Consider the following 143,207-nt stretch of genomic DNA (forward strand, 5'->3'; position numbering starts at 1 on the left):
CACTGCCTGCTATACAATGTCATGAACCTCTGTCCACAGTTCTTCAGGCACTCTATCAGATCTAATCCCTTGAATCTATTTGTCACTTCCACTGTATAATAGTAATGGATTTGACTTAGGTCATACCTGAATGGTCTAATGGTTTTCCCTACTTTCTTCAATTTAAATCTGAATTTTGCAATAAGGAGTTCATAATCTGAGCCACAATCAGATCCCTGTCTTGTTTTTGCTGACTGTATAGAGCTTCTCCATCTTTGGCTGCAAAGAATGTAATCAATCTGATCACAGTATTGACCATCTGATGAAGTCCATGTGGAGAGTCGTCTCTTGTGTTGTTGAAGAGTGTGTTTGCTATGACTCTTGCAAAACTCTGTTAGCCTTTGCCCTGCTTCATTTTGTACTCCAAGGCCAAATTAGCCTGTTACTCCAGCTATCTCGACTTCCTACTTTTGCATTCCAGTCCCCTATAATGAACATCTTTTTTTTTGGTGTTAGTTCTAGAAGGTCTTGTAGGTTATCACAGAACAATTCAACTTCAGCTTCATAGGCATTAGTGGTTGGGGCAGACTTGGATTACTGTGATATTGAATGGTTTGCCTTGGAAATGAACAGTTTTTGAGATTGCCCCCAACTACTGCATTTCAGACTCTTTTGTTGACTAGGAGGGCTACTCCATTTCTTCAAAGGGATTCTCGCCCACAGTAATAGATATAATGGTCATCTGAATTAAATTCACCCATTCCAGTCCATTTTAATTTGCTGATTCCTAAAATGCCCACGTTTACTCTTGCCATCTCCTGTTTGATCACTTCCAATTTGCTTTGATTCATGGACCTAACATTCCACAAAATTCCTCCATAGAAATATTCCTATGCACTATTTCTCTTTAAAGCATCGGAGTTTACTTCCATCACGTCACATCCAAAACCAGGTGGTGTTTTCACTTCGGCTCCGTCCCTTCACTTTCTGGAGTTATTCCTCCACTGATCTCCAGTAACATATTGGGTACCTACAGAGCTGGGGAGTTCATCTTTTAGTGTCATTATCTTTTTGCCTTTTCATACTGTTCCTACGTTATCTCATGGAAAGCAGTGTGGTATAGGTATATTTTGCCCCTCAACATGTAGGCACATGGAAGTTTGTTAAAAATGTGGAAAAACTTAACAAAGTCCATTTCAGACCTACATCTGCACTTGAGCTGCACATTTAGGTGCAAGAACTCAGGTGTGCAACATTCAGAATGAGAGGCAGTGCCAACACATCAGAACCTCCCAAAAAATTATCTCATATTTTTTGAGTTGTTATTAAGTGCTTGTTTAAGATTATGTCTCTTGGTAAATTTACTTTTATAATTATAAAAACAGCCCTCTTGTGCCTGGTAACATTCCTCATTATGATGGTTACTTTGTCTGATACTATGTCAGTTTCTCATGCTTAGCGTTTGCATGGATTATCTTTTCCCATCTTTTTAACTTATTTGTGTTTATACACACACACACATATAATATTTGTTTGTTTTGGCTATACTATATGGCTTGCAGGGTCTTAGCTTCCCGATCGGGGTTGAACTGGGCCTCCAGCAGTGGTAGTACAGAGTCCTAACCATTGGACCACCAGGGAATTCCCTATTTTTTTATTTAAACTGGGTTGAACATGTAGTTTTGTCTTGCTTTACTGATCCAGTCTAACTGAAGCATTAAGACTATTTACATTTAATGTAATTAACAGTAGGATGGGGGTCTAAATCTACCATTTTGCTATTTGTTATGTTTGACCACCTGTTCTTTGTTCTGGAGGTCCTGGAACAGACTAGATATTCTATAACAAATGCCTGTGGGTGAGGGAATTACTGTGGGGGAAAAAAAGCCCTCAATATCTCTCTCCTTTTTCTCATTGGTTGAATGCTTCTGGTGAAAGTCACAAAATGTGCTGATTCGTTCTACTAAAAATACGTTAACCTCCCCACACCTCCCATAGCTGTTACAAACATTTTCCTGCCATCTTCAGTGCCCTTGTATCTACTCTTCCCTTTCTCCAAGATGGTAACCAATTTTACCTATTTAATGGATTGAGATCATCTAACACAAACTCTTTGCATCTTCTTTTTCTTCTGAGTTTAACCATTCTACCAGCTCACCTAAACATATATTTCAACTGGCACTGAATCTTTCATCAATTATATAATTACTATATATATATATATATATATATATATTTAATCTTAGACTTTTCCTTATCTACAGTAACAAATTGCCTTTTAAAGTGTCCTTCCAACAGATCATTGTACATTGCCACCTTTTTCTTTCAAGTTTCCAATGAACCTTGCCTTCTCTGCTTATATTTCACTATTTCCCTTACTCTTTACCTGCAAATTTGGCTTTTGTCTTCATATTAAACCAGTGAAAAAGACTTTCTAAACTCCAAATCCTAAGACTTCTTACTAATATAATTCCTCACTTTACCTGTTTACTGAAAAAGTCTCTTGACTGGGCTTCTGAGACATTATATTCTCTGGTTTTCTAATCTGGCCTACACAGAAGAGTGAATTTAATTCTCATGATGCAAAGATTTGACAGGTTATGCTTTAAAAACCTTTAGACTATGCATAGCCTTTGAAATAAACCCTGTAGCTTCAAGTTCAAGGAACTCCAATACCAACCTTCCTGGCCTTTATGCCATATATACCATCTCTGCAAAACTTACTGTACTCCAGCCACATGGCTCACTTGTTTTCCTCAAATAGCCCCAGTGCTTTACTACCTCATTACTCCTATCTTCCTGTTGTCAAAATTTAGCCATTCTTCAAAGTCCAGCTCAAATGTTACCTCCTTCATTTCACACTTTTTAAATATTTGTGGATAAAGGATTAACAAAACTTTCTGCCATATACACAAATTTACCTTGGGTTAACTTTCTAGCAGGCTTTATTTTCTTGGGCTCCAAAATCACTGCAGACAGTGACTGCAGCCATGAAATTAAGACACTTGCTCCTTGGAAGAAAAGCTATGACAAACCTAGATAGCATATTAAAAAGCAGAGACATCACTTTGTCACAAAGGTCTAGTCAAAGCTATGGTGTTTCCAGTAGTCATGTATGGATGTGAGAATTGGACCATTAAGAAGGCTGAGCACAGAACCACGGATGCTTTCAAACTGTGGTGTTGAAGACTCCTGAGAATCCCTTGGAGTGCAAGGAGATCAACCCTGAATATTCACTGGAAGGACTGATGCTAAAGCTCCAATACTTTGGCCACCTGATGTGAAGTGCTGACTCAGTGGAAAAGACCCTGAAGCTGGGAAAGATTGAGGGCGGGAGGAGAAGGGGACGACAGAGGATGAGATGGTTGGACAGCATCACCGACTGGATGGATAAGAGTTTGAACAAGCTCCAGGAGTTGGTGATGGACAGGGAAGCCTGACATGCTGCAGTCTGTGGGGTTGCAAAGAACAGACACGACTTAGCGACTTTCTAGCTCTGTTTCTAAGGAAAAATAATGGTGGAATGTATTATTAGGCAAAACTACTTGGGGTGAAAATGACCTCTAATTGGTAATTTATGCCTACACTGGTGGTAAGAGACAGGTTTGTTTTTCTAAATGCGGTGACTCTTGTAACAGAGGCACGTCTCTTGCAGTGACCTACAAGCATTGTCTATGGACAGTGGCTCCTGCTGTACACAAGGCTTCTAAGCCAAGGTAGTCCTTGCACTTACCTGTCTTGTCTCTTGCACCTGACTTACCACTTGTCTGTATGTGCAGAGGATAATGCTTAGATGGCTGTTTGAACTGCCATGAGGGCTACTCACTCCCGTGGAAGAGGAACACTTGATGATGCTGGGTTAGCAGGCTGTTTTCTGTCCTGTATGTTTTCAAGTAAACTGGTGACAAATGTGACCTACTCAGGTCTTGTGAATCCAAATATTTCTATATTTAAAGTTCCTTTGATAGTCACCAGAGATTCGTTATCTAGTTATTTATTTTGGAAGGGCCTCATATTCCCTTCAAGTTCTTTGAGGTTAAGACCATGTCTTTTTCTTCTCAATTAATTAACGTAGGTTGTGCTGTGCAGCATGTGGGATGGTTCCAGGACCAGGGATCCAACCTGGGCCTCCACAGCAAAAACATCGAATCCTAACTACTCGGGTCACCAGGGAACTCCTAAGACCATGTCTTTTTCACCTAGCAAAGTGATCTGAATCAATGTGAACCTATTTTTTTCCACCACTAATAAAGGAATAATTATTTCCTATCTCAAAGGGTTGCTATGATGATTAAATTAGATACATATAAAAATGTTTCCCAAGCAGTAAATGCTATGCCTAAGTGGTGATCATACTAACACATAAATATATAGTCCCTATTCTAAAAGTATCCCTATTAATGTAGCAATGTTTATTAAACACTTCATATATTAACTCTGATTTTCATTCCAATCTTAAAAATTAATAAAAACAATTTGATAAAGAAGTGGTTGTAATGATATGAAACTGATTTCACACTAAGAAATGCCCTGCCCTCTTTCCTCCAACCCAAAGACTCTGGTCTACTTTTAGGACAGAAAGAATCTGTCTGCTCACCCTTGTTGAAAGTAAACAGTTTCCCATCATTTTCACCCAAACAATGGGAGTAAGATATACAACCTATCCCAACATGCCATATACATACACATAAATGCCAAAAATACCCAAGGCATTTTAGTGAGTTGCTGGAAATATTTTAAGCCAGAGAAATACAAGTTGAGTGAGACTGTTAAAATATCCCCTTTCTAATCCTGGGACGTGTTAGATCAAACATTAAAAAAATAGAAGCAAGCAGCCCTGTCAAGAACTATTTTAGAAATTTCCAGGTATATAAAATAAGGTGGATTACAGAATATCAAGATCTTTGTTAATTTTTCTGGTATGTTTTACCTTTGTTGCTACTGCTAAGTCGCTTCAGTTGTGTCCGACTCTGTGCGACCCCATAGACGGCAGCCCACCAGGCTCTGCTGTCCCTGGGATTCTCCAGGCAAGAACATTGGAGTGGGTTGCCATTTCCTTCTCCAATGCATGAAAGTGAAAACGTCAAAGTGAAGTCGCTCAGTCGGGTCTGACTCGTAGCGGCCCAATGGACTGCAGCCTACCAGGGTCCTCCATCCATGGGATTTTCTAGGCAAGAGTCCTGGAGTGGGGTGCCATTGCATTCTCCATGTTTCACCTTTAGGCAATATAAAACATCACTCTATAAGCAGAAATCAAACCTGTTCGACTTGTAGTTAGAGAAAGGCCACACAGTCAGTACTCTAACTCTGTAAGAGCATGGAACAGTGGCTGTAGCTCGACCAAACCACTGAGAAGTTTCATCACAGATTCCACCTTAACAACGCAAAAAGCCTACTTCTGTTCCTCTTCTGTGTAATAATGGAAATGGTTAAATGTATATTCCCCCGTGTTTATTCCAGTCCTATTCTTCCTTAAGCTTTACAAAGCATGATTCAAAATACTGTTCACCTCTTTTCCTCTTGTCGCCCAACATCTAGGACCTAGATGTTTTCTTTCACATTCCTCAGAAAATCTTATTTCCTCTGTAAGTCCAACACTAAGATACATATTTTATCAGAGACTCAAGGGATCCCATTCCCTCCAGATGTGTTCTATTTTTCAAAAAAAAAAAAAGAAGCCAAGATCGTATCTGTTAGAGAAATAAAACTATACTAGACAGGCCAACTGAAAAGTAGGACAATCTGACTGACTTTTGGATCTATTTCTTTTTCTGTGAGAACATTTTTTAATATCGGCTGATTCACAGTGAAATATTAACTACAGCTACATATATAATTTCATTCTGCATAAAACAAGCATATAAGGCCAGTCATGAAGCCTCCAAAAAAACTGCCCATCTTACAGTGTGTGGAGTTATTGTTAGCCATTGGTGAAGTGTGATACCAGCAGAATCAGGGAATGTCCACATACTTCACCAAGGCTAAGGAATTAACCTGGTTGCTGCTGTAGATAAACTATGTCACCAGAAAGTGTTTCATCATGTTTGCATCAAGAATAGGTGTAAACCTTGGAGATACAACTGAGATTCACTTACAAGAGGGAAAAACTATGAAAAATAAGGTAAAAACTCTTTAGCTTCATATAGCCACAGGAAAACATATTCAGCACATATCTGTGCTTTCTTCAACTTCATCATGTAGCAGGCTATTGGTTTAGAAACTGATAATGCCTTACAAGAATACCCAATTCAGATCAGAGACACAAAAAAAAGGGGGGAAAAAATCACTCAGGGGAAAAAATATAACTAAAGAACATTTATTTGTTTTTCACCAAGACTTTATCTTGAGGACGTAACGAAACTGCGCCTCCACTCCCCACTCCAACTTGAAGGAGGATTAGTACAGTGGATGTTATAAAGCAGGTATGAACAGTTTGAGGGACTGGAACCAACGTTAACTGACAAAAACCAACTTCCATCTAAATCATCATAAAAATGTTTAAGTAAAAAAAAAGGGGGGTGGGGGCAAAGGGGTTTTCAGATTGAACAAGAGCATCACATTTTATCTAATACATTCAATTCTGGCTAGGGTATACCAAAATGGAAACAGGATAACTATAATACAAAACTTCCACTACAGCACACTGCACACACCTGTGTTCCAAGCCCACCCCCGTCCCCCTAATGCTTGCAAACTCAACTATTTCCCAGCCTGTTGGGCCTGTCGACGAAGGAGCACGTAGATCTTCTCTTTAATCCAATCTTTGTTATAAGGCTGGTATGTCTGGGTATCAGCTCGGTAACTGAGGAACAGAAGGATAATAAGCAAAGTTACAATGGTCAAATACCGTCATGTTTTAAAAACTGGAAATTGTTAACTGTTGTAGAATGGCACAGATGTGCACATGTTCATACATGAACATAATGAAAACGTAAAACAGATGATTACATAACTGTTGAATTTTATGCAATATGAAGTTTAGATCATCTAGTACAATCTCACAGCAGAAAAAGAAACTGAGGTCTAGAGATCTTAAGTTAAATGCTCAGTGTGTTACACATCTGCTTCTTGACAAAGTGTGCCCAGAAACCATGTATTCTTTCTCCTTCATAGTTAACTATTCTTATGGTTCCTTCAGTGATTAAAAAACTAACAAAAACTTTAGATTTACTATATTTACTTTGAATCAACTGTAAAAAAAAGGACCTTTAAAAATATGTTGCTACCACAAAGATTTCTTCCCTGGAAAGCATTAACATAAGGAAAATTTTATATACATCCAGTATTTCAGGATTTGCTTATTAACGAACAATGCTAGAGGCTGAGAAGAGTCTGGAGTACAAAGAGTAACATCAGCAATGAAACTCAACAGGATTCCAGGGTTTTTGGAGTACAATGCATCACTTAATAGACAACTCACTCAAGGTATGTTTAGAGGACAAAAAATAGAAATATTCCACTGACCTACAACTGAACAACTACAACCAGCTAAATTGCTGGTTAAGCAATAAATTCATTTTTTAGAGTAAAAGAACTAAAGCTATAGTATAAAAAAAAGAAGATAATAAGCAAGCAGAGATCGCCGAAACATCACAGTGTTTCAAGGCCATGAGCACTATCATTTTTTAGGTTCTCAGCAAAAAAAATTATAAACATGTAACTACAAATGACAGTAAATACCTCTAAGTGTTAGAAGAGAAGTGTTAATCACTCAGTCGTGTCTGACTCTTTGCGACCCCATGGACTGTAGCCCACCAAGCTCCTCTGTCCATGGGATTCTCCAGGCAAGAATACTAGAGTGGGTAGCCATTTCCTTCTTTAGGGGATCAAACCTGAATCTCCAGCACTGCAGGCAGATTCTTTACCATCTGAACCAACAGAGAAGCCTACAAAGAAGTTGCCAACTCCTAGGTATTGCTTTGGGCACTCATCTGAATAAACTCAATCCTATTTACAACTCTGTGAGTAGATACAATTCTTATCCCTTTTTAATAAAGGAGGAAACCAAAGCTCAAAACAGCAACTTATTTATTAGCTAAGTGACTTCAGGCAAGGAGTAAAAGCTTAAACACTCCTGACCAGAGTTCTTATTATCTGTGAACAACTGAGCTAGAAACCTATGATCCATTTTTTTTTTGGGGGGGGTGGGGGGGTGGGTGGGTGGAGTTTAACTGCTTTACAACATTGTTAGTTTCTGCTGCACAACAAAGTGAGTCCACGGTGTGTATACACATATCCCCTCCTCTCACCCACTCCTCCTGTCATCCCTGAGCTACAATCCAATCTTTGAAGAGAAACAAACTCCAAAGCAGGAATGCTTTACACCATTATCAAAGTCTTCCCCTGAATGGTAAGGTCAGAATGGGGTTCAGTAAAATGCACAAGCTCTCTACTTTTACAGAACATTTTGGCTTTTTATTAACGTCCTTTTGTTACAGTGAGAAATAATCTATAAACTCACTGTAACTCTTCAGATTAAGAGTGCAGGAAAATAAAATTTCTACATGACTATTTTAATTTTATATTCACTATCAAGTACCTCTTAAATCACATTCCCTAATCCCTTCACCCTCCTAGATTCCTCCCCTCTTTTCACAACCTCCGACACTTCCTCCCTCACCCTGAATTCCAAATGGCATCCTCCTTTCTATTTTCCTGAAGTAACTAAAGCCATTAGAAAACCTCCCCAAGCTTCTACCACACCGCCTGCCTTTCCTACTTTACTATTAATGGTTGTCTAAGATCCTATCTAAAGCCATCAATTTTTCCCTCTACTACATCATATTAGCCTGCCAACATACCATTATTTTTCTCACCTTAAAAACAAAATTAAAGGGGGAAAAAAAGTATTTTTTTCTCTAGCTATAACCCCATTTCCCTCCTCTCCTTTTGAGCCAAATTCTACAAAAAAGTTGTCTGTGTTGGCATCCTACAATTCCTCTCTTCTTACTAACTCACTGGAATATATAAAGATTTTACTGCTGTCACTCTAGGGCTTCCTAGGTGGCTCAGACAGTAAAGAATCTGCCTGTAATGAGAGAGACCTGGGTTCAATCCCTGGGTCACAAAGATCCTCCGGAGAAGGGAATGGCAACCCACTCCAGTACTCTTGCCTGGAGAATTCTATGTAGCCTGATGGGCTACAGCTAGCTCATGGGGTTGCAAAGAGTTGGACACTACTGAACGACTAATACTTTCACACACTTCACTCTACTAAAACTGCTCTGGAAATCATCAAAGACTTCCACAGGGCTATACCAAATTTCAATTCTCAGTCCTCATTCATTTGATCTACCAAAAATAAGAAGTATCAATACTTTTGAATGGGTTGGTCCACCAAATTCAACTACCTCTACTCTCCTCCTCACCCTCCATTTATTCTTCTGCAGCTTCACAGGCTTCATTTTAGACTGATTTATTCACTGTGCAATCCTCAGTGCCTTGGAACACATATGGTACATAACTGGCACTCAATAAATGTTATATGAACATGTATGTGTCTCTTTCTGTGTGTCAGGCAATAAACAGATCAACTATAAACATTACAAACCAACACAGCATGACATATATACAGCTCTATTGGCCTCAAAATTTTTTGAGTTTTCATATCAAAATAATAATAAAATTATCACGTTATAAACACATTTCATTAAAGACCAGAACTGGATCACTTAAATACTCTGAGTGAGCAAAGTCAAATGACTGTAACTGAAACACAATGAAGAGGTGAAGAAAACTGAACTCAAAACTTCCAAGGAAATGCTTATTTTCATCTGGATCTTTTGTGAGACAGCAAGCCCAAGCTTGGTCCCAGTGCTGAAACCCCAAGTGCCTCAGAGTAGGGCCTACATGATTTTCACCCCTGAAAAATGTTTTTTTCTTGTAGCGTAGTATCTGACACATAATGAATATGCCTGGTGACTGAAGCTCTCATTATAAGGTACTTTTCCTCTGTAAAACCTGCTGTACTTAACACTCGGTCTCTCCAACAATGCTGAGAAGATGAAGTATTATAGACTCACATGCTCCTTGTTAACAGTGGTGATAAGTAATTACTATAGAAATTATAATAAGCATAATGTTAGGGGAAAAAAATTTAATTTGACAAAACTCGGAGAATAGAAAAGTTAAGTGTCAAACATACAAACAAACTCATTCTAACATACCAAAATATACATGATCAACATTAGGTGAAATTTAAATTCTATTTCAGTCCTACGTATATTTAAAAAAATCTTGAAAACAGAATAATCTTAGTTTTAATTTAAAGCTAATTGCTTTAGGATAAAGACTATAATTGGGGAAAAAATAAGTAAAAGATTATTTAGTTTAAGGAACAAAGTTCTTGGTTCAAGGCGGATGCACGCCAACTGCATCAATTAGCAAATTCATAAGATTTTCTTGTGCCTTCAGCTTTATGTTGACAATGTATGAGCCACGTGTGGCAGAAATATTAATTACTACATCACAGGTAAAACACAAAGATCTATGTCATGCAGAGTGAGCTCCTAATAGCATAAATCACCTCAAACAAACAAACAAGGTAAAAACACAATTTAAGAGATATGGTGGCTAATACTTACACAAGGCAGCTGAGGTCTGCCAGGTCATCAATAAAATCAAACAACTGACTGATATCATATGTGATAGAGGGGCTGTTGGGATTCATTCTCTTCAGATGTTCTTCATACATTTTACAAACACCTAAGAGAGGGGAAAACCAAGATCTTACAATTGTATGCACTTTACATGTGAGTAGTGTTACGTGCTTATATCACAATACTTTGTCCCACCCTGTTCATATAGGTCTTTGTGTACCTCCAAATTGATTTCATAAATTTCCTAATAAAAAGTAATAGTCAACCACAGAGTTATCAAAAGCTATCTTAATAAAGCTTGGTTCACTACACTGTGATCAGAAATATCACTTATGAGTTCCTGAATAGAAAGGGTGAATGGAAAGGAAATAAAAACCAGGAAAATTAATTCATTGTGGCCCTAACCCACAGCTACCATCATACTTAATGGCAAAAGACAATGCTTTCCCAGTCAGCCTAGAATACCGGCTCCTGTCACTTGTGTCATGCCCAACATTGCACTGGAGGCTCTAGTAAGCATGATTTGGCGAGGAAAAGAAATAATTGGCATTCACACTGGAATGGAAGAAGTGTACCTATCTCTATAAATGTATACAGAATACCTTAAGGAAACTGCAAAACACAAACTATTAGAACTAATAAATGAGGGTGGTAAGACTGCATGATGTAAAATCAATATACAAAAGTCAATTGTATTTCTATACCCCAACAATAAAAACACTGAAAATGAAATGAACATCAAGAAAGAATAGAATTCTTACAAATAAATTCAATAAAAGAGACATAAGACACACTGAAAACTGTAAAATGTCACTGACAGTAAAGATTTAACTAAACAGAATGCTATCTCAAGTTCATGGACTGGGTGACTTAATATTAAATACTCCCCCAAATGATCTAGATTCAACAATCCATGACAAAACCTGAGGTACTTCTGTAGAAACTGACAAGATGATCCTAAACTTGACACAGAAATACAGGGGTCCAGGACAGCCACAACAATCTTGAAAAAGAACAAAGTTGGAAGAAAGACTCACATTTCCTCATTCCAGAACTCATCACAAAACTACAAAACTGTAATCAAGGCAGTGTGGTACTGCTTATTCATGAAGACAGGCATACAGATTAATGGAATAGAAACAGGAGTCCACAAATAAACCCTCACATTTATGGTCAACTGTTTTCCCAAAAGGATACCAAGTCAATCAATAGCGAAAGAGTATCTTATCAACAAAGGGTGCTAGGACAACCGTGCGTTCATATGCAAAAGGCGAAACTCGACCCCTCACACCATGCATAAGTCACTCACAATGGCCCAGGAACTGAAATCTAGGTCAAAATTATAAAACTCTTGCAAGAAAATGCAGGCACAAATCTCTGTGACTTTGGATAAGCTTCTTAGATAGGCTGGACTTCATCAAAATTTAGGCCTTTTGTACTTCAGAGGACACTGTCAAAGAAAGTGAAAACACAAGCCACAGACTAGAAGAAAATCTTTGCAAAACATAGATCTGATGAAACAGGGGCCCCAGCCTCTGGGATAGAATGCCTGATGATTTGAGATGGAGCTGATATAACAAAAATAGAAATAAAGTGCACAATAAATGCAATGCCCTCAAATCATCCCCAAACCACACACAGACACCCCTGCCCCCCAATCCCCCACGGTCCATGGAAAAACTGTCTTCCATGAAACTGGTTCCTGATACCAAAATGGTTGGGGACCACTGAGATAAAACTATTATCAAAAATATACAAACAATTCCTAAAACTCAACAATGGGAAAACAAAAAACTCAATTAAAAAACAGGCAAAAGATATGAACAGACACCTCAACAGAGAAGACATACAGGAGGAAAATACGCATTATGAAAAGATGCTCAACATCATGACGTGAGGAAATTGCAAACTGAAATGAGGCATCATTATACATCTATTAGGATGGCAAAAAATCCAAAACACTGACAACACCCAATGCTGCCTCAGGAACTCTCATTCATCACTGCAGGGAATGCCAAATGATACAGCCATGTGAAGACAGCTTGTCTGCTTCTTACAAAGCTAAATACAGTCTTACCGTATGATCCGACAATCACACTCCTCAGTACTTACCGAAAGGAGCCGAAAGCTTAGGTCCACACAAAAACCTACGCAAGAATGTGCATAGCAGCTTACTCACTGACAAAACCCGTAAGCAACCAAGATATCCTTCAACAGGTGATGGATAAACAAACTGTGTTATACCCATACAATGGAGTATTATTCAACAACAAAATGAAATGAGCTACCAGGCCATGAAAGACATGGCGACATCTTAAAAGCATACAACAGAGAATTGAGATGGTTGGATGGCATCACCAGTGCAACAGACATGAGTTTGAGTAGGCTCTGGGAGTTGGTGATGGACAGGGAGGCCTGGTATGCTGCAGTCCATGGGGTCACAGAGAGTCAAACACGACTGAGCAACTGAACTGAAGTGAAAGAGCTGATCTGAAAAGGCTACATACTATAATTTCTACCATACAATATTCTGGAAAAGATGAAACTATAAAGACATTAAAAAGATCAGTGGTTGCTGATTAGGGGAGAGATGGGTGAGCAGGTGGAGCACAGGGTATTTTCAGGGTACTAAATATTAGACATGTCGTTGCCCATGTCAAAATCCATACAATGCTCAAAGCAAAGAGTGAACATTAATGCAAACTAGACTTTAGTTAATAATGTATCAGTACTGATTCTACAATTCTAACAAATGTACCACACTAACACAGGATGTAAATAATTGGGAAAACTGGAGGAGTGAAGCAGGGGTTATGACAGAACTGTACTTTCTAATCGATTTTCCTGTAAACCCAAAACTACTCTAAAAAACTAAATCTATTAATTTTAAAAAAGGGATGAGGGGAGGGAAAGCTCTGTATTCCAGACAAATATTAACTACTATAAAAAAGAAAAATAAGAAAGAAAACTACAATTTGGCAACCACTGTGTGAGAACTGCTTCCAGTACTTCCATTCTAACTTTTAAAATGGAAAATAAACCATCATTTCTAATTTAAAAAGAAAAAAAGAGCTAAAAAGCCACAAAAAGGTATGGAAGAAACTTAAACACATTGCTAAGTGAAAGAAGCTGGTCTGAAAAGAGCTACATGTCAATGATTCTAATCTATGACATTCTGGAAAAAGCAAAACAATGGAGGTAGCAGGGAGTGAGGTGAAGAGGGAGGACTAGGGGAACACGGGATTTTTAGGGCAGTGAGAATATCCTGAACATTACAGTAAGATACTGTAATGGTGAATACATGACATTACACATTTGGCAACACCCACAGCACTGCACAACACAAAAAATGAATCCTCAAATGAATCCCAAAACGAACTATGGACTGTATTCTGCTTCATCAACTGTAACAAATGTACCATACCTCATATTTTGGGGGGGGGGGGGGGGTGGGGCGCAGGGAGGGGTGTGTGTGGCATACAGGACCTTAGTTCCCTGACCAGGGGAACCTGAGCCCTCTGCATTGGAAGCAGTCTTAATCACTGGACTACCAGGGAAGGTGTCATTAATAGAGGAAACTGGGGATAGGGAGAAGTACATGTGAACCCTCTGTACTTTCTGTTCAATTTTTCTTTAAACCTACAACTGCTCTAGAAATTAAGTGTATTAATTTTTAAGTTAGGTTTCCCTAAAATCAGCAAAGGTTAGTAAAGAGTATTGCAGAATCAAAGGCCAAACATAATAAATATAGATAAAGCAAAAATCTAGAGTGTGTGCACGAAGTCTACCTTAATGGCAAGTAAGGCTATCAGGAGAGGAAGGGACTTGAGAAAAGGAAAGAACAAAAGCTTTGCTCGTCTTTAAAGATTAGAATAGAATCTGAGGAGCCATCTCTGATTATGAGTAGCTTTTTGTCCCATGGAGGTCTACCCACCATTGGTTTTGAGATTTTTTTTTTAAGAAGAGATTTTTAAGCCTAATCCAATTAGCTTCAGATAATCAACAATTCCAGGGACATGCCAGCACCAAATTTTATATTTCTATAAAATCTTTGCAGGAAGAGGTGAAGCATGTGCAATTTGCTAGAAAGGGTGCAGGGTGTACACAAATGGTTTACTGGATGTAATGAAAGGACATGGGATGAATCCAGTTTGTGATGATCCAATCTATGTGCTCTCATCTAATGGTTTATTGAGGGTTAATACCTCCCTTCAGGGTGGTGCCAGCTTATCAAATGTACAATAAATTATACTGATTTGGTTCCATTTACCTTTATTCACTGAGCTAAGTTTTTATTTCTTAACATTCTGATGGACTGTAACCTTAGCTTTTCATGTTTGTTTAGTAACTAGACTATTAGGTTGTGTAGGCACTATTAGGTTTCTCAAGCCTGTTTTAATAACTCTATTGAGTTTAACTAGACTATATAAGGGATACCTGTAAAATATTTACACAGCACAGTAACAAAATAATACATAACAAACAAAGAATATTTACAAAACAAGCAGAGGCCTGGGAAACTCACTATATATATGAGCTTGATTCTAAAAAGTAAACATAATAGTGAATGTCAGGTAAACAAACTCAAGACACCTGAGAGTCTCAGCACTTACCACTCTCACCCTGGGAGCAAGCATGGACCAGCTGGTGTGGATGCCAGCTAGCGTGGGGGCCAGAGCCTCTATAGCCCATCCCACCTCCAGCCCCCATCCCCTCACCACCCCCAAAAACAAAGTCAATGACTTCTACCCTTTGATTAGTGTTTAAACTCACCTTCCATACACTCATTCACAGATTCATAGTCAGCGTAAGTTCTGCCTTCTGGCCTCTTGGTAGGCTGTACCAGCAAGATGGTGTGAGACTGCAGAGGGAAAAATGATATCAATGTAAGTTTCTAACTCAGTATTTGAGAAATTCATAGTATGGGATAAAATCCCCATTACCATACAATTTTCGTTGGTTATTAAAACACTATTAATCAGAGTGCTCCTTCTGCAATATTGATGCCTCTGCCCAAGTGCAGAGCCAGAAACTGGATTCACAACTTTTCTCTAAGGTCTCTTCGTCTCCCAGTCCTTAACAACTGCTGTCTCAAACTCTTATTGCACTTACTGCCTGTTAAATTCTTAGCATAAACTACCTTGTACTGTTTTTTTCTCTTTTGCACCTTTCTTCCCAGCCAGATTATAAACCTGCTTGAGTGTTCTATCTCCACTGGTCACTCTAATCCCATTAGGTTCCTAATGAAAACAGATATGGGTTGATGAAAGGAGAAAAAAAGGAAAACACTATAATGATTACAAGCACTTTATCAATCTATGTTTTTTCTAACTTTAGCACTACAGTGAAATCACATCTTATCCAGAGATTAGACTCAAATATTAAAGGTGTAAGATAAACTGGCAATGTAAAATTTGTATATACAGTTAACGTTACCCTAGAAAATCCATTAAATTATTCACCCAGTAGGTGACTCACTATAAGGGGTTGTGTTATACTAAAATATTGTATTTTTAAGCACTAGAATCACAAAATAGCTAGAGGATGATGACACAGGAAATGTGAATATGCCTAAAGAACAGCAGATCCTTTCATCTTCCATCTCACCCTCAATGGGGAGCAGGCTTTTGTTCGTGGGTCTATTTCAGGTTTTCTCAACTCTGGCACTATTGCATCAGGGGCTGGAAGATTCCTTGTTGCAGAGGCTGTCCCGTGCATTGAAGGATGACAGTATTCCTAGCCTATTCCCAGTAAATACTGCACTCCCACGCCCTCCTCCCAATGTGTGACAACTAAAAATATCTTCAGAACATTGGTCTGTTGAAAGTATAACCCCTTCTGGTTTTTTTTTTGCCAAGTGTGTAAGGTTCACTAAATTCAAATATGATGTAACCTCACTATAAACCCAATGCTAAATCAAACTATTTATAATCTTCGGGATATGGTGAAGGATAGGGAAGCCTGGTATCCCAAAGAGTTGGACACGACTGAGCGACTGAACAACATATTCTTCTCTTCTGCTGTACTAGTTTTTAATAAAAAACAAACAAACCTCTTAAGGACAGGAACCAAACGTTCTGAAATGATCAGACTTTTTAATGACCAACAAACTGCAGCTGAAATAGCTGATATGTAGAGCTTCAGAATAAGCACTGCCCCCGCCCAAACAGAACACTGAACACAAAAAAAGGAATTTCTCATACTCCTCCCTCTCCATCAAGAAGTGAGTCATTCTGATTAAAAGTTTGAGAGGATCTGAGATAGAACTCGATGACAAGAGATGAAAAGTAATTCTCACCTATAAAGACCTGAACACAGTCAAGGCCTTTCTTAAATAGTGATCAAAAGTCAGGGAAAACAGAATGTTAGATTACTGGTTATTTAAAAACCATCAATAGTTTCAATGGCTCATATATTGAGAAGAAAGTAATTTTATAGAAACTATACTAACATTCCTGTAAAAGGACCTGTCCCACATGCTAGGCAGACCAGTTGCTACTACATTAATTTTCTTATTTTAATGAGAAATAAAGGACCAATTCACTTAAGAGTAAAGATATGAAAATGGCTATACAATGGCTGCTTTTTATATTTACCCTTAAAGTGAACCTGAACTAAGTTTACTATTCTTAATACTTACTGCCCAAAGCAAAGCTTAAAAATTAGGAACAAGGAATAACTAAATTTACAAAACTGTAAACAAAATTATCAGATTTTTCCTTCTTCTGAACAGATTTGGTCCGGCATTCCTTAGGTTACTCTTTCTTAGGGGAATGACCAGTAATAAATAAATAAGCAATAAAAATATAAGTACATACAGGAATATACATATATATATCTGCCACAATAGAAAGATAACATTGTGAAACCTAAATCACAAAAAAAAGTTATGCAGAATTACCTTAATAATGTCCTATTCTGTTTACCAAGCGGTTATGATTCACTCTAATGAAGAGTTAATCTGTTTTTAAAGTCTCACAAACATGAACCCTAAGAATAGTCATTCTACTGTTACAGAAATACTACAATACATACAATTGCTTCTTGAGTTTTAAATGCATCTCTCAAACTACCAAAAAAGAAAGGAAGAATAAAAGAAAAGAAATTGAACCAATATTTAAGACTTTTGAACCAGTATTCACTTTAAATACAAATTTCAATTTTCAATTCTACATGAAATGATAAAGAATTATAACTGATAACTGCTCAATGATAATGGGGTGTTCATATTAACTGCTGTCATATCCCCAGATTTTAATCTAAGCATTTAAAAATAATACCAAATAAAGGCAGAGAAAGAAGGAAACTCCGAAGTGAAATGACTTGCTCAAGGTCACACTGCTAGTTAAGACAGGAACTGGAAATCCAATCTCCTAATTCCCAGTCTTCCTTGGGAGACTATGTTGGGTCAAACACTAACCTATCTCAATCCAGAAAACTACGACCTGAAAAAGTTCCTTGTTAATAACAGCTGCATGATTTGTTAATCTGCAGCAACCAGAAAACGAAAATTGAAGTGTGGAAGTAACCACGATTCCTTGGAATCCTCGTGAGCATCTCCTTTTTGCAGATTACAAAATCCACACACAAGCCAAAAAAACAACCCTTCCCACCCATTCCACTCAGATTCTAAGCAAAGTGGACCCTGAGCTGAATCTATCTTTTCAGCTTCCAGACCCAAAAGACTATAAAGATAAGCACAGGATGGATGGCTGGGGGGTGGGGGGACACCAAATCGGCCTCTAAAGGTCTTAGAAAAGAGGGAAAATGTATTTTTTCCAAAAAAGGCAGAGCCCAGAAAAACAAAAGGGTATATGGTCGGAAAAGCACGCTACAAAGCAAAGATGTTCCCTCCCGGTCCACACGGGGGATGCAGTAGATTCAGTCTGTCAGCTTCGGGACGGAATTGTCAAACATCCCTCGGCCATTGTTCCTATAGTAGGCTGAGGCGTTTGGAGGAAAAGGGAAGCACCCCCATGCCTGCCTCTACCAAGCAGCAGTCGGAAGAAAGAGCAACCTCCGCAACGCACGCCTCGCCCGAGCCAGCAGGCCGGCGCGCAACCGCGGGGCGGACCCGGGACCCGGGGCCTAGCGCCAGGCCCAGTGTCTCCGCGGCGGGAAGGAGAAGGGGAGCCCCACACACAAGCTGAAGGGCCGAGCAGCAGCAAGCTCGCGCTGGATGGGGTGGGGAGATGTATGGGCGGGGGTCGCCCCGCGGGGGCTGGGGGTTCGGGGAGCCGGTTAGGCCTTTCTCACCATCGCGCCAAAGTCTCCCGCTGCAGCCGATGCCGACTCCGCCGCCGCACACGAGCTTACCCGCAACGCCGCCAACAGCCAATCCCCGCGAGAGGAGCCGCCGGAAGTCGTCAGAGGCGCACCGCGAAAGAACCTTTCGGACCATAGAGGCTCACAGATTTCCGGCAGCTAGAGCAGAGAGTGACTCTGTTTCAGCCATCTTGGTTAAGGGAAAGGAAGCACACAGGAAACGTATCGGAACTTGAAAAATAAGCACTTTTTTCTAGAAACGATCTTCGGTATTCGCGTTATTAGATGCGCGGCTAAAGTGATCACCGGTATAGACAGTGACACAAGCCATCTTTCAGTGGCCCCACTCAAAAATGGCGGCTGTATAAGAACCCTGGGGCATAGGTCGGTTGTAACCCCGGAAGTACCCTTCTAAAGGAGGGGGCTGTAAGGCAATCCGGAAGTGGATGTAATGAAGAGGTGCCACTTGGCGGCCATGGCAGCTGTAGTATCGGTGGCTCCGGGTCAAGGCCCCTCGGAGTGGAGTAACATGGGCAGCACTGGGTATAGGGTAGAGACAGCTTTGTATCAGCTTCACTGCTGAACTCCACTACCCGCCATTACCGGCCTGCAGGACTCCTTTCCCCACTCTAGACTTGGAGGAGAGTTTGCCGTGATTGGTGGGCTGGTCCCGGAGCTGGGGGGGGGTGGGCGATCACCTGCGGGGGTGCCCCAGGGAGATAGGGGAGCAGGGAGAACGAACTAGTTCACTTGGGTTTTCGTCCTTTTCTTGCTGCCATCGGGAACATTGCTTGTGGAGGAAGTAGGCCCATTGTGCTGCCCGTATTCCGACGATTGAACCAATAGCTCCTTCGTATAGTTTCCCATTGACTTCTCATCTCTGTTAACCCATGGGAATCCAGTGACTGGTATATGAAAACTTACGGGCTGGGACCTAAGATTGCTGAAAGTTGACTCTAGTATCAGCAAAAGGCGGGCTCTTTACAGGTACGTTCAAGAGAGAAGTGCCTCGTGAACGCATCTGCCGGTGGGGAGGACGAGAACTGGAAAGTCCACCTGTTCTCTTGGAACAATCACACGTGTTTAAGGACCCGAGCTCCCGAAAAATTATAGACTAGTGGTATTGGATGAATAAAGGAAGCAGAATGGATGATTTCATCTCCATTAGCCTGCTGTCTCTGGCTATGCTGGTGGGATGTTACGTGGCTGGAATCATTCCTTTGGCTGTTAATTTCTCGGAGGTAAGCGCACAGTTTTCTATTTTCTATCAGCTGTCAGGATGGCAGCTAGGAAGTAGTGACAGTTGAAAGGGAAGCTGCTTCCCCATTTAATAGCAGAGCTAAAGGTCTTCTTAAGGATGACTTTTTTCAGAAGAGGCAAAACATTTAATAATAGAAACAAACCTCTTATTTAGCACGAGTTCTTAACGGAGAGGGGTAGGGGCGGGAAGTGGTGGATCCACTGAAGATCCTTGGGTACTCTGAACTTCCTGAAATTGAATACCAAAATTTGGGACTCTGTACATTTTCCGGGAAAGACACCATAATGTTATTTTGATACCCAGAAGTTTCAAAGAATCAAGGTTCTGGATTGCTGTCAAAATATACATGAAGAATATTGTTTGTTCATATGAGTTGAAATCAATATAATTTCTTTTTGAGAAAATCAGGCATAGCTTTTTGGGAAAAGGTTTTTTTTTTTTTGGATACTTGTAATTAGAATGAAGTAAGGAAAAAAACTAGATTGTTCTTAACTCAAACTTCCTTTTAAAGGAGAACATTGGCTAGGTTTTTGAAATTGTTTTCAAATCTGTTTTCTTAGAAATGAATTTTTTTGTTAGTATGGTTTGACATTTTGTTTTAATTTCTTTGGTTGTTTATTATCACTTGAAGGAACATTAACAGGGAAGAAAGATAGATAAACGTATTGTTCAATGGAAGTGCAGATGGATTCTTTGGGCTGTTGTAAGGAGTTCACAGCTTGCACAGTGCTCAAAGATTAGGGGAGAAAAACTACTGCATTCAGGATTTCTTAAGTATACCTTGATGTTCAACAGTAAGATAGTTTCACTGTCAGTCCTGAAAGTGCTTTCAAAGAAAAGGGAAGTGGAGAATGGTCTGAAGTAAAGGAAAGGTATAGATGAGCTGTGAGGTAGACCTTGAGTTAACCTGAGGGAAGAGAAGGCATTGGTGGTAAAGAAAATAGCCTGTGGGTGAGAAAAAAGTTGGGACTAGGTGTTATGAGTTTAAGAAATAAACCCCGTAGTCAGATAGAAGGGGGACTTGAATTGCTGCTGCTCCTTATCTGTTTCCTTTTTGTTTTTGGTTTCTTTTAGCATCTAATGACAGAGAAGGCAATGGCATCCCACTCCAGTACTCTTGCCTGGAAAATCCCATGGACGGAGGAGCCTGGTGGGCTGCAGTCCATGGGGTCGCTAAGAGTCGGACATGACTGAGCGACTTCATTTTCACTTTTCACTTTCATGCATTGGAGAAGGAAATGGCAACCCACTCCAGTGTTCTTGCGTGGAGAATCCCAGGGACGGGGGAGCCTGGTGGGCTGCTGTCTCTGGGGTCACAGAGTCGGACACTACTGAATCGACTTAGCAGCAGGAGCAGCAGCAGCATCTAATAATAACATTGAACTACAATTTTTTGAGCATATACATTACCTAATTTCATTAAAAAAAAACAACAACAGTGAGGTACAGATGAGGAGACTGAGACTTAAATTATGTAACTTGGACAAGTTTATGAAATGTGTTAGAATCAGAGCTGATCTGGATTTTTCTGGCTCAGAACAGTTCTTAGCCACTCTGTCCCTTGAGGCGTAGTAGTCCATATCGCGAATCTAGCCTACAGATGTATTTATTTATTTGGCTGCACCAGGTCTTAGTTGTGGCCTGCAGGATCTTTAGCTATAGCATGTGGGATTTTTTTTTTTTCTTCAGTTGTGTCACGTGGGATCTATTTCCCTGACCAGGGATGGAACCCAGGCCCCTGCATTGCAAGCACGAAGCTTCAACCGCAGGGCCACCAGGAAAGTCCCTGGATTTACTTCTTTAGATTAGCAGAGTATTGATTTTATTGTTACTGTTTTTTTGTCTTTATTCCTCAAAGTAACAGTTGGCTAGAGCTGAGTAGTGGTAGATTGTCATGGTCCTTCTTGGCTGTGAAGCCTGCTTCACTCATTTGAGCTACCTGCCTGCCCAGTACTTTGTGAGTGTGCTGTATCTCCTCTGACTAAATCATGAAAAAGAGTAAGAGTGTCAATTGCTCAGTCGTGTCTGGCTCTTGACAGACCCATGGACTGTAGCCTGCCAGGCTCCCCTGTCCATGGAATTCTCCAGGCAAGAATACTGGAGTGGGTTGCCATTTCCTTCTCCAGGGGGTCTTCCTGACCTAGGGATTGAACCTGGGTTTCCAGTACTGCAGGAGGATTCTTTAACACTGGGCCACCAGGGACTGAGTCTTCTAATTACATTAGAATTGAATTGACATTATTAGGGTTGACATTTGTGAAGTTTAAATTGGTTTGTATATTTAAAGCCTCAGTAGAGATAACATTTATGAAGAATTATAATTAATTCAAATAAAAGACTGATAAAACTTTTTATTTCTATAAAATTCCTAGACTTTTCCAGTTTCAGTATTTTCTCAAACTGTTTTCAGTGATTTTTGCAATATGCAGGTATATGCTATCCTCTTTTCTCACTTAAGGAAATGTGTCCATGAGTGGTGTAATTAACTAGGCCACTAATAAAGATAATTAGTATGGTATGTCATTTATGGCTTTCTAAATTGATGGTCAGATGGTCTTTTTCCAGCTGTAGTTCTTTTTTTTTTTTTTTTTAATATTTTATTTGTTTATTTTATTTGTTTTTATTTCTTTCTTTGACCGTGTTAGGTCTTAGTTGCAGCATGTGGGATCTACTTCTCTGACCAGGGATGGAACCCCTGGCCCTGCTTTGGGAGCATGGAGCCTTAGCCATGGACCACCAGGGAAATCCCCCCAGCTGTAGTTCTTGAAATGCTATAACTCACCATTCATATCTATTCATTATTACAGCAGGACCACTGCATTTTGAGCTGTTAGGATAAAAAAATTAAAGTTATATATAACTTAGTCAAAGACATTTTAGAATTCAGCTGGTGATTTTTGTCTCCTAGGAATTAGCATTTTTTTCCAGACAGATTATACTATTATTATAAATCAACATATTGTGAAACTGCTGCCGCTGCTGCTGCTGCTGCTAAGTCGCTTCAGTCGTGTCCGACTCTGTGCGACCCCATAGACGGCAGCCCACCAGGCTCCCTGTCCCTGGGATTCTCCAGGCAAGAGCACTGGAATGGGCTGCCATTTCCTTCTCCAATGCATGAAAGTGAAAAGTGAAAGGGAAGTTGCTCAGTTGTGCCCGACTCTTAACGACCCCATGGACTGCAGCCCACCAGGCTCCTCCGTCCATGGGATTTCCCAGGCAAGAGTACTGGAGTGGGGTGCCATTGCCTTCTCCGATTGTGAAACTAGTAGATAATAAATCTGTAAAAAATGAACTTCATTCATGAAGACCAAGAAACAGAGTTTCTATCCTTAGAGAATAGCTCCCCAAATTCCTACATTGACTAAACAATTTTTCTTTTTAAGGACGTGTAGCTTTTCTTTGGGACTGGAGTTATTTATAAATAAAAGGACCAATAAATCTAATTTATCTTGTAGTTAACTTTCATTTATATGAGAAGATGTTTTTATTCATGTTCTTAATCTAACTACTACTTTGTCTTTCAGCACTTTTTTCTTCAGAATTTCTCAGAGCAGGAACAAAAGATCAATAAAGCCATTAATGATGGCAGGATTAGTATTTAGAAATGAGATAAAGTCAAGTAGTCTGAAATTACTGTGGCAGTGGTATCTGTCTGCCATGTCTGACCATCATGAGGTATGTGTGTCATTGATTTCTTAGTCACCTTCTCCAACATGCCTTGTCCCCAAACCAACTTTCTCGATTGATGGTTTTGTAACTTCCTTATGCCTAAATGGGGGTTCACAGATGGCGCTAATGGTAAAGAACCCACCTGCCACTGCAGGAGACACAAGAGACTCAGGTTTGGTCCCTGGGTTGGGAAGATCCCCTGGAGGAGGGCATGGCAACCCACTCCTGTAATCTTGCCTGGAGAATCTCACAGACAGAGGAGCCTGGCAGGCCACAGTCAGTAGGGTTGCAAAGAGTTGGATACGACTGAAGTGTCTCAGCATACATGCATGCCTAACTGATTTCTAGAATAAAGGAACAAAATCTCTGATTCTCAAATGCATTTATAAGTGACTGATAATCGAGGTATTTTCTTCTTCAGCATATGAGCAGGAGAAAAATTAAACTTGTAAAAGCAGCTGAAACATGCTTTATACAAATAAGGTTTTGTTGGATAAAGGAATTGGACACACTAGCAACTACATTGTGTTTTTAAGATTCAGCTGTTGAGCAGTTTTCTTTGGCTCTACGTGAAAATGCTATATAAGTAGGTTGAGAACCTGTGGCTTAACATTTTGTTGTTGTTCTTTAGTCTCTAAGTCGTTTCTGACTCTTTTTGTGACCCCCATGGACTGTAGTCTGCCAGGCTCCTCTGTCCATGGGATTTCCCAGTCAAGAATACAGGAGTGGGTTACCTTCTCCAGGGGATCTTCCTGACCCAGGGATCAAACCTGCACCCCCTGCATTGTAGGCAGATTATTTATTGCTGAGCCACCTGTGAAACATTACCTAGGATAAACAGCTCATCAGGTGCTCTGATGAGTGAAGTTCAGATGGCTAGAGTGAGATTTTAGATCAGTGATCGGAGGATTATCATTTACCTGAGCATGTCTCCGCTTTGTAACAGAGCTGGTAACAGAAAGCAAAGCATTTGCCCAGAGCTCTAGGGCAGCACTCCTCAAACTCTGGTGCTTGACCAGTTTTATCTTTAACTTCATTCCTTTGCAGAGCAGTATACTTGTGAAAATAAAATGGGAAAAAAGGCATGCAGAATACAAGCCCAGGTGTAGTATCGTGAGATTTAACAGACATATAACTACTCCTATAGTTGTAAAGATCATATTGCTATAACATTTTTCAAAGACTTCCTCTCATGTTGTACTCGGTGGTGGTGGTTTTAGTCGCTTAGCCATGTCTGACTCTTTGTGACCCCATGGACTGTAGCCCCCCAGGCTTCTCTGCCTGTGGGATATCCCAGGCAAGAATACTGAAGTGGCTGCCATTTCCTTCCTCAGAGGATCTTTCTGACCCAAGCCTCGAACCCGCAGGTCCTGCATTTCAGGCTTCCTCCTGCATTGGCAGGCGTATTCTTTACTACAGCCCATACTTGTTGCAGACAATTTTGGATTATAATGCCACATTTTTTCATGTGTTAAAACAGTATAGATCCATAGATACCCAGATATCCAGATGAAAGTAGTGTTACTCCTATCTCAATAAAGTTTTTAAGGTAATTAGTAAGCACTCATTTCAAAAGGAACTGTCTGAGACAGTGTAGTTCAAAATCAGTGTTGCACAAACTGTTTTAACATCCAACTCTCTTCTGTTAAATGGCCTTGTAGGATTGTTGTGAGAATGTAAGGAAATAACATAAGCACAGGGCTTAACAATGGATCTAGAACATAAGAATTTTAGAAAACATTGAGGATTATTCTCAGTACTGATTGTGAAAACTTTCTAAAGATTTTCATTTTTATAACTTTGTTCTAAATTATTCTCGACCCAGGGATTGAACCCAGGTCTCTCGCATTGTAGGCAGATTCTTTACTGTCTGAGCCACCAGGGAAGTCCTCTAAATTATAATTTTAAAACCTTTTCTTTTGGAATAGACTTCTAATAATGGGTAAACTCCTCCCTTCCCTACCCCAAATCATGAAACTTCTCTGTAAAGAGAAGGTCTTGCTTCGGGGTTGGCTTTCAAGGTCACTGTGAATGTTTTTTTTGGAGAGGCCAGGTCTTTTCCACTGGTCTCCCTCTTGGAAGACCAGTATAGTATTTTTCTCAGTATTTAACTTTTTCTTCTTCTTTTTGTTAAACTTTTCTGGTTCAGATTACTTTATGGTTTTCATTTCTTAATTGAGCCCTGACTCATACAGCCCAGGTAATGGGTCATAAAGGCTTCCCAGGTGACTCAGTGGTAGAGAATCCCCCTGCCTGTGCCGGAGACAGAGGTTTGATGGATGGGTCAGGAAGATCCCCTGGGGGAGGACATGACAACCCACTCCAGTATTCTTGCCTAGGAAGTGCCATGGACAGAGGAGCCTGGTGGGCCACAGTCCATAGTGTTGCAGACACAACTCAGTTGTGGACACAATTGAGCACGCACACACAATGGGTCATAAAATCATGTAACTACTGAGACTGAACAGTAAATCAGCCCTGGAGTGAGGTAAAATGGTCCACGTGTCATGATATGTGGCAGCTGACCTCCAGGGTCAGTGCCTAGGGGTCTCAGGGAGTCATGAGAACTGTGGTCAGCCGTGGCACAGAAGAGCAGGTGTCATTTAATGACACCAGCCCTGGCATTGCCAAATCTTCCTGCTTTTCAGAAGTTGAAAATATTGAATCTTCTAAATTTTATACTTTGGTTGCTAATTCAAGTATTATTACATTGCTGTGTGGGTCAAAAAACCTATGTTTATGAGCTGCCAGTCTCAAACTTCTGGGCTGGACTGCTGATTCCTAAGCTCGCTGTGAAGTAAAGAGCAAACTAGCAATAGAAGGGGAGGGACAGCAAGTAGAGGAAACAAGTCACAGCATGCTGACAAATGGGGGGACTGAAAAAATTTCAAATTGCTACAAAACCTCAAAGCACAGTTGTTTAGAACCACTTTGAAAAGGGGAAACGTCTCTATCTGCATATTAAGGGCACTGTGCTCTCTAATCCCACAGTATAATAACAATAGCTACAGTATCAACTTATGTGTTAAGTTCTGCTATGATTAACAGTGACCTTGAAAGGGAAGAGCCTCAAGCTTTAAGTTCAAAGCCACTATTTACATACCCTCTAAATAAAAAATTTTTAAGCCTAGCTGTATAATTGAGGCTCTTTGTGGAAAATTTGTAAAACATGATAAAGTGTGAAAGGAAAATATTATCCCAGTGGAGAATCACTAGTAACATTGATTAGGAACTAGTTAGTAACTAGTAACATTGTTTCTTTGCGTTCATTTTTTTTGCATGTTTGTTTGCATTTTTAATATGGTTGATCAGTGTGTGTGTGTCTGTGTGTGTATACATATATATATATATATATATATATATATATTTGCATTCCCCCTTCTTTTACCTGGTATTCTTTTCATTAAAAACATGCTCTAGGCACTTTTGGCCTCATTTGGCCACACCTTGTGGCTTGTGAAAACCAGGGTTTGAACCGGAGCCCCTGGGCAGTTAAAGAATGGAATCCTCACCACTACACAGCCAGGGAGTTCCCTCTAGGCACTTTTTCTTGTCTTCAGTACATTCAGTTATTTTATGTACAGAAATTCTTATTATGCATTTGTTTTCAAGTTTTTGCCATGGTGCTGTTGGGTTTTTTAAATGATAATAGTGTTGAATGGATATTTTTGTGTGTAATGCTATGACCACATTTCAGATTCTTTCCTCAGGAGTAGAATGACAGGATTAAGGAGCATAAATATCCTCAAGAAGAGTCTCAGTCTATATTACCAGGTTTTCTTAATGTATTTTGTCCAACAAATGCAAATGACACTGTATTCTCACAAACACTGAGTACCATCATTTTTAATTTTTAAAACTTGGCTAATTTGATCCAAAATCACTGCAGATGGTGACTGCAGCCATGAAATTAAAAGATGCTTACTCCTTGGAAGGAAAGTTATGACCAACCTAGATAGATTATTAAAAAGCAGAGACATTACTTTGCCGTCAAAGGTCCGTCTAGTCAAGGCTATGGTTTTTCCAGTAGTCATGTATGGATGTGAGAGTTGGGCTGTGAAGAAAGCTGAGCGCCGAAGAATTGATGCTTTTGAACTGTGGTGTTGGAGAAGACTCTTGAGAGTCCCTTGGACTGCAAGGAGATCCAACCAGTCCATCCTAAAGGAGATCGGTCCTGGGTGTTCTTTGGAAGGAATGATGCTAAAGCTGAAACTCCAGTACTTTAGCCACCTCATGCGAAGAGTTGACTCATTGTAAAAGACTCTGATGCTGGGAGGGATTGGGGGCAGGAGGAGAAGGGGACGACAGAGGATGAGATGGCTGGATGGCATCACCAACTCGATGGACATGAGTCTGAGTGAACTCCAGGAGATGGTGATGGACAGGGAGGCCTGGCATGCTGCAATTCATGGGGTCACAAAGAGTTGGACACGACTGAGCAACTGAACTGAATTTGATAGAGAAAAATTATTTTTTTCTCAGTTCAATCAAACTTCTTGTGTATTAATAATATTCGTTGTCAGTGTTTTCCCAGGTCTTTCCCATGCATCAGTGTGTTTTTGTTTTTGTAGTCACGTTGAGCAGTCTTACGAGATATGGTTTTATTTTTAGAAAGGACTCACAAAAAGAAAAGCAAGTTGGTCTTGTTTTCTGAGATTGAAAGAAGTAGCATCAATCGAGTATTGCTTGTTATTACCTCTATGCAAATGAATTTAGGAAAGGGAAACCTGTATGCCACTGGCATAATGGTAACGATGCAGCATTGTTCACTCGAACTTTCATCCAAGTATCTGGGTTTTGCACTGTGATTCTTGTGGAGGAGCGGCTTAGAAGCATTTACGGCACGCTCCCAATGAGGTTGGAGATAAGTGCTAGTGACAACTACTCTGTATTAAGTGTGCTCACATCATATGCCTACATGATAGTACTAGTAGTGGCAATCCTGTCTTCCAGAAAAGGATATTGAACTTGCTTAGTGTCGCAGCCACGGCTTAGAGGCAGGATGCTTTTAGACATCTTGTCTCAGTTGTCAGGACTTGAAGAATCAAGTTCACATTTGAGTTTTCTTGATTACTGTTACTGTTACTGTAACTTAGCAGTAGATCATGTAGTAGGTAAAGGAAGTGTCTCCTTGAAGCAGGTTTATTTGTAAGAATATGGAGAAAGCCTTTATTGCTTCAACAAGAGTTACTTTGTGCCCTGTGATATTTCATCCCTTCAGTGCTTCCAGCTTTGAAGGGGTCAGTCTTATAACAAGAGACGCATCTTTCATTTTTTAGGAAACTGCAGTTGAGGCTTTTCAGTACAACATGAGCATGGTATAAGGGAGATTGAAATAAACAGTCTTCAGTATTAAAAGCTTTTAAAATTATTGGCATGTCTTTAATTGAACCAAACAATTTATTGACTGTTTCTGTGAGCAAGGAAAGAAAAACCATTTAACTACCTTGGTATCTGCCAAGAAAACTAAACTGACTTCAAAGCTTGCACTACACTGATAGCTTAATGGCACTGAGTACAAACTGCTGCTTTAATTAATAGTTCTGGTCAGTCCTTTGGCTTAGTCAGCTACAGACATGAAATTGTAAAATGAGATAACATCAGACAAACGGCATTGCACAGTTCATGCCTCTCTTGAGCAAATATTTCACTTGTTCAACAGATACTATTGCTTTGGGAACTCTTTTCATCTTGATGCTAATGCTATGCTAAGTCACTTCAGTCGTGTCTGACTCTGTGCAACCCCAGAGACGGCAACCCACCAGGCTCCCCCCTCCCTGGGATTCTCCAGGCAAGAACACTGGAGTGGGTTGCCATTTCCTTCTCCAATGCAGGAAAGTGAAAGTGAAGTCGCTCAGTCGGGTCTGACCCTCAGCGACCCCATGGACTGCAGCCCTCCAGGCTCCTCCATCCATGGGATTTTCCAGGCAAGGGTACTGGACTGGGGTGCCACTGCCTTCTCCGTTTCATCTTGAACCACACGTGAAATTTGTACTTCTTCATTTAAATATAGCTTTTCAGTGATTTACCGTAAGCAAAGGAGAGAACTTGTCAGCGTTTTGATTTTGACATGTACTCTGTTCTGAGATTAAATAACAAATTGTGAAGTTGTGTGAAAGAATACAGCTGTACAAATAACATGGAGCCACATCTCAAGTGCTTGAAATAAATTGAGTCTAAAATGATTCAGGTAATTTAAAAAAATTTTTTAAGAAAAATTGAAACTGTAACCCACGGCTGCTGCTGCTAAGTCGCTTCAGTCATGTCCGACTCTGTGCGACCCCATAGACGGCAGCCCACAAGGCTCCCCCGTCCCAGGGATTCTCCAGGCAAGAACACTGGAGTGCGTTGCCATTTCCTTCTCCAGTGCATGAAAGTGAAAGTAAAGTCACTGAGTCTTACCCGACTCTTAGCGACCCCATGGACTGAGGCCCACCAGGCTCCTCCGTCCATGGGATTTTCCAGGCAAGAGTGCTGGAGTGAGGTGCCATTTATGCTTATTTTTTTGACTATTTGATTTTTTGTTTCTGTCAGAAGTGTTCCCTCTGTAATTAGGTGACCATGAGAAAGTTACTACACGTTTATCAACCTGATCAAAGTTATGTACAATAAATAATCTTCGTATCAGTTTGCTGGAGATTGAAGCAGTGACTAAATAGTGATTGAAACAGTGCTAAAGATTGAAACAGGTTTTGAACTTCTTGGGAAAAAAAGATGTCATTTAAGGTATTTGCATTAATGAGACAAATGACTGCGTTGCCTCACATTTACTGTGGTGGAATCCTATTATGGTTCCTTATTTTATGTACTTTAATACCCCTTGAGCCAAAGGATAAATTCTGAATCAAATAACCACGGAAAATTCTAGATATGGTTACACTTTGAAGGGACATGTTAGGCCTGTTAACCAGCACAAGTGTTCTAAAGAGGTTCCAGAGCATTTATATATTTGTTGATATTAAGGGCCAGTTGAATGGCAGGTACCAAGTCCCCAGTGCCTTGTATGAATCTGGGTATTTAATTCATTCTCTTTGTATATGTTTAGGGAAGAATCTGTTATGTGTCAAGATCCTACTCTATAAGTATTCAGCAGTAAATTAAAAGTTTCTGCCTTCACAGAACTTAAAATTTTGGTGTAAGGAGTTCCAAGAACAAACATAGATTTGTCTGACTTGGTTAAATAACTTAGTTAAGTGTAGGAGGTTTAACTTCATTTGGTAAAAAAATGTATGTACTCTAATTTCAAAGTAGACTGAAAACATCAGATCAGATCAGATCAGTTGCTCAGTCGTGTCCGACTCTTTGCGACGCCATGAATCGCAGCACACCAGGCCTCCCTGTCCATCACCACCTCCCGGAGTTCACTCAGACTCACCTCCATCGAGTCAGTGATGCCATCCAGCCATCTCATCCTCTGTCGTCCCCTTCTCCTCCTACCCCCAATCCCTCCCAGCATCAGAGTCTTTTCCAATGAGTCAACTCTTCGCATGAGGTGGCCAAAGTACTGGAGTTTCAGCTTTAGCATCATTCCTTCCAAAGAAATCCCAGGGCTGATCTCCTTCAGAATGGACTGGTTGGAATCCTTGCAGTCCAAGGGACTCTCAAAAGTCTTCTCCAACACCACAGTTCAAAAGCATCAATTCTTCGGCACTCAGCCTTCTTCAACAGTCCCAACTCTCACATCCATACATGACCACAGGAAAAACCATAGCCTTGACTAGACGAACCTTTGTTGGCAAAGTAATGTCTCTGCTTTTGAATATGCTATCTAGGTTGGTCATAACTTTCCTTTCAAGGAGTAAGCGTTTTTTAATTTCATGGCTGCAGTCACCATCTGCAGTGATTTTGGAGCCCAGAAAAATAAAGTCTAACACTGTTTCCCCATCTATTTCCCATGAAATGATGGGACCGGATGCCATGATCTTCGTTTTCTGAATGTTGAGCTTTAAGCCAACTTTTTCACTCTCCACTTTCACTTTCATCAAGAGGCTTTTTAGTTCCTCTTCACTTTCTGCCATAAGGGTGGTGTCATCTGCATATCTGAGGTTATTGATATTTCTCCCGGCAATCTTGATTCCAGCTTGTGTTTCTTCCAGTCCAGTATTTCTCATGATGTACTCTGCATATAAGTTAAATAAACAAGGTGACAATATACAGCCTTGACGTACTCCTTTTCCTATTTGGAACCAGTCTGTTGTTCCATGTCCAGTTTTAACTGTTGCTTCCTGACCTGCATACAGATTTCTCAAGAGGCAGATCAGGTGGTCTGGTATTCCCATCTCTTTCAGAATTTTCCACAGTTTATTGTGATCCACACAGTCAAAGGCTTTGGCACAGTCAATAAGGCAGAAATCGATGTTTTTTCTGGAACTCTCTTGCTTTTTCCATGATCCAGCGGATGTTGGCAATTTGATCTCTGGTTCCTCTGCCTTTTCTAAAACCGGCTTGAACATCAGGAAGTTCATGGTTCACATATTGCTGAAGCCTGGCTTGGAGAATTTTGAGCATTACTTTACTAGCCTGTGAGACGAGTGCAATTGTGTGGTAGTTTGAGTATTCTTTGGCATTGCCTTTCTTTGGGATTGGAATGAAAACGGACCTTTTCCAGTCCTGTGGCCACTGCTGAGTTTTCCAAATTTGCTGGCAGCACTTTTTGAGTGCAGCACTTTCACAGCATCATCTTTCAGGATTTGAAATAGCTCAACTGGAATTCCATCACCTCCACTAGCTTTGTTCGTAGTGATGCTTTCCAAGGCCCACTTGACTTCACATTCCAGGATGTCTTGCTCTAGGTCAGTGATCACACCATCGTGATTATCTGGGTCGTGAAGATCTTTTTTGTACAGTTCTTCTGTGTATTCTTGCCATCTCTTCTTAATATCTTCTGCTTCTGTTAGGTCCATACCATTTCTGTCCTTTATAGAGCCCATCTTTGCATGAAATCTTCCTTTGGTATCTCTGATTTTCTTGAAGAGATCCCTAGTCTTTCCCATTCTGTTGTTTTCCTCTATTTCTTTGCATTGATCGCTGAAGAAGGCTTTCTTATCTCTTGCTATTCTTTGGAACTCTGCATTCAGATGTTTATATCTTTCCTTTTCTCCTTTGCTTTTCACTTCTCTTCTTTTCACAGCTATTTGTAAGGCCTCCCCAGACAGCCATTTTGCTTTTTTTGCATTTCTTTTCCATGGGGATGGTTTTAATCCCTGTCTCCTGTACAGTGTCATGAACCTCATTCCGTAGTTCATCAGGCACTCTATCAGATCTAGGCCCTTAAATCTATTTCTCACTTCCACTGTACAATCATAAGGGATATGATTTAGGTAATACCTGAATGGTCTAGTGGTTTTCCCTACTTTCTTCAATTTAAGTCTGAATTTGGCAATAAGGAGTTCATGAAAACATAATACAGTAATTTTAGCTCACACTGCCTTTCCTTTGAGGAAATATTACAAAGTGAGATGATTTACTCAAGTTTACCTCAGAGATCTCTTTTTTCCAAATTCTCAAATTCTTTTTTTTCTGACTCTTTAAAATGATATTGTAATACAGATCTTGGGCTTCCCTGATGGCTCAGTGGTAAAGAATGTACATGCATTGGCTGACTTGAGTTTGGTCCCCAAGTCAGCGAGATTCCATAGAGAAGGAAATGGCAACCCACTCCAGTATTCTTGGTTGGGAAATCCCATGGACAGAGAAGCCTGGTGGGCTACAATCCATGGGGTCACGAAAGAGTCAGACACGACTTTGTGAAATCTAAACAACAACAAATACAGATCTCATTAGCCATAATCTGAATCAGATGTCCAGCAATAGCAGAATGGTAAACTGGTATTCTTAGGGCTATTATCGATAAGCGTCTGTGAGTGTTTTTATGCAAGTTTTGGGGGGACACATATGCTTTCATTTCTCTTGGTAAATACCCAAAAGTGGAATGACTGTTTAACTTTATAAGAGACTACCAGTTTTCTGAAGTGATTGGACCATTTTATGCTCTGCCCAACAACATATGGGAGTTCCAGTTGGTCTGTATCCTTGCCATCATTTAGTGGTGTTGGTCTCTTTAATATTAGCCATTCTAGTGGGTGTGAAGAAGTATCTCATTATAGTATAAGTTTGCATTTTGATGATTAAATAATGTTGAACATCTTTTCATGGGCTTACTGGCCATTCATGTATCTTTTGTGAAGTATCTGTTCAGTGTTTTACCTATTTTTAACTTTAATTTTGTCTCTTACTGAGTTGTAATCATTCTTTGTATTTCAAATGCAAGTGCTTCGTCAGTGGCTTAGGTTGTGTTCCCTAGAATACAGACCCTGAGAAGATTTGCAGAAAGATTTACAGGAAGTTTATTGGGTGGTGTTCTTGGGAATAACCAAGTGTTGCTCAGTCGTATCCGATTCTTTGTACCTCCATGGACTGTAGCCCATCAGACTCCTCTGTTCATGGAATTCTCCAGGCAAGAATACTGGAGTGGGTAGTCATTCCCTTCTCCAGAGGATCTTCCTGACCCAGGGATCAAACCTGGGTCTCCTGCATTACAGGCCACCACATGAGCCACCAGGGAATAACACCTATGAAAGAATGAGCAGGATTAAGCAGATGAAGAAGTTGAGCTGTAATTTGGTTGCAGTGGAGGCCTCAGATCACTCCACAGAAGGCACTGAAGCTTTATGGCCCTTCTGAGATATTCTGACTTGAGGCTTTGTACCTCCATCTGCATAGCAGCAAGTTGGGCTAGTCACTGGATATGGACTTCTCGAGGGGAGGGAATATAACTTTTAGGTTATTGGCCTAAGGGCAGTGTCTCAGAGGGACTTAGCTGAAAGCCATCAGTAGGCAACATTGCCAGCACTTGGGGGAACAGGTATCTCCAACCTGAAGGGGCCTGAGTGTATATTGTTACCATACACCCACCACAAATATATGTATTTCCAGTACAGGTATATGTACTTTCTTCCAGTATGTAGCTTGCCTATTCATTTCTTAATGGATCAGCAAACATTTAAAATTCTGATGTTGAATTTTTTTCTCTTAAAATAGTTTGTGTTTTTTGTGTCCTTGTTGAGAAATCTTTGCCAACTCCAAGATTGCCAAGATTTTCTATATTTTTTTCTAACAGCCGTTGAGTTTTAGGTTTTATATTTAGGTGTATAATCCATCAGGAATTAATTTTCATTTATATGATGTGAGGTACCACCCAAGTAATTCTTGAAGGCAATTAGCTCTTTCCGTTTTAGGTACATCCCTTTCCTCTCATCTTCCCTTAATTTGCAAAGCTGAGGCATCTTTCATTTCCATTTCCCAGAGTAGAGCATAGTCAAAACGCTGACAGGACAGGCTGCTTTCCCAGTGATTTATTCATTAGTTTGAATTGTGGAGTTCTGAAACGAAGGCCCTCAGATGAAGTGATAGTCTGGGGCAGTTTTACCCTTGGTTTTGTCCTTTCTTTGCAGTAAAACTTGACATTCGTGATTGTTTTAAGCAAAGGTGACTTTTATGAATTGTTTAGAGAGAATGATGAAAAGACTAATTACTTGCCATGTCAGAGCTGTTTTTCCATCTTGTGTTCTCCATACTCTAACAGTTGGTCTCAAATGAATGCTGTGATTAGCAGTGCTTTGGTGAGTTTAGTAACTTGGAAAAGACAAAGACTCTTAGAATAGCTCAATATTGAACATTAAAATAGGAACACCAGCTGTTTGATGTCCTTTTCCCAAAATACTTCAACCACGTTCTCTTGTTGCCTCCTATATCTTCATAGGATGTGTAGAAATATTATTTTAAAGAAGAGTTGAGGTGCTGACTTGTTAACTAATTTGAACATGGAGTTAGTTCTGCCTCCCAAGCCACTGCCCCAACCATTGGAGGGTTTTTATACAAGCTGTATAGTTGTATACCATTAGAATGCAATCACTGAATGTGTTCAGAACTCTCTCAGTTTGTAAGTCATTAATAGCCACCCAGAATGTGTGAAGGGCTGACCTGGCCTAGATGCTAAGGGGATTCCCCTCATGCTATAGGGCAAGTATTAGCTGGTGCTGACATTGCAGCTATAGTCCCCCCATTTTCAATAGAGACACAATAGACATGGGTCCCTTCTTTCTTCCCAAACAAGGAGTGGGTAATATTTCTACTAACTTTTCAGCTAAGAACCTCCCTTAGAGGCAGTACTTGTATGTGTATATTCCCACAGCTTCACAGTTGCAGCTTCAGTAGTATTTCAGAACTAATACAACCATTGTTATTTTTGATAACCTCATAAAAGAAACTAAAACAGAAAAGGCGAGTATGTGATATACTGTGAAAATTATTAAAAGTTTTTCATAAGCAACATTAATGCCCTCTTGTAGTTTTAAAGATTATTTTTCATACTCCCAAGACTCTAAGAAGGGTACATCGCTGCTTCAGGAAATTTTGAAACATAATCCTTTATATCCTTTATGTCAGGTTACAGTCTGCTAAGGAAATCTGAATAAAAAGAAAAAACTGGTATTAGTGGATTAAAGCCATAGATCATTTATGGCATTGATTCTAATGATGGTTTCATAGATGTGTACTTCCAAATACATAAAGTGGTATACATTAAATATCTACAGCTCTAGTATGTCAATCTCAATCCAGCATTTTTTTTTAAACTAGAGGACATTTTAGTATTAAACTATGTTTTTTCATTGTATGAGTATGTTTCATTGTATGTTCATTGCAGATAAAAAAATTTTTATAAATTATATATCACATTTATAAACTATAAAGAAAAAATTGTGTTTATAATAGCCAGGACATGGAAGCAACCTAGATGTCCATCAGCAGATGAATGGATAAGAAAGCTGTGGTACATATACACAATGGACTCAGCCATTAAAAAGAATACATTTGAATCAGTTCTAATGAGGTGGATGAAACTGGAGCCTATTATACAGAGTGAAGTAAGCCAGAAGGAAAAACACCAATACAGTATACTAACGCATATACATGGAATTTAGAAAGATGGTAACGATAACCCTGTATACGAGACAGCAAAAGAGACACTGATGTATAGAACAGGCTTATGGACTCTGTGGGAGAGGGAGAGGGTGGGAAGATTTGGGAGAATGGCATTGAAACATATGAAAAGTCATGTATGAAACGAGATGCCAGTCCAGGTTCAATGCACGATGCTGGATGCTTGGGGCTGGTGCACTGGGACGACCCAGAGGGATGGTATGGGGAGGGAGGAGGGAGAAGGGTTCAGGATGGGGAACACATGTATACCTGTGGTGGATTCATTTTGATATTTGGCAAAACTAATACAATTATGTAAGGTTTAAAAATAAAATTAATTAAAAAAAATAAAATTATATTAGAAAAAAAGAATGTAAAAAACCATACAAAAAAAAGAAAAAATTGTTAATGTTTTACACTTGTTCTGTCTATGGGTATACTTTTTCAAAAGAACTATGAGATTATCCATATGTATTGTTTGCTCGCAGCTTTTCCTCGTAGCAATATATCATGCCTTTTTTAAAAATTAATTAACATTTGTTTTTGGTTGTGCTGGGTCTTCGTTGCTGCGCGGGCTTTCTCTTGTAGTGAGCGGGGGCTGCTGTTTGCTGTGGTACACGGCCTTCTCATTGCGTTGGCCACTCTTGTTGTGGGGCATAGGCTGTAAGAGTGCAGGTTGCAATAGTTGCAGCTCGCAGGCTGTAGAGTGTGGGCTCTGTAGTTGTGGCACACGGGCTAAGTTGCCCCATGGCATATGGGATCTTACCGGATCAGTGATGAAACCCATGTCCCCTGCATTGGCGGGTGGATTCTTAGCCACTGGACCACCAGGGAAATCGTGTCATTACCTTCTGTATCCATGAGTAGACCCCTGTCATAATTTGTAATTGCTGAGCTACTAACATTTTCACTTTTCACTTGGTGCTCTGGTGAAGTATTTTAAGTTTATTAGCTAATCTCCTTTCTTGGACATTTGTATTCTTAATATGTACAGTGGCCACCTTTTCATAGTTCTTTCTTAGGAAAATTTCTAGAGGTGAAATTGCTGGATCAAAGAATTCACATTTTTGAGGCTTTAAATCTAAATTACCAAATTGGGGTCCATATAGGTTGTAGCAGCTCCCATTTCCTCCAGTTTAAGATGAGTATGCTAACTTCTCCCTATTGTAGGTAGTAGACAAGTTTTCCCACATCACTGCCAATCTGGTAAGCTTAAAAATGGTATCTCCTTGTTCTAATTGGCATTATTATTCATGAAACTTGGGCTTCCCCGATGGCTCAGCAGGTAAAGAATCCACCTGCAACACAGCCGAAGCAGGAGACAAGGGTTTGATCCCTGGGTCAGAAGATCCCCTGGAGGAGGGCATGGCAACCCACTCCAGTATTCTTGCCTGGAGAATCCCAGGGACAGGGGCGTCTGGTGGGCTACGGTCCATGGGGGCGCAAAGAATCAGACACGACTGAAGGGACTGAGCACACTTTGATGAAGCTGACCCTTTTTCATGTTCACTGGCCATTGTAGATTTTGGCCTCACAAATAAGCAGCTCACTGCAGATACTTCGGGAACTTTTCCCCTGTTTAGTCATCAATCTTCAACAGCTTATGTTTTCTTTCCAGGAGCGACTAAAGCTGGTGACTGTTTTGGGTGCCGGCCTCCTCTGTGGAACTGCACTGGCGGTCATCGTACCTGAAGGGGTGCACGCACTTTATGAAGATATTCTTGAGGGTGAGAGAGAGATGGGCCTTCTTTGAGCTATGTTATTGATGTGGAGGGCTCAAAAGAGAAGCTTGGTGATATTTTTTTCTGAAAACAGTTCACACGTTTGCCATAGAAATATGCCAAAGCATATCTTTTGATGTTTTTGACAATAAACACGTCAGTAGCAGTTAGTGAATTGAATGCCTCTGTCCACGAATACCACTTAAGATTTATTTGCAATAACACATGAATTGTGGGCTTTCTAAGAATGACAATCATTCTTTTTAATGCCTATGCAAAACTTCCAAATTCCTACATGACAATGATTGTGTTTTTAGTGTTCTTTAATTAAAAAAAAATATATATATATATAGATAGGTAGATAGATAAACACATTTGGATTCAAAGACTCCTTTAAAAATTTTTTTAAACCATTTTGTTTCTAAATTTTATGCATTTATTTATGGCTGTGCTGGGTCTTCATTGCTGTATTGACTTTTTCTACTTGCTGTGCACAGGGTTCTTATTGCGGGGGCTTCGTTGCAGAGCATGGAGTCTAGGGCATGCAGGCTTCAGTAGCTACAGCACATGGGCTTGGTAGCTGCAGCTCCCAGGCTCTGGAGCACAGACTCAATAGTTGTGATACACAGGCTTAGTTGCTCCAAGGCATGTGGGATCTTCCTGGATCAGGGAGGGAACCCATGTTTCTTGCACTGGTAGTCGGATTTGTTACCACTGAGCCACCAGGGAAGCCCCTCAAGGACTCTTTATAATGAACCTTCTAGATAATGAGGACTTCTGTAGTAAAGGATAACTAAGGAATTAAAAAGACGTCTCCTGACCCTAATAACAAGCAGAGAACAGTACAGCTATAGAAGATTAAATGCTGGGCGGTCAGCTTGGTTCATTCATCTGCTGAATGATTTGGTCCTTTATATCAGCTGGGAGGCATACTTGATTCAGATTTGTGATTCAGCAAAATCAGATTCCCACCTGTCATTAAATGTCCCACTTGACTAAAACCACAAATGTTATATTGGTGAGCTGATTTCAGATGCCAAGAGTCTGCTAGACTTTAAGAATAGAATAAAGAGGTCAACACCTTCCAGATTTCTTACTGCTGCTGCTGCTGCTAAGTCACTTCAGTCATGTCTGACTCTGTGCGACCCCTTAGACGGCAGCCCACCAGGCTCCCCCGTCCCTGGGATTCTCCACGCAAGAACACTGGAGTGGGTTGCCATTTCCTTCTCCAATGCATGAAAGTGAAAAGTGAAAGTGAAGTCTCGCAGTCGTGTCCGACTCTTTGCAACCTCATGGACTGCAGCCCACCAGGCTCCTCTGTCCATGGGATTTTCCAGGCAAGAGTACTGGAGTGGGGTGCCATTGCCTTCTCCGAAATTTCTTACTAGTCACAGCATAATAAATAGTTTTTCACATGTTAGTAGAGGAAAAAAACTGTCCTATATTCAGAGGGATGATGCTCATATGCCTGGGGTATGAATATGGTCATAGTGGTAAAGAATGGGGATCATGGGGGTTAGTGCAAAGTAGGACAGAGGCTAAGGATTGGTCAGCCTTAGGAGGAAAAAATAACAAATTAGGATCCTTAGAGCAGTGGTTTCCACTCTTTTTTGATCATATATTCTATTGAGAAAAAAAGATAATACATGTGCTATTGCATTGATACACTCTACCTTATAATACACTCCTTAAATAGAAAATTTTGGAAAATGAGATTTAAAGTAACAGTATATAGATCAGTATTTCCTTTCATGTTCCAGTGGATCATCTTGAGTTTTCCTGCATGTACTCATTCCACTGTGGAAATTACTCTGCTGGTGTGCTAGAAAACATTCAGACTATGATTAAAAGACACTTAAAATTTGTTTTGCTTGGCTTTGTGCTAAGAATTATGGGTGGTAGTTGTTTGCTAAACTTGTCTGATAATAAAAGTTTCTTGAGGAAGGGGTGCATTTTAAAAGTACAGTTTTCTGACCCCCAACCTAGATTATTTAATCAAAATCTCCAGGGAAGGTATTTGGGTATATCTAATTTTAACACGTTGTCAAATGATTCTTATTAGACAAGTTTAGGAAACACTAGAGTAGGGGAAAAAAGTGCTTCAGCTTTAGTTTTTTTTTTTGTTGATAGTTTTATGAGATGATAATGTATATACCATATTTCAGGTATACTTTTAAAGTTAAATGTAGCTACTATGTGTTGGGTTGCTTTCCTTTATTTTCAGTTTTCCTTGTTTTGGCCCAAAATAATTTTGTGGATTCGTTTGAAGATAGATACATGTACTTTATAAACCTATTTTTTGAAAAATAAGCATTCTAATTTCTTTAACCTTTTCATCACAGATTATTTTCCTGCCCCAAGCCAATCATTAAAAAATCTTTTAAGGGACTTCCCTAGTGGTCCAGAGATTAAGACTCTGTGCTTTTACTGCAGAAGTTGTAGGTTTGATCCCTGGTCAGGGAACGAAGATCCCACATGCTGGTTGGCCTTCATTAAAAAAAAAAGAAAAGAAATATTTTACAACTATTTTCACTTACATATTTTATATTCACAAGGCAAAAAGATATGACAGTGAAAGATGAAGCCCTCAGGTTAGTAGGTGCCCAATATGCTACAGGAGATGAGTGGAGAAATAGCTCCAGAAGGAATAAAGAGGCTGAGCCAAAGCAGAAGTGATGCCCAGTTGTGAATGTGGCTGGTGGTGAAAGTCAAGTCCAATGCTGTAAAGAACAATACTGCATAAGAACCTGAAATATTAGGTCCATGAAACAAGGTAAATTGGAAGTGATTAAACCGAAGGTGGCAAGAGTGAACATCAACATTTTACTAATCAGTGAACTAAAATGGACAGGAATGGGCAAATTTAATTCAGATGACCATTATATCTACTACAAGAAGCCCTTAGAAGAAATGGAATAGCCCTCATAGTCAACAGAAGGAGTCCAAAATGCTGTTCAGTTCAGTTCAGTTGCTCAGTTGTGTCCAATTCTTTGCGACCCAATGAATCGCAGCACACCAGTCCTCCCTGTCCATCACCAACTCCCAGAGTTCACCCAAACTCATGTCCATCGAGTCGATGATGCCATCCAGCCATCTCATCCTCTGTCGTCCCCTTCTCCTCCTGCCCCAATCCCTCCCAGCATCAGGGTCTTCTCCAATGAGTCAACTCTTCACATGAGGTGGCCAAAGTATTGGAGTTTCAGCCTCAGCATCAGTCCTTCCAATGAACACCCAGGACTGGTCTCCTTTAGGATGGACTGGTTGGATCTCCTTGCAGCCCAAGCGACTCACAAGAACCTTCTCCAACACCACATTTCAAAAGCATCAATTCTTCGGCACTCAGCTTTCTTCACAGTCCAACTCTCACATCCATACATGACCACTGGAAAAACCATAGCCTTGACTAAACGGACCTTTGTTGGCAAAGTAATGTCTCTGGTTTTGAATATGCTATCTAGGTTGGTCATAACTTTCCTTCCAAGGAGTAAGTGTCTTTTAATTTCATGGCTGCAGTCACCATCTGCAGTGATTTTGGAGCCCCCAAAAATAAAGTCTGTTTCTACTGTTTCCCCATCTGTTTCCCATGAAGTGATGGGACCCGATGCCATGACCTTAGTTTTCTGAATGTTGAGCTTTAAGCCAACTTTTTCATTCTCCTTTTTCACTTTCATCAAGAGGCTTTTGAGTTCCTCTTCACTTTCTGCCATAAGGGTGGTGTCATCTGCATATCTGAAGTTATTGATGTTTCTCCCAGCAATCTTGATTGCAGCTTGTGCTTCTTCCAGCCCAGCGTTTCTCATGATGTACTCTGCAAAGAAGTTAAATAAACAGGGTGACAATATACAGCTTTGACGTACTCCTTTTCCTATTTGGAACCAGTCTGTTGTTCCATGTCCAATTCTAACTGTTGCTTCCTGACTTGCATATAGGTTTCTCAAGAGGCAGGTCAGGTGGTCTGGTATTCCCATCTCTGTAGGAATTTTCCACAGTTTGTTGTGATCCACACAGTCAAAGGCTTTGGCATAGTCAATAAAGCAGAAATAGATGTTTTTCTGGAACTGTCTTGCTTTTTCGATGATCCCATGGATATTGGCAATTTGAATCAGTACTTGAGTGCAATCTCAAAAATGATAGAATGATCTCAGTTTGTTTCTAAGGCAAACCATTCAGTATCACAGTAATCCAAATCTATGCCCTAACCACTAATGATGAAGAAGCTGAAGCTGACCAGTTCTATGAAGACCTACAAAACTTTCTAGAACTAACACTAAAAAGATGTCCTTTTCATCATAGGGGACTGGAATACAAAAGTAGGAAGTCAAGAGATACCTGGAGTAACAGACAAGTTTGGCCTTGGAGTACAAAATGAAGCAGGGCAAAGGCTAACAGAGTTTTGCCAAGAGAATGCACTGGTCATAGCTAAACACCCTCTTCCAACAACACAGGAGACAACTCTACACATGGACATTACCAGATGGTCAAAATTGAAATCAGATTGATTATATTCTTTGCAGCCAAAGATGGAGAAACTCTATATGGTCAGCAAAAACAAGATCTGGAGCTGACTATGGCTCAGATCATTAGCTTCTTACTGCAAAATTCAGACTTAAATTGAAGAATATAGGGAAAACCACTAGGCCATTCAGGTATGACCTAAATAAAATCCCTTACAATTATACAATGGAAATGACAAATAGATTCAAGGGATTAGATCTGATAGAGTGCCTGAAGAACTATGGACAGAGGTTCAGGACATTGTACAGGAGGCTGTGATCAAAACCATCCTCAAGAAAAAGGAAGGCAAAATGGTTATCTGAGGAGGCTTTACAAATAGCTGAGAAAAGAAGAGAAGCAAAAGGCAAAGGAGAAAAGGAAAGATAAACCCATCTGAATGCAGAATTCCAAAGAACAGCATGGAAAGATAAGAAAGCCTTCATAAGTGAACAATGTAAAGACATAGAAGAAAACAATATAATGGAAAAGACTAGACATCTATTCAAGAAAATTAGAGATACCAAGGAAACATTTCAGGCAAAGATGGGCACAATAAAGGACAGAAACAGTACGGACCTAACAGAAGCAGAAGATATTAAGAAGAAATGTCAAGAACACACAGAAGAACTTTACAAAAAAGGTCTTAATAATCTAGATAACCACGATGGTGTGATCACTCAACTAGAGCCAGACATCCTGGAGTGTGAAGTCAAGTGGGCCTCAGGAAGCATTACTACAAACAAAGCTAGTGGAGGTGATGGAATTCCAGCTGACCTATTTCAAGTCCTAAAAGATGATGCTGTTAAAGTGCAGCACTCAATACGCCAGCAAATTTGGAAAACTCAGCAGTGGCCACAGGACTGGAAAAGGTCAGTTTTTATTCCAATCCCAAAGAAAAGCAATGCCAAAGAATGTTCAAACTACATCAAAATTGTGTTCATTTCACACGCTCGAGCGCAAGGTTATGCTCAAAATCCTTCAAGCTAGGCTTCAGAAGTACTTGAACTGAGAACTTCCAGATGTACAAGTTAGATTTATAAAAGGCAGAGGAACCAAAGATCAAATTGCCAACATCTGTTGGACCATAGAAAAAGCAAGGGAATTCCAGAAAAACATCTACTTCTGCTTCATTGACTACACTAAAGCCTTTGACTGTGTGGATCATAACAAACTGTGGAGAATTCTTAAAGAGATAGGAATACCAGACCACCTTACCTGCCTCCTGAGAAGTCTGTATGCAGGTCAAGAAGTAACAGTTAGAACCAGACATGGAACAACAGACTGGTTCCAAATTGGGAAAGGAGTACGTCAAAACTGTATATTGTCACCCTGCTTATTTAACTTTTATGCAGAGTACATCATGAGAAACGCTGGGCTGGAAGGAACAAGCTGGAAGAAGCACAGGCTGGAATCCCGGGAGAAATATCAATAACCTCAGACATGCAGATGACACCATCCTAATGGCAGAAATCATAGAGGAACCAAAGAGCCTCTTGATGCAGGTGAAAGAGGAGAGTGAAAAAACTGGCTTAAAACTCAACATTCAAAAAATGAAGATTATGGCATTTGATCCCATCACTTCGTGGCAAATAGGGAAAAACTGGAAACAGTGACAGACTTTATCTTCTTGGGCTCCAAAATCACTGCAGATGGTGACTGCAGCCATGAAATTAGAAGACGCTTCTTGGGAGGAAAGCTATGACAAACCTAGACAGCATATAAAAAAGGAGAGACATCACTTAACGGACAAATGTCCATATAGTCAAAGTTATGGTTTTTCCAGTAGTCATCTATGGTTGTGAGAGTTGGACCATAACGAAAGCTGAGTGCCAAAAAATTGATGCTTTCAAACTGTGGTGCTGGAAAAGACTCCTGAGAGTCCCTTGGACAGCAAGGAGATCAAACCAGTCAATAAAGGAAATCAACCCTGAATATTTCATTGGAAGGACTGATGCTGAAGCTGAAGCTCCAGTATTTTGGCCACCTGATGTGAAGAGCTGACCCACTGGAAAAGACCCTGATGCTGGGAAAGATTGAAGGCAGGAGGAGAAGGTGGCAACAGAGGATACAATAGTTAGATGGCATCACCGACTCGATGGACATGAGTTTGAGCAAACTCCGAGAAGTAGTAAAGGACAGGGAAGCCTGGTGTGCTGCAGTCTGTGGGGCTGCAAACAGCTGGACACGACTGAGCAACTGAACAACAACAGCATTCAGTCTTTTTGGCATGAATGACTACGTTTTGTCAAATCCATAAAGTCAAAATACAGAACAGTTCCATCACCCTCATCTCCTTTTGTAATCAGACTTTTCCTCCACTTCCAATCTTGAGCAACCTCTGATCTCCTCTGTGTCTATAGTTTTGTCTTTTCTCAATGTCATATATATGCAGCCTTGTAGTCTTTGGGTCTGACTTCTTTTAGTTAGCTTAATGCAGTTGAGAAGTCATCCTGTTGTTTGGTGCATCAGTGGTTTATACCTGCTCCAATATTCTTGCCTGGAGAAGTCCATGGACAAAGGAGCCTGGTGGGCTACAGTCCATGGGGTCACAAAGAGTCGGACACGACTGAGTGACTAATACCCACATCCCGTAATATGAGAGTTCCAGTTGACTCCCTTCCAAACATTTCGTTGTCTCTTTTGTTTTAGTTTTTTATTTTAATCACCCAAATAGACGGGTAGTGGTGTCTCTGTGTGTATCTCTGTGTGTTTTGATTGATTTGACTGTGTTGAGTCTTAGTTGTAGCGTGAGGGATCTTCCATCTTTGTTGCAGTGTGTGGGATCTTGTTCCATCAAACCTGGGCCCCCTGCATTGGGAGCGTAGAGTCTTAGCCACTGGACCACCAGGGAAGTCCTTTCCGCTCTTGCGTTATTGTTGTTCAAGCCAACTTTTCTCCAAACTTTGAGAAAGGAATTTGTGTACCTGTAACTGCAGCCTATGGTTTAGTTCTTCTGTGGACCTTATAATTATGATAATAAGCAGGTATTTTTTCAGAGCTCGGTATACCATGTTAGCTAAGTACTCTGACACTTTAATAAGCAGTATTAAATACAAATTAATGTGAAAAGGAACTTCGCACATACTCTTCTACAATTATAGCTCTAAAATCACTGGACTTAGATGAATATCTGTGTTCATGTGAGGAAACAGTCTTCCTGTAGAAACAGAAGTTTTGAGAACATAGTTTATTGAGTACTGCAGTACTTGTTTACTGTGGATGGAGCTAATGTTTGAAACCACAAAAATTGTTTTAAAGTAGAGGGTTAAATCTGCTATTACATTAACATTTATCCTATCCTCCATTAATAAAAATGGAGCTCTTTAAGGCTCTTATACTTTACTTTCAGGATTCTGAAATTGTTTGATTGTTCAGTACTGTATCTGACCAGATATTCACTCCAGATGTTTCACATGTTCATGTAAATCTCCTGAATTAATTCCGTTTAATATACAACTATGTTCCTGAACATTTAGTGAGCACTTAACCACAATACCAGGTATTGTGTGAATATATTGCCTAATCATTCACAACAACCCTCTAAGGTGGATACTGCTTTATAAATGAGACTTTTGAACCCCTGAGAGGTTAAATAATTTGCCCAAGGAACTCAGCCAGTAAGTGTCAGGACCAGGATTTGAACACAGGCCGCCTTACTCCGTCTGAAGTCTACACTTTTAATGACACTCTGCTATGTGGTGAACATTGTAAGGAATTTCATATCACCAAAACACTGTATATCTGCTAAAGAAATGTAAGTTTCCTACCTTATAATGAGATTTTTTTTTCTTTCAGAAATAGTGGTATTTTGATTAAAAAAAAAAAGATTCATTAACATCCCTTTAAAACATTAGTTTTATTCATTTGACTATAGTCAGTTTTCTCTTTTACATGATAAACAGATAGTAAGTAAGAGCTACTCTACCCTGTTGGGCTTCCCTGGTGGCTCAGACCATAAAGAATCTGCTTGCAGTGCGGGAGACCCAGATTCAGTCCCTGGGTCGGAAGAGCCCCTGGAGAAGGAAATGGCTACCCTCTCCAGTATTCTTGCCTGAAGAATTCCATGGATAGAAGAGCCTGGCAGGCTACAGTCTATGGGGTCACAAAGAGGCAGATGCCACTGAGCGACTAACACTTTGACTGTTACTGAAAACACATCAAGTGTAAAGAACTGTCTGTCTTTGCCCAGAAAAAAAAAAAGTATATAATAAAAATCTGTAAAGGTTATAAGATATAAGTAGAAGGTAAGAAATTTAAAATAATCAGTACAGGCCGAAAATACAAACATCAAAGCGGGGTGTCACCCTTCCCCACAAAGAAACAGATTACCTGAAGGTTTGATTCTTAGAATGTTTTGTCCTTTGTAAATGTTAATCTGAAGGAGTTCTAGTGAATGTCTTCAAAGGGCAAATTGATTCTATTACATTTATCAAAAATTTAACATATGTGTCTGTAACATCAGTTCAGTTCAGTTCAGTCGCTCAGTTGTGTCCCGACTCTTTGCAACCCCATGAATTGCAGCATGCCAGGCCTCCCTGTCCATCACCAACTCCCAGAGTTCACCCAAACTCACGTCCATTGAGTCGGTGATGCCATCCAGCTGTCTCATCCTTTGTCGTCCCCTTCTCCTCCTGTCCCCAATCCCTCCCAGCATCAGAGTCTTTTCCAGTGAGTCAACTCTTGGCATGAGGTGGCCAAAGTACTGGAGTTTCAGCTTTAGCATCATTCCTTCCAGAGAACACTGTAACATAGGAAGGCTATATACCATACTGGTGGAGCTTATTGGAAGGATCCCTGTATGAATATCTATGGAGAGAATTAAGCCCATGATGATTTGCTGAACACTCTGTTAGTGGCATGAGAAATATATGTCTGATGAGCAATATCCAGTGATAATACTGAGTGTATATACTTTGCAGTGGGGAATGTGACATGGACCATGCCTCAGTTATTCATTACCAGCCAGTGCCCTGTGTGAAACAGACACAACAGTAACAACCTGAAAGTTCTTTCAAGAATGAGTACCATATGTACACGAATTTTAGTTAAATAGCTGGGTGTTAAAATTTTTTATTTTAGTATAGTTGATTTACAATGGGGTATTCATTTCTACTGTATAGCAAAGTGACTCAGTTGTACATATGTATATTATTTTTCATGTTCTTTTCCATTATGGTTTATCACAGGATATCGACTGTATAGTGCCCTGTGCTGTGTGGTAGGCCCTCATTTCTCCATTCTATCATAGTTTGCATCTAATAATCCCAAACCCCCAACGCGTCCCTCCCCAGCCCCTCTGCCCCTGGCAGTGAGAGGCCTTCTCTACGAGTGAGTCTGTTTCTGTTTCGTAGGTAGGTTCATTTGTGTCGTATTTTAGATTCCACACGGAAGTGATGTCACATGGCACTTGTCTTCTCTTTCTGATTCGCTTCACTTAGTATAGTCTCTAGGTCCATCCATCTTGCTGCAAATGGCATTATTTCACTCTTTTGTATGGCTGAGTAGTGTTCCATTGTATATATGCACCACATCTTGTTTATCCGTTCATCTGTCAGTGGCCATTTATGTTGTTTCCATATCTTGGCTATTGTAAATAGTAAATAGCTGGTTTTTGAGATCTCAGGTTTTGCTGGGTTGAGTTTCACATCCTCCAGTAGAAAGGGTGGATGTGTTAATACTGAATATCCAGATCCCATTACTAAAGTGTTACTGTACTAACAAGTCGTGGGATTATCACTCACTTTAAAAAGCATTTTTGTTTTGTTTTGGCTAATGCTTGCAAATAAAACCAATAATGCCTACCATTCATTGTATATAATCCAGTAAATATTTTATGTTTTTATATATAAAATTAAATTCCACTTAATTATAAGTATTCAGATCTTGTATGGAAAGCTTCAATCAACAGCACACTTATTTCAAGTTATATATATATGTGTGTGTGTATATATATTATATATAAATAATAATGTTCCCCACATTTATTTGCCACAGTTTTATTTATACATAAAATTAAGTGTTAACTCTTTCAAAGTCGTAACAACAGGAAATTATATACTTATATCAGTGAATGCTCAAAAAATGTTAGAACTCTTTCTTTAGTTTACTTCCAGAGTATGAGATGAAAATCATCAGTGGCAGCAGAGTTTTCCTTGAAAGCAGTTTAGGTTTGGAGAAATACAGTTTATTCAACGCCAATCTGTTTAATAACATAGCTGACCCATTTATTCAGTATTATTTTAGATCAGAAGCTGGTATATTAGAAAGTAGGAGTTTTATTGTGGCTCATAAACTTGACTCCGAAGGCTATGCCAAGAGTTCCAAAATGATTTAGATAAAGAAAGCGTTGTTAGGATAAGATATAGAAGGTTCTTATACTCATCTAAATTGAAAAATTCTGATATAGGTGTACCTTATTATTAAGGGATGTGAAAGTTGGACCATAAAAAAGGCTGAGTGCCAAAGAATTGATGCTTTTGAATTGTGGTGCTGGAGAAGACTCTTGAGAGTCCCTTGGACTGCAGGGAGATCAAACCAGTCAGGCCTAAAGGAAATCAACCCTGAATATTCATTGGAAAGACTGATAACTAAAGTTGAAGCTCCAGTACTTTGGCCACCTGATGCGAAGAACCGACTTATTGGAAAAGACCCTGATGATGGGAAAGACTGAAGGCAAAAGGAGAAGAGGGCGGCGGAAGATGAGGTGGTTAGATGGCATCACTGACTCAATGCACATGAACTTTAACAAACTCCAGGAGATAGTGAGGACAGGAAAGCCTGGCATGTTGCAGTCCAAGGGTTGCAAAGAGTCAGACACAACTTAGCGCCTAAACAACAGTGAAGGGAAATAATGTTGATCATCCTTTGAAAGTTGTAATTGGCTTGACATTTAGTTTCAGAGCTATGGATACCCCAAAAGTAATTGCCTTTAAAAATTATTATACAACTGTTCACAAATAATAGTATGACTAACACCCTTTAATGAGGTGTTAACCCACCTTTGTACCTCAGCTCACTTTAGCATAACCTTTCACCTACTTTAGCACATACATCTGTTACCTATTAAGTCTGGATTTATAAAGAAGCATGTGCACAATTATCTTGAAAGTGAAAGTTTCTCAATCACGTCCGATTCTTTGCGACCCCATGGACTGTATGTCGCCCACCAGGCTTCTCTGTCCATGGAATTTTCCAGGCAAGAATACTGGAGTGGGTAGCCATTTCTTTCTTCAAGGGCAACCCAGGGTTCAAACCTGTACCTCCTGCATTGCAGGCAGATTTTTTACCATCTGAGCCACCAGGGAAGCCATTCTAAAGTATAAGACTAAAAGATTGTATTTTATTTCCATTTAAAAAAGTCTTTTTGCATTGGAAGGAATTAATTGCCTAACTTTCGAAATGAAATGTCACATTAAAAAATTACAGAAGTGTGAAGGCCTTTTTTTTTTTTGCCTTCAAAATCTATTTGTTGAGTATATACTCAATTTATGGCCTTATATTGATTGTTAGAGTTCATAGATCTACAGTATAGCTTCTGCCTTCAAGAATTCACAGCCGATGGAAAATGAATAAATTAACAGTCCGTGACAGCAGGGGTTGGCAAACTTTTTCTAAAAGGGCCAAATAGTAAATATTTTAGGCTTTGTGGGCCATATGGTTTCTGTTGCAGTTACTCAGCTCTGCTGTCATAGCATGAGAGCAGCTATAGACAATCTGTGAACAAATGAGCATGGCTGCATTCCAGCGCAAATTTTATTTACAAAACTAGACATGAACCCTTGTCCTGTAGTTTGCTGCTGTCTGAATTGTAGTATAGTGATATAAAACTTATGGTTGACACACACCAGTCTGCTGGATATGCGTGAGCAGAAGAGGACACAGAAAATGTCAAGGAGGAAGGAACTTACAGGCTGAGTCTTGAAAGACAGGCTGTTATCCAGGAGAAGCAGCATGGAAGGCCCATGGATTCATGAACTGCAGAGACTAAACAAAGGCAGAGATGAGAGCTCATTTTGTTAAATATTTAGTGGGGACCTTTTAAAAAGGTAATCATTCAACCCTTTCCAATAGCATCTTTCTAAGTAGTATTGAAAATTGTAGGTACCAAAATTCTATGACTTACTTCACATGTGTAGTTTCTTTACATTTATACATATGAAGAATTGGTTTTGTATATTAAAATGGAAGCATACCAAAAATTGCCTTGTCTTTAGAGAAAGTCAAGTGTGTTACTTTATTTATTTTTCTTTCTCAAGGCCATGCTAATTATTTGGCAGTGTATAATAGTTCGTTGATTTTTCACAAACCAAACACCCTTGTGTTACCATGAGGCCACAGTTTAATTGTCCAACACTACCAATCAAAATTCTTAGACTGCTTCTCTCATAAACTTAATTATTTTTCATCTCTGAGCTTTCAGTCAGTTCTCTGGCTTAAAATCCTTATTGCTAACAATAATTTTGCTTGTGTGAAGAACAGCGTGGGCATACTCTGTCTGCCCACCTTTTCCTCCTAGACCTGTCTAGAGTTCGATTCTCTTTAATTGATCACTGCAGTGTAGGCTTCTAATTTCCAGGAAATGCCTCTTATTCCAAAATCATCTATTTCTTCATCTGAAAGCCTCTCTCTACCTCCAGCAGTGCTTCCAAACTGAATGTGGCAACTCACTGGATCTTGGGATAAATTTAGTAAGTTGGGCTTGTGACTGGCATTTAAGAGGAGCACAAGGGAGGGACAAAGAGAAGGAAATTTTTTGTGTTGTAACCACTGTAAAGTCGCAAAGAGTCATACAGCAACATCAGATAAAAACAAAACAAGGCTGTCTCCTCTCCACCACTTGTACTTAACATTGTACTTGGAGTCCTAGCCAGATGCTAGTTTGCAGTAAGGCCAGAAACAGAAAGATAAGGCACAAAGATTGGCAAGAAGTAAAACTATCTATTTGCAGATGACATGATCACCTATGTAAAAATGGTTAAAAATTTAAAACCTCATAGTATCAAATGTTGACAGTGGTATGGAGCAACTAGTACTTTCAGACATTGCTATTGGATATGTAAACTGGTACAACCACTTTGGAAAACAATTTGAGAGTTTTATCTTATGTTGTTATGTTTAGTCACTTCAGTCGTGTCTGACTCTGTGACCCTATGGACTGTAGCCTGCCAGGCTCCTCTGTCCGTGGAATTTTCCAGGAAAGAATACTGGAATGGGCTGCCATTTCCTCCTCCAGGGGATCTTCCCGAACCAGGGATCAAACCCATGTCTCTTATGTCTCCTGCATTGGCAGGTGGGCTCTTTACCACTAGCACCACCTGGGAAGCCCATTTTCTTTTATAAACATACATATACCCAAAAGTTCTGATCCTAGGTATTTACCCAAGGGAAGAGAAAATTTGCATCCACAGAAAGATTTCTATCTGGACTTCTCTGGTGGTCCATTGGTTAAGCATCCACCTGCCAATGCAAGGGACATGGGTTTGATCCCTGGTCTGGGAAGATGCCACATGCTGCAGGGCAGCTAAGGCCGTATGCCATAGCTACTGAGCCCACGCTCTAGAGCCCGTGCACCATAACTACTGAAGCCCGGGTACCTTGATCCACAACAAGAGAAGCCCCTGCACCACAGCTAGAGAGTGACCCCTGCTTGCTGCTACTAGAGAAGGCCCACTTGCAGCAGTGAAGACCCAGCGCAGCCTAAAAATAATACAAATACATTTCTTAAAAAAGAGAAAGACTTGTACCTGAATGCTCGTAGCGACTTTATAATGGACCAGTGTTGGAAATTACCTAAATGTCCATCAGTAGCTGAATGGGTAAATAAGTTGTGCTGTGTCTGTACAGTGGGGCATTATTCGGCAAAAAGGAGGACTAAACTACAGATACATGCAGAGCTCAGATAAATCCCAAATATTCTGCTGATCAAAAGAATCCTTATGCAAAAGAATACATATTGCAGGACTCCATTTATATGAAATCCTAGAACAGGGAAAACTCAGGGGACAAAAAGCACATTCAGCACTTGCTTGGGACCAGGACTGACATATTGACTCCAGGGAAGCACAGGAGAACTGTTCTGGTATTTTTGAGTACTGTTCCAAAACTTGAACTTGGTGGTAGTTTAACTAGAGTTTTTACATTTGTGAATTAAATAAATTCACACACCTCAATAAAGTGTGCTTTAAAAAAAGATTGAGACATTTAAAAGCAAATTAAAAAAAAAAGCAAACAATGAAATCACTATTCAGAAAAAAATCTTAAGGCTAAAAAATTACTTTGGGAAGATGAAAAAGTTCTGGAGATGGATAATGGTTGTAGAACAATGTGTCTACTTAAAGCCACAGAATCATATGATTAAAAATGGTTAAAATGATAAGTAAATTTTATGTAATGTATATTTTACATTTTTTAAAAAGGTTAAAAGAAAAAGCTATGTAAACAAAAAATCTTTAAAGAATTAGAAAAATGTATTTTTGTTATCTTAAGATGGTTTGTGCTTCTCAGTAATGACTTTTAAAGAATTAGCTAAGCTAAGTCAAGTCACTTCAGTCGTGTCCGACTCTGTGCGACCCCATAGACGGGCAGCCAACCAGTCTCCCCCGTCCCTGGGATTCTCCAGGCAAGAACACTGGAGTGGCTTGCCATTTCCTTCTCCAATGCATGAAAGTGAAAGTGAAGTTGCTCAGTCGTGTCTGACTCTTCAGGACCCCATGGACTGCAGCCCACCAGGCTCCTCTGTCCAAGGGATTTTCCAGGCAAGAGTACTGGAATGGGGTGCCATTGCCTTCTCCTTTAAAGAATTAAGGCAGGGTCTAAAAACTACAGCAGGCTTCTGTGATTTCTTTAGTCAAAGGTTAAATGCTTAATCTAATTATAAGTGATAAATATGTTTAGTATTTTGGCCTGTATTTATAAAACCAACAAAGATAAGAATTCTTGAAGTGTTCATGCTTTGAGTGTCAGATATTTGAGTATAAACTAGTAGTATTAATATTGCCTAGCCAGGTGTCATTTCCTGTAATTCAGAGTATCCCAACAATTGTGTTTTTAGAACTGAATTTATACTGAAGGAAATGTCTCGTTTAAACTGCTCTGCCCTTTGGTTTCTAACTGGTGATTGTCCCCTGATATTTTTTAAAGCTAAAGCGTTTTATACTCAGTTTGCTCTTTATTTGCAATTTTTGTATCAACCTAAGAGTGGACTCATTGGAAAAGACTCTGATGCTGGGAGGGATTGGGGGCAGGAGGAGAAGGGGATGATAGAGGATGAGATGGCTGGATGGCATCACTGACTCGATGGACGTGAGTTTGGGTGAACTCCGGGAGTTGGTGATGGACAGGGAGGCCTAGCGTGCTGCGATTCACGGGGTCGCAGAGTCGGACATGACTGGGCAACTGAACTGAACTGAAGTATAAAAATAGATGAATTGTTTTCATTGTTATTGTTGGTCTTCATTTGCCTGTTTTCATCAGAATAAATCTTTCCGTGGTTTCTGGTGAGACGGGTGTGAATCTCTATAGACAGAAGGGGGGATTGGAAGATGATATCCCTTGGGAAAATGACTGCTTTCTTGCATGGTGATTTGCTTCCAGTTCCTAGGTTTTGAGAATAATAGGCAGTTTAAAACTCTGCCTGCCAAAAGCAGAAGAGCTTTGGGAATTTTTTCATCATGAACTTTAAGGGAGTTTATGACTTGCTAGATTACAATATAGGAAGTGAATGTCTTTGCAGGAAAATCTGTAGAGCTCAAAGTACAAAAGAACAGAAGCCTCTACATAAGATGCTTTAAGGGAATAAACATGTTATCTCTTTATGGTTCATTCTGCTCTAGGGAAGCACCACCAAGCGAGTCAAACACAGAACGTGATTGCATCAGACAAAGCAGCGGTAATACCGGTTGCCCATGAACATGAGCACAGCCATGACCACACACAGCTGCATGCCTACATCGGCGTTTCCCTCGTACTGGGCTTTGTTTTCATGTTGTTGGTGGACCAGATTGGCAGCTCCCATGTGCATTCTACTGACGGTAAGTGGCCCCAAGGTTTTCTGGGAAGTCCAAAAAGTTTGCATTTTAGGTGATCATAAATGATTGAATGATTCAGTATGTATCAATGGCCATATTTAGTACTAAAACTCTTGTCTTAGGTTCTGGTGAACATGTTGTTCATTTGAGGAAGCTAGTGGGTTGTGACATGTGGCACAAGAGAGTGTTTATTGGGTTACTACCAATTATCTTAAAGCTGTTTCATTTGATGGAGGTCTAGGGCAGAAGTTCTTAACCCTTTTTCTGCCATGGAGCCTTTAAGCAGTCTAAAGCCTGTGGACCTTTCATTGGGATAAATAATGTTTTTAAATGCATAAAACATAGTTCATAGGACTACAGAGAAAATCAATTTTATTGAAATATAGTTACTAAAACATTAAAAACAAGTTTGTGATAAAGGATGTCTTCTCTATCAATGTATTAAATAATGATATAATATATTTAAATTATAAGCAAGTTAGAGTTAAATTTAATTGTTTAGGACATTAGTATAATAGCTATTGTTGAATAGCTTGACTAAGAACATTAAATTCTGAGATGGGCTTTAACAGGCAACAGATTGTCAAGTTGAACATCCAGTTGATTTGGGTTTTTGTTTTGATGGTTATTACATGGACAGAGGAGCCTGGTGGGCTGCAGTCCATGGGGTCGCGAAGAGTCAGACACGACTGAGCGACTTCCCTTTCCCTTTTCACTTTCATGCATTGGAGAAGGAAATGGCAACCCACTCCAGTATTCTTGCCTGGAGAATCCCAGGGACAGAGGAGCCTAGTGGGCTGCCGTCTATGGGGTCGCACAGAGTCGGACACGACTGAAGCGACTTAGCAGCAGCAGCAGCAAATAGATAGTTACAGCTGAGTATAACATGCAGTCTTAGACTGGATTCTTCTTGGGAAAGGAAGAATGTTCTGAAAGTCATTCTTGGGCAATTGACATAAGTGAAATATGCAAGCAAGTAGAAAAAAATCTCTGGTATTTACTGAATTTGATAACTTTACGGTGATTATGTAAGAAAATATCCTTTCCCATTAGAAATACACACTGAAGGATCTAAGGATAAAGAGTTAACGAGTAGTATAAAGTGCAGTATACTCTTAAATGGTTCCAGGAAAGGAAATGTCTGTGTGTGGTGTGGAGAGAGAACAAGAGAGCCTAAGTACAGATGATAAGGCAAATATGGCAAAACGTTGGACAGGGTGTTAAGAAATTGGTTTAACTGGACTGGACAGTGAGAAATACAATGTATCAGTTGATGTAGAGCTCAAGAACCTACTTAATAGAGCAGTTTGGATTGAATTTGAAAAGTAGCAGATTCTTAATGTGTTAACTGACCCCTCAAAAGAGTGGTGAGTTAGGAAGATGATTCTGACAAGGATGTGTCAGATGAATTTGGTTAGGGAGAGATGAGAGTAAGAGGAGACATCCAGATCTACTGCTAGTTTAGGGGTTGGAGAAGGGGTTGTTTGGGTTGATGAAAATTTAGGTTAGGATGGTGGCAGTAAAATGGAGAAAGGCAAATGTAACAGACGTTTTGATGTTGGAATAAAGATAAAGTTGCAGGAGGCTGAGGAAGGGGCAGGGGGAGGCAATGACAATGAGACTGGTCTAGAGAGAAGTGGCCAGAGGCCGCAGAGCAGGCTCCTTGGAGAGCTGGAGTGGCAAGGGGTGTGAGGCAGCTAGGGTGACCTCTTGCCCGTTCAGGGAAGGCTGGGTCAAATGAAGAGTTCCCATCTGCCCGTCTCTTCAGGACAGGAGAAATTTCTAAGTGTTTGAAGCAAAAGGAAAAAGACAATAGTAAGGAAGATAATAATAGTCTACTTAAAACAGCTTTCAAAGAATTCTTCCACCTCCAGGTGAATGTCCTACTAGCTTCTGTTTCCTGTTGCTTCACGGCTGACTTGCCTATTTTTTACTTCAGATCCAGAAACAGCAAGGCCCAGCAATTCCAAAATCACCACCACGCTGGGTCTGGTCGTCCATGCTGCAGGTGGGTTCAGATTGCAGGGGAACCCCTTTTTCTGTCACACAGGTACCATCCACAGGAAATACTCTTGGGCTGACCTTTTGGAGAAGGGGTTGTTTAATGAAGTCCTCCAACAGAAGTATGAACCCCAGTGTACGCAGTGTCAGGGGATTGTAAGCTAAGGATGGTTTTTATATTTCTTATCAGATGAAAAAGAATAATTCATGGCACATGAAAATTACATGAAATTCAAATCTCCGTGTCCATAAGTGAATACAGCCATGGCCACTTGTTTACGTATAATCTGTGGCTACTTTCACACAACAATGGTAGAGTTGAGTAGTTGCAAGAGACCAAATGGCTCACAAAGGCTAAAATATTTCCTATCTGGCCCTTTAAGAGAGGTTTGCTGACCTTTTCCCTAGGACCTCATCTCGCACACTTCTGTACTGAATAGCCCTGTGCCTGTTATCTACCCAGAATGCCAGTTGAGGCAGGGGTGGGCTGTAGGGCGTCAGAAGTCTCAGCCGTGCTGACTGGGAGCACCTTTGAACCATAACCACAGCCACTCCCAGCTGTAGGGGTCTGTAAGTGACAGAAGCACATGCAAGGTGACCTGTTACCTGGGCTTCATGGTGATGCGCTTTTCTAACAGAAGATTCACCCATTCAGCCAGTGCTTACTCATTACATACAAATCATCTATGCCGAGTCGTGGTGTCTTTGTTTTTTCACCTGCAAGATGCAGAGATGCCTCCTTTGAAATTTCTTGCTTTTTCTATTATTGCAGTTTAACTGATTAGTCAGTAGATTTTTGAATGTCATACTTTTTCAACAATAGCAACAATAACTGGCATATTAAATATCAAATAGCACCTGTGCTAAGCTCCTCACATGTTACCTCATGAAAACCTTGAGAATATGTACTTTATTGAACCCATTTTAGAAATGAGAAGGCTAAGGTTCAGAAAGCTTAAGTAACCTTCTCAGAGCCTCGTCCAGCTCTATCTAACTCTGAAGCCCACACACGCACCCACCACACTATTATAGTTGTTATTTATAGTGTTTTATGTTTCATTTTTTCCAAATTCAGCTGACGGTGTTGCTTTGGGAGCAGCAGCTTCTACTTCACAAACTAGTGTCCAGTTAATTGTGTTTGTGGCAATAATGCTACATAAGGTAAGCAAAATTTTGGTGTAAGATTTGTTATGGACTGCACCTGTAATTAAAATTTTCTCTTTGGTCTTTGTGTTTTTCTGGAATGCAAATGTTTTTGTGGTTATTTTCTTAACTGCTGTTCACCTTAGAGAATTTAATAAATCTGTTTAAAACTGGGTCTTTTGCTACCATTTTCTTAAACTTGTAAGTTGAAGAGATTTTATTTTTTTATGGCATATACACAAACTGTTAAGTCCTCTACAGATTTCTGTATTTCATGGTAATTTTTGTTCATAAATATTTTTCCTTTCTTATACTTGACTATTTCACATAGACTCACACACACACAAATGGGACATTTTCTAGCTTAGAACATTAATTCTTAAAAGGCAGAGCCCAGACTTAGTGTTGGTTATACTTGGTTTTCTTGTATGATAAGAATTTAGTCAGATGACATGTACTTCATCATGTAGAAGCAATCCAGATTTCTAGACTAATAAGGGATGGTTTTTCTTTTCCAGGCACCAGCTGCTTTTGGGTTAGTTTCCTTCTTAATGCACGCGGGCCTCGAGCGGAATCGCATCAGAAAGCACTTACTCGTCTTCGCACTGGCAGCACCAGTCATGTCCATGGTGACTTACTTAGGACTAAGTAAGGTGAGTCTGACTCAAGGTTACCCGGACAAGTGTCGAACTCCCTGTGATTACCAAAACTTATGGTCTCTTATGTTGAGTTTTCAATTAAATTACTGCCTCAAGCTAAAAAGAAAATTCAGCTTAGAAGCCTGTACTGTACAAAGTGTACATCTTAATTCTAAGTCAATCCTCTGCATAAATTTAGAACATTTTCTTATTCATTTAATTAAAAAACTTCTTTCCCATCAGTTCCAAAAATATTTGCACAAATACGTGATCTTTAAAATAATCCAATTTAAAGCTCATCAGACATGCTGGTTATATTTAACTGGTACGTAATAAGTCACAACAGTATGGATGTAATGTTTCAGTGAGCACAGGAAGTGTGAGTAACAAGCTTGCCGCAGCTTTAAGAGCAGTAGCGGATGAGCAGAGATCTCTGTATTCAGCTCAGACTCGGATTCTTCTGCTCCCGGCTCTCATAGCAAGTCCCCAGGTCTTCGTTGTTACACTGATCGTACCTCCAGTCCTGAAGTGGCGTGTGTCGTTTGTCACATCAGACCCCAGGCATTCTACTCTGTTGCTCCAGTTAGACCTTCCCGTGCCTTATTATTCTGTCCACTAGGGCTGCAGTTCTTACCAACAACCCTTCCCGTTTTACTTAAATATCAATTGGCAGGCGACAGAGGAAAATCTTAGAACCAAAGCAACTTAGGGCTTTCCCCCACCCTCTCTGAAGATCACTGATTCTTTTGAGTGTTATTCAGTTCGTATTTGATATAGAAAAGCTTGCATTGAAAGGAACATGAGAAATGAAATGGTTAAAGAATGGTTAAGTTCCTGTCAGTCAAGGCTTAGCTGATCTGGATTGCTAACACCTCATTGTTCACCTGAAGAGCTCTATCTTCTTTTAGTCAATGAGTAATAATACATAGTTCCCTTTTAAATATTATCCTGTTTATCACTTCACTGATCAATGTACGTTTCTAGAACTTTTGGCAAAAAGATATGATAATTTTGGAGGCACAGAGTTACAGGTTACGTTTATGGCATGTTCTTAAATTTTCAGTTACTTGTCTTAGTCTCTAGGGCCACATTTTTAATTTTAAAAAAAGATGGAAATTAATTGTGTAAAGATTAGCTTTTGAGATATTTCTAGGCTCTGTGAGGGCAGGTACTACATTTCAGTTATCACTGTATCTCAGGCCCTGGCCCAGAGCCTGGTGCATATGGGAGGTTTGTTAATATTGGTAGAACAAATGAATGTATGAAATTTGATATCTGCATTAATGCTGTTGATTCCATCTTAATAATCTTGAAGTTTGTTTGTAAAAGTAATCCCAAGTGGCTCAGTGGGTAAAGAATCCACCTGCAATTCAGGAGATGCAGGTTCGGTCCTTGGGTTGGGAAGATTCCTCTGGAGGAGGGCATGGCAATCCATTCCAGTATTCTTTTCTGAAGAAACCCATGGACAGAGGAACCTGGCAGGCTACAGTCCATAGCATCACAAAGAGTCGGACGTGACTAAAGCGACTGAGCACGCATGCACACATGGCCGGTAGTCTTAAACCCTTATTTGGAAGCTTCCCATAAATAACAAAATTGTTCTGATCTCAAGGTGTCCCCACTTCCCAAATCACACCAGTTATGAATATTGGGTGCTTTTTTTATTATTATTCTTTCTGACTCTGCATGTTACTTGACTTAATTTTCTTCTCTCTCTCTCTCTCTTCACAGAGCAGTAAAGAAGCCCTTTCAGAGGTCAATGCCACTGGAGTGGCCATGCTTTTCTCTGCCGGGACCTTTCTTTATGTGGCCACAGTTCATGTCCTCCCTGAGGTGGGCGGAGTGGGGCACAGCCACAAACCCGACCCCGCTGGAGGGAGAGGCCTCAGCCGCCTGGAGGTGGCAGCCCTGGTTCTGGGTTGCCTCATCCCCCTCGTTCTGTCAATAGGACATCAGCATTAACTGGTGAGGGTCCAGCCTCGGTCCACGGCCGTTCGCCATTCAGTGAGAACAGCCGGCACGACAGACACTCACTTCCTCAGCCTCTCGTCTCGCCTTGCCCATCTCCACCTGTATTCCTAAAGAGTCCAGAGGGAGGTGAGAAGAAAACCTGGAGTAATGGAAAGCTTTCAAGTAGAAACAGCACACTGCGAAGGATACAGACATTCCGTTGTGTTGTCTTTTCAAGGGCCCTTGGCATTCTGAGTTTTGGTGTTTCCCTTAACCCTATTCTCAGGGAAGATGGAATTTAGTTTTAAGGAAAAGTGGAGAACTTCCTACTCATAATGAAATAATTATGAAAGTACAGTATTCTGTAATTAAGCTAAATCTCTTAGTTTAGAGGCTCTGCCACTGTATCCATTGATTTTTTAACATGGTTCTCACCGTGTACGACTGGTGCTTTAGCATCTATGCCACTTGCCTTGAATGAAGGTCATGATGCCCATTGTGTTAGATGCTAAAGATAAGTAGTTCATCTGGGGCTAGAGTCGAGAAAATGATGGCAAGACACATTGAAAACTGACTTTACACTTGAGAGATCCGGTGAAGTGGGGACATCTGGGGGACTGAAACACCCCCTTGAGCACGCGCCTCTTGACAGAGAGCCTGCCTTCCATCAGGTGGGGCAGCAGAGGTGGACTAGCTTTAAAGAGGTGACGCGTTTTATAAAACATTTCTTTTCAAGTCCTCGTTTGTATAGAGGAGCCAAGTTCTAGTAGGTTCAGACCAACCTAGGCTTCCCTTCTGTGTTCTAAGAACAGTCAGATCCCAAAGTATCTTTGGAAATTAAGGGGTGTTAAATTTTAAGTGAATTTGAACAGTTACTGACATCTTTGTAGTAACCTTTTTAGAAGAAAGATCTCCCAAACCTACTTGTCCTTTTTTTGTCTCTTAAGTATTTATCTTGGTAGACCAGCAGTCCCTCTGGCAAAATACTCAGTGCCCCTTCGGGACTGCCAGGTCAGCATCACGCAAGCACCTGTAGCAGGGAAGAAAGTCAAGATATATCACAAATGGGAGGTGTTTGCCTGTTGATTTAAAGCTTATTAAAATCATGTCTTTTGTCTCTTCATCTTTTCTGTATTTTATTCCTAACTTTTCCCTCTAGCCCTTCCTCCCTACAATTTGCTGCTTACTGCTGGTGGTGATGCTAATATTTGTGTGAGTTAAGTTCTCATCAGGACAGCCTCTTCTTGGAACTGTGATGATACAGATAATATTGTTTCTGTCCTCTGTTCCTTTCAATGAAGTTACCTTTGTGTCAATTGCAGCTTTGTTAAGCCCTTAAAATGTCAACTTCCTCGTATGTGAGATGATACAATCACTGATATTCTGGTAATTTAAACAATTGAGATATTAAAAATAGTAAGCAAACTAGGATAATTTGCCCATATTTGCCAAAAATCCCTGTTAACCTTGTGTTATCAAATAAGTGTATAATATTATATTGTTAATTTATTTTGATTTTCTGTACCATTTCAAAACACATTTCATAAAGTGGGAACCAAGACTATTTTTGTCAGGGCGTTGGATTTAGGAGTTTTTGAAACATTTTGTATAATGCATAGACCAGCATGCCCAGGATTTCTGTATTTCTTCCTAGATGTGTCACTGGGTCAGCAGCTGTGGAAAGAGAACTTGTGAGCCCTCTGCTGGCTAGACCAAAGTAGCATAAACAGGATCTGGTTTTGGATAGTGGCTGGGAACCGTTGAGAACAGCATAAAAACCAACAGAAGGTGCAGCAGGAAAGTCTAGGTGACTTTCCTGCTAACAGCTGGGACTTCAGAGAGTCATGGGGTTTCACCCAGTCCTTCAAAATGACATGGTTGCCTTGATTCTCCCTGGAAATGTACTTTGTTAAATAAATAGCTCATTTTAGTGTCTGGTCTGGTTTGAATAGTGGCACTTTTCTATCATATTGTTGTGCAATGATCTGAAATTTGTTCTGCTGGCCAAAGCCTCTTTCTGCAGTGCCTTGCCATCACACTTAAAAGTTGGGCTAGAATATCTTGCCGGGTAGGGCCTTGAACTCTGGCAAGGGCAGAACCAACCTCCAAATTGGTTGTCCCCTCTGGACCCCACATTAACAAGCAAACCTTTCAAGGCCTATCAGCTCTCAAGAGCTGTGGGCTGTCCAAGATTTTAAAACTGCTACCCCAGGAACCACTCATTTCCCTCCTGGTCAGCAGGCAGAAATAGCCATACTAATCGTACAGGGCTCTAACGCATCTCCAGGCAGCAGGGTACTGAGCGGCGTGGCAGGGGCCTCCTTCATTTGTGGGGGGCGGGGGAGAACTTATGTGGGCAGTGTCCCAGGAGAGGCCACACTGATGGTCACTTACGGGCACATTTCAGCTCCATTTTCCTCTTGTTGAAAACTGCCTCCTTAGATGTGGATGCCTTAATGCTCTCACGCGTTTGGAAACCTTGGCAATACTTCAGTCGCTGCTGTGATTACAGATGGAATTATTGGCTACCAAAGAGATGCAATTGATGATGAAAAGCATTGTCCTTCCTTCTTCATAACCAAAGTTAATCTTAATTACAATTTGACTCCCTTTCCTCGGTACAGATAGACTTTCTTCAGATGTTGAGTGCTGTCTTAAATGGCAAATTAAAGTGAAAATTATACTCATCCATTCCCTTCATTTGTTCGCCAGTGAATTGCTTTTGTCAGTTGCCATATCCCCAAAGCAGCCATCTTCCAGGTATGATGGCTTTCCTGTGCACGCTGTTGCCAGATTTCAGTTCTTCAGGTGAATTCTGCCCTGGAGTGCAGAGTGTTGAAACACCACCAGAGGCTCTGTGTTGTCCCTTTCCCTCTTCACCTTTTTATTTCCCTATTCAAAACAGCCAAATCTGTTCCTATATTTTGAATCATTAGAAAAATGAGAGAGGTGGCTGTTTTGAGTGGTCAGTTCTTTGTAGAAAGAAGAAAATGTAATGGTGTTTTTTACTGGCCTGCTTTTAAGTGTCACTGCCTGGTTTTTCCTCTTTTTCAAGGATTAGAACTAGGAGGACATGCCAGCCCCTCAGATACGTGGTAGCCAGGTACTGAACATGGGAACTGTGTGTATGTCAACAGCACAAGCCCCCAAAGCATGTTCCTGCCTCTGGGGCCCCTGAGCCCCATGGGAGACTGAGAATGACCAGATTTATCCAGAACTGCTGTAGGGCAAGGTGAGAACCCTCTAATAGTGTTCCACAGGGGTACCCTCCTTGCATTACAGGATTTTTTGCTCAACACAGAATGGTCCACATTACCCAAAGAGCACTGTTTGAGATGCTATGAAATTAAAACCAGTCATGTAGCCCCTTTGTACCTGAGACGTCTAGATTCACCTGAGAAGACCTGAGGGAAATGTATGACTTGCATGAAAGGGCTCGACAGGCATTAGGAATTTTCTAGATATGCTCAGCCTAACACAAGGAGGTTGACTTTGATCTGTTTTCTCATAGCATCTTCTACTAAGTGAGAAATCTCATGGGCTAACACTGCAGTCCCCCTGGTTTGGTAGCCTAAATGGTGATTTTAAATGTCCCCTTTTTCTGGATCCTTTGTAAACATGAAATCATTCCACGGATGGCTGCCTTATAATTTTTGTCTCTTTCCACTTTAATTGTGAATGGTTAAAAAAGATGTTTTTGCTGTTTTCTGATTTGTTTTATGATATTAAATTTTTATTAGTGCATACCATATGTGAGTGGCTCATTATTGATCCTCTCGGCAGTTTTTCCATTTGGTGACCAGACTGGACCCACATTTGAACATCAGAAAAGGTAATGAAATGATTTGAGGGGCAGTGGAAAGATGTATCTATATGAACCTCCTTTAGGAAAGGAGAGAAAGAAAGGCGGAAGGGAGATAAAGGACTCAGTATACCATCTTCCCCAGAGATAGCAACTTATTGACCATTTTTTTTCCTTTGCCTTTGCTGTCACCAAATATTATTTATGAAGGTACCTATCTAATCCCAGAAAAGAGATGCAGGCCAGTAGATCCCAGTCACAGTGGATGCATTTCAAAGAGCAGTTACTAATGTGAGTATGTAGACACTACTAACAGTGGACCCTGGAAACATTTAAATGGAAGTGAAAATTATAAATTTGATAAATATTTTCTCCCTCTGTAGTACTGAAGCTTGCTTTTTAACATATACTGATAAGGGCCATATATAGCCATGTATCATTTAAATATATCACTTATCTGTTTATTCATTAGATTTCATTATTACTAATCCACTGTGTGCTGACTTTCTATGTGTATTGCATATGCTACTAGTTACAAAGTTTGTACCCAGAGTGTTAACATGTTTCCAGAAAACCTCTCCTCATGAATAAGAAAATAGGCCATGGGACATGGTACTCATGATTCCTGCCATCTCTCGCGAAGTCATCCCTCCTTTGCCTTAAGCAGTGGGTCGTGAAATCTTCAAAAGCCAGCTTCAAAAGCCATTTTATCCTATCACCCTGAGATCAAAATGTATGTATCTATGTGCCTGTATATGTGTACAGATCTGTATATGTACAGGTTTAGTCAAAATAGCCAACAGTCATTATTCTGTTTAATTTCTAATTCTTAACAAGCTAGAGCTGTGTCATACAGTGTGGTTTGTAGGATGTAGGAAATAAAACCAGCTTTGTGTCCCCCTGTTTGCCCCGTGTCAGGGCCACTCCTCCAACTCCTTCTGTCCTCCAGGTCTTGTTCTGCGTCTTCTTTAGTTAGGCCAGGGCTTCCCTGATAGCTCAGTTGGTAAAGAATATACCTGCAATGCATGTGACCCCGATTCAATTCCTGGGTTGGGAAGATGCACCAGAGAAGGGAAAGGCTACCCACTCCAGTATTCTTGGGCTTCCATTGTGGCTCAGCTGGTAAAGAATTCACCTGCAATGCAGCAGACCTGGGTTCAATTCCTGGTTGGGAAGATTCCCTGCAGAAGGGAAAGGCTACCCACTCCAGTATTTTGATCTGGAGAATTCCATGGATGTGACCACTGTATTTAAAGTTGTAATCTGCTCATCAGTGGTAAGAACCCCTGGGGTAAGAAGCTGATCACCTTTTAATATATGCTTTGTAATATATGTCTTTACTTTGTCCTTCTTGTCTGCTAAAATATAAGCTCCAGGAAGCTAGGTTCTCAAAAAAAAAATCTTGTTAAATGAATCAGTCTGTTCTGAGGGGCCACTTTTTTCCTCATCTGTTCTCTCCCCTCCTTTCCTCCACTAGCTGCTGCCCTGACTCCCGGCAGGACCTACTGCTGGCCTTGCTATAGCTCTGGCTTTGTCTCACACTGAGGTGAGGGCTGTCAGGGCAGGAGACTGAGCAGACAGGTGCGAAATTGACCCATTTCAGGTTACGAATCCAGTGCTAACATTAGTAAGGTGCTGTGTGGCTAATTTAGGGATGGGAAAACCTGGATCCCATTTCTGGCTTAGCTACTGATTTCTATTGCAGTGATAGCTACTGCCCAGTTTCTATAAATTTTGGATGAGTGAAAGCATTTGTCCCAGTCTGGTTGCCTTATTCATAAAGGGATCCTGACAAATTCTGGAGCCGTCAGAGGAGAGAGCACAGCGAAGAGGGGATGGGAAGCCGGGGCCCTGGAGACAGTGTGGAAGGCACTGGATTATTATGTCTGGAATGCTCTTGAGGGTGGAATTTGATAGCCATCACCAGATAACTTCAAGGGCTGTCAAGTGCGGGAGGGTACAGATACCATATTCTCCCTAAGGTGGAACCGGAAGTGGAGCCCTGCCTCTCCAACAACCCACTCTTCACCCAGCGGGGTTAACAGCCCTTCCTATGGGCCAGGCAATTCCCAGAGCTGAGCGTACAGAAGGGAATAAGGGTCTATTCCAGTCCTTAGCGAGCTTGTTCAGTGAGGGGTTCAAATAAAACAACTGACAATGAAGCCAGTTATTATTGGGAGCCAGGAAGGGATAGAGAACATGTTGGGGCAAGAAACCCTGGGTGGGCTTCAGAGAGAGCATCAGAGGGAGATGACAGCTGCCCTGAGCTAAAAGGCTGGGCAGGATGAACTCGAAAAGGTGGGATAGGGAAGACCCACGTGGGCAGAGGCCCCAGGGCACAGGAAGAGGGACCCTGCCTCAGAGGTGCCACAGCTGGAGGGAGGAGGGGGAGGCAAGAGCTGGTGTGCTGGCTCCCTCGGTGGCTGCAAAGCTTCCTGATTGAAAATCCTGCAGATACCCAAGCCCAGCCACGGTGCTGTAACTCCCACCTCCGCTGCCACCAGGGCCCCTCCCAGGTGCAGCCTTGGCTGCCCTCGCGCTGAGCCCCCCATCACCACATGGTGCCTCGTGCAGGTGGGAGTCCGCAGTGTCCCGATCTCTGCGCTCTGGTGGCTCCCCTGGCACCTCAAGGTGGGGCTTGGTGACTCCTTGCCTCCCCCATTCCTGACTGGGGCCCAAGGACTCCCCACATTCCACCTCTGAACATGGGTGTCAGTTCCATTCAGAGGACCTGACCCAGCCTGGGAGGGGTGCCCAATCTTCCTTCTACCCGCCAGCTCTCCCTCCCCAACTCTCTCGTTTACCTAAGAGACCTGGCCTGGAAGTGCCGCACCCACCGTCTTCCTCTGTCACCACTGTCTCCCCAAAGCCTCCGCCCTCCACCTCTCATTTCCTCCACGCCTCCAGCCCCTGTGTGAATTGGGTCTTCCCTGGGGCTGAGCGTGCGGTAGCAGTGGAAACGTGAGAATTCATGGAACCCGCTTTACATTCTCCTCTTCTCTCTCTGCCTTCGCCCTTGTTCTATACTTTGAGAAACCAGAAAAGAATATGCTACTGGATCTAAAAGAAATAGTCCAAGGATAACGTGATGCTGAGTTGGAAGGGCCCCTCTTGATATATGAAGCCACGAGCTTTGCAAAGTAACTTGCCCAAGGTCTTTTCACGGAGTAAGGACGTAGCCACCACTGGCACCCAAGCCTGTAAGCAGCTGGCCCCATGGATTAACTCTGTTCCAGAGGAGAAAGCAGCACCCTAGCTCTCCCTCGGACTTTCTGGGAAAGCATGTGAGATTTTGACAGTGAATGGCTGTGGGCTTATTGGCCACACTTAGCCCATCTCCCATCCCCCAGTGAAGTCTTGTCTTTGCTCTTAGAAGCTAAATGTGTACATTTGAACCCACACATCACGCACAAGGGGAAGTCCTTTTTACCTCTGGTGTTTTTCTGAGCAGTTGTGCTGTTCTCAGTGACGCCCTTGGATGCTGAGAACCTGCGTCAGTGCTGTGACGAGGCTGGCAGGTTAGGAGGTCCTTGGCCACCCCCAGAAATACACACTGACAACCTCAGATGTGAGCAGTTGTTGGATAGAGACAGCAGAAGCCTAGCTAGCAAGAGGGTGACCTTGCTAATGAGAACTGAACTATAATGCAAGGGACTTCCTGTCTCAAGACGTCTAGAATGGGGGTTTGCCTGGGGACGGGACAGTGGGTCTGTGCCCACACGTGCTCTCCCCATCCCCTTTGATCTTACACTTGGTTGCCCGGGATCAGGAAATGTCTCACCATCTTCCTGTGCTATCGCTGTCTCCCGAAAGCCTCCAGCCTCCACTTCTTTCCTCCACCCCTCCAGCCCCTTCCTCTTGGGTTCCCCTGTGAGCAGTCAAGCCCTGCCACTAGTATAAGAGTCTGAGACCTACACTGGTCATGAGAAATTAGTCAAAATGGAATACAATTCTATAAAAAGAAGTGCTTTAATCCCCAGAAGGGATGCCATCAGAAACAACTTCACAAAAGAAGAGTCATTTGAGCTGAATCTTGAAGTAGAATTTGCGGAAGATACAAAAAGTATTCCAGACTAAGAGAATTCCAGGCAAGTGAAAAGAAGACATGAAAGAGCGTGGTAGTTCCTTGAAATATTAGAATCAGTGCAACCAAAGCAGAGAAGGTGTGATAAGGTGACAGGGTTAAGCCCTGACAATAAGTCAGGACCAGATTGAGGAGTGTGTTGTCAAAGGTCAGAAATGGGAAACTGGAGCTGAAGGAATGGAGACCCAGTCAAGGGTTTTAAACAAGAAGCTTATATGAACCTTTGAGTCTTGAGAAGATCACGTGAGTGAGGGTGGCGAGCCAGGACTCCCTGCTGTAGGTGGGGAGTCATTTGAAAAGGCTACTGCATAGTCCAAGTGGAAGATGACTATACAGTGCAAGTTGAGAAGCCCAGAGAAGTCCAGGGATTGTCCTTGGTCACACACCTAATGGCAGGACCTGGAATTAACCCTTCCTAATGCCAAAAGCAGTTGATAAGTCTGCCATCCATCTAAAGATTGCTTTCATGCCTCCCCACAGGTTCTGTTTTATAGATGAGGGACAACGGAGGGCCTGAGAAGTCAGTCTCCATACAGTTGGCAAATTGAAACAAGAATCTGAAGCACCAGAACAGGGGCCAAGTAAAGAAGAATCTGTTCAGCAAGCATTTGCTGAGCGCCTACTGCATGCCCTGGACTCTGCTTCCAGGAGCTCACAGTCTGGAAGGGAAAAGAAAAACTCCCAACAAGGCAGAGAGACAGGTGCTAGGATGGAAGGATGGGCAAACGTTCACTGCAACCAAGAGGAGAGTTCAGTTTCCGCTGAATTAGTGCCATACCCTGCAGAAACCAGGACAGGAGCCTGAATGATGGAATTAGGATTGGAGGAGGAAAAGACGTCTATGGAAGAGATTCAGTACTACAGCAGGGCCTGGCCTGGAGCCCAGATCTTCCTGTTTCTTCTGCTTCCTGGCCCTCTAAGGACACTCTTGCTGGGCCCAGGCATCAGACTGACATGGGAGCCAGGAGAGCTCAGGGAACTTGAGGAGGAGCGTCCCTGGGTCCTTCGCTCAGCACCAGCCTGGTTGCCTGCCTGAGGGTGGGGCCAGGGAGGGCTAGGGGCTGCGGAGATGGCAGTATGGGAAGAGCCACTTTTGCCCAGGTTGCTGAGAGCTTTGGAGGCCCAATCAGGCTGTGACAGTCCAGGGAGACCCTCATCACTGTGTCCTGCCTGAGAATGTCTTCCTACCCATCTCTGGCCGGAGTGGGTTAAGAAAGCCTCTGTGTCTGACTCACTCTGGCTGAAGCATAAGATTAGAGAGCTGGATCCCTGTTGGTACTCACACATTTAACTACCGTGGGCTGGGCATATACAACAGACATGCTAATACCTGCTTCACGGAAGAATGGTGACTACCACACGAGCCTGCAGACTATCGGTAAAAGCAACATTATGAAAATATCTGTTCAGTGTCACAGTAAAGGAATCAACAAAATGAAAATAATCTATGAAATGGGAGAAAATATTCGCCAACCATTTATCTGATAAGGGGTTAACATCCAAAATATGTAAGGAACTCAATCAACTTAACAGCAAAGAAGCAACCTGATGAAAAAAACAGGCAAGGGACCTGAGTAGACATATTTCCAAGGAAGAAATACAAATGGCCAACAGGTACATGAAAAGGTGTTCAGCATTACTAATCAGCAGGGAAATGCAAATCAAAACCACAATGAGATAGCATTTCACACCTATGACATGGCTATTCTCACTAAGACAAGAGATAAATATTGGTGAGGTTGTGGAGAAAAGGGAACCCTTGTGCACTGTTGCTGGAAATGTAAATTGCTACAGCCGCTATGGAAATCAGTATGAGGGTTCCTCAAACAATTAAAAATAGAACTACCATACGATGCAGAAATCCCACGCCTGGTATCTATATCCAAAGAGATTGAAATCAGTGTGTTAAAGGGCTCTCTGCATTCTCAGGTTCTTTGCAGCATTATTCGCGATAGCCAACCATGGAAACAACAGAAGGGGTCCACTGATGAATGAATGGGAAAGAACATTTCACACGCGCGCGCACACACACACACACTGGAATATTATTTCACCACAAAGTCTGTCATTGCAACAAATGCGGGTAAACCTGGAGGACATTACACTAAGTGAAATAAACCAGACACAGAAAGATTAATGCTGTATGTTTCACCTATCCGTGGAGTTGAAAACATCTATTTCTGCTTCTTTACGCTAAAGCCTTAGACTGTGTACAGCACAACAAACTATGGAAAATTCTTGAAGAGATGGGAATACCAGACCACCTAACCTGCCTCCTGAGAAACCTGTATGCAGGTCAAGAAGCAACAGAACCAGATATGGAACAACAGACTGACTCAAAATTGGGAAAGGAGTACGTCAAGGCTGTATATCGTCACCCTGTTTATTTAACTTATATGCAGACTCAGTTCACTTTAGTTGCTCAGTCGTGTCTGACTCTTTCTGACCCCATGAACCGCAGCATGCCAGGCCTCCCTGTCCATCACCAACTGCCGGACTCCACCCAAACCCATGTCCATGGAGGCGGTGATGCCGATGAGATCCAACCATCTCATCCTCTGTTGTCCCCTTCTTCTACTGCCCTCAATCTTTCCCAGCATCAGGATCTTTTCAAATGAGTCAGCTCTTCGCATCAGGTGGCCAAAGTACTGGAGTTTCAGCTTCAGCATCAGTCCCTCCAATGAACACCCAGGACTGATCTCCTTTAGGATGGACTTTGTTGGATCTCCTTGCAGTCCAAGGGACTCTCAAGAGTCTTCTCCAACACCACAGTTCAAAAGCATCAATTCTTTGGTGCACAGCCTTCTTTATAGTCCAACTCTTACATCCATACATGACCACTGGAAAAACCACAGCCTTGACTAGACGGACAAAGTAATCTTTGTTGGCAAAGTAATCTCTCTGGTTTTTATTATGCTGTATAGGTTGGTCATAACTTTCCTTCCAAGGAGTAACCGTCTTTTAATTTCATGGCTGCAATCACCATCTGCAGTGATTTTGGAGCCCAGAAAGATAAAGACTGACACTGTGTCTACTGTTTCCCCATCTATTTGCCATGAAGTGATGGGACCAGATGCCATGATCTTCGTTTTCTGAATGTTGAGATTTACCAACTTTTTCCCTCTCCTCTTTCCCTTTCATCAAGAGGCTCTTTAGTTCTTCTTCACTTTCTGCCATAAGGGTGGTGTCATCTGCATCTCTGAGGTTATTGATATTTCTCCCTGCAATCTTGATTCCAGCTTGTGTTTCTTCCAGTCCAGCGTTTCTCATGATGTACTCTGCATATAAGTTAAATAAGCAGGGTGACAACATACAGCCTTGATGTACTCCTTTTCCTATTTGGAAACAGTCTGTTTTTCCATGTCCAGTTCTAACTGTTGCTTCCTGACCTGCATATAGGTTTCTCAAGAGGCCGGTCAGGTGGTCTGGTATTCCCATCTCTTGAAGAATTTTCAAGTTTATTGTGATCCACACAGTCAAAGGCTTTGGCATAGTCAATAAAGCAGAAATAGATGTTTTTCTGGAACTCTCTTGCTTTTTCCATGATCCAGCAGATGTTGGCAATTTGATCTCATTCCTCTGCCTTTTCTAAAACCAGCTTGAACATCTGAAAGTTCACAGTTCACGTATTGCTGAAGCCTGGCTTGGAGAATTTTGAGCATTACTTTACTAGTGTGTGAGATGAGTGCAATTGTGTGGTAGTTTGAGCATTCTTTGGCATTGCCTTTCTTTGGGATTGGAATGAAAACGGACCTTTTCCAGTCCTGTGGCCACTGCTGAGTTTTCCAAATTTGCTGGCATATTGAGTGCAGCACTTTCACAGCATCATCTTTCAGGATTTGAAATAGCTCCACTGGAATTCCATCACCTCCACTAGCTTTGTTTGTAGTGATGCTTTCTAAGGCCCACTTGACTTCACATTCCAGGATGTCTGGCTCTAGGCCAGTGATCACACCATTGTGATTATCTGGGTTGTGAAGATCTTTTTTGTACAGTTCTTCTGTGTATTCTTGCCATCTTCTTAATATCTCTGCTTCTGTTAGGTCCATACCATTTCTGTCCTTTATAGAGCCCATCTTTGCATGAAATTTTCCCTTGGTATCTGTAATTTTCTTGAAGAGATCTCTAGTCTTTCCCATTCTATTGTTTTCCTCTATTTCTTTGCATTGATCACTGAGGAAGGCTTTCTTATCTCTCCTTGCTATTCTTTGGAACTCTGCATTCAAATGGGTATATCTTTCCTTTTGTCCTTTGCTTTTCGCTTCTCTTCTTTTCACAGCTATTTGTAAGGCCTCCTCAGACAGCCATTTTGCATTTTTGCATTTCTTTTTCTTGGGGATGGTCTTGATTCCTGTCTCCTGTACAATGTTATGAGCCTCCATCCATAGTTCATCAGGCACTCTGTCTATCAGATCTAGTCTCTTAAATCTATTTCTCACTTCCACTGTATAGTCATAAGGGATTTGATTTAGGTCATACCTGAATGGTCTAGTGGTTTTCTCCACTTTCTTCAATTTCAGTCTGAATTTGGTAATAAGAAGTTCATGATCTGAGCCACAGTCAGCTCCCGGTCTTGTTTTTGCTGACTGTATAGAGCTTCTCCACCTTTGGCTGCAAAGAATATAATCAGTCTGATTTCGGTGTCGACCATCTGGTGATGTCCATGTGTAGAGCCTTCTCTTGTGTTGTTGGAAGAGGGTGTTTGTTATGACCAGTGCATTTTCTTGGCAAAACTCTATTAGTCTTTGCCCTGCTTCATTCTGTATTCCAAGGCCAAATTTGCCTGTTACTCCATGTGTTTCTTGACTTCCTACTTTTGCATTCCAGTCCCCTATAATGAAAAGGACATCTTTTTTGGATGTTAGTTCTAGAAGGTCTTGTAGGTCTTCATAGAACTGTTCAACTTCAGCTTCTTCAGCATTACTGGTTGGGGCATAGACTTGGATTACCGTGATATTAAATGGTTTGCCTTGGCAACGAACAGAGATCATTCTGTAATTTTTGAGATTGCATCCAAGTACTGCATTTCAGACTCTTTTGTTGACTATGATGGCTACTCCATTTCTTCTAAGGGATTCCTGCCCACAGTAGTAGATATAATGGTCATCTGAGTTAAATTCACCCATTCCAGTCCATCTTAGTTCACTGATCCCTAGAATGTCAATGTTCACTCTTGTCATCTCCTGTTTGACCACTTCCAGTTTGTCTTGATTCATGGACCTAACACTCCAGTTTTCTATGTAATATTGCTCTTACAGCATTGAACCGTGCTTCCATCACCAGTCACATCCACAACTGGGTATTGTTTTTGCTTTGGTGCCATCCCTTCATTCTTTCTGAAGTTATTTCTTGACTGATCTCCAGTAGCATATTGGGCACCTACCGACCTGGGGAGTTCATCTTGCAGTGTCCTATCTTTTCGCCTTTTCATAATGTTCATGGGATTCTCAAGGCAAGAATACTGAAGTGGTTTGCCATTCCCTTCTCCAGTGGACCACATTCTGTCAGACCTCTCCACCATGACCCGTCCGTCTTGGGTGGCCCCACAGCATGGCTTAGTTTCATTGAGTTAGACAAGGCCGTGGTCCATATGATCAGATTGGCTAGTTGTCTGTGATTGTAGTTTCAGTCTGTCTGCCCCTGATCCCCTCTCTCAGTGCCTACTGTCTTACTTGGGTTTCTCTTACCTTGGACGTGGGGTCTCTCTTCACAGCTGCTCCAGCAAAGCGCAGCTGCTGCTCCTTACCTCGGAAGCAGGGGTAGCTCCCCTCAGCCGCCGCCCCTGCCCTCGGGCATGGGGTAGCTCCACTCGTGCACAAAGTATATCATGCAAAATGCTGGGCTGGATGAAGCACAGGTGGAATCAAGATTACCAGGAGAAATATCAATAACCTCAGATATGCAGATGACGCCACCTAATGTCAGAAAGCGAAGAGGAACTAAAGAGACTTTTGATGAAGGTGAAAGAGGAGAGTGAAAAAACTGACTTAAAACAACATGAAAAAACTAAGATCATGGCATCCAGTCCCATCACTTAATGCAAATAGATGGGGAAACAATGGAAACAGTGAGAGACTTTATTTTCTTGGGCTCCAAAATTACTGTAAATGGTGACTGCAGCCATGAAATTAAAAGACACTTGCCCCTTGAAAGAAAAGCTATGACAAACCTAGACAGTGTATTAAAAAGCAGAGACATTACTTTGCCGACAAAGACCTGTCTAGTCAAAGCTATAGTTTTTCCAGTAGTCATGTATGGATGTGAGAGCTGGACCGTAAAGAAGAAGGCTGAGTGCCAAAGAAATGATGCTTTCGAACTGTGGTGCTGGAGAAGACTCTTGAGAGTCCCTTGGACTGCAAGGAGATCAAACCAGTCGATCCTAAAGGAAATCAGTCCTGAATATTCATTGGAATGACTGATGCTAAAGCTGAAGCTCCAATAATTTGGTCACCTAATGTGACAAGCCAACTCATTGGAAAAAACCCTGATGCTGGGAAAGAATGAGGGTAGGGGAAAAAGGGGGCAACAGAAGATGAGAAGGTTGGATGGCATCACTGATTCAATGGACATGAGTTTGAGCAAACTCTGGGAGGTAGTGAAGAACAGGGAAGCCTGGTGTGCTGCAGTCCACAGGGCTGCAAAAAGTCGGACACAACTGAAGCGACTTAGAACACACACGTACTAAAGGTATACAGTTTTCATTTGTAAACCATATCTCAGGAAAGCTGGCAAGAAATAAAAGCAATAAGAAAAATAAAATGTGTGTTTATTATTAGGAGTCTATTCCTGAACACAGCTGAAAGGCTGGAGTTTTATAGTGCAGGTGGAGTTTTACCTTCAATACTGTAGGAGCCTGGATCTTTAAGTGAGTTGGCAATTGAGAAAAGCTACTGGAAAAAAGGGGAAAGACTGAAAGAAAGGTCCGGATTTCTCCAGACGGCACCTTACGCAGCAGCGTGCTGCAGTGTGGCAAGCATGGACTTAGGATTCAAACCAAGTCCTGCCACTTTCCTCTATTCAGCACATATTTGAGTGCCCACCATGTTCCAGGACATGAACTGCTTGGTGATCTTAGGTAGACAACTGTTTTGAACTTCATTTTTCTCATCTGGAAAACTAAAAGTAACCCACCTCATTGGGGATGTTTCAAACATGAAATGAAATAAATACGACGTAAATCACATATTCAGAACATCAGCTCTGTGTTTGAGTCTGCAGTGCACCAGGACCCTGAGTTTCCACCCTGACTTACTTTCTGATCAGATTGGACAGCCCTGGCCCACACTCGGGCTGGGGCAGTAGACTGGCAGCCGGCTTGTTGTGTCTTCTGCTAAACTATCTGCCAGACATCCTGCACTCCCACCAGCTGGATCAGAGAACACGATGGAAGTAGAAACGGCTTCTAACAAGCCTGGCTTGGCTTGATCTGGACCCGTTAGTTGAGGGACGAGGAAGCCATTTAGTACCTAGTGAACCATCACACTCACGCTGCTTAGCTCGTGGCAATCTATCCACCTCTCCCTGACTATCATTAGCTAAGGTCTATTCAGATGTCCTGTATGCAGAGAGAAGAGGCAAAGATTGCTTTCTCTTTGCCACTGAAGAAACCTGTGCTCTATTTCTTCCACTGAAGAAATGGAACAAAGATGGTGCTTTCCCAGGAGGCATCTGGGCTCACCCAGCCCTTCTTCTTGGGAAGGACTTCCTCAAAGAGGATTCCAGGCATCCTGCCTTTCTCCCACAACTGCAGAAGCAGCCGGATGGGCAGGCTATTGATGCTGCCATGTGGGTGCCGCCCGGAGCCCACCTGCCTGTGACTGCCCCTGCAGCCAGTCAAATGCTGCTAGGAGCTGTAGCTAGGAACACAACCCTGCAGCCCAGCTATCGCCCAAAGCCAGACAGATGCCTCTGGTATTCGCTCATGGAAAACTGATGGCTGTGCATGCTCTTTCCTCGTGTTTGTCACCTGCCACTCAGAGTCCCGCCCTGATGCCCCTGACCAGTGAACTCCACACCACAAACTTCCAACACAAGTTTTTGGGCTCCCATCTGGAAAAAAACAGAACTCCTAAAGTAGGAAATTTTCCAAGCATTAAAGCATGTGCCCAAAATAACCCCCAATGTGTGAAATGTCTACTTGGTATCCGCTCTGAGGGCTCTCATCACCTTCCTAGTCCTGTCTCTTTCCTTCTGATGGACTCTGGCCCTGGACCCTGTGTTATAGCTGAGCCTAAGATGTTCTGCAGGGCAACATGAGCCAAGAGGGGAATTCAAATCGGCCCCTTTGGACAGGGAGAAACAAGGGGATGCTGCCTGGGCTTAGGACCCCAGGACTTGGTTAGGGGAAAGGTGCCAGGGTGGAGAAGGCATTTGTTAAGCTCCTTCTTAACTATGTGGCTCAGATGGTAAAGCGTCTGCCTACAATGCAGGAGACCCGGGTTCAATCTCTGGGTTGGGAAGATCACCTGGAGAAGGAAATGAAACCCACTCCAGTATTCTTGCCTGGAAAATCCCATGGATGGAAGAACCTGGTAGGCTATAGTTCATGGGGTTGCAAAGAGTCAGACACGACTGAGTGACTTCACTTTCACTTTTCTTAACTAGACTCATAATATGTAGACCTGGGAAGGCCTTGGAGGAGCACTGAGGTTAACAGTGAGAGAAGCGGGCAGGTTGAAAGACAACGGGATAGTTGCTCTGTGGAGAATGCCATTTTAGGTATTACAATATAAACTTTTACAAAGGCTTGTAAAAGTTGATAAGAGTCAGAAAGTGGCTCGCCTAGGAGGGAGTGAGGAGGGGACGTTGAGTAAGCATGAGCATGAGGGAAACTTCTGGGGTGATGGAAATGCACTGCATCTTGCCTTGGGTGGTGGTGACTCTGTGTATCAGTTCAGTTCAGTCGCTGACTCTGTGTATACATTCATCAAATAAACTTCATCCAACAAATACTTAAGATGGGTACATTCTGTCATACTTTAATTATACCTCAATTTTTTACTTTTTACTTTGGCAAATTAATAAAGTTTATCTATAAAGTGATTTGACACTCAGGCTACCTATTTGCAGTGCTGGAGAAGACTCTTGAGAGTCTCTTGGACAGCAAGGAGATCAAACCAGTCAATCCTAAAGGAAATCAATCCTGAATACTCATTGGAAAGACTGATGCTGAAGCTGAAGCTCCAGTACTTTGGCCACCTGATTTGAAGAGCCGACTCACTGGAAAAGATCCTGATGCTGGCAAAGACTGAGGGCAAGAGGAGAAGGGGAAGACAGAGGATGAGACGGTTGGATGGCATCTCCAACTGGATGGACTGAGTTTGAGCAAACTCCACGAGATGATGATGGACAGGGAAGCCTGGCCTGCGGCAGTCCATGGGGTCTCAAAGAGTCTGACACACGACTTAGTGACTGAACAACTACCTATTAGCAAACCTCTGTTCCAATCGGACTTATTTATCTTACAAGTGAGGCATCAAGAACCCCTGAGGAGGAGGGTTTTCCCAAGAGCTCAGAAGAAACCTGCCTGCCCAGAGATGGCTGCGGCGCCCCGGCCAGGGGTAGGGAGACTGCAGCCTGGTTCAGCTGGCTGCCTCCCACCGCGCAGATTCGCTTCCCTGCGTTTGGAGCGGTGCCCATAGGCGGCGGTGCTAACAGAATCTCTCCGCGGGCGGTCCCCAGGGTTTGGACAGGCGTCTGCTCTCGTCTGAAAGTGAGACGATCACCTAGAGCCGCCGAGAGGAGCGGAAGTGGATGGAGCGCCAGGCCCCAGGGAGCACAGGCCAGCGCGCAGATAAATCACGGACACCAGCGGCACGGATCGTTCGGGATTGGCACTGAGTGCCAAATTCCAACGCCGGCAGCCAAGTTCTGGGAAGGGAAATCTGATCCGGATCGCGGCAGCGGTGGTGCAAAGTGAGACCCACCTGAGCCGGGCGGGGAGGGGCTGCCAGCCGTGATGGAGTCTCCTTTCCCGGCGGGAGCTCGGGCACCGGCCGAAGTCTCACCTGGCTCCCTGCCCTGCCCGAGGAGGTAAGAGGTCTCCGCTCTAAAGGAGAGAAAACTAAGGCTCACTGCCGCTTCCCCGAGCCTTGTAAGGACTGAGATGGGACTCCAAGCCCAATCGTCTGCTCTCCCGCATCCAAAACGAGTTTAAGGATCTGCAGGAGTGACTCCAAGCCCGTCACAAAGCAGACGTGTCCCCGGTTTCGATGTAGGCTCCCCACGCGAGAAGGAACCCGGGGAGAAATGAGCCCGCGGGGCGGGGGTGGGGAGCTGGGCTGGGTCCCGGGGCCAGGCTACCCGCCGGGACCTTCCGGACGCACTGAGCCCGGCCCTCCCGCCGGCGCCCGCACTGATTGGCGCTCGCGGCCGGCCTCCAGCCAGCTCACCTGCCCCTCCCAGCCAATCGGGGCCACCAGAATTGGGGCTGTCGCAGGGAGAGGGGGGTGATGCCGTTGACTGGAGGCTGAGCCTTCCTCCCCGCCGGGCCCGCCGCAGCCTGGAGCCCGAGCCGCAGGCTGCGCGCCCCCTCGTCCCTAGCAGCCGCGTTCCGGGACCCGCGCACTTGAATGCCGCAGCTCCCGGCACGCGCCGCTCCGCGTCTCCGCCGGCTGGGACGCGCCCAGACGGCGCCCGCCGACGTCGCCTCCCCGCAGCCTCGCGCCGAGCCCGCCCTCGCCCAGAGCCCCGCGTCCCTGCCGGCCCCGGGGAGCGGGTGGGCCCGGCCGCGGGTAGCCCCGCCGAGGCAGGATGTTCACGTCCAAGTCCAACTCGGTGTCGCCCTCGCCGTCTCTGGAGCAGGCTGACTCGGACGCGCTAGACATCAGCACCAAGGTGCAGCTCTACGGTGTGCTGTGGAAGCGGTCTTTCGGGAGGCCGTCGGCCAAGTGGTCCCGGCGGTGAGTGCCCCTCCCGCGCCAAGTGAGGACCACCTGGGGAGGGAACCAGGGCCTAAGGACCCCCTACCGAACCCCTCACTGCCGTCCTGCGCCTGCCTTCCTTGTGACCTTGGCCTCGCCCCTTTTCGCTCTTCGGGGGCTTCTCCTGGAAGATGTGGATCCCAACCCTGGACCGGGTCATCCCTGCCCGAGGCTGGTCGAGCCGCTGAGTTCTCTGTGGAATGAATCTAAGTCGGGTTGGGGAGAGGGGGCGCGAGCAGAAGAGATCGTGGCCGTGGTTGGAGCCCAGTTGGGTCAGATTGGGCCGTACTCTGCAGCGGAGAAAGAAGCCCTGTCTTCAGCCAAACAGCCTCCCTGGGACCCCGCCCCCAATGCCATCATATTCATATCCCTCTGCCCCAGGCTTCTAGAAGTGGGCGTAGAGGTGGGGCATGGGTGTCCTCCCTTCCACCCCCCACTTCCACCCAAGCCCAACAACCTGGTACACGCAGGGAGGGAGCTTCTAAAAGGCACTGGCCAGGGGAGAGAGAAGGGCCTGGGAGAGTCTGGGTCCACCCCTGGAGGAGTCTTATTGGGAACTGGGGCTTCCCAGGTGGAAGCTGGGGCTTCTTTAGTTGTAAAGAACCTGCCTGCCAACGCAGGAGATTTAAGAGACTGAGTTGGATCCCTGGGTTGGGAAGATCCCCTGGAGGAGGGCATGGCAACTCACTCTAATTTTCTTGGCTGGGAAATCCCATGGATAGAGGAGCCTGGCAGGCTACAGTCCTTGGGGTCACAAAGAGTTGGAAAGGACTGAAGCGACTTAGCACGCACATGCAGTCATGTGTGTCTTTAAACTGGGCCTACAGAAGAGAGACTCCGGTGCTTCAGGCAGAGAAGCTGGGACAGAAAGGAGGGGCTCTTGGGGGTTGGGGGAAGGGAGATGGGGCAGGACTGAGCATGGATGGGTCCTGTCAGAAGGACTGATCCTGTGGAAGGGGTGGTGGGTAAGGTCAAAGCAGCCTGGGTCTTCAGCCTCAGCTTCCAGGTCCCAGCTCCAAGGCCACTCCTCAGAGGATGGTAGCTACTCATAACTGAGCCTGGAAGGTATTGGAGGAAGGGGGAGTTCACAGCCCTGAACTTGCAGGAATCTCCCAGTGCTGGTTTCAGGAGCAATGGGCCATCTTCTGGAAATTTTTCACCTTCAGGGCGATCTCAGCTCTGAGATTTGCTGTGTGATGGCCCCTGCCTGGAGGCATGACCCTGCCAGGAAACTAGGAGGGGGTCCAGATGCCCCATCCATCCCACCCTGTGCATCTGCCCCTGAGCACGGGGGCTCCCTTTGTGCCCAGGAACACAGTCCAGAGGGACATGGTTATAGTTGGTTTTGATGTTCTGTTTTGATGAATAATTTAATATGTCTACAGAACAAATGGAGCTGTGGATGCTGTTTCACATTTTACACACCTGGTTTCTGCTGGACTTCTCTTTGGGGTTTAATGGGGTGGTGGCTCCTTGAGTTCCTCCAAAGTTAAGCTTATCTCTGATCCCCTGAGGGGAGGCCTGGGGCAGCAGAGAAGCCATGTTGTGAGGGGTTTCCAGGGCTGTGTAATCTGAGCGGCAGCTCTCAAGCACCAGGAGCAGGCTTGTCTCTACCAAGGGCATCAAGTGGGTATGGGGAGGCAGCTTATAAATTCAAGAACCGTTAGCAGAATGCACCCCACCACCCCCTTCTACCTCAGTTGCTCCAGGCAGACAACTCCTCTGTTGGGTCTAGCTGCTGTCCTTGGTATTACCTTTGGGTCTTGTCCTCCAAGACGTCCCTTTCCATGCATTTTCACCTGACGGCATTCCTAGTAAGTGCTGGGGATCTGCAGCCCCCAGGTCTGTCCCCAGCGCCCCTCACCCACAGGTGTGGGGACTTGGCCACTGCATCTGCAGTTGATTCCAGGCCTGGGAGGCACTGGGGGCAAAAGTTCCCCAGCCAAAAGCACAGTGATGGAGCCCGGGAGCCTTGGAGAGCTGTAGCACCGCCCCCCCTCCGCCCCCCACCAAGAATCTCCACCAGTAGCTCCCACAGCCACTCAAAAAATCATCCAGCCCAAGTCAGAACAGTGTATACACTCTGCAAAGTCAAGTCCTCCAGCCCCCTTCCAAGGAGATTTTCATACTCTTGTTCCTTCATGGGAATTCTGGAGTTGCCCCTGTGCGAAGATTCCTCCTTCCCTGGGACTCAGGAAAGAGGTAACATTCCCTTGACCTCTCTAGGCCTCTGTCCATCCTCACAGATAAACACACACACACGTGATTTAGCCTTGGATCAGCAACAGCCGGCCAGAGAGGGTCTGGAATGGGGCGGGGGGAGGCCTGATGCTAAGCTTAGCCCCTTCACTTCCCAGCAGGGCCCCTTGGGCCCCACTTACCTATCTGTGGCCTCTTTGGACTCCAGCTAATTAGCAGCCACAGGAAGGCCTGTGGAGGGGGCACTCAGGCCTGCCACCGCAGAGCCCTGCCATTAGAGCGATCGATACCATGGTTGAGGGGGGAAGCAGCTAAGAGGAGGGGGCCTGGAAAGGCTCCTGAGCTGCATAAATAACTCATGGGCAGGATGGGAGCGGCTGCGGCCGGCTGGGTTCTGTAAAGCCTCTTCTGCCCAGGGCCTGTCTCGGGGCCTGTGCCGCCAGCTCCTAGTGCCTGAGTAGCCCTTCCCTTCCCGGGGTGGGAAGATGCCCTTGAGCTGAAGGGCCAGCTTTTCTCCCCTATGAACAACAAAAAGAGAAAGGAATCCACAGAGTTTTTTAGCAGTAATCAGAGGATCTGGGAGGTGTCTAGAGGGTGACTCCTCCCCCTCACCTGTGAGCAGTGGAGACACAGGTGCTCAGAGACAAGTAGAACAGGAGTGAAGCCTCTCTGCCTGGGCCATTGTCAGCCACGCAGTGGCACTGGTCTAGCAGACAGGCCAGCTCTCTCCCAGGGCTTCATTCTTTTCCCAGCATTCCAGTTGTTGTTCAGTCGCGAAGTCACGTTCGACTCTGAGACCCCATGGACTGCAGCATGCCAGGCTTCCCTGTCCTTCACTGTCTCCCGGAGTTTGCTCAAACCCGTGTCCATTGAGCGGATGATGCCATCCCACCATCTCATCCTCTGTTGCCCACTTCTCCTCTTGCCCTCAGTCTTCTTTTCCAGAATCAGGGTCTTTTCCAATGAGTCGGCTCTTCGCATCAGGTGGCCAAAATATTGGAGTGTCAGCTTCAGCATCAGTCCTTCCAGTGAATATTCAGGGTTGATCTCCTTTAGGATTGACTGGTTTGATCTCTTTGCAGTCCAATCCACTCCCTAATCGCTCTCCACATCTCCCAAGGCTGGAGCCTCTGATGAGGAGGGCCCAGCTGACTCCTTCCTGCACCTGGGACATCTACACTCGTGTCCCCCCACCTCCCCCGGGTATAAGGTGACCGGTGGGCCCTGGGCATCAGCTGACTCCTGTGGAGCATCTGCAGGTCCTGCCTCAGGGAGCTGAGACTCATGGTGTCCACTAAGTGCCAGGGGAACCCTGGAGACGAGGGGGCCTCACTTCCCAAATCTCAGGCCACAACCTGCGCAGGTGTGGAAAGATGATCTGTGCAGCTGGTGTTCATCCCACCAAAGACTTGAGGAGACTTTCTTCCCACAGAGATTTGGGCCCGGGAGTTTCAGCCTTGGCTCTGAGCACCGCTTCCTGAAGGCGACACTGTGACACTGTCCCAGAGGGCTGGGGCGGGGAGAGCTGGCCCGTCCCCTCCACTCAGGCTCAGCCTCACTGCAGTGACACCAGGACTTGGTCTCGCTTCCTGGCTCAAATAGCCTTTCTCACGGCTGACTGGGAGGTGTCCCCCCAGCATGGCTGCAGCATTTCTGCCTGTTCTATCCCAGTCTGCAGGCCCCTCTTTTTTTTTTTATAATCAGCTTGCGCTTTCCCAACTTCTTTCAGAATGACTGTTTGGGTGGGCAGTGGCCAGGTGGCAGCTCAGGGTTCTCCCCAGATCCATCTAAGATGGTGGCATCAAAGTTGTTTTGAGTCCTTAGTTTAAGTATGATCTGGGTACAGTCTCCAGATCATAGCGTAGCTATAAGATGAAATGGCACCCATTATGTCAGGCTTCACTGGGGTCATGTGACGATTTGCCTGGCCTGAAGTTAAATGAGTTGCTTATGCAAATAAGACATACTTCTCCCTCCCCACCCCCAGGAGCTGTCATTAGAGGGTACTGATGGGTTGTCTGAAAACAAGGGCCAGAACTCAAGCGGAACACTTTCAGGCGATTCACCTGCCTTACGTCCAAGACTTGGAAATATAAAGCAGTTTCTTTTGAGAGCAGTTGTGGCCCTGGTGGCAAGTGAACCCAGGCTCAGAGGCAGGTGCCCTGAGTTCCAGTCCCAGCTCTGCAGGTGACCAGCTCTGTGACCCAGGCCAAGGCACAGCTGCCTCACATCTCACTGGCTGGCAGTGTCTCATCCGTCAAATGGAAATGGATCCAATTGTGACGTTTACACTCTGTTCCATGGTGATTGTAACGGTGCCTTAACTCCACCACAGGGAGGCCGGGGGCAGAAGGTGGGTTCCATGGTCCCCTCCTACTTCTCCCAGTGCCTCTGCATTACTGCCTGCTTGGCATAGTAAGCTTGTCTTTACTATGTTGTTCAAAGAATTCTGCTAACTTGTTTTTTATTTTTTAAAATTGGAGTATAATTCCCAGGTGGCTCAAGTGGTAAAGAACCTACCTGCCAAAGCAGGAGACGCAAGAGATGTGGTTTGATTCCTGGGTTGGGAAGATCCCCAGGAGGAGGAAATGGCAACCCACTCCAGTATTCTTGCCTGAAAAATCCCATGGACAGAGGAGCCCGGTGGGCTACAGTCCATGGGGTCACAAAGTCAGACATGACTGAGTGAGCATGCACACAATTGTTTTATGATGTTGTGTTAGTTTCTGCTGTACAACAATGTGAATCAGCTATAGGTATACATATATCCCCTCTGCTAACATTTTTTGGAGCCCCTTGGACTTGGTGATCTTTGCATAAACCCTCACTTGTCATCACCCATGTACTTCACAGGCAGGATTTTTTGCTGTCCTGCCATCTCAGACCGAGAGCCAGACAAGTAACAGAGGCCAGGGTGGGCATTCCCTGAGTGTACCAGGCTGCCCGGAATGAACAAAAAGGGATATGCACTGGGAGCTGTGTCATTTCTGCCACTTCTAAAAGGGACACTTCTGATAAGCCATCCTTCCCTGGCTCTGGGATTTACTTGACTCTGCACCCCACACCCCCTTTCTCAGTGCCCGAGGAGCTCAGGGCTGAGGAAGCCTGGGTGCTGCTCCTGTTCTGGATGTTGGTGTCCCCAGGAAGAAGAGGCCGCCAGGCTGGGTGTCCTGCCTTCCTGGAACAGGTAACCCATGGCCTTTCACACTTCCACAGGCCAGGGTTTCTGCTGATCCCCAGGGGCTCTAAGTTCTTGTTTCCTTGTCTGTGGATGAACTGGCTGCCCAGCGTAGGTGCTCCTTGTTGCATTAGCAGATGTGGACTCTGGCTCCTTCCTCAGTCTCCCCCCACATCCCCACCGCCACACTGATGCACCAGCCTCCACACAAGCTTTCTGGGGGCCTTGTAGACTGTGTGAAAGGAAAGTAAGTGTTTAACTCTTTGCGACCCCATGGACTGTAGCCCACCAGGCTCCTCTGTCCATGGGATTCTCCAGACAAGTATACTGGAGTGGGTTGCCATTTCCTGCTTCAGCGTGAAGAGAAGGTTTGTCAAAGAGCAGGGTGGAGAGGTATTTAAATCCCAGAGGTGCAAGCACCTGGTTGGGTCAGTTCCCTGGTTTCCTGAGCCTTCCAGATACTGCATCTCACTACCACCAGGGCTGGGATTGTTCGATGCTGTCTCTTGATCCTGTAGGGCCCAGGCTGTTGGATCTTCCCTGCATCCTCTCTCCTCTGCCCTCTTCCCTCACCCCACCTCCCTTCTGCCCTCCAGGATTCCCCCCACTCCAAGTTTCTCTCACTCTGTGATGCAACGCCCTTCCCAGCCCCTACACTCACACTTGGCTTTGCCCCTCCAAACCTTCGGAGCAGTGTAGATGGGCCTTGCTTTGCCAGGACCCATCCAACTTAGAAGGTACCTGTGGGTCTGCTGCTGCTACTGCTAAGTCGCTTCAGTCGTGTCCGACTCTGTGCGACCCCATAGACAGCAGCCTACCAGGCTCCCCTGTCCTTGGGATTCTCCAGGCAAGAACACTGGAGTGGGTTGCTATTTCCTTCTCCAATGCATGAAAGTGAAAAGTGAAAGTGAAGTTGCTCAGTCGTGTCCGACTCTAGCAACCCCATGGACTTCAGCCCACCAGGCTCCTCCGTCCATGGGATTTTCCAGGCAAAAGTACTGGAGGGGGTGCCATTGCCTTCTCTGACCTGTGGGTCTAAGTAGCCTTTTTTGCTTGCTTCCAGCTGGATCTACTGTGAGGCCCATGTTGACCATCACACTCTGCTTGAGCCCTTGTTGCCTTCAGGGCACTGAGGAGGGGAGTAAAGGTGGAAGCAAAGCTGAGGAAAACCTTCCTGGGCTCCCTGGTTCAGCTCGGACGGCACCTTGTCCGCCTTGCACCTCAGTTAGTGTCCTGGCCCTCGTGTCATCCCAGACTCTGCTCTCCCTCCCTTGTCTATTCAGCAAGCTCTGCTGACTTTTATCAGCAACAACCAAGAACTCTAATCTGCCCCTCTGCCCAGCTGTGGCACCCTCTGAGACACCTTCTCCATGTCTAAAACTGCAAGGTGACCTCACAAGGGCCCTTTTGAAGCCCACTGGCAGCTCCCGTCATCTGCCATAAGGGGCCCCACCTTCTCACAGGGACCACAAGCCCCACCCGTGTCTGGTCCCCACTGCTGTCTTTGACTTGAACTCACCTCTCACTCCCCTCCCCCACACCACTGCTCACCCCTCTGGCACTTAGCTGCCAGTGATACCTGGCGTGTTCTGATAGCCTTGAAACACAGTGTTCGTTGCATCTGCTGTGCCTTCTGTCTGAGATGCTTCTCCACTTCCCTCGTCCCCTAGACACTCCTATTCATCCTTCCAAACCCTGCTGAGTTGTCACCCCCTCTCGGAGAACATTCCGGGCTGGACACCCAAACGATTCATTCCTCACCCATCTGTCTTCCTGTTTCTCATACAAATTTACAAAGTGGCAGGGTACCCTGGTGCTTTACAATGTTCCCAGCTCCCCACTTGCCAGCTGTGTAACCTGGGGCATGCTACTTAACCTCTCTGTTCTCTGCTCATTTCATCTGGCTCATGTGAGGAGTGAATGGTTAACAACCATTCTGATGTTATTAAAACAGTGCCTGGCACAAAGGAGAAGCTGTAAAAGCATTGGCTGTGTTTTAAATTATTGATTTGTACAATCAGTGTTTGCCTGTAAGCTCCCTGAGGACAGGAAATCATCAAGCCCAGACTGTACCAGGAGATTCGCTCATGCTCTCTGACCTGAGCTGGCCAGGGGCTTGCAGTCACCTTGCAGAGAGAAGCTCTAAGAAGACAAATCACGATGCCAGGTCTGAAGCAGTAAGGAGAGCCAACAGTAGTGGTGAGAGGGGCTGGGCATCAGAGAACAGAGCAGCTGAGAACCTGAGCTTTGTCAGTGTGTTACCCAGCCAACTTTGCTTGCCAGCAAGCCAGATGCTGAGCCACCCAGCTTTGCAGCAGAGATAAGGTTTATTCACGAGGCAGCCAAGTGAGGAGTCCAGCCAAGTGAGGAGTCGGGAGAGTTAATCTCAAATCTGCCTCCCCAGAGGCAAGCAGCTTGGGGTATTTATGGTCTAAACAAGAAGGGAGTCTGAGGCATGGGGGGAGGTGACTGGAGGAAGGAGGTGAAGCAGTCTGTGTTCTGCACAGGCGCATCTGAGTTACATGCTTCTTTATGGAAGGCATGTGCAAATTCCAGGGAAGTCCGATATGGAGGGAACCTGGGCTGTGACGTCACCTGTGGGGCGAGCAGGTCTATTCTGTGCAGACTCTGATCAGATGTGTTGGGTCCTCCCAGTTTCACCCAGTTTGTTGTGTAACAAGCAGAGGGCTTTTAAACAAGCTCTTCCCTTATCTGGTGGTCTGTTAAGACAAGCTCAAGAATTTGCGTTAGTCACCAGTTTCTGTTACGGATTTTTCAGCCCATGGCTCATGCTTTCAGTCCTCCCCTATCTCTTGATTCAGTTCCTCAGCTTTGGCAGAAGAGGACCACATTCTGCTGATAAGGGTGGAAAGCCTTTGGAGAATTAGAGGAATGGAATTGTTTTGCGTTTGATTGCAAACATGGGACCATGTTTAGGATCTGGGTTTTTTTCCTCTTTTGAAGGCAGGCGCTTTAGTCTTTATGTTGAATAATCATCATATGAATTAGAGTTTGGGGCTTAAGGATACGTGGCAAAGAGCAAGTACAGGGTTTTACCAAGAAGGAGTATAAATCCTAGCCAGCTCACAGGAGAATGACAGTCTAGGGGACTTCCCTAGTCGTCCAGTGTTTAGGACTTTGCCTGCCACTGTAGGGGGTGAGGGTTCAAACCCTGGTTGGGGAGTTAGGTCCCACAAACCCTGGGGCCAAAACACCAAAACATGAAAAAACCAGAAGCAATATTGTAGCAAATAAAAGACTTTAAAAATGGTTCCATATCAAGAAAGAAAATCTTAAAAAAAAAAGACAGTTTAAGTAATCCCTCAGATATAGACCTAGTTCCTTACAGGATCCACGAGAAGATATTTCCTAAGAATCCAGGTTCTTCGGGTGACACTTGTTGGAGCCAAGTTGCATAATTTTTTCTCAGTAGGTTTTAACTTCCAACGTGGTGTTAGTATACACATAACATGAGCTACTGGCTGCCACACACGTGCTCCTTCTCTGCTGCAAACCTCGGCGTCTCAGCATTCGGCTTGCTGCACGTCGGGCTGACGAACCTGGTCTGGTAACAAGCCGGCAAACTGAATTCCCGGTCTGCCCCTTCCTAGCTGCTGAATCTCTCTGTGCCTCAGCTCCTTCACCAGTGAAGTGGAAATACAGCCCCAACTCTCAGAGTTGTCGTGAGAGATTAAATCAGATAATGTCAATAAAACACTTAGAAAAGTGAGCGTCTTGGTACCTGGTAAATTTTCCTTCATCTAGAGGTGAAATTCTTTAAGACCAGAGAGAAGACGCAGCCAGGGCAGACACAGACCCTTTACTCATGTACACGCTCTGGGCTTCACTGAAGCTTAGGACTAGACAGGGAGATCCCAGGGGCTAGGACTGGAGACCAAGCTTTGCCCAGGACTGAAGTTGGCCTGGGTAGAAGGGTGAGCTTTGGACAGGAGGGAGGGGCGGGTGCAGGAAAGGGCTGTGTATTTGGAGGACAGCGAGTTGGCCAGCTGGGCTGAAGCCAAGAGCTCTTGCCAATAGTTTTTTGAGCACAAATGGGAAAGGAGGTCAGGGGAGGCAGTGGCAGACACTGAACCTAATAATAATAAATATTAGTAGTAGTAATAAAAGTAAATGTTTAAGGAACATTTACCATGTGTCACACAATGTTCAAAGACTTTATGTGAACAACTCTTTTCGTTATCCCAACAACCCTAAGAGATATATGTACTATTAGTGTTTTCAAGTTCCCCTGGGGGACCAGAGCCCTAGAGAGATCAGAGGACTTGCCCTGGTCACACAGCTGGTAAGTGGCAGAGTTCTGATGCTTGTCTACCCCAGCCTTGAAACCTACTGCCTTTGGCCCATCTGTTTCCTGCCCAGGTGATGGCCCAAAGGCCAAAGCAGCTTCTGAGGCAGTGTGGTATGGGAGTAGGAACAGAGGCTGTTGTCTGTGTTTCCAGTCCCAGGTCTACCTCTACCCTGGCTATATGACCTTGCATGTGTAGCTTCATCTCTTAGCCTCAGTTTCCTCATCTGTAAAATGGGAACAAAAAGCCCTACCTTCCAGGATTATTACATGGATCAAATGCTGATACCTAGGGCTTCCCTGGTGGCTCAGACAGTAAAGAATCTGCCTGCAATGCCAGAGACCGGGTTCAATATCTGGGTCAGGAAGATCCCCTAGAGAAGGTAATGGCAACCCACTCCAGTATTCTTGCCTGGAGAATTCCATGGACAGTGGAGCCTGGTGGGCTACAGTCTATGGGGTCGCAGAGTCGGACACAATTGACCAACTAACACTTTCATTTTTTCTTTCACATCCAGCATGGAAAGCAGCACATGAGAACAGCTAAACAACCAGTGTCTATCTCCAGCCCTTATTCAGTGAGCCCAACTCGGCAGGACTCAGAAGGAGGCAGCCCCTGGCTTGTGGTCAGAATGAGAACCCCGGGAGTAAGGGGATGTTGGAGGAAGGGGCAGGAAGAGGAAGCATCCTTCTGTGCAGGGCACTCTGACCTTGGGCCCCCACCTGCTGCAGAGAAGCTGAGAGTCATCGGCTGGAGCAGCGGGCAGGCACTGAGACAGGGTTACAAGCAAAGCCAGCCCTTTGGGTCCTCGAAGTGACCTTGCCAGATGTACCCTTTGTTGGACGATCCTCCTCCTTGCCAGCCAGGGAGTCACCCTCCTCCTCCAGGTCCATGCCAGCTCCCTTCCCTTGATTCCCATCCCCACCCAAAGCAAACCAAGAGCAGCTGCAGCCAGACCAAGGCTTGGCATGCATGGCACGTGACCCTTCATGACCCCTGTAGCCATGGGAGCCCCTAGCTCTGCTGAAGTCTGGAACAAAGCATGCCCTGGACATCCGTCTTCCCCTGCCTCTCAGCGGGCACAGAGAGGAGGGCCGTGACATCCTATGTGGCAGACGGGTGTGGAGGACTTTTCATGCCTTCATCCCCTGGGTCCTTTCCTGTCCCTCCTGTGGCCCCAGCCCCGAAGGGATCCCATGCATGACCCCCTAGCCCTCCAGCAACGGTCTGTCCTCAGCCCAGCGGCTGGACTGAGCCTTCTGCCATGCAAATTGGATTGCATCGCTCCCCTCAGAACCCTCCAGTGCCTGTCCCTCCTACTCAGAGGAAAAATCAGCCTCTATCAACTAGCAGTCTGATTTTCAGCAGGTCATGTCACCTTTCTGCTTCATTTCTGCCCATAGAAAATGTAGACACCTGCCTCATAGGATAATAAAAGTGTTAGTCGCTCAGTCATTAACAACTCTTTGCAACCCCGTGGACTGTAGCCTGCCAGGCTCCTCTGTCCACAGAAATCTCCAGGCAAGAATACTGGAGTGGGTTGCCGTTTCCTCCTCCAAGGGATCTTCTCCACCCAAGGACTGAACCCAAGTCTCCCGCATTTCTGGCAGATTCTTTACTGTCTGAGCCACCAGGGAAGCCCTTATTGGATAATGCTGCTGCTACTGCTAAGTCGCTTCAGTTGTGTCCGACTCTGTGCGACCCCATAGACACTGGAGTGGGTTGCCATTTCCTTCACCAATGCATGAAAGTGAAAAGTGAAAGTGAAGTCGCTCAGTTGTGTCCGACTCTTCGAGATCCCATGGGCTGCAGCCTACCAAGGCTCCTCAGTCCACGGAATTTTCCAGGCAAGACTACTGGAGTGGGGTGTCATTGCCTTCTCCAATTGTCGGATAATAGTGAGTGTTAAATGTATTAACAGAGGTAACTACTTGCAATAACATATTGCTTGGGGTAAGTGCTAAATAAACGTTAGCTTTATCATTAATGCTATTATAGTAGCCAACAGGGCCTTACACAATCTGCTTTCTACCTGGTTCCTTCTGCTGCAGCCACATTGCAGTTCCTTCCAGAACCAGGCACACTTCCCATTCCAGGGCCTTTGCACCTACGGCTCCTCTGCCTGGAACACTTACCTTTCCACAGATAATGCCTTCAGGCTCTCCTTGACCACTTTGTTTAATATCAAAACCTCGCCCACCCACCCCTCACCCCATCAATTCCCCTGGTTTATTTTCCTCTATAGCATTTATCAACATCTGGTACTTTGCAAGTCTTTCTTTCTAACTTAGTTACTGTCTGCCTCCCCACTACACACACTCAAGTATAAGCTCTATGGGAACAGGGATTTGTGTCTCTCTTGTCCACATCTCTGTCCCCGACACTCAGAACATTGCCTGGCACAGGTGGGAGTGCAGCGATTATTTATTGAACCAATGAACGTTTCTTCAGAGCAGCCCCAGGAGACAGGTACTCGAAGCCTCATTTTGTAGAGGAGCTTTGAAGGGAAGACCCTGCAAGGCTGGGAGCCTGCTGGAGGCTGTGGCTTGAGGGATATGGATTGTTTGCCTCCAGAGCCCTGTTCTCTCCCTGCCCGTGTGTCTAGTGACCATCTGTCTGCCACCCTCACCGAATCCCCGGCACAGTGCTTTGCTCTGAGTGAGGAGTCTCTAGAAGTGTCACAAAGGCAAGGAAGTATTTATCTTGGTCAGCTCAGGCAAATACCGTAGCTTGAATAAACAATCTGTTACACTGTTAAACCCTTCTGCTCAACAACAGAAATTTATTTTCCTAGGAGGCTGAAAGTCTGAGATCAGGTGCTGACGTAAGCAGGTTCTTTCTGGGAAGGACTCTCTTCCTGGCTTGTCGATGGCTGCCTTCTCACTGTGTTCTAAAGGGGCCAAGTGGGAGAGCAAATGCTTCATCTTAATAGGATCGGATTGTGGCCCCACTTCTTGACCTCATGTAACCTTAACTACTATCTAAAGACTACTTCCAGGGACTGCCTTGGTAGTCCTGTGGTTAAGAGCCCACCTTCCAATGCAGGGGCTGCAGATTTGATCCCTGGTTGGGATGCGAGAGCTAGGATCCCACATGCCTTGGGACCAAAAAACCAAAACATAAAACAGAAGCAATATTGTAGCAAATTCAATAGAAACTTTAAAAATGGTCCACATCAAAGAAAAATCTAAAAAAAAAAAAAAAAGACCCTGTCTCCAGATACGGTCACATTGGAGGTTAGGGCTTCAACTTATAAATCTAGGGGAATACAGTTCATTCCATAGCAGTATTTCAGTAACCACTGAAAGGGGAGGAGAAGGGTCCCTAAGAGGCGGTCCTGTGTCCCCTGCCTCCCATTTTCCTGTGGGTGACAGGACTGTGGAGATGTGCCACTCAGTCCAGTCCTGGCTCTTCTTCAAATTGGCAGAGTGATGAGCACAGTCTCATCTGATCCTCACAATAACCAGATGAGGTCCATGTTATCACTCCCATTCTACAAGTGAATAAACTGAGGCTCAGAGAGGCAAGCTTACTTGGTCTAGCCCCTCCCCCTTCCCCCCCGACCCCAGGCTGAGAAATGACAGGTCTGTGTTCTTATCTACTCTATAAATTTCCTTTGAAACTGTCAGGGGACATCTCACTTGTCCCACAGGGCCGAAGGACCATGACAGGTCCTCCAGATAAGAGTGAGCACCCAGGGTGCGGCAGTGGTGCTAAGTGCCAAGTGCACAGCAGGTCAGCACGTACAGGAGCTGGTCTGGTCACCAGAGGGTGGGCATTCCTGGGAAAACTGTGCGGTCTCTTTCTCAGGATCGTGCAAGACAGAGTGAGGCGGGAGGCAGCGAGCTTAGTGTTCGTGGGGCCAAGGGGCTAAAGGGCAGAAGTGGCAGGAAGGCTGAGAAAATGGGCAGGGGTCAGGTGCTGGGGGGCCCAGAACGTGCCTGCTGTTCTGCAGACAGTGGTATTCGTGTGTTCTTCCTCCACTGGAGGGTGGGGTTGGCGGCAGGGTGAATCGGCTTTAGCAGGAAGTCACCTCTGAGGTCCACAGCTGTCCTCAGTGTCTGGGTGGGCCGAGAGGGTCCATGCAAATAAAGAGCATGGGTGGGGTGGGGTGCACAGCAAAGGACAGAGCTGAGCTCCTTTCCTGGGGGAGGTGAGACAGCAGCTGTCGGCAATCACAACGACCCTCCCACTGTAGCTGTGGCCTCGGGAGCGTCCCCATGGCTGGTGGCACCTTCAGAGATTCACCAGCCCCTTTTCGAGTCCCTCCCAAGAGGGTGGGTCCAACCAGGGGTGTGCCAGTGAATGTTTAACCACTTGCTCTCTTGGGGGTGGGGTAGGGTGGAGCCCTTGATGTTTTGTAGCATTTGATGATTTCCATGGTGTAAATATTCCCACTCTGACTGATATCAGCTACCGGTGTGATGTCACTGAACTCAGAGCAGGGGAAAGTCATGCTGTTGGCCGTCATGAGCCCATCTGAGCGGTGTTTCTAGCTCCCCCTAGTCCCATGGCTCCAACAGCAGCATTAGCAGCTGCCCCAGGAGGATGGAGCTATCACTCTGGGCTCTCAGGTCCAGCTGGATCTTCTCCTGGTGTCTTATCTAGTCATCAGTCCTGTGAGAGTCCCCTGGGTGGATGCAAGAGCTCCGCCTGTGGGCATCAAAGTCAGAAAGCACCAAGGGCCTAGAGATCCCAAAGTGAAAGTGTTCGTCACTCAGTCCTGTCTGACTCTTTGCGACCCCGTGGACTGTAGCCCGCCAGGCTCCTCTGTCCATGGGATTCTCCAGGTGAGAATACTGGAGTGGGTAGCCATTCCATTCCCCAGGAGATTTTCCTGACCCCAGGGATCGAACCCACATCTCCTGCATTGGAGGTGGATTCCTTACTGTCTGAGCCACCAGGAAGCCCTAAGTTAGCCCCAGGGCCCAGAAAGGAGGCCTTGGAACATCCAAGACCAAAGGCAATGCAGGTGTCACATGTAGGCTGCAGGCCTGGCCTCACCAGCCTGGTACCCACATGCCATTTGATTGCCAGTCTTCAAGACCACTTGTCAAAAGACCCACTTTGGAACTGTGGGTCCTCCAGCCCTTCTCCTGCCCCTCCTGGGGTAGACTCACAGGGCTGAAGGTACCTGAGGGGAAGGACCACAGATACCCCCCTGTGCCAAAGGGGGCGGCTCGGCGGCTGGAGGAGCCAGCTGTGGAGGCTGCCTGTGGGCCTCCCACTTCCGCTCGTCCACTGGCGTGAGGGTGGGCTGCCTGTTGGTGGGGGGCTGGCCAGCTGAGGACTTTGCCTGGATGTGGCACGTGAGTTGGCAAAGATGAGTCTGCACAGTGTCCTCGTGGGCTCCCCACGTGAGCACAGATGCCCCAAGGGTGCTCTTGTCATCCCGAGAAACCTCACCCCTTCCCTCCTGTTTGCCCCTCCTCCCCACCACCCACTATAGGTTTTGCATCATCAAAGAGAGCTTCCTTCTTTACTACTCTGAGAGCGAAAAAAAGAGCTTTGAAACCAATAAATACTTCAATATCCATCCCAAGGTGAGGGGCCTCTCCCCAGGGCACAGTTGGGAGGTCCCAGTGGGAACAACAGGGGACGGTATCCTCTGAGGGGAGGGTGCTCTCCGGTGTCTTGCTCAGGTCCCACAGAGAGTCTTTGTCGTGGGGCAGAGGGCGGGGGCGGCGCACAAGCCACCCTGGCCCCCTCCCAGGCTGTGTCCCTCCTGTGTCCCTCTGGGAGAGTTCTGGTCTGCTTCTAGCCTCAAGCCTTTAGCAACACCTGGATATTGGCTGAGGCTCCCAGAGGCCTTTGGTGACCTGGGCTGGGTGGGGAATGGGGGCCACTGTCCTGGTTCTTTCTCAGGGTGTCATCCCTCTGGGCGGCTGCCTGGTGGAGGCCAAGGAAGAGCCCAGCATGCCCTACGCCATGAAAATCTCCCACCAGGATTTCCACGTGAGTAAGGCTCTCCGCTTGGCCTGGGCTCCGCAGAAACAGAGCAGATTCCCTGGGACCCCAGGCTCCCTGGGGGCATCCCCTCCAGTGGGCTTGCCTGAGAAGAGTGTCAGTGACTTGGGGACATGGGTGAGAGCATGGAGCAGGCCTGCAGAGGCCGAGTGGTGGCTCCTGGAGTGGCTCCTCTCAGGCACACCTGTGTCGTCTCTTCCTCGCAGGGGACCATCTTGCTGGCCGCCGAGTCGGAGTTTGAGCAGACCCAGTGGCTGGAGATGCTGCAGGAGTCTGGGAAGGTGTAAGTGCACCTGGGCAGGAAGGGGCGGCAGCCTGACGGTCTGGAAGGGGAAAGAGTGTGGGCTAAGCCAACCCTGACCTCCCTGCCTCTCGACTGGGATCCTGGTGGGCATGGAGACACCCTGGGAGAGGGCAGGGTGGGGAGCACAGGGCTGGGGGGAGCTGGTTTGTGTGGAGAGTGGAGATGGACCAGATTTAGAGAATCTTTGGGAAGTCTTCTAAATAAGATTCGAGCAAAGTGAGCTTTGCTTGTTTAGAGTCACAGGTGGCATACGTAGACACCATTTGTCTCCTACTCTTGGGAGCAAATCCAGTGTCACTATTGAGAAGTTGGCAGCCTCCTGACACCCATCCCATCTCCCCAGGCCCTAAGTTATCCTAGCACAGACCAGTGGTTTGCCCAGGTACAGAAACCTCCAGCCCAACACAGCCCATTTGCACACAGACCCCTGTCTCAGCCCCTGCCTATTTGTGGTGGGCTGTGCTTTTGGTTCCACAGATGATTCTGAGTGGTGCCCTGGGCCAGGCCTTGTGGCAGGTGGTGGGCGTTCAGCGGTCTAGAAAGCAGCCCAGGAAGCAATCTCTTTCCTGCTCCCAAAGTGCTATTGGCCCAGCCTCTGGTGGCCCACTTTGCAGGCTGGGCCAGCCTCCGGGGACTGTAGTGGATCGATGCTGGTGGCTCGCCCAGAGTCACGGAGCCCAGGGTGGGTGCGGCTGGGATTCTGGGGAGAAAGGATGACGAGGACACACTCTGCACGTTCTCTTTCTCCTCCAGCCTTCTGTTTTAACAGTTGTGTGTGTCTTCCTCTTCTCTCCTGTTCCATCTGCCCTCCCTCCCCAGGACTTGGAAGAATGCCCAGCTGGGAGAAGCCATGATCAAGAGCCTGGAGGCCCAGGGGCTGCAGTTGGCCAAGGAGAAGCAGGAGTATTTAGGTTGGCTGAGGGATGGGCTGCAAACAGGCTCTCTGGTGATAGCATTTCAGGGCCAGGGGCTGCAGCCCAAGGTTTGGCGCAGGACTGAGGGAGCGTGTCTTGGGTAGGGGTTTAGCAGGCTCCAAGGAGCCGGAGACCAGCCCAGAGCCTGGGGGGCTATATGGCATGATACGAGTCCTCTGGGTTGGCATGACAGGAGGCAGGAGAGCCTAGTGGTTAGGAGCCTGAGCTCTGGACCCAGCTTTGTCATTTATCCATCAGCTGTGTGGATCTTTAGGCAGCTCATCTTAAGCCTCAGTTTCCTCACCCTTAAACTGGAGACAAAATTAGCCCCCAACTTTTAGAGGTGGTGGAAATGCCTAGAAACACCTGTGTCTGGTGTGCAGCAAGGGCCCCACAAATGGAGAGGATGTTGCCCCCAGACCCCAGTTCTCACCCCCAACCCTCTTTAAGGTTCTAGGCCCATGTGCCCCTGATTGGCTAGTGGTTGTTGTCCAATTGTTAAGTTGGGTCTGACGCTTTGAGACCTCATGGGCAGCAGCATGCCATGGACTGCAGCACGCCAGTCTTCCCTGTACTTGATTGTCTCCTGGAGTTTGCTCAAACTCATGTCCATTGAGTAGGTGATGCCACGCAACCATCTCATCCTCTGTTGCCCCCTTCTCTTCCTACCCTCAATTCTTCCCAGCATCAGGGTCTTTTCCAATGAGATTAGCTGGTAGGCATGCTCTGTTTGAGAAAGAAGACAGTAAGTCTGGGAGGTTGGTCCTTTGCCTGCGACCCTCTCCCTTACTGCCTCCTTAAACATGTGGGGACCAGAGCACTGACTCCCCTCTGCCTGCTCTAGACACCCTCTGCTCCCAGGACCTGCCTTACTTCACTAGACATCAGTGCAAAGGTTAACAGCACAATGGGGGTGCAGAGACGCACTTGAGCTTCAAAGATGAGATGTCATTTTCTTGTGAATGTGCAATGTGGGGTCATTGCCAGGAGAGGAGAGTAGCAGATCAGGCCAGCACAGAGTTTGCAGCCCCAGGAGCTGGCCCCTCCTGGCCCCTCAGTGGCCAACCCCGGCTGGCCTTGGGGCCAGCAGTGCCACCCTCATCCTTGGAAGGAGCTGGGGGCAATGGAGGCGTGACCCCTGAGGCAGTGACCCCTCAGGACTGGATCTGCAGTGAGCATCTTGTGAGAGTGTGTATGCTTGCTTTGGCAGACAAACTGATGGAGGAGACTGAAGAACTCTGCCTTCAGAGGGAGCAGAGAGAGGTAGGGGCACGTTGAGGCCACTCCCCACCGCCTCCCGCTCTGTGGGCCCTTTCACAGCCGCTGTGCGCTGACCCATGTTCCTAGCATTAGGGAAGGGTGTAGGGGAGACAGGTTCCTAGACAACCTGCTGGGAAATCAGATGGGCAGAGCAGGGAAGCCGCTGAGATGACAGTGCTTGGGACTTGCTGTTGCTTTTTGACAAGAAGTGTGTTTCTCCTTACCAGTCCCCAGGGAGGAAAGTCAAAAGAGTAGGTGTTCACTTTCTAAAGAAAGAGCCATTCAGAAATTTTATAAGCTGTGTCAGGAGGCAACGAGCTTCTTGTCACTACTGATATTCACAGGAGGATGAGGTGGCCTTTTTCATCCAGAGGGACTTCTGGCCCCATAAAGGTGACTGGGTTGGAAGATATCAGAGGTTCCTTCATCCTCTAAATGTTAACAGACAAGTTTTAAGGAGGCCAAGCATTGGCCGGAGGCAGCCTGTGGGGTGAAGGAGACCCTTGCCTCGTTTGAAGATCAGGGCTGCTGAAGTCCACACTATTTGGGATCTCCATGAAACCCTGGGCCTTGCCTGTTCTGAGGAGCCATGAAGGGCAGGGTAGGGTAGTGGTTATCAGTGCTGACTTGGAGCCAGGCTGCCTGTGTCTGGATTGGACCTTCACTGCTTCTGACTGTGTGACCTTGGGCAAGTTACTCCACCTCTCTGAACATTAATAGCCTTATGTGAAAAATGGGGATAATAATAGAAGCCATCTTATCAGGTATGTTTTGAGGATTAAGTGAGATGTGATATATAAAGTGCTTAGCACAGAGTACGTGCTTAATGAACATATGTGTTTGTTAGTATTACAATCGTTAACTGTGAGTCCATCCTACAATTGAACTGCCTGAGGTCCAAGCCGCAGAGTGGCATGCCCCAGCACACCCACAGAAGGAGGGCCCGATTTAGTCCATTTCTCTTTGCCTGGTTCCTGTTGCTTATCTCTCCCAGGCAAGTTCAGGGCTGGGCTCAGTGCCTGCTTCTCTGACTTGATTCTCACAAACCTCTCGCCCTTCCCAACCACCCTCCCTGGGCTTGGGAACAGACTTGACAGTCAAGAAGCATATCACAGGGAAAAAAAAAAAGAAGCAGCCTCACGGCGCTGTTGCACCCTGAATACTGATGGGGCCTTTCAGAGTACCTGAACTAGGATGGGCGCTCGATAATGCTGTGGAATGACTTAATATTTTTAATTCTTATAATTTTACATTGCATCTTGATTTTTAACCAGTAGGACAGTCCACCCTCATTTTTCTTCTTCCAAAATGTTATCAGATATTCTCACCCATTTTTTTCTTCCAGCTGGACTTCAGTGTCATTTTGTTAATTACAAAAACCCAACCAACCAAACAAACAGAGAAGGAAATCTGAGGATTTTTATTAGGATCGCATGGATTTGAGGATTGGCGTGGTGACAGCATTGAGCCTTCTCCCCCCAGCTACATGTGGCCCCTAGGATCAGGCTCTCAAATGGGTCCCTCCTGTATTAGAGTGTGGGCATTTTCTTTTGACTGTTCTGTACATTTTGAGAAGTGAGACGGGGTAGATTGTCAGCAACTTAAAGGCAGGTAATTTAGGAAGCCAGGGGATGGGATGGAGTGACAGATACAGCCACTGGCAGGGGGAGACAGACTTATCCATCAGAGAGGCTAAATCTGGGGCAGCAGTCAGCCCGAGGAAAATTTAGACACTCTATCTAGGTCTTTAGCCAGGAAATGAGGCCAGCAGAGACCCACTGCTCACAGGCCTCGCTTAAAGCCCTAGCACGCTGAAGGAGGGAGGCCGGCCAGCTGTGAATTTCCTGGGTTTTAGGTACAAAATGTGAGTGAGACTCACTAGAGTCCAGCTGGTGCCCCGGTGAAGGCTGCCCCGGGCTGGCAGGAGGGAGAGGAGGGTGTTCAAGTTCACATTTCTGGGGCAGCTGTGTGCTCTAGATGGAGAATAGAACTCCCTGAGTCATGCTGTCCAGGGTTTCCCTCCCTTGCCTTGTTCATCTATATTATGGATCCACCTGCCCCCGTATCCTTTCCCGTCTGCATCCAGGTCACAGAGATGCTCTGGGAATGCCTTGCTTGGGCCACTTAGAAAGGCATGTGGTACCCTGGCCCAGTGATAAGTTGAAGATTCTCTGATCTTTAAGAGGTAGTTTGGCTTCAGAGGAGACGCAGGGTCTGGTACCAATCTATCACTAACTGTGTGACCGTGGGCACGTTTGCCTCCGTGTTGCTCCGGTAAGAGTGATGACTGTACCTGGCTGGCTCCCAGGTTGCTGTGGGGCTCATTGAAACAGAAGGCAGGGGGTGCTTTGTGGACCGGTAAGGCCTGGGCCGACGGGCGCTGTGTGATCGTGTAGCTCTGACATCCTCCGCGTGGTAGAAAGGGCCAGGAACTCAAGGGGCACGAGCTGAGAGTTCAAAAGGCACTGTCCTGGGCTCTTCTGCCCTGAGATCAAAAGATAATGCCTTTAGGACTTCCCCAGTAGTCCAGTAGTTAAGGTTCTGTGCTTTCATTGCAAAGGGCGTGGGTTCAATCCCTGGTCCGTGAAGTTCCGCCTGCCGCGTGGTGCAGACAAAAACAAAATAAAACAATGTTCTGCCTTTCTCCAGAAGACAATGCCCTTCCTTGGGCACAGGTCCCTCAGGTGTCCGTGGCTCCTTTGGGCATGGTCGCATCACTCTTATCCCCTGGGGGAGGGCAGCTGTCCTGCCTTCCCTCTTCTGATTGAACTGTGAGAGCTCAACCTTGCCCGTGGGCAGGCACACGGGAAATCAGAAATGCACAGGACCCTTCAGGCAGGGTTCTTGCCTGTGGAGTGCTCCCAGTCAGAACTCAGACTCTTGGAGCTGGAAAGGACCTCTCCCTTTCAGGTGAGACTCTCAGGTGACCTCCCTGATGGGTGTTGATCGTGATTCTGCCACGGGCAGCTTAGGAGATGTCCTTTGCATTATTGTTCCATTATTTGAAAGCTCTACTTTCCTTGAAACTGGAATCTGCTTTCTACCGACTTCTTTCCAGCCTCATACTTTGGCAACTTAGTAAGTCCAACAGTCACTGACAGACGCATGATGTGGTGGATGAAGACTTGAGCTGCTGTGGGTCTTAGCTGACCGCAGCCTGTGGCAGGGGGCCTCAAAGACTCGTGCCGTCTTGGGCTGCATGAACAGGAGCTTCTAGCTGCTTCAGGCTTATAGACTGTGTGTGCCACTCCAGTCAGCATTCTTAGGCTACACTTGGACAGCATTTAAGAATCATCTGGATGAAATGGAAGATGGGAAAGAAGTCAGCATCCAGGAAGAAGATTCTCTTTCTTTTTGCTCTTTAATATAGACCTTTCTCCCATAATGGTAGAAATCATGCTTTTTGTAGAAAACTTAGGAAACGTGAAAAAGAAAACAAGTTTTACCTTTAACCCTACAACTCCACAGACAATTACTGTCAATTCAGCTTTTTTCTTTGTCTTTGTTCCTGTAGATTATTCTTATATATATTTTAAACCTAATAGGGTCATATTAGATACTCAGTTTTATGGGCTTTTTCATGATATCTTTCATTTTACCTTCATTAACACTATACCTTCAGCAATTTTCCATGTCATTCAATATTTTTTGAAAATATCAATTTTAATGACCAAGCACTGATTGTGATGTTCATTAATCTTCTACTTTTGGACATCTAGGCTGTTTTCACTATTATAAATTATGCCACAGTGAACATCTTTGTATATAAATCTTGGTCTACTTTTCTAATTATTTCCCTAGGATAAATTCCTATAGGTGGAATTACTGACTCAAAGGGCAAGAACTTTTAGACCTTCTGATGCATATGGCCAAACTGCTTTTTAAAAATATGTACCTATTGACACTCCCATCAGCAGTGTATGGACATTTCCATGGGGTTTTAATAATTTATTTTCTCTCATTTTCAATTATAAAAAGATACCACAGAGTAATAGTAAGTAAAGGGAAATATTTGCAAGTTGAGGTATTGGAAAAAGGGGTCTCTCCAGGCCAAGAGGCTGAGACCATGCGAGGGTGTCCTCCAGTCAGGTCCTATCTGATCTGTTCTGAAGCAGCAAAAGCCAGGTGCCCATAAGAGCCAAGTGCCCTTGTGACTTCTCAGGTCTAAGCCCAGGGATGCCTCCAGGCTGTAACAGCCCTGCCGCAGCAGGTAGAGGCCACCAGAGAGAGAGAGGAAATACGAATCTGAGGCCACATCAGTGTTTATCGTCATTCACAATACCATATGTCAGCTACTGAGAATGTATGAGAACAGAGGCTTTCCAACTTTTTGAAGCTCTGAACTCTTCTTGGATTAAAAAGAGGGAGGTCTACAAGAATAAAATTTTAAATATATTTATATTATGTCTGCATGTGGCTGTGTCTACTGCCATCACACACAACCCCAAAATATTAGTGGTATTGAAGGGCAAAGGTCTATTTCTCACTCAGCTACATGGCTCAGCCGGGGCTCTGATCCATGCCTCCTCGCTTGGGGAACCCAGGCTCATGGAAGCTCCACTGTTAGCAGCAGCATTGGCTGACGTGGCAGGGAAGGGAACACAGCGTGTCACGCCCTGTCTGTAAAAGGCATCTGCTCGGAGGGACACACTTCTGTTCACGTTCCACTGGCCTCGGCCAGGCCCATAGGCCCCCACCAACTTTTACAGGTGGACTGTGGCCGTGCAGTGTTCCACGAGGACATCAGAGTCCTGTGAGCAGCCCCAGGGATGACCACTTATGAGCCACACCTAAAATGCCAGTAATAATTATAAGGGGAAAAAATAGCAGCTTTTTGGGTAAAAAGCTTAGGGGTGAAGGACATAGGGTTTGGAATCGGACTCTTCCCTTTCCTTGGATTTTATTCCTTCTCTGATTCTCCTCAAGGCCAAGGGCAATTTCCCCCTATAGGCAGCGCCCAACCCCCCACCGACTTCCCTGGCGGGGTTTGCATTATCCTTGAGAACAAAGCCTCTGGGTGAAAAATGAGGGTGTAATTCAGAACTAGAAGATAAGAGAGAATGTGCATCTAGAAATAATATTCTCCCACAGAGTAATATGTGGAGGAACAAAGCAGTTGTCACAAAATGCTTCTAACCACCCTTGGCTTGACGTGTACCCACCAATACTACCTGTTACTGAACCCCAGGAATACAGGTCCCCTGGGGGAGCACCTGCTTGCTGGGAAAACACTTGTGCTTGCCAGCAGATTTGAAGGAACTGGTCCGGTTCCCTGGGTCAGCTAGTCCTGGGCTTTCTGCCTCACCTGTTCCCCTGGGGGTGAGTCCAGGGGAAGCTGCCACCAATGCTCATTGTTTCCTGGATGCCTTGAGAAAAAGTCTTTATTCTGTGACTTTGGGGTTGAGAATGGCTTTTCTTAGTCACTTCTAACAAATGCCACTCCAGAGATCTTGAATGGAAACGTACACCCACACATTTCACTCCAGGGCTTGGGGGTCAGCCAACACACCTTAGGTGCGAGTGACTGGAGCTGCCCAGCAGAGCGGACATCTAAAATTATCGTAGTCTGTTGTAGAATGCTCAGATGCTCAGCTGTGTCCAATTCTTTGCAACCCCATGGACTGTAGCCCACAAGGCTCCTCTGTCCATGGGATTTTCCAGGCAAGAATACTGGAATGGGTTGCCATTTCCTTCTCCAGGGGAGCTTCCCAACCCAGCGATTGAACCCATGTATCTTATATCTCCTGCATTAGCAGATTTTTTACCAAACATCCAGTCATAAGAGGGCTTCCCAGGTGATGCCAGTGGTAAAGAGCCCACCTGCCAATACAGGAGGCTAAGAGACACCAGTTCAATCCCTAGGTGGGGAAGATTCCCTGGAGGAGGGTATGGCAACCCACTCCAGGACTCTTGCCTGGAGAATCCCAGGGACAGAGGAGCCTGGCAGGTTACAGAGAGGTCTGACATGACCTAGGATGCATGCACGCCAGCCGTAAGAACTAATGTTGGGATAATTTCTAAACCCTGCCCTCAGCATGCTAAGTATGTTTTTGTTTCTTTTTTTTTTTTTTTTAAATTTTATTTTTAAACTTTACATAATTGTATTAGTTTTGCCAAATAGCAAAATGAATCCATCACAGGTATACATGTGCTCCCCATCCTGAACCGTCCTCCCTCCTCCCTCCCCATACCTGTTTCATTTTGTTTGTTGATTGTTAACATTTTTATTGAAGTATAGTTGATTTACAATGTTGTTTTAGTGTTGGGCATACAACAGAAGTGATTCAATTATATGTCTGTATATATATTCTTTTGTGAAGGGTGTTGTAAATGAGCCCAGCGCATCACAGATCTTGGTTTCACTGAGACTGTGTATCACTGAGTGGGATCAGGACTCCTCAGGGCTTAATTCTAAGTCTGGTACCGATTGTACTGAATCCCAGGGTGTCCTCTGGGTTAGAGCGGGGGTTCCTTACCCCATGGCTGCTTTGCTGTCTCTGACTCTTTTCTTCCTCTCTGATTCTCTCCAGGCTCTTGAGCGCCTGAACCAGGTGCTGGAGGCCGAGAAGCAGCAGTTTGAGGAGGTGGTACAGGAGCTGAGGATGGAGCAGGAACAGATCAAGAGGTGGCTGTGGTGCCCTGGTGGGGCGGGGGTAGGGAGAGGAGGGTGCGCCCAGGCTAGGACGTGTAGGACCTGTGTGTCCCACCAGGCTGGTGAGGCCTCCCCCCAGGAGATCCTCACTGGTCAGTGACTTAGTTTGGACCCGTCCAGCGTCCTTTTTCTAGGCCCCCCAAAGCTCCAGGCCTTGGGGGGCCTAGAAAAAGCCATAGACCCCACACCAAGGGGTCACTTCTGCCCAGGGGAGTGTGAGGCATGGGCAGGTGCAACCAGACATCCCCACCGGCAGCGAGCCCCTCCTGCTGGGTCACACCGCCCTTACCCCAGGGCAGACAGGGCAGGCTGGTCTGGAGGTGCCCCTGGCCAAGACCCGACCCAACATTCCCTGTCTTTTCTGCACAGTCTCTTCACGTTCTGGCTAATGATGCCTGTCCCTTGGGATTTTTTTTTTTTAACTGTGTATGGTTTGCAAACCCAATTGTACATTATAATCATCTAAGAGGATTATTAGGGCTTCCCCCATGGTTCGGCAGGTAAAGAATCTGCCTGCAATGCAGGAGACATAGGAGACACAGGTTCGATCCCTGGGTCAGGAAGATCCCCTGGAGGAGCAAATGGCAACCCACTCCAGTATTCTTGCCTGAAAAAATCCCAAGGACAGAGGAGCCTTGTGGACTAAGTTCATGGGGGTCGCAAGGAGTCAGACACAACTGAGCAAGGAAACAGCACACACAAAAGGATTACTAATAGAATCTGCTGAAAGTAGAACCCAGAAATCTATATTTTAAAAAGTTTTCCGGGTCATTCTGATGCAGTCGACCCATGAACTTGGAGACAACCGCTCTGGGTACTGTAGGTGGTTTTGGTTGTAGTCACCACCATCACCACTACTGATTATCAGTGATAACCCAGAAGGATATTTTTCTTGTAACACCCTTATAAAAGAAAGTCACTGGACATGTATTTTGGGGCAGAAGAAGCTCAGAGAAACTCACCAGCTAATAGCCAGCTAATTCTGGAAGTACCTGGAAGTAATACTTCCATAATTGTGCCAGATCCTGGAGTGGAAGATAAGTCTCCTCCCTTGAGGATCTGGTTGGGAAAACCAGACTCACACCCAGGAAATATCAACAATACTTCCCATAATGTGCAAACAGGTGCTCAGAGGCGTAGCACAGACTCCCTGTGTTATAGGAATTAAGATATATGTGTGATCCCTGTGGGCTTCAACAGGTTAGATTGAGATGGGCCTTGAGGGGTGGTAGGAGTTTGAAAACTGGGCAGAAAGGAAAAACATCCCAAGCAAGGGGAAGGGGACCCAGGCTTATTAAAATAGCAGCAAGGAGTTTGTCACCCCAGAGAAGGGCCTCAGCCACATCCCATGTCAAGGTGAGTAGGTTCTAGCAAGAGCTGTCCTGGGAAGACAGGGAGTGAGGTTTTCATTTCTCCAGCTCTCCTCTCTGCCCTTGGGGTGGCCTTGGATTTACTCTGACAGATTCCTGTGTACCTGGAGCAGGTGACTTCAGACTCACTTGGCCGGAATCTCCTTCATTCAGCCCAGGGCCCCTACAGCTGCTGGCAGGACCCAGCCATGTGAGGAGCTGGCCTTCAGAGAGCCCTCTGAGCCATACAGAGAAGTGTGGCGGAAGCCACAATGGGGCTGGGAGGGGTGGGCACTGCCATACCCTGCCTTGTGTCCCCACAGGGAGCTTGAGCTGACTGCAAGATGCCTCAAGGGCGTGGAGCAAGAGAAAAAGGAGCTAAGACACTTCACAGAGTCCTTACAGAAGACGCTGGAGGTGAGGGGCCCCTGGCGGGCTGGTTGCCTGGAAGGAGGCAGGGTGGTCGGTTGGGCCACATGATGCAGTTTTTTTCCAACAGTGTTTCTCTAGACGGTTATCTGCAAGGAAAACAGGGCCTGAAGGGGTGCTGATCTAAAGGGTCTCATCTCTGTGGACCATTGGGAACTCCAGCCAACACAGGAGGCCCAAAGCAGGACCCAGAAGGGCAAATTCAAGTTTGCCTTTATGGTGACTATGGCCTTAAGAAATCCACCGTCTTCAGTGCTTATATTTTTACACCAGATGGAGGATTGGTTAGGGAGGGGGGCAGGGTGACCCACCGCTTCCTTCCTGTGACTCATTCACTTAGCTGCTCCGGGGTGACATTGAGCAGGAGGGAAAATCCATTTGATTCCCCAGAAGTTGTGAGGGAGGAGGAGGTGGCATGTGCAAAGGAAAGAGTGCAAACACTTTAGCACGGCCAAGTGCCCACTCCCGTCCCAGCCTCTGCTCCCCTCCTGTCCCCTCTCCCCCTGCTGCCCCTCCCAGCACCATGATATCCCAACCCCAACTTCAGACCACTGACCACACGTGCCCCCAGGAAGCCATGCCTTTCATCCTCCCCATCTTTGCCCACACTGTTCCTTCTGCCCAGACTGTGCTCCACCCTCTTCTCTGCCTGGAGAACGCTCTCATCCTTCTGAGACTCAGCCCGAGTATCACCTTAGTCAAGCCTCCCTGACTGTTCTAGGGGAGGGATTTGCTCTGAGCTCTGGGCCCACAGCACTTAGTGCGTCTGTGAAAGCGCCTAACACGTGAGGTTGTGTTTTCCAATGGTGGGCATCACTAGATTGTGTCTTAAGGTCCCTCCAAGTCCAGTGCCTCGAGTGAGCCTGGCATGTTGTGGGGCATCCGTGACGGTTACAAAATTCAAGACTTGTAGACTGCGAGGTTTCTATTCTCCCTTGACCGATGGGGCTTTGTTAGGGGCGTCTTTCATGTGTTCATCTTTCCCTGTCCCACATCACAGGAGGTGGTTCTCATGGGTGGTTTCAACTCCAGAGTTTCTGAGTAGTACAAGATCCCCGTCTGATAAGTGGGGAGCATGTCTAAGTCTGCTCTTGGGCTGGTTCCTATTAGGTGTTTTTTGCATGAGCCCAACACCCTCCCTCACTTGTCCCTGGAGGAACAAGCACCCAGAACCTCGTGGCGCCCTTGGGCCTTGGGTCCCCATTGTAGTAGGTGCCGTGTCCCCTGGAAGCCATGCTGGGCTTTTCCCTGACTCCCTCAATGGAGGAGTAGCCTTGCCTCAGTGGGAGGAGGGAGACTCTAGTTGACCTTTTCCCTCAAGGGATGAATGAAGACATTTCAAGTGTCCCTCAGAGGATTAAGTAAGGAGGGCCTCACTGGCCAGAACTGAAAGGCAGGTGAAGGCAGAGAACCTGACCTAGGCTGCTTCACTTCCTCTCCTTCCTCATGCCAGGAGCTCTCCATAGAGAAGAAGAAAACCCTAGAGATGCTGGAGGAGAATGAGAACCAGCTGCAGACGCTGGCCAATCAGAGCGAGCAGCCGCCTCCCAGCGGAGGTCTCCATAGCAACCTGAGGCAGATTGAGGAGAAGATGCAGCAGCTCTTGGAGGAGAAGCTCCTGGCGGAGAAGCGGTGAGGGAGCCCTGAAGGCCTGAGCCCACGGGGGTAGCTTTCCTTGAACCTGGGCCCTTGGGTTCCAGTTGGCCTTGATCTGATGGATCACTCCCTTTTGCCTAGCTCTCAGGTTCCCCACCAGGCAAGTGGGAAGCAATCCTTCACTATCCTAAGCTAACTTGAAATGATGTGAGTCATTAGGACTGTCTGATAGACAGGCTGAACAGGTCCTCCCAGCTGCTTTTTACTGATGAGAAGTCTGAGACTTGGAGGACCTTCCTGAGCTCACAGAACTAGCAAGACCTGAACCCAGGATTCCTTGCACTGACCACGTCACTCCCATTACCATCGGGGTGGGGGGACAGGACCCAGCCCAGCTCTGGGGCTCACCAAGCAGGGTCTCTGGGTTTCTGTAGCCAGCTCCCTGCACAGGAGCCACCCTCTTACCGGATGCCCCATTGGCAAATGGGGCCCTGAGTGAGCGCCTCTCCCCGGGGGGGCAGGATGAAGGAGAATGAGGAGCGGTCCAGGGCCCTGGAGGAGGAGCGGGAGTTCTACTCCAGCCAGTCCCAGGCACTGCAAAACTCGCTGCAGGAGCTGACGGTGGAGAAGCAGCAGGCTGAGCGTGAGCTCAAGGTGCTGGGTCACTGGGAGCGTTTGGTGCTCGGGGTGGAGGGCCCTCCCCTCCCCTGGAGTCTTACTTCCCTCATCAGGCAACTTCCTGAATTATCCCTGCCAATCTGACCAGCCAGGCGTGGGCAGTGCAGCCGCCCTGAGGCGAAGCCTGCCGCACATTGTGCGGCATCATTATAGACACCTGCCCAGTGCAGGGGCCAAGTCTGGGCCATCGGATGGAGGGCATAAGACACCAAGCAGAACGCGGTAGCTTCCATCCAAGTCTGGAGGCAAGAAAGCCCACTTGAGCCAGGGGTGATCAGAGAAGGCTCCCCGGGGACTGGCAGCTGCCCCCCCTCCCCTGCCCCAGGACCCACTTCCCTCTCCTTGCCCCTGCCCTCAGGCTGAGGTGAAGGTCCGCATGGACCTGGAGAGGCGTCTGCGGGAGGCAGAAGGGGCCTTGCGAAGCCTGGAACAAGGGCTCAACTCCAAGGTGCGGAACAAGGAGAAGGAGGAGAGGATGCGGGCTGACGTGAGCCACCTGAAGAGTAAGCCCTGCCCTCGGTACCAGCCCAGCCCCAGAGCTCTGCATGGCAGTCCAGGCCAGCGTGGATGGAGTTTCTGCTCCAGACGCCCTGCCTTCGGGCGTGCTCTTGGCGTGGCTGCCTTTGGCTCTTGGATCTGGGGCGGGGGTAGGGAAGCCTGTGTTTCTTCCCCCTTCAGCAGGTGACTCTGATCTTCCAAAGGATGGGGTCGGGGTATTTCCCTCTGGAGCCCACCAGGATCCTGGGAAGGGGAGGGGCAGCCGGGAAGGGAGGTTGCAGTGGAACTGTGGCTGCAGGGTTCTTTGAAGAGTGTATCCGGAATGCGGAGCTGGAGGCCAAGATGCCGGTCATCATGAAGAACTCGGTGTACATCCACAAGGCGGCCACTCGCCGCATCAAGAGCTGCCGCTTCCACCGGCGCAGGTCCAGCACCTCCTGGAACGACGGTAGGTGTGGCAGCCCCTGGGCACCAGTGGGCGGGATGCTCACGGCTGTCAGTGACAATGGGCAGGAAGAAGGCAGGGTGGGGAGGTGGGGAGGCTGACCCAGCCCTGAAGTCAGACAGTGTGGCCTGAGCCCTTGTGGCCCCAGCCTTAGGCTTCCCCCAGGGTCACAGGAGCCCATGGACCAGCATGAGGAGGATGGGGAGCAGGGGGGTGGGGTGGGGCCCGGCTCGGGGTTGGGGACAGGGCTGTGTCCCAGTGGCGGGAAGGCTGTTCACGGCCAGGCCCCTGGGGCCACCATCTCCCCAGTGAAGCCGTCCCAGTCCTTTATGACCTCCCAGCTGGAAGCCAACAATATGGAGGAGCTGAAGGAGGTAGCCAAGCGGCTCAGCAGGGACCAGCGCTTCCGAGAGTCCATCTACCACATCATGGCCACGCAGCCTGGAGCCCCCTCTGCGCTTCCCCGGGGGGGAAAGTGATGGGCACCCCTCCCCTGGCCCCCCAAGGCCTTCCTCACTGGGGGCAGAGGCGTGGCAGGGGGAGGCCTAACTCCACCCAGTTCCTCTCTGCCAGAGCTCCACCTGGGGGTGGGCAGCCTCACCCTCAGAGGACAGGAGTGCCACCCCGTCCCCCTCACCCCAGATCCTACCCTTGCGTCCAGGCCAGGCCTGTGCAGGCTCAAGCTGGGTGCTGCCTGGTAAAGTGAAGGAGGGGCCTGATTGTGTGGAGAGACTTTTCTGACTAGGGGAATGGGGTGGGCAGGGCCCACGACCCTCTGTCAAGCGCCCTGTACCTCTCTGTGACTCTGCCACCCTCCTTGACCCTGGCTTCCCCAGGGTTTCCCAGCCCTCCTTTGGCTTTTGAAACCCTCTGTCAAGGCCCCTTCTGTCAACCACACTATGGGGGAGAGAAGAAAGGGGCCCGATGCGCTTCTGGGCTGGCGGCCCGCCACAGTCTCCATGGGCCCCTTTCCTGGGGGGCCCTGGCTGTGGGGCTGCTCGCTCACTCCCCTCCTCAGGTGAGCTCCCCCACCTGCAGCCTCAGCACCCTCGAGGAAGACTTGACTACTCCCCCACCCCCAAATCCCTCGCATATGTGTCCTGAGGGCCCTGGGCCGGAGCTGCGGCCAACAGCCATGCTGAAGTCTACCCCAGAGGACAGGAAGCAAGTCAGGGAGTGGAGGAAGGCAGCCAGGCTCCTGCAACATCCACTCCCAGTCAGGCGGGGAGGCGGCTCCCTTGGCCGCCGTGGTCCAGCTGGTCAGTGGGGTCCCGGAGGTCTCCCTCTCAGCTGCCCCCACTCGGATCACCTTGCCTCCTCCCTGCAGAAGCTTTACCCCATGCAACTGCCACTGCGAGCCCTGGAAGATGGGGTTTGGGCCTGTAAGAAGGCTTGCAGCCATTGGTTGGCCCAGTGTCATCAGGGGTGAAGCTGGAACATCCGTCTGCAGCTTTTGTGGGAGACACTGCCCTCCAGGCGGGCGCTGAGAAGTGCGTGTCCCTCATTCATGGACAGACCGTCTGCCCGGCATCCTCTCTGGCAGGGCCTTTTGTCCCAAACTGCCTGAGTCTGTTAGCCTCTCCCCAAAAGGAGTCCCCATGGGTCAGGGTGCTCAGGGATGCTGGTGGTATTGAAGGTGCTGATCCTCTGATGTTCGGAAAATGGAGCCGTTGGAGAGGTGGACAAATGGCTGCAGGGCAGGGGCCTGTGGCCTGCTTTGTGGGGAAAGGAATGTTACTGACTCAAAACACGGGCGTGTCTACTGCTAGGCCAGCCAAGGCCAGGAGGGCTGCCCTGCTCTGCGGTCAGGGCTGCCGGAGAAACGAACCTTAATGGTCCCTTCTCCGTGGTAGGCGGGCTTCAACCAGTCTCTTCCAAGCCTAGGTGCAAGAGGTGCAAGAGTTTCAGAGTCAACGCATCTGAAAGGCCTGAGTCTCCATGTAAAGCTTTAAACATGTAGGAACCTGCATAAACCTGGAACCCATTGATCCATCACGTATGCGAGATGGACTTTGAAATGAGGACGATTTATCAACCGAGATTACTATTTTATTCTTTGTTTTTAAAGACTCCAAATTAATAATGGTTTGCTCTTGGAGAGAGATTTTTCAAATGCACTTCCCTGCCTGGGCAAACTATTAACCAGAGAAGAAAGTGCTTTTTCATGCATATTCACCAACCTCTAATTTATTTCCTCCTTGCTCACTCTGTACTTTCCATGCCTCAGGCAAGTTTGGGTTTTCTTCAAACAACTGATCAATCCACAAGTATTTATTTGTTAAAAAACTTACTCTGTACCTAGCACTGTATATAGAAAGAGAGTAACATCTCTTTGTGACAATATGTAGGGGTAAAAATTACTTACTGGAAATATATTGATCTGATTTTTTTTTTTTTTTTTTTTACAAAAACAAAACCCTAATTCCTTGGTCAATTAAAAGCGTTTCCTGCAGTCACTCGCATTGTGGTAATTGCTAGAGAGATGTTGCCCCCTGCAGGCTGAATGTGGAATTACGGAACTGGCTGCTTGTGGCCATTTAAACCCACGTGTCCCTACTTATGGAGAAGGCAATGGCACCCTACTCCAGTACTCTTACCTGGAAAATCCCATGGACGGGGGAGCCTGGTGGGCTGCAGTCCATGGGGTCGCTAAGAGTCGGACACGACTGAGCGACTTCACTTTCACTTTTCACTTTCATGCACTGGAGAAGGAAATGGCAACCCACTCCAGTGTTCTTGCGTGGAGAATCCCAGGGATGGGGGAGCCTGGTGGGCTGCTGTCTATGGGGTCCCACAGAGTCGGACACGACTTAAGCGACTTAGCAGCAGCAGCAGCAGCAGTCCCTACTTAGGAGGAAGGTTGCACGTACAGGGAGTGGCTTCTTCAGATCAGATCAGATCAGATCAGTCGCTCAGTCGTGTCCGACTCTTTGCGACCCCATGAATCGCAGCACGCCAGGCCTCCCTGTCCATCACCAACTCCCGGAGTTCACTCAGACTCACGTCCATTGAGTCAGTGATGCCATCCAGCCATCTCATCCTTTGTCATCCCCTTCTCTTGCCCCCAATCCCTCCCAGCATCAGAGTCTTTTCCAATGAGTCAATTCTTCACATGAGGTGGCCAAAGTACTGGAGTTTCAGCTTTAGCATCATTCCTTCCAAAGAAATCCCACGGCTGATCTCCTTCAGAATGGACTGGTTGGATCTCCTTGCAGTCCAAGGGACTCTCAAGAGTCTTCTCCAACACCACAGTTCAAAAGCATCAATTCTTCGGCGCTCAGCCTTCTTCACAGTCCAACTCTCACATCCATACATGACCACAGGAAAAACCATAGCCTTGACTAGACGAACCTTTGTTGGCAAAGTATTGTCTTTGCTTTTGAATATGCTATCTAGGTTGGTCATAACTTTCCTTCCAAGGAGTAAGCGTCTTTTAATTTCATGGCTGCAGTCACCATCTGCAGTGATTTTGGAGCCCAGAAAAATAAAGACTGACACTGTGTCCACTGTTTCCCCATCTATTTCCCATGAAGTGATGGGACCGATGCCATGATCTTCGTTTTCTGAATGTTGAGCTTTAAGCCAACTTTTTCACTCTCCACTTTCACTTTCATCAAGAGGCTTTTTAGTTCCTCTTCACTTTCTGCCATAAGGGTGGTGTCATCTGCATATCTGAGGTTATTGATACTTCTCCCTGCAATCTTGATTCCAGCTTGTGTTTCTTCCAGTCCAGCGTTTCTCATGATGTACTCTGCATATAAGTTAAATAAGCAGGGTGACAGTACACAGCCTTGACGAACTCCCTTTCCTATTTGGAACCAGTCTGTTGTTCCATGTCCAGTTCTAACTGTTGCTTCCTGACCTGCATACAAATTTCTCAAGAGGCAGATCAGGTGGTCTGGTATTCCTATCTCTTTCAGAATTTTCCACAGTTGATTGTGATCCACACAGTCAAAGGCTTTGGCATAGTCAATAAAGCAGAAATAGATGCTTTTCTGGAACTCTCTTGCTTTTTCCATGATTCAGCGGATGTTCGCAATTTGATCTCGGGTTCCTCTGCCTTTTCTAAAACCAGCTTGAACATCAGGAAGTTCACGGTTCATGTATTGCTGAAGCCTGGCTTGGAGAATTTTGAGCATTACTTTACTAGCGTGTGAGATGAGTGCAATTGTGCGGTAGTTTGAGCATTCTTGAGCATTGCCTTTCTTTGGGATTGGAATGAACACTGACTTTTTCCAGTCCTGTGGCCACTGCTGAGTTTTCCAAATTTGCTGGCATATTGAGTGCAGCACTTTCACAGCTTCTTAATAAGTAACAAAAATCTTTGTTCCCGCCATGAAGTCCTGGTCGTCGCTTTGTAACAAGGACTGTCAGCCGAATTTTCTTTTCTTTCTTTCTTCAGTCAGTTCAGTTCAGTTCAGTCGCTCAGTCGTGTCTGACTCTGTGACCCCATGAATTGCAGCACACCAGGCCTCTTGATTTTTATTTTTTGTAACACCAAAAACATTTTGTACTAGGGTATAGCTGATTAACAGGCTTCCCTGGTAGCTACCCACTCCAGTATTCATGGGCTTCCCTGATGGCTCAGATGGTAAAGAATCTACCTGCAAGGTGGGAGACCTGGGTTTGATCCCTGGGTTAGGAAGATTCCCCTGGGGGAGGGCATAGCAACCACTCCAGTATTCTTGCCTGGAGAATCCCTATGGACAGAAGAACCTGGCAGGCTGCAGTCTGTGGGGTCTCAAAGAGTCGGGCACAACTGAGTGACTAAGCACAGCACAGCACATAGCTGATTAGCAGTGTGGTAGTTTCGGGTGGACAGCGAAGGACTCAACCACACATATACATGTATCCATTCTCCCGCAAACCCCGCTCCCATCCAGGCTGTCAACCAGGTTTTCTTCTGACTTGAGCACGGACAGAAGGGACAGAGATGACTGCCCCCTTGGGAATAGCCTCAGGCGGGCAAAGGGTACCTAGTTTGATAATTTGCTCGTTTTGGTGTCCCTGCTGGAAATGGACCCTTTTACCTGCTCTGGTGAGGAGAGGTTTATGGTTTTGTTTTGCATCATGTAAGGGAAGGTGAGAAATGGTGATAACTGGATTCTCCTCCTATTTGATTTATTCCCTCACTGGGGATGGATGAGCTATCATCATAACCCTTTTTGAAATATAATTTTACTTATTTGTGTGTTTTTGGCTGGGCTGGGTCTTCGTTGCTGTGAGGGCTTTGGGCTCCTAGTTGCGGTGCACAGGTTTCCCATTTCAGTGGCTTCTCTTGCTGTGGAGCGTGGGTTCTAGGGTGCGTGGGCTTCAGTAATCGCAGCATGTGGGCTCAATAGTTGTGATTCTTGGGCTCTAGATCACAGACCCAATAGTTGTGGCACATGGGCCTGTTCCGTGGTATGTGGGATCTTCCCGAACCAGGGATCGAACCCATGTTTCCTGCATTGGCAAGCAGACTCTCCACCACTGAGCTACCAGGGAAGCCCCATCATAGCCCTTTATGTGTTGTTTCCCAGCATGTTTATTAATGACTCCCCCTTTTGCTGTTAAGGGCTTCCCTGATAGCTCAGTTAGTAAAGAATCTGCCTGCACTGCAGGAGACCCCAGTTCGATTCCTGGGTCGGGAAGATTCGCTGGAGAAGGCATAGGCTACCTACGCCAGTATTCTTGGACTTCTCTTGTGGCTTAGCTGGTAAAGAATCCACCTGCAATGTGGGAGACCTGGGTTCGATCCCTGGGTTGGGAAGATCCCCTGGAGAAGGGAAAGGCTACCCGTTCCAGTATTCTGGCCTGGAGAATTCCATGGAATGGGGTCTCAAACAGTTGGATGCGACTTTCACTTTTGCTGTTACACGTATCCCACTTTGGACGGTAATGCCATGGTCATCCTAGCTTTAGTGCTTTTCCCCAGGGAGATGTTAACAGGTGAGGCAAGAGACTTGTAAAACACCTGGGCTCTGACCCAGCCTCTGGGAAGGACCCACTGCCTGAATCACTGACAGCTCCTGGAGCCCCCGTGCTCCAGCCCTGGCCTTTGGGCAGCCCTGATTCACTGCAACTTCCCTGCCTGATCATCACGTGTCACCCAGAGATAAAGCCATGGGACACACAGCATGCTGGACTGCACCGAAACGTGGGTGGCAGTGGTAGGTAGAATTCACCACAAGGGGATGGAGTTTATTAAGACCTACCCCCAGGATCTGGGGGCTTGGAGTGCTTCCTGAACTTTGCCTGAACTTCTTTCACCCAGCAGGATGGAGAGGGAAACTCCTTTCTGGGTCAGAGAAGTTGGTAGCGATGAGTGGAAGCCCAGGTCTAGGGAAGGGAAGGGGAGATGAGAAATGCAGAGAGTCAGGACAGCCAAACCTGCAGTGTTATACCACACCCATCCACACCCACGTGGCCGTTTGAAGAACCAATTTCTCCTAGTTACTTTGGATGTCTGGTAGTGGGCCTGTTTCCAAGTGGCAAGAATGAACAGATACCACTGTCTTTGAATGGATGTCATTCTTGGGCCCATGCATCCTATCTTGCCCAGCCCAGCATGACCTGGGCAGCCTGTGGGTGCTCAGGTACCATCCACGTGAGCCCACAGTGAACTGTGATGGTGAAACAGAAACTTGCTTAAGCCCAGGGTGTGTCAGATTTGGTCTAATTGGAAGGTAGTTAAGAAAATCAGAAAGAGAAAAACAAGTATCAGATAAGATCACTTATATGTGGAATCTAGAATAATGGTACAGGTGAATGTAATCACAAAGCAGAAATAGAGACACAGATGTAGAGAACAAATTTAATGGACACCAAGCGGGGAAGGGGGAAGGGGTGGGGGTGGTATGAACTGGGAGACTGGGGTTAACATACACTGCTGTGTGTAAAGTAGATAACAGATGAGAACCTACTGTATCGCTCAGGGAACTCTACTCAGTGCTCTGTTGTGACCTAAATGGGGAGGAAATCTAAAAAAGAGGGGCTGTATGTATACATATAGTTCCCTTGGAGAAGGGAATGGCTGCCCACTCCAGTATTCTTGCCTGGAAAATCCCCTGGACAGACAAGCCTGGCAGGCTACAGTCCATGGGGTCACAAAGAATCAGACACAACTGAGAAACTAACACTTCATTTCATAGCTGATTCACTTTGCTGTACAGCAGAAGCTAACACAACATTGTAAAGCAACTGTACTCCAATTAAAAAAAAAATTTAATACCACTAAACAAAGGAGCTCTCAGCAGTCCCTGGAGACCCTTGTGCTTCTGCCTTAAGCCAGGACAAAGCTTCTCAGACCCCTGGGATGCAGCAAAGGCTCTCCAAGCTCAGAAATCCTATGGCTTTAACTCTGGGGGGAAAGATGCTGAATTCTCCCACCCCACCCCTGGGAACAGAGGTGAAGCATGTGCTTTGCAAGGCTCTCGGAGAGGAATTAGTGATATCCTTTTGTTCTTGCCACTTGGAAACAGGCCCACTCCCAGACATCCAAAGCAACTAGGAGAAACTGGTTCTTCAAACGTCCACGTGGGTGTGGATGGCTGTGGTATAACCCTGCAGGTTTGGCTGTCCTGACTCTCTGCATTTCTCATCTCCCCTTCCCTTCCCTAGACCTGGGCTTCCACTCATCGCTACCAACTTCTCTGACCCAGAAAAGAGCTTCCTTCTCCATCCTGCTGGGTGAAAGAAGTTCAGGCAAAGTTCAGGAAGCACTCCAAGCCCCCAGATCCTGGGGGTAGGTCTTAATAAACTCCATCCCCTTGTGGTGAATTCTACCTACCACTGCCACCCACGTTTCGGTGCAGTCCAGCATGCTGTGTGTCCCATGGCTTTATCTCTGGGTGACACGTGATGATCAGGCAGGGAAGTTGCAGTGAATCAGGGCTGCCCAAAGGCCAGGGCTGGAGCACGGGGGCTCCAGGAGCTGTCCGGCAGTTGCAGAGGCAGCTCCGTGCATTTGGGGCTCATATTCTCTGCCTTGCTTGCCTTGGAGGATCTGACACCTCCCTCTGGACTGAGAGTCCTGTTATAAACAGACAACCTGCTCTGTTAGCCTGGCAAAAATTAGGACGGATGGGCCTTGGTGTGACACACAAGAAGAACCTTTCCTCTCGCAGAGCACAGCCCTCATCACAAGCACTGGGGGAGGAACTTGTCCAGCACTCTGCCTGCTGCTATCCAGGGCTTGGGAGCAGAATAGGGGCGGGGGGTGTTGTCTCACTGCTTACTGGCTCTGGAGCTTTTGATGTCACTATGCGAAATGTTTTTTGTATTTATGTATCTTTATTAGATAGGAGATAAAACTCAAATCTCATGAGGCTGCTCAGAGCCCTTGGAGGTTTTTTCTTTGTTAAAAGTAGGTACTAAAAAAACACAACAAAACTAAGATCATGGCTTCCAGTCCCATCACTTCATACCAAATAGAAGGGGAAAAAGTGGAAGCAGTGGCTGACTATTTTCTTGGGCTCCAAAATCACTGCAGAGGGCGACTGCAGCCATGAAATTAAAAGACACTTGTTCCTTGGAAGAAAAGCTATGACCAACCTAGACAGCATATTGAAAAACAGAGACATTACTTTGCCAACAAAGGTCCATATGATCAAAGCTATGGTTTTTCCAGAAGTCATGTACGGATGTGAGAGTTGGACTATTAAGAAAGCTGAGCACCAAAGAACTGATACTTTTGAATTGTGGTGCTGGAGATGACTCTTGAGTCCCTTGGACTGTAAGGAGATCAAACTAGTCAATCCTAAAGGAAATCAGTCCTGAATACTGATTGGAAGGACTGATGCGAAGGCTGAAGCTCCAATACTTTGGCTACCTGATGTGAGGAACTGACTCATTGGGAAAGACCCTGATGCTGGGAAAGATTGAAGGCAGCAAGAGAAGGGGACGGCAGAGGATGAGACGGTTAGATAGCATCACCTACTCAACGGACATGAATTTGAGCAAACTCTGGGAGATGGTGGAATACGGAAGAGCCTGGCATGCTGCAGTCCATGGGGTTGCAAAGAGTCAGACCTGACTTAGTGACTGAACAACAACGTTAAAAAATATTTACTTGGCCCCGGCCAGGTCTCAGCTGTGGCATGCAGGACACCTTTGGTCTTTGTTGCGGTGTGTAGGGTCTTTAATTGCAGCATGTGGACTCTTAGTCAAGGCATGTGGCATCTGGCTCCCTGACCAGGGGTCAAACCCAGGCCCCTTGCATTGGGAGCTCGGATTCTTACCCACTGGACCACCAGGCAGTCCCTCTCTTGCTATTTGAAATTCTATGATCTGAGAACTTGCAGCCTTGACATCAACGGAAACGTGGCCGCCACCGAAGGCCTGACCGAGGAGATGAAGTTCTCAGGGAGGACATTTCAGCTCAGGATGAACTTGGAACCATGCTGGTATCAGAAGGGATGAGAAGAGGAAGGATAATTGATTGATAAATCACCCCAAAGAGAAGGTCGCCACGACCAACTGCAGTCCCTTGGAAGGCTGTCCTGGGAAGGGAAAGATGTCAGTTCTCGTGTTCACCCTGCTGTCTGAGACCATCTGTCAGCATCATTTCTTCCCATCTTCATTCAACAAATATTTATTGTGATTCTAGTGCATAAAGCCAAGCACCTACCGTGCGCTTATTATCCCTATCACTTACTGTTTTTTTTAATTGTGGTAAAATATACAGAACATAAAAGTTACCATTTTAACCATTTTTAAGTGTATAGTTCAATAGTACATAGTGTATTGTTCAACAGTGTATATTCACACTGTTGTACAACCTGTCTTCAGAGCTCTTCATCTTGGAGAACTGAAACTCCACATCCCTCCTGTTTTGTGGATCTTAATTCCCTGACCAGGGCTTAAAACCATGCCCCCAGCCATGGCGGTATGACACCTTAATCGCTGGACTCCAGGGAAGTCCTTCATGCCCAGTAAACAACTCTCCACTTCCCCTCCCCACCAGCTTCTGGCAACCACCATTCTATCAACACTTTCTGTCTTTATGAATTTGATGACTTTAGTTACCTCATATAACTTAATCATACAATATTTGTCTTTTTTGTGATGGCTTATTCCACTTAGTATAATGTCCTCAAGATCCATCCATGCTGTAGCATGTGTAGGAATTTTCTTCCTCCTTAAGGGCTTCCCTGATATCTCAGTTGGTAAATAATCTGCCTGCAAAGCAGGAGACCCTGGTTCAATTCCTGGATCGGGAAGATCCACTGGAGAAAGGATAGGCTACCTACTCCAGTGTTCTTGGGCTTCCCTTGTGACTCAGCTGGTAAACAATCCGCCTGCAATGAGGGAGACCTGGGTTCGACCCCTGGGTCGGGAAGATCCCCTGGAGAAGGGAACGGCTACCAACTCCAGTATTCTGGCCTGGAGAACTCCATGGACTGTACAGTCCTTGGAGTTGCAAAGGGTTGAACACGACTGAGTGACTTTCACTTTCACTTAAGGCTGAATAATATCTTATCCTACTTTTAAAAAGAAAAATAAAATGAAGCGGTATCTTATTTTTTCTGATAGATTGCTGGCCAGTGGTAAGGGCCCTGGCTGTCTTAAAGGATGAGAGTCATATCTAAGAGGAAGTTGTATGCCTATGCTTCCCTTTCTCCAGGTTTCTCCTCGTGGGGCCTTGTGTTGAGGGATGCCTTGGTGTTCACTTCCTCCGTATCCCCAGCAGGTGGCAGCATGCTCTGAGCTGGGCTGCAAAACCGGTGGGAAAGTGAATCAAGGCTCTCGGAGGGCTTTGTGACACTCCTGAGGTTCTGCATTATTGCTGTGAGTCTCCCAGCGGTTCTCCCCTTTAAGATATGAAACAAAAGTCTCTGCTTCAGCCATCATCTTTCGGCTCTGTTTTGTACCATCCACCTTCACACTGATTTATTTTTTGTTCTCACAATATCCCTCTCCTTGATTACAGAACACTGAACCTCAAGGTCACACAGCTTCTTTTTTTTTAAGATTTGAAAGAAAAAAAAAGGTTTGTTTGCTTATTTATTTATTTTTGGCTGCGCTGGGTCTTTGTTGCTGTGCATGGGTTTTCTCTAGTTGTGGTGAGCAGGGGCGATTTCATAGTTGCGGTTCAAGGGCTTCTCAGTGTGGTGGCTTCTTTTGTTGCAGAGGACAGGCTCTAGGCGTATGGGCTTCAGTAGCTGAGGTTCTCGGGCTTAGTTGCCTTGAAGCATGTGGGATCTTCTGGGAGCAGGGATTGAACCTGTGTCCCCTGCATCGGCAGGCAGATACTTAACCATTGGACCACCAGGAGTCCCACAAAGCTTCTAAGTGGAGTTTCAGGTAGTGGAGTTCATGGCTAATGTCCTTTCTAGCATATGTAAATATTAGTATGTAATTTTAGAATGTAAAATATTGTATGAATATGTAAATTTTTACATGTAAATTATTTTTAGTGAGTTTCCTCCCTCCTTTCTTTCCTTCAACAAGTATGCGGAGCTCTTCTATGTTCCATTTGAATGCAGAGTTCCAAAGAATAGCAAGGAGAGATAAGAGAGCCTTCCTCTGTGATCAATGCAAAGAAATAGAGGAAAACAATAGAATGGGAAAGACTAAAAATCTCTTCCAGAAAATTAGGGATACCAAGGGAACATTTCATGCAAAGATGGGCACAATATAAAGACAGAAATGATATGGACCTAATAGAAGCAGAAGATATTGAGAAGAGGTGCCAAGAATACACTGAACTATAAAAAAGATCTTCATGACCCAGATAATCACGATGGTGTGATCATCCACCTAGAGCCAGACATCCTGGAATGCGAAGTCAAGTGGGCCTTAGGAAGTATCACTATGAACAAAGCTAGTGGAGGTGACGGAATTCCAGTTGAGCTATTTCAAATCCTAAAAGATTGCACTCATCTCACACGCTAGCAAAGTAATGCTCAAAATTCTCCAAGCCAGGCTTCAACAGTACATGAAGCATGAACTTCCAAATGTTCAAGCTGGATTTAGAAAAGGCAGAGGAACCAGAGATCAAATTGCCAACATCTGCTGGATTATTGAAAAAGCAAGAGAATTCCAGAAAAACATCTACTGACCTGCCTCCTGAGAAATCTGTATGCAGGTCAAGATGCAACAGTTAGAACTGGACATGGAACAACAGACTGGTTCCAAATAGGAAAAGGAGTACGGCAAGGCTGTATATTGTCACCCTGCTTATTTAACTTATATGCAGAGTACATCATGAGAAACTCTGGACTGGAAGAAACACAAGTTGGAATCAAGATTGCCAGGAGAAATATCAAGAACCTCAGATATGCAGATGACACCACCCTTATGGCAGAAAGTGAAGAGGAACTAAAAAGCCTCTTGTTGAAAGTGAAAGTGGAGAGTGAAAAAGTTGGCTTAAAGCTCAACATTCAGAAAACGAAGATCATGGCATCTGGTCCCATCACTTCATGGGAAATAGATGGGGAAACAGTGGAAACAGTGTCAGACTTTATTTTTTGGGGCTCCAAAATCACTGTAGATGGTGACTGCAGCCATGAAATTAAAAGACGCTTACTCCTTGGAAGAAAAATTATGACCAACCTAGCATATTCAAAAGCAGAGACATTACTTTGCCAACAAAGATTCGTCTAGTCAAGGCTATGGTTTTTCCAGTGGTCATGTATGGATGTGAGAGTTGGACTGTGAAGAAGGCTGAGCGCCGAAGAATTGATGCCTTTGAACTGTGGTGTTGGAAAAGACTCTTGAGAGTCCCTTGGACTGCAAGGAGATCCAACCAGTCCATTCTGAAGGAGATCAGCCGTGGGATTTCTTTGGAAGGAATGATGCTAAAGCTGAAAGTCCAGTACTTTGGCCACCTCATGCGAAGAGTTGACTCATTGGAAAAGACTGTGATGCTGGGAGGGATTGGGGTCAGGAGGAGAAGGGGATGACAGAGGATGAGATGGTTGGATGGCATCACCGATTTAATGGAAATGAGTTTGAGTAAGCTCCGGGAGTTGGTGATGGAAAGGGAGGCCTGGTGTGCTGCAGTCCATGGGGTCGCAAAAGAGTCAGACATGAGTGAGCAACTGAACTGAACTTCTATGTTCAGGGCCTCAAGAGTCTCTAGGAAGATATTTGCTGTCATAGGTTCTTGGGGGATTGACTCAGCTGCTTGGTAACTGACAGTCTCCCTAGAATCCTTCCTTTCTCAAAATCTGGCTTGTCCAGGGTAGCAGGCCCTGAGGGTCAGAACTTTTCATCCTGAGGGCTTGGCAAAGCAACCATGCCTTTTCTTGCTGCCTCTAACCATTTCCAGTCTGGCAGTCTCCTGACCTTCACCTTCCTTTACCCTCCCCTCCCCGTGGCCCTCCCACCCCCAGCCCAGTGTCCTCTGAAACAGAAATATTCTCTCCGGGAGGAGGCTGCTCACGGGAAGGTCCTGGGCTGAATCTAGAGGCCTGGGTGTTCCTGTAAAGCCAGTGATTAACACTGAGAGAGGGGCAAGCCAGCCGACCTCCCCTTGATTAAATGAGGGTGTGGAATTTGTTGTTGTTCAGTTGCTCAGTTGTGTTCGACTCTTTTCGACATCATGGACTGCAGCCCACCAGCTTCCCTGTCCTTCACAACCTCCCAGAGTTTGCTCAAACTCATGTCCTTTAGCGGATGATGCCATCCAACCATCTCTTCCTCTGTCGTCCCCTTCTCCTCCTGCCTTCAATCTTTCCCAGCATCAGGGTCTTTTCTAGTGAGTCAGCTCTTCACATCAGGTGGCCAAAGCATTGGAGCTTCAGCTTCAGCATCAGTGCTTCCAGTGAATATTCAGGGTGATTTCCTTTAGGATTGACTGGTTTGATCTCAGTTGTAGACCTATGCAAATTAAGACACAGAGAGGGAGGGGATTTCTTCAGATGAGGCAAGTAGAGGTGGATGGGTGGTGACTGGGAAGAATTCACTTGGAAAGAAGGAGGGCCCATCGGGACACTTCTGGTTGCTGTGACAGAACACACTGGCTTCAGAGGCTGGGAAGGACTCTGAGTCAGAGTATGAGTCACAGGATCCAGGGCTTAGGGCCTAGAACTGAGGACTCTTGTCACTGGGATGTTCGCTCTCTTCTCTGCTTATGTATTTGCTTCTATTGGTGTGTTGACCTCGCTCTCACTGCAAACATCTGGCTGGCCACTCCCAGCCCCAGCTTGGGAAGGAGGGTTACTTTCTTGACATTCCCTGTATTCATCCCAAGGAATGAATCGGTCCCCATGCTTACCACTTGGTTCAATCACTGCTGTGGGTGGGGAGAATTGGATCTGTGATTGGTCAGGCAATGCTGCTGCTGCTGCTAAGTCACTTCAGTCGTGTCTGACTCTGTGCGACCCCATAGACGGCAGCCCACCAGGCTCCCCCGTCCCTGGGATTCTCCAGGCAAGAACACTGGAGTGGGTTGCCATTTCCTTCTCCAATGCATGAAAGTGAAAAGTGAAAGTGAAGTCACTCAGTCGTGTCCGACTCTTAGCGACCCCATGGACTGCAGCCCACCAGGCTCCTCCGTCCATGGGATTTTCCAGGCAAGAGTACTGGAGTGGGGTGCCATTGCCTTCTCTGGTCAGGCAATGCAATATATTATATATTTATATATTATATATTTATATTATATATATTCTATGTTATATATTATATTATATATATTATATATTAAATATAACATAATTTAGGAGGCGAGTGGAAACAATAAGTGCAGGGGACAGCGGCAGAGGAGTGTGTGTGGAGTGGGTTGTGGGTCTGTGTGTGTGTGTTGGGGAGGGTGTGGGTATGTGTGTGAACTACAGCCGGCTGGGACTGTTGCATCATGGGACAAGCATTGTTGACGAGTTGATGAGTAGCGGTAACAGCAGGACCACGTCTCTCTGGGCTCCGGAAGCCCGGGGTCAGCAGTGGTTGTCATGGCAACAGCCTGATGGGAATGTCTTAAGGAAAAGACTAAGGCTGGAATGTTTTGAATGGTATTTGCCTATAGATGAGCACCTCTCTTGCTAAGAGCCAAAGAAAGACCCACCCCAGCTACTTGGGTTGTCTCACTCTGAGTGGGGGAGGGCGGGATGGAGTTTGAGTTTCCCTCTGAGGCTGCAGGGGACAGGTGGCCCTAGTTCTGCCTGTTACAGGCTAACAAAGACATGTGTTCTGCACTCTGAGAGCTCACAAGATGCAAATATGCTGTGATGAGGTGCCTGGGGCTGGTGAAATATCCTCCCATGTGGACTCCCCGATTCCAGCCTTCCTCCTCCGGCTGCTGCCCACGTAGTCTTTCTAGCAAGTAAATCCCATCAGGCTGCTTCTCTGCTTAAGTCCTGTGGTGGCCACTGATTCTTGATAGACTAAAGCTCAAGTACCTGAACTTGACATTCCTTGTCCTCATGATCTTGCCTTCTCTGGACTCTCTGCTTCACTGTCCCTCTCCTCCACTCACACTCCTTGCAAATCTGTATTCCCGGATGGCTTCATGCCTCAGTACCTTTGCATGTGCTGTGTGCTTGGACTATCTTCCTGCTTCCACTGGAGAACGTTAGCACCTTCTTTAAACAAGGTGGGTAACGGCTCCTCCCATCTGCATGTCTCTCAGACTAGGAGAGCACCAGCCAAGAGGTTGAGCTTGAGCCTCTTGAGCCACACTTGTCCCTCTGGGTGCACGAGGCCGTGGCCAGGCCTGCCCAGCCCATCTGGCGACCCCTGGCCAGGTGGGACAGCTTTCCCTTTAGAGACAAGCAGACCCAAGATAAATTAAAAAACTCTCTCCTTAGGTTTTTTTGACCTTCAGAAAGGGGCCTCATCTTTTCACCTGACAAAGACTTGATGAACATCCCTTATGTATTAGACACTGTTCTAGACACTTGGATACACTGGTAAACAAAACAGACAAAAACCCCTGCCCTCAAGGAGCTTGTGTTCTAGCAGGGGAGACAGACAGTAAACAACAAATATAAGAAAAAAGATAAATAATTTATTAAAAGGCACCGAGGGCTATGGTGAATAGGACAAGTTGAGCAAGGTAAGGGAGTCTGGGTGTCCCAGGAAGGGAGAGAGGGAAGGTTGCAATAGTAATAAAGAAACAGGATCAGTCTGCTGCTGCTGCTGCTGCTAAGTTGCTTCAGTCGTGTCTGACTCTGTGCAACCCCATAGACGGCAGCCCACCAGGCTCCCCCGTCCTTGGGATTCTCCAGGCAAGAACACTGGAGTGGGTTGCCATTTCCTTCTCCAATGCATGAAACTGAAAAGTGAAAGTAAAGTTGCTCAGTCGTGTCCGACTCTTTGCGACCCCATGGACTGCAGCCTACCAGGCTCCTCCGTCCATGGGGTTTTCCAGGCAACAGTACTGGAGTGGGTTGCCATTGCCTTCTCCACATCAGTCGGCTAAGGCTGCCATAACAAAATGCCCCAGACCTGGCGGCTTCAACCACAGAAATCTATTTCCCACTGCTCTGGAGCCTGGGAAGTCCAAGATGAAGGTGCAAACTAGGTTTCATTCTGAGGTCCCTTCTCTCTCCTTGTTGGTAGCTGCCATCTCCCTGTGTGCTCACATGACCTCTTCTTTGTGTGTGTGAGGAAAGAGAGCTCCAGGATCTCTTCCTATTTTTTTTTTTTTTTTGACATCATTGTTCATGTATTATCTGCCATGGGGCATGTGGGCTCTTAGTTCCCTGATGGGAGATTGAACCCATGTCCCTTGCATTCGAAGAATTGAGTCTTAACCACTGGACCAACAGGCAAGTCCCTCTTCCTCTTTTTAAAAGGATACCAGCTCTATTGGAATAAGGTCCCATTCTCATCATATCACTTAATCTTTATTACCTCCTTATAAGCTACTGAAGCTGAAGCTCCAATACTTTGGCCACCTGATGCAAAGAGCCAACTCATTGGAAAAAGCCCCGAGGCTAGGAAAGATTGAAAGCAAAAGAAGGCAGCAGAGGATGAGATGGTTGGATAGCACCACTGACTCAATGGACATGAATTTGAGCAAACTCCAGGAGATAGTGAAGGACAGGGAAGCCTGGTGTGCTGCAGTTCATGGAGTCAAAAAGAGCTGGACATAATTTAGCAATGAACAACAATAAAGCTTCATTTCCAGATACTGTCACATTGAGTGTTCAGGCTTCAACATATGAATTCAGAGGGAGGGTGGGGAACACGATTCAGTCCAAAACGAGCCTTGCTGAGAAAGCAAAATTTGAGGATGGAATTGTAGGAGGTGAGGGAATTGGAATATCTGGTGGGGAGGGCATTCCAGGCAATAGAATGGCTGCAGCAAAGAGCCTGGGGTGGGGATATGCCCACAAGTTAGAAGAATTGAAAGGCGGCCAGGGTGGCTGGGTTGGGTAAGCAGGGCACAGTAGTAGGAGATGAGGTTAAAGGGGTGATGGACCAGATCATGCAGGGTCTTGCGGACCACGTGAGGCTTTTCCTAGGCGAGAGATGGGAGCTGATTCTGCTTCCAAATCTCTGACCTTTAAAGTGAAAAGTATAAAAATCTGAGATGCGAGCCCAAAGTTTATATTCTGATCACCCTCTGGTTTCCAGTCTCCAGGAGCAGAGGTTCCCCTACCACCGTGCCCCGTTTTGTTCCAGGAGGGGCGTTGCCTGCCGCTCCCCCTCCCTGTGAGTCCCCTTGGCAGCCTCCCGCACCCCCATTCCCTGGCTTCCCTCCAGGTGACTTTTCTCACCTGCTCAGGCCAAAGGAGCGGCAGTCAGCCTTCCCAGCTGAGGGCAGTATACACTGGCCCGGGAGTGTGGCTCCACTCAGATCCCCAGGAAAGCAGCCCTCGGGAAAACAGTCTCACTCTTCCCCATGACTCAGCGCTGGGGATGCTCACGACTCATTTTTCTCACTCACAGCAGAGACAAAGCCTTGGAGGCGTCACAGGATAATTAATAGTGAGAAAACTCCCAGAGATGCCCCACTTGTCCTCCCAGCAGCTTGGGAAAGAGACCATTAGGTCCTCTGCTGCTGATTAGTCAGTTGTGTCTGACTCTTTGTGACCTCAAGGACTGTAGCCCACTAGGCTCCTCTGTCCATGGAAGGAAACTGGAAAAAAGTTGCTGTCTGCATAGACTGTAGAGGTAGAAACCAGGAGAGGCCAGAATGAGTCACCTTTTTGAAGGCTGGAAAGGAACCAAAGGAGAGGGATTATTCTTTATCTTGGGTCATCCTCCCCAACCCTTACCTCTCCCTTCGCAGCACCGTGTGGTCACCGGACACCCTCCTCCAGTTTCCCTCGACTCCCTGCAGAGGGTCCTTATCTTTCCTTCTACAGCTGAATGGATCTTTCTGCATTCAGTGAGATGCCATGTTTCACCTTCAGATCCACTCTGAGAATTCAAACACAGGGGAAAAAAAATCACTCTTCCACTCTTTGAATTTTGTGTTAATTATTTCTGAAATTCTGCCTCTCCCCACCCCCCGGAGTCCACCCACGAACAGGCTGGCAATATCGGCATAGAGCCTGGCACTCCCAATGCTTGTGGAATTGATTTCACTGCCAAGTGAGAAGGTCCACTTGAAGAGGTGACCCGAAAACAGTGATTCACCACGGCGTGGGAGTGGAGGGGAACCTGCTTCTGGGAGGGTAGGGTGTCAGCACGAGGACTGGGTGTCACAGAGCTTGCAAATACATCCAATATTCTAATATAATTTAAAATAATGATCACCATCCAGCATTTCTGGCCTTCTGACCACAGATAGTAGTAAAGCACACTGGAGTCTTTTTGGACCATGAGTTTAAAAATGTCAAGAATCAGAGCCCAAGAGATTGTTTGCTGGAACCTTCCTTGGCAGTGGGGATGAAGTCTCCCCTGAAGGATAGAGTTGGTCCTTGGGACAGTGACCACAATGCAACCAATCATGGAAAGAACTGCTGCTCCCTGGGGCTGGCAGCCTGGATGCGTGGGGCAGTTCTTAGGGGTTTGGCTCACTGTGAGTCTTATTAAGGAAACCCATGTCCAATGTGTGCACAACACCAGATAAATTGCATCTAACTTATTTTCTTGGTAGAAAAACATGGAGGACAGAAAAAGGAGAGGCAATAGACCGTCAGGAGAGTGAGGGTTCCCAAGATGCTCAGAGAGAAAGAGACTGTGGATAAGAAGGGCCCAACATGCAGTAGCCATGCAAGTGTGATGGAGTAACAGGTGATGGCCTGTGAGGCTGACCAATACCCACTGGTTTCACTCTTCTTACAAGGAAATCCTCTGGTCTCTCCCCAGGTCCCTTGAGTGGATGTGGGCTCTGTGCAAATGATGGGGGGCACTTTTCCAATGTAAAGAATGCATGCTCATCTGGACCAGGGGGCTGGCTGATGTGAACTTCTTTCCCATGGTGGATTAACTTCTGAAAGGGTTTTGGAACTGCTGAGTTAAGGACCAGAGTGGGAGTCCTGACGACTCCACCACAGGGTGGAGGATGCCAGGAGTCTGACTGGAGGGAGGCTGTGGGACTCAGATTCTAGAACAAGCATGCAAACTGCAGACAACCACCTATCTGCAGCAAAGAACCAGCACCAGGCAGTCTACCACCGAAGGGTGGTTCTGCATGGTATTGCCAGAGTACGTTCTGTTTCTGACAAGCATTTAGGTAACTGGCAGGCTGGGACTGTATTTCACACACAGTGTGCCCTTCCAGGGAACCTGAGGCAGCCGGAATGGGCTTGTTGCCCATCTGCACTCCAGGGAGAGCGTCCTGAAATGGGGACTGGTGGCTCTGCAATGATGGCCAGTATTGTGAGGCTCCTTGCTGTTGACAGCACGCCTTTACCTCCAGTGCCTCGGGCCCTAAAGAAACAGGGTGGTGCTTTTCCAGTTTCAGTTTTAAAGTTGAAGAAACAGAGATGAGAGAGTGCCAGGTTCAAGAGAAGTTTGAAATCTCACTCTGCCCAGCCCTGCCCATCCTCCCCTCTAGTCCCCAGGAATAGGATGTTACCAGGGGTGATCAAGGGCCTGGGGAGGCAGGCAGCGCTCTGGGCCTGCAGGATGGGCAGGGCGCCTCCTCTTGCCCTTCTCCATGCCTGGGACTTCTCTCCCTGAGTGAGCCTGAGAAATGTGGGTTGGACATGCTCTGTCTGGGTCTTGGACAGAAATTCTTGCTCATGTTTCCTTGAATGCTTTTCCTGGGACTCACCTTTCCTTGCTATGGGACTGTTAAGTAGTTTCAGGATTCAGAAGGAAAAAATAAGCTCCTTCAGTGAGCCCTCAGCCTAAAATAGGGAGTCTCTTACATAGGGCAGCCTGGTCCACCTGGACAAACGAGTTTCAGTACTCAAGAGTCTACATTTGTTTGCCCTGGGATAGGATAGGAATTTTTTTTTTTAATTCTATACACCTCATTTATTTAGAGTGAGAGGTGAACAGTAAAAAGTACATTTACTTAAAAAGCAAAAGAATGCCAAGATAGTAAGCTGAGATCCCCCCATGGTGGAAGTGGGAGGGTCTCTGGCCAGACACTGTCATCCTTATCCAGATAAAGTCACCCTGCTCAAACCACACATCAGTAACCCGCCCAAGGTCCCACCGCCATGATAAGTACAACCGGGGCTGAAATTCAGCCAGGTCTCCATCTTTTTCCTTCTATCTCTTCTAGTCTTGAGACAAAGCCAAGACAAAATGGGAGAATGTGGGATGGCCCTGCAGCCTTGGGCATTCTGGGAGGAGCTCTGCACACTTGGGGTCAAGGTTGGTTCCACGGTGGACAAGCTCCACACTCAGTTGTTACTCTCTTGCAGCTGCCCTGGGAGGCGTGTTGGCTTGGCACCACAACCTGACCACCTCTCTTCCCTCAGTGCCTGTTCCCCGCATGAGCTGAAGCCCTTGGGATCTTCTGAGACTGCTTGAAGGAGGAAATTTGTTCTATACCTAACTTTCCTCCCGCCTTGTTTCCCCCCTCCCCGTCCTCCTTCCTTTTATCTTCCTACTCTCCCTCCTCCCTCCCATGCATGCACTCAAATCTAAGCAGATGCATGCCTGCAGCATCCTATCTACTGTCTCCTGTAGGTTCAGAGGCTTCAGAAACTCAATACTTCCCCTGAGTCGAGAGCCATGCTGAATTATTCATAGGTCAAATCTGTTGCAAATTTCAAAGTGATTTTTTTTTCAAGGTTGTGGTTATGAGGCTGAGGGTGAAAGAATTAATGAATATGCCTAACTTTCAAGGAGGTCAGACATGCCCTCAGAAATCAGGTAGTGCAGGGTCTGTCTCATAAGGCCCTAGGACAAGCATACTGAAGAGAAATGCCCTGTGTAGTGATTCACAAAACCGTGGCCTTGGATAGATAGAACTCCGGACTCCCTGAACTCTTCAATCAGTGGACTGATGGATTAAACACACCAGAAGATAGCTGGGACTCACCCAACCTCTACACCTGTCTAGAATCCATCTCCCCCTCAGCTGGGACCATTCAGCAGGGGATCAGGGTACCCAGAGTTTTCTGAAGTTTTACCCAGAGGCACTGGTTGGGGGCAGTGAGCTCCCCAGCCCTGAAAGTGTTTGAGTTGGCCATGATGAACAAACACCAGGCATGTTGTTAGAGGGGCTCCTGCTTTGGGTAGTGTTGGACTAACTGTGGATGATTATTCAGAATTATCCTGTTGATCAGTTTGGGGGAAAAGATCATCCTTGTAACTGAGTGTCTTGAGATTCTAGAATGCAGTTACTAGGAATAATTTGATCTCAAAGCAGACTCTGATCATTGATTCTCAGACTCAGAAATGGTTGGCTTTATCTGATATTCTTTCTTGGATTTACCTGTCAACTGTTGCCAATACCCTCTCTGCCTCCTATTCTTCATTCATTCCTTACAGTGCCTTCACCATTGGGCACCATTCTGCCAGAGACTCCCGAAGTCCCCTATAGCCTCCCTGACCTTCTAGTGGCTTTACGTGGAGGAAGTGTAGCCTCATGGAGAGGTAAACAGGTCTGGAGTTGGGTGGACCTAGATCAGTATCTTGGCTTAACCTTTAAAGCTGTGTGACTTTGGGGAAATTACCTAACCTCTCTGACCTTCACTTTACGCTTCTGTAAAATTAGAATGGTAACACTTTTTATTTATATATAGAACTGTGAGGTTTAAATGAAATAATGTAGTTAATGTATTTAGTCTAGTGTATGGTACATCCTTTCCCAAGTCCGTTGTACTCTCTTTTGCCTCCTGCCCTTGACTATGATACATGCATAGACAGTTCTGTCCCCACTGTGACAGAGACTTCTAATTGTTCACTAGTGTCCATTCCCCCCTTCTTCCCTCTTAGTTTTAGCTTGATACATGGCAGCTTAGCCAGAGTCTATATTCTCCAGCCTCTTTTGCAGCCCAGAGTGACCATATGACTAAGTTATGGCCCGTGAGATGGAAGCAAAAGTGAGGTATGCAGCTCCTACAAGAAGAAATTGTCTTTTGTGTTCTCTCTTTTCCTGAAATGTGAAAACTGTGCTGGTGAGTTGGCTTTGATTATACACGTGAGGGAAATGCCCCAGAAGATGGCAGAGTAAGCAAGAAGGAAGCTGGGTCCTGGAGCATCTACCCAGCCTGGATCATCTGCCTGCCTATGGAATACCATGCAAGAGAAAAGCAAGCCTCCCCTCAGCCTTCTGCTCATCCCTCAGGCCTCAGCTTAGATCTCAGTTCTCTAGGAAGCTGTTTCTGCTGCTCCCAGGACCAGCTTTCACTCGTGTCCTCACTGAAGCACACACCACAGAGTCTTACAAAGATCTACTGGCTTATTTGTAACCCTCACCACCCTGGCAGTGCTTTAACGCAGGGACGGCAATCTCACACGCTCTCTGTTCTCGGGATCTGAAACACAGGAGGCACTCAGTGAGCGCTGATTAGATCAGCGGCAGGGCCACGCACCTGCAGACTGCCTTAGTTCTTCCCTGAAGGGACCTTCAACACTCCCACTGCTGAATCCCAAACAAAAGCTGAAGAACCAACCCCCATTCCTCTCTTCCTCCAAACATACTCAGGGCTTTCTTCCACAGTCCAGTAGTCCAGACCAGGCTCGGGAGAGTAGCACTCTCCCAGGGGATTGTTGACTATGGCCAGATGCAATCCAGTACTGGACCCAGTCCACGGGAGTACATTTCCACAAGAGTCCTGTTATCAGGAGAAAGTAAAAAGTGAAAGTGAAGTCGCTCAGTCGTGTCCAACTCTTTGCAACCCCATGGACTGTAGCCTATCAGGCTCCTCCGTCCATGGGATTTTCCAGGCAAGAGTGCTGGAGCAGATTGCCATTTCCTTCTCTAGGGGATCTTCCCGACCCAGGAATCAAACCTGGGTCTCCCGCATTGCAGGCAGACACTTTACCATCTGAACCACCAGGGAAGCCATGAGCTCCACCCCAATGTGAGACCTGGGAGTGTTTTGATTCCCTGATGGCTCAGACGGTAAAGAACTCACCTGTAATGTAGGAGACCTGAAGTTCAATCCCTGGGTTGAGAAGATCTCCTGGAGAAGGGACTGGTTACCCACTCTAGTATTCTTGCCTGGAGAATTCCATGGATAGATGAGCCTGGTGAGCTACAGTCCATGGGGTCATAAAGAATAGGACACGACTGAGCAACTAACACTAATAACCAACCCTCACTAGATTATCTTTGACTTGAAAGCCTGGGCAAAAAAATAGTCTTTTGGTAAAAATGGGAAAATCCATACATCAATTTTAATTAGAAAAGATATGCAAGCTCTTTTGTATTTGTTTTCAATTTATATACATCAATGAGGTCTGTTTACAAACCAGGAGCAGGGCAGTCCTGGTGGATTTCTCGTCACTGAATGCACCATCCAATGGTCCAAGGCCTTGGCAGCTGACTGAATGCAGAGGCTCTGGCCTCCTGCCAGCCTTTCCTTGAAGACATTTCCCAGGAGTGCTGGCCTTGGCAGCAGTTAGATGCTGTTGCTTTTCATTAGTGCTTCCTTGTCTTCTGCCAGACCTTTCTTTGGGGTACTCTATGTTGATGGCAGCTTTCATTGAGGTCTGTGAGTTCAAAAGATCACGGTTGGCCTGCCTCACTGTTCATCAGCCTCGGCTTTGGGGACCAAGCCCACGGCATCATCCAAATTTCCAAACATGCGGTATTGTGATCCCACAGCCCAGGAGGCTCAGAAATTGCGTCAGCTTTCCTGAGAGCTTGGTAGGTTTAGCGAGCCCCAGTCCTAAGAAGCTGAGTTTACCCCAGACCAGGGGGATGTATCATTTAGCCTAGAAAGAATGAGATTGGTGCTTTTGAGAAGAGGAGTACCACCTCAGAGTGGGGCTTTTAGTCTCAGCCACAACCTTGACCACAACAAGGAGATTATGGTGGTTTGAGCGTTCCTGGTGGAGAAGGCAATGGCACCCCACTCCAGTACTCTTGCCTGGAAAATCCCATGGACTGAGGAGCCTGGAAGGCTGCAGTCCATGGGGTTGCTGAGGGTCAGACATGACTGAGCGACTTCACTTTCAGTTTTCACTTTCCACTTTCATGCTTTGGAGAAAGAAATGGCAACCCACTCCAGTGTTATTGCTTGGAGAATCCCAGGGATGGGAGAGCCTGGTGGGCTGCTGTCTATGGGGTCACATGGAGTCAGACACGACTGAAGTGACTTAGCAGTAGCAGTAGCAGGCGTTCCTGGCGTTTGAGCCAGGATCTCACACACTTGTGGAGGGATACAAAGGGCTGAGCTTCCTCGGGTTCGGCCTCTGATGGGCCTTGTTCAGATATCCTCCCCAGTGGAGCACAGTGTGACGAGGGTGGGAGAGGAGGCCACTCTCAGATAAGCCATCAAGCGGAGTCCTCCAGGGCCTCCCCTGGGACTAGTTCGAGTTAGCTAATGTTGATCCTAGGACACTGTTTCAAAGTTCATGTTCACCTTACTTAAATGTGTTCAGGTGACAAGTCACGTGCAAATCATGAATCTTTTTGGTCTTAAACTTCAAAATGCTCAATACACTTTGGTTTTAAATGGCTACCATTTTCGACTACATTGTATTAACAATTTAGATATCCAGAAGCACCAAAGTCTTTTTCTTAAGAAAAACAGCATGGGTGGAGGTTGGCTTGTTTGTTCAGTTGCTCAATCATGTCTGACTCTTTGTGACCTGTGGACTGCAGCACACCAGTCCTGCCCACTCCTCCCCATCTTCCAGAGTTTGCCCAAGTTCACGTCCATTGAATCGGTGATGCCATCCAACCATCTCATCCTCTGTCACCCTCCTCTCCTTCTGCCTTCAATCTTTCCCAGCAACAGGGTCCTAAAATTAAGGCAGTTTATGCTTAATTTTGTCTGTGAATTGACAAGAATTAATTCAGCTTTGGGGGAGCTTAGTTGAGGGTCCACGACCCCACTCTAATGGACTGTTAGGGTCTGTGATTTGGGTTGAATACAGACACCTCCAGCCGGCCTCTCTATCCCTTCTAGCAGTTTCTTACTGAGAATGAGGCTAAGAGAAATAGTTCAGCTCATAGTTACCTCTGTTTCGACAGACCCCAACTTTTAGAAGCACCTACTTTAAAAAAAAATCAAACAATGAAATTAATCATAAAAGCAATTTATTGAGCTCACATTACTTGTCAGGCACTGTGCTATTCTCTCTTCACACTTTATCTCATGTAGCTCTTATGACACCTGAGACGTAGGTACCATTATTATGCCTGCTTTACAGATAAGGAAACTGAAGCTCAGAGAAATTATATAATTTGCTCAAGGTGATGCAAAGGCCAGGTTGTCTGTTCAGTTTTTTTATTTTTATTATTTATTTTTGGCTGTGCTGGGTCTTCATTGCTGGGCGTGGGCTTTCTCTAGTTGTGGTGAGAGGGGCTACTCTTCACTGTGGTGCTTGGGCTTCTCCCTGTGGGGGCTTCTCTTGTTGCAGAGCACTGGTTCTAGGTAGGTGCGCGGGCTGCAGTAATTGCAGCACAGGCTTACTTACCCCGTGGCATGTGGGATCTTCCCAGACCAGGGATTGAGCCTGTGTCCCCTGTATTATAAGGTGGATTCTTAACTACTGGACTACCAGGGAACACTGACCACAGTTTTGACCACTACATAATTTTGCAAAAAGTTTGATTATTGGGACTCCCTTTGTGGTACGGTGGATAGGAATCCAGCTGACTTGGCCTCCCTAGGCCCCAGCCACTGGGTCAACCAGTTGCGTTGGCCAACTTGGCCTTCCTGGGGAGGCAGCTGGTCTACCCGGCTGCCAGGCCTGCAGAGGGCAAGTAGGCCTGCCAATGCAAGGGACACGGATTCGAGCCCTGGTCTGGGAAGATCCTACATGCCAAGGAGCAGCTAAGCCCATGTGCTACAACTACTGAAACCCAGTCTCTAGAGCCCAAGCTCTGCAACAAGAGAAGACCGGGCACCACAGAGAAGAGCAGCCCTCACTCGCCACATCTAGAGAAAGCCCTCGTGCAGCAACAAAGACCCAGCACAGCCATCAATAAATAAACAAAAGAAGGCACCCTTAGTTAAAAATTTTTTAAAGGGCTGATTATTAATGAAATGGGCAGAAACCAGGTTCTTCCATTTCAGAAAGGGCTGTGTTTTATCACCCACCTCTGATGGTCCCAGAAAAATATTCCACAACCTTTGTGCTCATGGGTAGGGAAGGATCTGAATGGGAATTAGATAAAAGAAAACAACAAAATAGGTTGTCTGAATTTCTTTCTTGCCTGAGTCTGGTTTTGCAACTGTAAAGGTCCTTGTCACCCTTCAAGTTTGAAACTCCCCACATGGTGTATCTTTGGCTACAGCTTCTTCTACCAAGTGGATTTGGCAGAGCTGGCTTCATGGGGGTAGTTCTTGTGCGCCACCCGGGGCTCTGTGCTTTGAAGGGTCCTGTGCTTTTGGGCTGCTCTGCGATAGCTGTCTGGAAATGGTTTATGGTATTTTAATAAAAGGCTGTCCATTTCCAGTTTGCACTGGGCGCTGCCAGTTTTGTCACTGGTCCTAGAATTCAGGAGATAAAAATAATGTACTGTGGGACTTCCCTGGCTGACCCAGTGACTAGGACTCAGTGCTTCCACTTCAGGGGGGCTTGGGTTCAATCCCTGGTCAGGGAATCAAGATTCCACATGCCATGTGGTGAGGCCAGAAAAAAAAAAAAAGTACTATGACACAGAGTAGAGGAAGCTGTGAACTACCCCAGAGTCAAAGCTGACACTCCTGTGGCACCCCCTTGTCAACTCACTTTCTGTGACCATAGCAAGCAACCTGGAGGAGACAGCCACTCCCTGCCTTGCAGAGAGGGCTGATTTTGATATGGCAGAGCAGGAACTCAGCACTGTCTCCATCAGAAGAACGGAGGTGGAGGGAGTCCTGATGCTAATGAAAACCTCAGGAGGATGGGGGAAGGTGGCTCAAGGTTCCCTGAGTTTGGGTTTGCTTGGTGCCCTGACTGGCAGCCAATGGTCTGATTTCAATGCCTCGGACATAAACACGTCTTCTGACTCCAGACTGGAGTTCAGGGCCTTTGGTACCACCTGTTTTGCAGCCAAACGATCAAACTACCACACCACTGGAAAGGGCTCTGCTTAAACAGGTTGGGAAGGGGAACAGTGTGGGCAAGGTGGCTCCTTACTAAAAGCTACCCAAGGTCTGGGGGGCCCGCCTCTGGTTTAGCCATAAGGAAGCTAGTTTGAAGGGCGGAGTTGGGGAGGAGAATCAGTGCCATCCAGTTTGGTTCGTGTCTTCATCCTTGTTTCCAGCTCACAGATAAACCCCAGCTCGCTCCTCCGGCTTTCTCCCTTGTCTAATGCCCCCATATTTTTGATGATAAGCTCCACAAAGCTTTGCTGTGGCTTCTGGGTCTGGAGCAGCCATCTCTGCCGTGCCTGGCATTCTGCCCCAAGGTTAATGTCGTTCAATATTAGGGAGGGGAAGTAGAGCTTTTGGTTCTGAGGCTCTGGCCACTGTGGGATCAGCTAGGGCGGGGGGTGATTTGGGTCGGTGGAGGGAGACGACATCTATGAGACACACCATCTGGACAGCACTTGAGATGTATAAAGAATTTCTACAGTCACAAAACACTGGCAGCCCATTAAAAAACCCAGGTCCTCTCTTTGCCGGATTTCTCTCTTGTTGTTCAGCTGTAAAAGATCATTCAAGGAGAAAAGAAGTCCATGCTGCCCTGGACTATTGGCTTTGGAGCTAACATCAGGGTTTATGAATTATCATTGCAGGCATCTGGAGGCACGGGCTCGCCACTTCCTCAGAATCTGTGGAATGTTAACCCCAGACTGCAACACTGCTAAGGCAGATTTTAGCATCCCTGGCTGAGCAGTGCCAGCTCTCTGCCATCCTGCCCCCAGGGCAGTTCTCTGGCTGCTGCAAGCTGGCAGTCTCCTTGAGGCCCTGTGTTGTCATGGAGAAGGTTTTAGAAATATATCACTGGATTGCAGACGTTTTTCTGCCACCTGGAAATGAGTGGGCTTGTAGAAAAGCAACAATGGAGGGAGAGAAAGGGCTCTTGGAGGGCGGAGCTGGCGCCAGGGGAGCCGGCTGCAGCAGAGAACCGGGAGTCTGTACTGCTGTTTGCTGTTTGGTATTCTGGGCAGGCAGCAGCGTGCTGATCAACTCACTCCCTGCGGGACTCCTGGGAGCATGGAGTCAGCCACGAGGCTATAGCCTCTGCAGAAAAGTTTGCAGATTTTAAGAAAATGAATCGCCCTGCAGCCCAGTCTGATGGAGGGGACACCAAATGGACTCTCACTTAGAAATGCTGATGTAAATGTATGCTTCCTGCAGGCAGAAAAGCTGCCTTTGCCCATGCATGCCCGCAAGCTGCCCTTCACCTGTCTGTGCTGGCTCCTTAAGAGACATCTCTCTGCGTGAGACCTGGATGTCCCAGCCATCTGGGTTTCCATCAGGAACTTCCACCCCCAGTTCCTGCAGGGGCTTCAGACAGCCCATTTAGGGCACAAGTCACCCCACTGTTTGCTGCTTTATAGGTCAAAAAACAGTTGAATATAAGTAATTTCCTATTCAGCCAAATTGATAGCTTCAGGGCAAGCTAGCTCTTTCATTGGAATTAGATGATAAGAACATCAAAGAAAATCGGTGCTAGATTTTTCTCTTGCCTAATAAACATCATCAATTACTTTCTACATCGTTCTGAACTCTAGTGTTCTGTGTACATTTCAAGCCTTCACCTTCTAAATACTGTTACCCACCATGCCCTCAAAGTTACAAAGTGTACTGTCTCTTTTCCTTGAGTTTTGTTTACTTTTCCTGCTACTTGAGGTAGAGACTAGATCTGTTCTGGGCCCACGCAGAGAAGGTATATCTCAAAAGTACCTTCAAATGGATTCCAAGCATCTGTTAACTGGCTTAATCACTAGCACAAGAAATTAAATACATTCTTTTCTTAGAAGTTTTGGTGACTTTTGGAAAGCCCCTTAGAGACTTCTAGCCTACCATTTCCTTTGTAAATCTGACAGGTCTAGACTATGAACAAGTTTGAATTGGGACTATAGCTACTATCAGTACCTAGGACGCCTTAGGTACTTTCTCCTTTCTCCTCCCTGGACCTTGCTTTGGCTGCCTCAAGATAGCTCCAGTGGTAGGCCTCTTACTCCTTGACTGAGGCGTTGACTTATTTAGCTATGCTCAGATTCACGAGACATAGATCCCACCTGAATTTTTCTTTTCTTTTTTAAAATGTTTGTTTATTTGGCGGTGCTAGGTCTTCATTGGGGCATGCAGATTTAGTTCCCTGACCAGGGATTGAACCTGTGCCCCCCTCGCCCACATTAGGAGTACAAGTCTTAGCTATCAGACCACCAGGGAAGTCCCTAACCTTGGATTTTGCTGTCTCTGACTTCTTCCTAGTATTCTCCAACCTCTTTTTTAAATTTCCTTCCTTTTTTCTTCCACTCTCACTGCATCTTATCTTTGCTCGGACGTAATGATGCTCTCACTTATTTTAATGACCCTTCATAAATCAGCCCTTTCCTTTTCCAAAGAATCTCACTTTCCTCCCTCCCCGTCATTTATTTCCACTTATTTTAGTGGCTGCAGAAAGTGGGAGCCCAGGCAGAATTCTCCACCCACCCATGGCAACAGAAGCAGACCACGAAATGTAGGGCCAGAGCTTTTGACTGAGCCCAGATCAAACAATTAAACTCTTCCACGCCTATCATTCTTTTTCTGTAAATCTCAAGAGGCAGAAAAGGCTGGTCTAGTAAGGGACATGTGTACCAGTTGAAGTTAAGCCCATTTAAACTGAATTCTCTAAACCAGATTCTGCCCAACTAGCTGTGTGACCTTGGGGAAGTGACTTAAACTCGGTGCCTCAATTTTCTCATTTGTAAAGTGGGAATAATAATGTCCTTACCAGTTACAGCTTAAGTGAGGATTAAGTGATTAAAACAGTCAGCTGTCCAATGGAAGTGCTTAGCATGTTAGCAAATTGCTCCCTTTGGTTCCGTGTTTTTCTTACCCTGAGGGTTCTCTTCAAACAAGCAGATATTCCTAGGAGGCACCTTCCGCCTACTCTAAGGTCCACTGTGGTCTCCCTCTAGGATATCTAGGGGCAGAAGAGAGGTGGCACTGCAGGGGAGCTCCCGGCAACTTGCCTCACTGGTGGTCCTCACCTTCTGATGCACAGTGTGAGCCAGCATGGCCTGCTCAGCATCTCTGTGCATTGATGTACATCCAGAGTGGGATGTGGATGTCTACAGATCCAGTCCTTCAGCTAACCTTCATGCAGCTGTGTGCAGGGCCAGGAAGCAGGGAAGGAGACAGGAGCATTTTCTGAGCCTTCTCAGACAATGTCATTTGTTGAGGATGAAGTGATGCTAATGCACACCCACCTCTCTCCTTCCTGGTCCAACATTGGTTTGCACAGCGAGTCCATCGGTGCTCTCCCAGGTTGGGCTTGTCCCAGACCCTCTTCTTCATGCTCCTGGGGCCATAGCAGAGCTGGCTGCACATCTCAGGATTCCTGCCCGGTGCCACACCTTGCAGAACCAGAGCACCCCAGAACAGCGGTTCTCCCACACCCTCTTCTACTTGGTTCTGCTAAAGATGCTATCAAAGCACTGGGTCCAACCAGGACAATACACCTTCCTTTACCCCAAGAAAGAGACGCAAATCCTAAAACAGTCTGTCATTTTAGTCATCAAGTCTTAAAGTAAAATTTCAAAACTTATCATCATACAACAATTTTATTGCCAAACATTTGGTAAACATGGTAATCCCCCCAACCCTAGACTACAACACGTTACTGGGGACCCATTTTTCCAAAGCCCCTTCCCCTGGAACGGTTGGGGGACTGCCACACAGCAAGGGGTGCATACCACTGCAAAGGGCTGCCAGCCAAGCCTGGGGTCCACCAGTCCCACCAGGCTGAAGTTCAACCTACCCCAGGCCTTCTTTCACTACCTTTCCAAGTTCAAAATAACAGAATCCACAAATTGAGTGCTATCTGCCAGGGACCGTGCCGCTTTCCAAGCATTTAACTCATTTAATAACTCCCTACCAAGTAGGATTTTTTGTCCCCATTTTACAGATGACAGGAGGAGCCTGTGGAATAGTAGGTGATAGTTTGAATAAGTCAACAAAGCTTGTTCCTTTGCCAAACGCTTTGCTTCGAAGATATGGTAGCCACAATGAACTGGATTTTTAGAAGATACCAGTCATTCTGTCATGCTGAGATGTTCTGGATGTCAGTATTTTGGCATCCAAATTCCATTTCCCAGTCAGCTTCTCACAATAAGTAGGGGGGAGAAGTGTAGTGGCAATATGAAAAGCCTTTGTCACCCACATGGCACAATGATGGAATTGGGAACATGGACACCATGCTCACCAGCCAGAGACTGAAGCAGCCTTGGAGCTGGAGGTAGGTGGAATCAGTGGACCCCCACCAAGGGGCATCTCACTGTGCCCAGCGCTTACCCTTCTCTGAACGAATGAGATGGCTACAGAACCCCTCCCTCTGCAAGACTGCTGGGATGGGGAGGAGGATGTGTGTGGGCATGCACGTGTATACTCCAACACAGGAGTAGAGGTGGGCCATCTGACAGTCCTTGAGCTGCACAAGTGTCTGACACAAAAACACGCCATCAATCCTGCACTAGTGGAGAGGAGAGAGGCACGAGCATTTCAACATGGCAGCTAATTTAAAAATCACTTTGGGGGGAAAAAATCATTTTGGGGACTTCCCTCGCAGTCGAGTGGGTAAGACACCACGCTCCCAATGCAGGGGACCTGGGTTTGATCCCTGATCAGGGAACTAGATTCCATATGTCCCAGCGAAGACCTGGCAGAGCCAAATAAATAAATAAAAATATTTTTAAAAAATCACTTCAGACTAGTTTTTTGTGCTCAAGTGGGACAGGATGGTGTTTGATGCATCAGCAAGTTAACAATACTGTAAACAGTGATTACCAGTGTTCCTCAGAAAGAAACCACCCTCCACCTCTATATCCTAACACCTGCTACTAACCATACCCTCTGTCCTAACCCTGACCTATGTGAAGCCAAAGCAGCACCAGGGAGAATATAAGGGGCTAGGGGCACATGGGGGTGCATAGGCCTGGGAGGAGGTGCGTGTGGAGAGCACCAGAGCTCCATGGAACAGAGCAAGGACGTGAACAGACGTAGTGCTCTTACGAAGAGTCATGCAGCCAAAGCACGTGATCAGGCATAACGCTGCAGTGCCGCATAAGATACCCCAGCCAACGTGTCACATCTAAGGCCTAAATAACATTTCTAGAACCGGGAGCTGTCTGCTGCATCTCTGAAAGCCCCTTCCCAGGCTGTGTCGAGAAACGCCAGATTTCCTTATGCTCCTCTGCCCAGTGTTTCCCAGGGTCCTGCAGGGTGGAGATGGGCAAGTCTCCATAGCAACCCAGGGGGTAATCTCAATCATCTAGAAGCTTTAAGAGGTGGGATATTCTGGTTCACTGAACGTTCTTAGCAATTTAGTACGAATCAAAAATCTCTTTTTTGGGGACTTTAAAACTGGAAATGCTTCTGAAATGTTGAGTTTCTTATCTCAGCAAGAAGAGTGGAATGATGGAGCTGGTACCGTTTCGGTGATCTGGGACTCTGCAGGGCCTGAGGCTTGGTTCTCTGCGTCGACGATCATTATTTACACTGCCTCTGTTAAAGGCAACACCAATAATGCCCTTGAAGGTAATTAATCTTTTTTTAACTGTAATTTAAAGTTGATTAAGTACATGACCTTACAAATTTGACCTGAATAATCAGGGCTCCTCTAAGGGAAAGAGAACAAGGGCCAGATGATAGTAGGCTGGAGGATGGCAAGCCCCAGGAAACTCCAAACACTTGAAATTGTGCTTGAAGGACTATCGGGTCTGCCTGTGGTTGGATACCACGATGGGAAGGCAGTTAAGCCCAGCAAGGAGATAAAGGTGTCTGCTCATCTCATGATATTATGTTCTCCAGGGTCAATATCAGAGACCTTGTCTTCCCAGCACTAAGAGCAATGCCTGGCCCCCCTGGTAGGTGCTTGATACTAATTTGACAGATGAAGGGAGGCCTCCATTCAATCCATCCTGTACAGATGTCCTCTGGTTACCATTCTCTGACCACCACCCATCCATTGTCTATCCCTCTTCTCCATCTAGTATTTACGTGCTTATTATATAAGAGGTGCTAAACCACGGGCAGACTCAATGGTAAATAAGATATAGCCCCTTATGTAGAGCCAATCACCCCTCTGTTTTAGTGAACTTTTTAAAGGAAGGGGGATGCTAAGTGGTGGGCTTTGCAGAATGGCCTGAGCACAAAGGGCATTCTCGTGTACCTTCACTACCCCACAGACTCTTTGCCTTTGGAAAATCCTAATTACTGCTCCCACTATAGACTCACAGTCTGTGAGCTTCTGAAAGCAAACTTCCATCTTCCTGTCCAGATGTGGTGTAGGCACTGGTCATTGCTTGAGCAGGACCATGGGTTAGCTCAACTGATGATTCCACCTGAA

At 45.6% G+C, this 143,207-nt stretch overlaps 4 protein-coding genes across 7 annotated transcripts in view; 2 read left to right on the forward strand and 2 right to left on the reverse strand.

Moving 5' to 3' along the window:
- Positions 1–6,279: 6,279 nt before the first annotated feature.
- Positions 6,280–18,991, reverse strand: ERH (ERH mRNA splicing and mitosis factor). Its single transcript, XM_019969118.2, has 4 exons — positions 18,834–18,991; positions 15,351–15,438; positions 10,563–10,683; positions 6,280–6,781 (listed from the first exon to the last, which is right to left on the reverse strand). The coding sequence occupies exons 1-4, from the start codon at positions 18,834–18,836 to the stop codon at positions 6,679–6,681; spliced, it is 315 nt and encodes a 104-aa protein (XP_019824677.2). The 5' UTR covers positions 18,837–18,991; the 3' UTR covers positions 6,280–6,678.
- A 286-nt stretch (positions 18,992–19,277) lies between these two features.
- On the forward strand, positions 19,278–64,475 carry SLC39A9 (solute carrier family 39 member 9). Of its 4 annotated transcripts, XM_019969117.2 has the most exons (8): positions 19,278–19,501; positions 19,830–20,083; positions 38,372–38,480; positions 54,800–54,997; positions 56,934–57,002; positions 58,071–58,156; positions 58,657–58,791; positions 60,508–64,475. In XM_019969117.2, exons 2-8 carry the CDS (start codon positions 19,970–19,972, stop codon positions 60,736–60,738), a joined length of 942 nt encoding a protein of 313 aa, XP_019824676.1. In that variant the 5' UTR covers positions 19,278–19,501; positions 19,830–19,969; the 3' UTR covers positions 60,739–64,475. The 4 variants fall into 4 exon arrangements, with proteins under 4 accessions (XP_019824676.1, XP_070653867.1, XP_019824675.1 ...); XM_019969116.2 differs by lacking the exon at positions 19,278–19,501 and having other exon boundaries at positions 19,527–20,083; XM_070797765.1 differs by lacking the exons at positions 19,278–19,501; positions 19,830–20,083 and adding an exon at positions 23,347–23,778.
- Positions 64,476–79,046: 14,571 nt separating this feature from the next.
- PLEKHD1 (pleckstrin homology and coiled-coil domain containing D1) lies at positions 79,047–111,711 on the forward strand. Its single transcript, XM_019969119.2, has 13 exons — positions 79,047–79,513; positions 94,668–94,761; positions 95,084–95,173; positions 95,392–95,468; positions 96,309–96,400; positions 97,614–97,666; positions 104,194–104,288; positions 105,988–106,081; positions 107,547–107,725; positions 108,211–108,343; positions 108,726–108,870; positions 109,164–109,313; positions 109,620–111,711. Exons 1-13 carry the CDS (start codon positions 79,365–79,367, stop codon positions 109,787–109,789), a joined length of 1,521 nt encoding a protein of 506 aa, XP_019824678.2. The 5' UTR covers positions 79,047–79,364; the 3' UTR covers positions 109,790–111,711.
- A 28,694-nt stretch (positions 111,712–140,405) lies between these two features.
- CCDC177 (coiled-coil domain containing 177) overlaps positions 140,406–143,207 on the reverse strand; it is an 8,113-nt gene continuing 5,311 nt past the window's right edge. The window contains exon 1 of the mRNA XM_070797767.1: positions 140,406–143,207. This exon is cut by the window's right edge and continues 5,311 nt beyond it. The gene's annotated coding sequence lies outside the window, so the exon portion shown is untranslated.

Source organism: Bos indicus, chromosome 10 (genome assembly GCF_029378745.1).
Source record: "Bos indicus isolate NIAB-ARS_2022 breed Sahiwal x Tharparkar chromosome 10, NIAB-ARS_B.indTharparkar_mat_pri_1.0, whole genome shotgun sequence".
In the NCBI taxonomy this organism is placed as follows: Eukaryota; Metazoa; Chordata; class Mammalia; order Artiodactyla; family Bovidae; genus Bos; species Bos indicus.

Coding starts and splice junctions, on each gene's coding strand:
- ERH (XM_019969118.2), bottom strand. Junction 10,684..15,350: donor TGTGAATGAGTGTATGGAAG/GTGAGTTTAAAC, acceptor CCCCTCTCTTAG/GTGTTTGTAAAATGTATGAA. Junction 6,782..10,562: donor GCAGACCTCAGCTGCCTTGT/GTAAGTATTAGC, acceptor TCTGTTCCTCAG/TTACCGAGCTGATACCCAGA.
- SLC39A9 (XM_019969117.2), top strand. CDS start 19,970: ATGAATAAAGGAAGCAGAATGGATGATTTCATCTCCATTAGCCTGCTG. Junction 20,084..38,371: donor TGGCTGTTAATTTCTCGGAG/GTAAGCGCACAG, acceptor TTTTCTTTCCAG/GAGCGACTAAAGCTGGTGAC. Junction 38,481..54,799: donor TTATGAAGATATTCTTGAGG/GTGAGAGAGAGA, acceptor ATTCTGCTCTAG/GGAAGCACCACCAAGCGAGT.
- PLEKHD1 (XM_019969119.2), top strand. CDS start 79,365: ATGTTCACGTCCAAGTCCAACTCGGTGTCGCCCTCGCCGTCTCTGGAG. Junction 79,514..94,667: donor TCGGCCAAGTGGTCCCGGCG/GTGAGTGCCCCT, acceptor CACCCACTATAG/GTTTTGCATCATCAAAGAGA. Junction 108,871..109,163: donor TGACGTGAGCCACCTGAAGA/GTAAGCCCTGCC, acceptor CTGTGGCTGCAG/GGTTCTTTGAAGAGTGTATC.